At 40.1% G+C, this 129,936-nt stretch overlaps 1 protein-coding gene across 4 annotated transcripts; it reads right to left on the bottom strand.

Annotated features, from left to right (window-relative positions):
* Positions 1-2,775: 2,775 nt before the first annotated feature.
* LOC119649030 (polypeptide N-acetylgalactosaminyltransferase 5) lies at positions 2,776-119,515 on the bottom strand. Of its 4 annotated transcripts, none has more exons than XR_005249079.1 (13): positions 119,144-119,515; positions 62,873-63,813; positions 23,135-23,318; positions 22,944-23,073; positions 22,401-22,567; positions 22,210-22,331; positions 14,562-14,758; positions 14,325-14,502; positions 13,965-14,145; positions 12,237-12,376; positions 11,931-12,164; positions 4,493-5,141; positions 2,776-4,413 (listed from the first exon to the last, which is right to left on the bottom strand). XR_005249079.1 is itself a non-coding variant. In XM_038051010.1 (13 exons), coding segments are annotated over exons 2-13 (1,848 nt in total). In that variant the 5' UTR covers positions 63,053-63,813; positions 119,144-119,515; the 3' UTR covers positions 2,776-4,945. The 4 variants fall into 4 exon arrangements, 3 of the variants coding, with proteins under 3 accessions (XP_037906938.1, XP_037906931.1, XP_037906918.1); XM_038051010.1 differs by having other exon boundaries at positions 2,776-4,946; positions 5,008-5,141; XM_038051003.1 differs by lacking the exon at positions 13,965-14,145 and adding an exon at positions 13,107-13,287 and having other exon boundaries at positions 2,776-5,141.
* Positions 119,516-129,936: the final 10,421 nt, after the last annotated feature.

Raw genomic sequence — 129,936 nt, forward strand, 5'->3', positions numbered from 1 at the left:
CACGAAACCTATAAGAGGTGAATTGGATGCCGCAATACCCGCAGTCAACAGAGGACCTGGAGATGAAGTATCAACAAATGATTTTCGCAGCCACCTGAAGAACGTTATCATTGATACGGCCACAAACATACTTGGACCCAGCCGCAAAAGGAGTCGGAAAGGCTGGTTTGACGATGAATATAAGCTAGCAACGGAATGGAAGAATGCTGCATACCGAGTAATGTTGCATTTTCAAAGAACGCGGGCACGCGCAGAGACTTATCACGAACTCCGGCGACTGGCGAAGCGACTTCACAGACGGAAAAAGGAAGCCTTGGAGAACCAATACGTCTGTGAACTCGAAAAATAGAGGCAGCAACTGCACCAGGCGCGGAAGTTTTACCAACAAATCAGCAGGATGAAGCTTTACACACCTCGATGTTCATCCTGCGAAGACAAAGAGGGAAATCTGATTTCTGACAGGATGGGCATATTGGAGCAGTTGAGTACTTTAATGAACTACTCAACAACCAGAACATCGGCGAGTTGGAGGTCCCGCCAACTAAAGACGACGGACAAATACTGCCACCACCAAGTGCACGAGAAACAGTCCGTGCAATTCATCGGCTTAAAAATCAGAAGCCGCCAGGAGCCGATGGAATTACAACCGAATTAGTTAGATATGGAGGCAACCAATTACACCAAGTGGTTCAACAACTTTTGCTCAAGGTATGGGACGGCGAATCAATGCCTGACGACTGGCAAAGAGGCATTATCTTCTCATACATAAAAAGGGAGATATCACACAGTGCAGCAATTATAGAGGTATCACGTTGCTGAGTATCATCTATAAGATATTCTTGGCTATCTTGCTAGGCCGGATAGCCCCATACGCCCAGAACATCATTGGCCCATACCAAAGAGGCTTCACTCCAGGCAAATCAGCAACAGATCAGATTTTCTCTCTGCGGCAAGCGATGGAAAACTGTTGGAATGTGGACAACAGTTGCATCATCTATTCATCGACTTTAAAGCCGCCTATGATAGCATAGCCAAGGTAAAACTGTACACGGCAATGAGAGAATTCGATATCCCGACGAAATTAATAAGACTGACTAGGCTGGCCCTGACCAATGTGCGAGGCCAGCAGCAGCAGGATCACTCTCAAGACCATTCGACATCAACAACGGTCAAAGACAAGAGGATGCGCTATCATGCGTCCTCTTTAACCTGACCCTCGAGAAAGTGATCTGTGATGCTGAGGAAAATGCGAAGGGTAGGATCCTCTTTAAGTCCACCCAACTACTGGCCTATGCTGACGATATGGACATCATGGGAAGAACCATCCGAGACGTACGAACTGCCGTCATCCAGATCGAGCAGGCGGCACGAGATCTGGTGCTGCACATCAGTGAAGGTGAGACAACGTATATGATGGCAATGTCAGCACCAAAAACCAACCAACCAACAACATCAAACCGCACTGGTCAAACGATAAGAATTTTAAATCATCTCAGGGTGAAAGCTCTTACTGTACAAGACTCTGATCTTGCCAGTCCTCATGTATTCCTCGGAAACTTGGGTTCTTAGCAAGAAAAATTGCGAACTCTTGGCCGCGTTCGAGAGAAGAATCCTCCGAAAAATTTTTGGCCCCCTACATGAGGATGGACGATACCGCCACGATAGCCTACACAATGACGAAATCTATGAGCGATACCATGGTCAGGTTGTGAATAAAATCCGGCTCAATAGGTTACGGTAGGCGGGTGACTTAATCCGTATGGATGAAGATGATCTAGCCCAGAAACTCTATAAGGTCAATATCTATGGTAGAAAAAAAGGACGGGGCAGACCCTGCCTGAGATGGAGCGATGGCGTAGTTCAGGACGCCAGACAGCTTTTAGGGATGTCAAATTGGTGGTCCTCGTCGCAAAACCGGGGTGTCTGGAGTTCCTTATTAAGGCAGGCCTAGACCGGATACCGTTGATGGTGATGATAAAAGTAGCTAAAGTACGGAGTAAAACCAGACGAGGTTGGGAGTAACTCGCACGAGTATACAGACTAGAGAAACTAGCAAAAAAACATAAAAGTACTGCTGCACATTGGGAAAGAGGCCGCAAGGGGCATGGTGGCAGTTCTGCTCACCTTCAGTGGTTGATATTTCGACCAGTGATTTATAATTGCTCAATTAAAACAAAAAACCCGCCGTACAAGTAAATCATTCATTGGAAAGTACTTGTGGCACGGCACCGCATTTCAAAATGCGTGTTGACGTAAAGCAAAGCAGGGTAATATTGAAACTTTATGTATCATATTAAAATCTTTTTATTTCTTGTGACATTTTTTATTACATAATCTTTTCTGGCATCACGAAATAACAAATACATCTCTTTTGACTTAAAGTATTTTTTTTTTGAAGAAATGGAAAATAAATTTCTAGCTACTGATAGTTCGCCTATTAATCTTACAATAATAATCAATACATAATTCTTATCATTTATATTGATACCTATATTTAGTGTTTACACTAAATTAAGATTATTACACTTTCAAGTAGAAAAAAATTTTCTTAGTCATTATGATAAGTCTGAATGTTTATAATGTTAATAAATCTATGCAATAGGGTTCCCTCACTAAAATATATTTACAGGGATATATGGTTTCAATATTTACTCGTCAGGTTTTGAGTTTTAGTTTTACTTTGTGCTATGGTCCTTACGGGAATCGGAGAGAACTATTTAGGGGAAGCATCCATTGTGTTGTCAAGAGATGATTTAAAATGGGGTGTATAGTTTCCAAGACCCTAATGACAATTGGTGGTTTCAGACGTAGGAATATTTTTTATGAAATTGACATTTTATTTTGTACCGAAAGTGTCACTTTTGGAAAAGTGGAGTGTCAAATGTGTGGGCATGGAATGCTTCCCGTTGGTCTTTGAGGTCGGACGACGTTGAATAATATGCAACTCTCCAATACGATGAAAATATATCATTTGAATGATACAACTTTCAACGAGTCCAACTATCTGCTGAACTGATGTCCGATATAAGATAAAAATTGGAGCAGTTAATGTCGGCAAACAAATATTTTTAAGGATAAATCTTATCCCTCATGTTTGTTAAAGACGTGATGGGGCACAACAAATGCATGAATAGATTCACAATTATGAAGAAAAGCGTTCAACGCTGCCATTTGCAACCAGAATAATGTAGTCAATTTATTCTGCATGTAGTCATGTGGGTGGCAGTAATGGAAATACAAAACGAGTTTCAACTTTATAAAATATTATTGTATTCTCCTTACAGTTCTATATTCTCATAATATACAAAAGGAATTATCAAACCAGAACGTTTTATTCTGTTTAAATTGTATGTACAGGTTCTATTTTGTTTCTTTTTATATATATATTCTTGCATATATTTCATTGCACCAAAAACTGATATGCACTTATGAAAAACGAAAAAAGGAAGAATATAATTTTATTATATTTTTATTGCCGTCCATATAAGAGACAATAAATTTGGAAAATACTTACTTTCACTCGACTTCATTTAACTACTCGCTAATATTTGATGAAATAAATACTTTCTTATAACTCATTCTCATTTAAAATGTTGACGCATACGATTATTCCCAGAATCTTTACTTTTTACTTAGATTTGATTAAATATCAAGTTTATGTTCCATTTGATAGAGCCTAAGTTAGAAGTTTTCTGCAACTGAAAGCTATGAGAAATGCTGAATATCATTAGTGTCTTTTTATAAAGTAGAATTAGGATCTATTTGCTTTGATTAGCAGTAACGTAGAAAAGGGAGTCGCTATTGTATCCATTACTGAGTTTAATACTGAAAATCATTTACAAATTACTAACATTATTTAGCACCAGTTTCAATTATTAAGTCTTCGGAAAGTTCTGGACAATGAATTTCAATATTTCTCACAACTTTACAAACATATGATAAACAGTTTGTATCTGAGATACAACCCGGAAAGGTCATTTAATGGAATTAATCTGAAGGAATTGAATAAATTTCTTATACATTCTGATTTTCTAATTAGTTTACTTCACTCAATCACGTTACAGACATGTCTTCGGAAGTTTGGATGACTTTGATTCAAAAAAGTGACGATATTAGTTGAAATATTTTTTTTTTGTTTGGAAGATATTTATCGATTTTATATAAAAATGAATATGTACTCTTGATTGGAGAAAGTGTTTTTAATAGTAAGATTTATTTCAGAAAATAAATTCAGGACGCGGATGTATTAGTTTATGGAATAAACTGAATATATCAAAGACTTATGCTGAAGGAAGTGCGACACATTTGTTTGCTAAATATCAGTGCGATCGCACCAAACTTCACAACCTCTATTGAACTGCCATTTTGTGCACATATATCAAGATGATTCGCAGTCTAAACCATATAAAGCAACTAAATAAGTGGGCGTTATATTAGTATTAAAAGAAAGTATCTGTTTTCATAATATGGTTTTCATGGTATGCATACTTACAAGAAATAATTCGTTGTCTAATACTTTTTTCTAAATCGAAATGAATACGATCAAAAAGAATGAAACCAAACGCAGAAATATGAAATCACAGCATAAGGGACTATCAAGTTTTTGATTCATTTCCGTATTTGTATGACACGTCTATTTTTTAGTCTTCTTCATTACAAGATGAGATTGAGGATAATTGCAAAGCAAACTTGTCGCTATGATTAAAGCGACTCTTTTTGATATGATTTCTCAAAGAAAATTAGAAACACTAAAAACTTTTCACCGACCTCATTATCCTTTCCTAAATCTGTTTCAAAATATCGCCAATCTTCCATTTTTTTCAGATTTCACAAAATTCATTTATAAACTGGAATTCGGGACAATGTCTTTAAGTTAATTCTTCAATAAAATTTCTTGTCATCCTTCAAATGGCTTCTGAGCCAATCCATTTTTCAATTTGCTTTATCTTCAAATAAATGATAATTTGTTAGTATACTATTTGTGTGAAATGGTGCTAGTGAGCTTGCCACTTAAACTTTGATTCCATAAGCCATTGCTGCCCTCGAGAGTAGTCACATGCACGTAACAATGGTGTCGTTGGATCATCACGTGATGGCCGAGTTAGACAGTTACCCGTATTTGTATGTCGAATGGTTTTATCCTGAAATAATGAAAAACTAATTTAAAACTTGGGAACTGGGATATGATAATAAAACATGTTAGCTTTATTATTTTGAATATTTTTATTTTAAAATGGGAAATCGAAATCCTTGAAGTAAGGTCAATTTATTCGATTGAAAGATTCGATTGCAAAACTATATCAACCGACGAAGTATCGAAGAAGTTTACCATTTTATCCACCCAGGAGATTTCATCTTTGCAGATGGAAACCACATTTTTGAACAAATAAATATGGTTAAATCGCCTTTTTGGATCCTATTTTTAAACAGAGGAAATCAGTTCAGCTTGTGTGATCTTGTAAAGCTTGGTTCTATTGTATTTCTTGTTCAGCGCTGGCCACATCCAAAGAACCATCTTCTGCTAGATGTCCCATTACCTTACCTTCTCTTAGAGGCGCAGAAGGCTATACAGGCCTTCTTAATTTTCAATCATAAATTTAGTCTCCGATTTAACTTAGGATTTAAGATCACATCAAAATACTTTACATTGCATTGCCAATCTTTCTCCGTTTAGTCGCGAGAGATGAAATTCGAGTACCCTGGCATTGGTGGTAGATAGCAAAAGGTCCATTTTGGTTGGCGTCTTATTACCGACACGCGCACTTCTACCAATGCCCCTCCATAATTTCACTCATATCAGAAGGAAACGTCATCGCGCTCCTGGCTAATACCGATAGAATTCCATTCATCACTACTAGCGAAAACACGGAGAATGCGCCACCATAGGGCGTCGTTCCACTCACAGCTCTGGTCAAGTCGCTGCCTCCTAGATCAAATCGGATTATCTTGGTTCTTAGCATGGATACTATTGCCATTGGATAAGACACCCCTTGAATCCTATTTCGGTTAGAATCTCTTTGATGTTTTTGTCACTAACGTCGATAGACGCTATCTTCATATCCAGGAAGGCAACCCCGGCATATTGCTGCTTACCTCGTGAAGATCGATTTCTGCGTATTTGCTTTTGAAGGCTTGTTGAGATTTAGAGAAGAGCGAACATTTGTGTTAGACGCAACTGGAAGAATTGTGCCAAAACAACGATTTAGGTGGAGTAGGACTACTATTTGATGAATAAATAGGTGCATTTTTGCCATAGATTTATCTGGGAGGGAAAATGACTGAGTGTTTTCCAAGGATGGCGTCGCAATTATCGACGTCTTTATGTATTTTTTTTTTATAAACCAATGAATGATTTTAAAAATAGTATTAGATATTGGCAGCTGGGGGTAAGAATTTTCATTTAAGTGTTTCCAAATATGTTTTGCGACTTGCTGATGTTTTCGTTTTTCCTTTAATGCACGAATCAAGTGAATAAATTAGATGATTTTCAAGAAAAATACAAAAAAAAATGCCAAAAACAAACGACAAAATAACAAGCCGGGAAACCGAAAGCTTGGCGCTTCAGGTATAAAAGGTTTTGTGTTTCCTTATGTGAGGAGCATAACGCAGTTCTCCATTGGCTAATAGCATTGACTGGAGATATTTAAATCGTTCAGTTCTGGTCACTGGCAGTAACCTGCCCAGAACTAAGCGATTTAAATATCTCGAGTCAATTCTATCAGTCAATGGAGAACCGCGTAATGGATTTGCTTCACGCATTAAGGCATTCCACACTGCTCTTATTTGTGATCGACGTATCAGCGAACGTCTCCAATCTAAAATTTGCTGCAATGTCGTCCGTTTCGTGGTAATGGAGACGAAGATATTGCACGACGATATCCGCGATCGATATGGGGTTGCACCGATCGTGGAAAAACTGCGAATGTGGCACTTTCGATGGTATGGTCACGTAATACGCGCTAACGAGAATTCACTTGCCAATATTGGTCTGAACATCGAAGTCAATGGTAAGCGACCAAAAGGCCGGCCGAAACAACGGTGGCTTGATAGGCGATTACATCCACATCAGGCAGTTGATAAAATAAAATGGCGAAACCGATCACGATGATTCGACCTCGCTTGTGAACGGGACAAAAGCTAAAGAAAAAAAGGAAAAAGAGGAGCGACGGGTGCATGAGAGCTGCGTGTCACATAGCTGAAAATTCCATTGCTCTCTATTTTTTCGAAAGCAATTTAAATAAATCATTTGATGGAAAGCCCTGTATTGATATATACGCTTCACACTCTGGGTTTAAAATTATTAACAAATGCGAAAAATTTAACCTACATCAGATTTTTCATGAAGGGAATTTTCATATTTCACACGAATGTCAATATTCTCGTTAATTATGACGTCAGCATCTTGTTTGTATGGCTTAGGATGCTGTTGATTCCCACGAAATTGACAAGTTTGAACTGCTATAATTTTGACACGAATAGTTGAATTTTCATGAAACTTGACATGCGTATGCATGATACTGCCCTCTAAGCCGGTGCATTTAGTACTCCTAGGATGAACTTAAGGGGAATTTTCAGTCCATTTCTAAAAGTTGGTAATATACTATTAGAAAGTTTATTTGAGCAGATATCGGAATGGAACATATTTTGAGGCCTAGATTTCATCTAAGCGCACTTCCTTGTTTTTTTGCGGATTTTTGGGTTGGGTAGTTTCCGAAAATGAATCCTGTCTCACTTTAAGTGCGTACATTTTGACAAAACTAACGACAATTTCGGAAAGTACTAATCGAGACCTTTTATTTGATACCCTACACGACTATATCCGGTGATATTTTTTTTTAAACTCCACCTAAACTGAGCGAGTGTGTGCGTGGGATTTCATAGTTCGCATCTGTCCACCAAAGTTCGTTCGGATCGGTTTAGCCATTTTGGAGAAAAGTGCGTGTGACAGACAGACAGTGAATCGATTTTAATAGATTTTGTTTTACACAAAACCTTAAAAAGTAAGAAAAAAAAATAAAACATAATAAACTTAAAGCAATCAAATATAATCAAATCAGTCAAAAGAAAGATAATACGAAAAATGATACGAGTAATCAATATTCAACTCCTACAAGGAATGAACCTCCCTTCCCCAAAGGGTTCTCAGGGTCCGTTTCCCAAAATAGGTCAAATTAAGTTCCAGCCGTTCACGATTATATAACCAAATATATGATGAAAAACATACATCACCAATTAATAGGAATTATCAAACGTTTATTCTAAAAATCTCTCCGCAGTTGAATTGAACAGTGAAGGTGAGAATGCTTTCGCTTCCATTTATAATGGCCTTGTTATTACTGTTGACGCCGCACCAAATGGGAAAATTTTCTTTATTCTTAATTTCAAGGTCGGAATCTATAAATTTGGAGTGACAAAGACCCTTTAATGTGCTTCCTCTAACACCACAGTTACCATCGACAGATGCAGGGGTAAACGGTGGAATTATCATCTATTTCCCACAATCAGCTTTTGAATTGGTATTAGTTGCAAAGATAGGAGCAATGAAACAACGAAATCCCAATTAGCCACGTCTCGGACTTTACTCCACGGCAAAACCGAACCACTACAATTTTTTCACACTCCAACAGAAGGAATATCTAGAGTCAGACGAGAAAAACTTCACAAAATTGTCTCAAGTGTTTCAGTCCTATAAAAGCTGTTCATCTCTCAAAAATCCTTCTCTCCGGCCACCAAAGCAACACCTCTGCTTTCTTCCAGACGTAGAACTAAACCCGTTTCACAAAAGACAAAAGCAATCCTCTCTTCTCCCAAACGTAGAAGGAATCACTTTTCACTAAAGACAAAGGCCAACTCTTTCCTGCCCAGCTCATCAGTCGGTCGTGGTCCCGCTAATCTTCATTCCGCTGAACATGACCTTGAAGCTAAAAATCCATGCCGACTTAGCGACAACAACTGCACACTGTTGTGTTGTAGTATGCGGCATGCAATTCTCCCTACCACGATCAATTGCCTGTCTGCATCCAATAATGCATAATATGGGCAAGTTTAGGGAGGCAACGAATATGCCCCGTCAATTTTTGCTTGCATTATTTGAAAATTTGAAGTGCCCGGATAGTCGAGTGGTTAGAGCACAAGGTACGGAAGGTCGCGGTTCAAATCTCACTGGTGATAGTGGAATTTATATCGTGATTTGACGTCGACACCAGTCGACTCAGCTGTGAATGAGTACCTGAGTCAAATCAAGGTAATAATCTCGGGCGAGCGTAATGCTGACCATATTGCCTCCTACAGTGTACTGTAATGTATCGTTACGATCTTGAATGAAGTACTCTAACATACTTCAAGGCCCTCATACAGTTCGATTGTTGCGCCAACGATTATTATTATTATTTGAAAATTATTAAAAAATAAAATTTCAAAGCGTTCAAATAGAATTGGCTTCTTAAGTCTAGGGGAAAGAGACCAGTTTCCATTGTTTGGTCAGATTGACCCCGGAAAAGGCGGATGAAGCAGTAGCTCATGTCGTTGGCTGCGGACACTACATGGGTATGAATTATATCGATCGAAACCGTTTGATTTGCACCTATAGCTAATATAATAAAATAATAAAATATAATAAAATTTCGTTTGGGAATGAGTTGTTCTGTTGCACGCCAGCCACTTAATGGTGGGCCGCGCTGGATTCACCAGCAACTTGCTTTTTCCATTTCATTCATTTTATTATATTAGTTGAAACCAGTCTAGAAGCAAACCAGGCGGTTTCGATCGATGTAATTCATATTCTTGTCGGGTTTTAAATTAAATAAAAAAGAGTTAAATGCCACCTATAGCCGTTTTCGGTCACGCTGTGGTAGTATCTGATGAGATCGCCTCTACCATGCGATCGAAACTGACCAAGTCAAAATACTATTTATTTATGAGTTAAGGGATGCGACCAATGAAAGAACATTATTCAATGTCTTAGTGTGGATTGTGCGATGGTTAATGCTGCGTGGCCGGAATTGATCAAGAGGGAAGAGCTATCCCAAAAACCTAACAAGTTGGTGAAATTGGCCGTGAGGGTTCGCCCGCAAAAATAGCGAAGCACCATCGAAATGTTCTACCGACATGCGCTTGCTTTCCTGTTTGGTAGTCGGACTCGAGAATGTGGGGGATCCTTTAGACACTTTAATCCCTCACGTGTCACAAAAAAAAACTTGCTCTGTTCTTATACCGATGCGCTGGTCCGCCCCGAAAGCTGAAATACATACAAACATGGGACATCGCGCGTCTCTATCGGAATATAACATGAGAGCTAAAATTTGAAATTAAAATAAAATAAAATAATTTCTCCACCGCGCGCGTGGAGCGGTAACACTCCGGACTCCAATGCGGCGATCGAGAAGAGAGATCCTCGACGGATCACGTCCTCAATCGATGCTTTTCCTGCCTCAAATGTACATGAGGCTCGCTCTTTGGGGTTCCCACTCTTACGTGGCACCTCAGACCATTTTACTGGAGTAAGCCCCTTAATTGTTGTGAGCTTCACGTATTAAAGAGGCAGAGGGAAAGAGGGAGTCCTTAAATAAAAAAAATCCAATCAGAAAAATATGGCAAAATATAGCAAAAACAGCAAAAATAAATATAAAATTCAAGAAAATCCATACGAAACATAAACATAAAATAAGAGAAAGATCAAATATATAAATTAGAAAAAAAAAATAAACGCCGTTAAAATAATTAAAAAATATGGCAAAATAAAGAAATGCTTCTTTCCCATAGCTCTATGATTAGTTCACAGAAACAATACAAATTGGATCTTAGGATTTTAGTTGTTTGATTAGTTGTCAGGTTCTCCATTAACAACGGGACACCTTTGCTTCGAGTTCGTAAATGTAGGACAGCCTGACGTAGAATTCATTTCAGCTCGGGTAGTACCAGATGTCTGGTTTTAGCAACTTCAGAATATAAAAGAGTTCCCGAAACCCAAATGGAAATGTCCTACTACGAATTACATAGCAATCGATATAAGGATGAGCACAATCTCAGCGTTATGAGAATATGTCCTTAAATGCCACTTTAACGTAGATTGTCCAATTAGCGATAACGAAAAAAACACTGTTGCAGATAAATAACCTAACTTTTAGTATTTATCTAAAAAATCCACACAGCATGACAAGGGGAACGAAATTCTGCAGATTCTGAGAAGCTACGGACACTACAACTACGCGGCGGAGAAACACTTCATATTCCGAGATGATTTAACAAAGTATCACCAAGCTAATTTGAAAAGTTTATTTTATTTGAATTAGGTCGCCATTATTGGACTATCTTTGCATTTAAAATATCAATTTAGCTTCACTTTACCCAGTGAATTGCTATTTTTTTCTTCCTTGATACCATCTGATTTTGGGTGGTGGCTCTGGTGAACCACTAATGAGACAGTTTAACGACATAAAATGAAGAAAGAAAGGCGAGTAAGAGGGAGAACTCAATAGTGGACAAGGGATTGGTGTGTTTAAAGAAAACGCATCTGGAAATATCATGGAAATATCAAAGAGGAAAGGGAGACCACGGTTTACAATCAGCAGGGGCACTTCCAAGCACCGGAAGATGCGATCCGTAATGAATGTTCCTTCCCGTAATATCTGGCTCCGCGCGTCGATAAGCAAGCTGCCTGTTGCAACGTTCTTCTTCCTCGTATCACGAGTTATGCATCTTTTTATCTTTCTTCGATTCGGAAGTGAGTCCAACGGACTATAACCTTAAGACACGCGAATTTATGTAAATTGGAATGTGAAAGCATACCCCATTCCCCCGAGCTTGGCTAGCATGGGGAGAAGCAAGAGCGTGTAAAGGAATAGTATAGTCATCCAAACCATCTTTCTATTTTCTCATACTTACCCTACACAAAATTCTTAATTTTAAGATAAGCAAAAGAAATCACTCACCTCGTCATCATATACCCATTCCTGATTTCCACCCATATTATGGCATCGAACCATATTCACTGGTCCATGGGAACTTGACGCATCCAAACAAAGGTCATCTGACATAATTTGATGGCGTTTGGTGTAAGCGAATACTTGATTTCCTCCTAGACCATGACAATAACTGACGCCAATCTTCTCTCCATATTTTCTACCCATCGTATCCAAGCATGATTGTGTTTCTGAATTTCGAATCTGTAAATCAATACAATTTTTGGTCAATTCGTTTAAACTTTCCGTTCATCGTATATAGACTATAATACATACCTCCCCAAGGTAGAAATAATCCAATGGCATTAAACTTTCTGGATAGATATTCTCTAAATACCAACGGAAACTTTTACATTTCAGTCGTTCCCGTAATGCTCTTCTTTCGCTGACGTCACCGGCCTGAGCTTTTCGAGCACCTAATTTCAAAAAGAGTGTTATTATCTGATATTTTGTGATTATCGGGAAGTAGGGAATTAATCTAGCAAACAAATCGAATTATTTATGTTGTATTCTGGATTTTAATATGCTTATGGACGAAATTTTATCGGGATTTGGAAATCTATTCACACTTCATAGATATAAGTTAGCTTTCCTTATTGCATTGTGTGAAATTGTTACATTAGATACCAAACCTGATAGACTTTAAGCCAAGGAAAAAATTCAAAATGTATTAACAACATTAGCACTTATTTAACTTAATAGAAATTATTAAATGATTATTCTGTTTAAAAAATTGGACGTCAGTCCCAAAGCAAAGCGACATTTTTTTTCGGATAGCATGCACGCAATGAACTTTTCCACGATATTTTTGCGCAGGTGTAGTGAATAACAAGATAATAAGATGCTAACCAAATAAATCGACTTGTCTGCTTAACAGGTATAAACGAGTGCACAATTAAGTGCAATTAAAAAAGAATATCCTCCAAGAACAAGTGCTTAAGTGAAATGGGGGTTAAACAAAAAGCATGTAAACAAAAAAGTGACTCCACTTGGGAATTTCAGCAACCACAAATGAACAGATGAACTTACTAGACAAAACCAACAAGAAAAAGTAGACCATGCTTAACGAAAAAGAATACAATACATAGATAACAGAAGCAAGCAGTAAAGGACTTCTAATATTAAGTTTGTTAGATTTTTAAAAACCTGGATAAAAACTGTAGTAAAATTCTTTCCAATCGTCGAGCCACACTTCAACCAGTCGCGCATTATTATGATTAACAATTTCAGTGGTGCCGCCAGGAAAGGTGTACGGCGTTGACTTACGAAACACATGACCGACACGCGAACATGGATTTATTTCTAATGTACCGCCACACATCCAAATCTAATGTAGCCGTCAATTATAGATTAGTTTGAATATTTTGAACATTTTTTTGGATTATTTGGTTATGAATGGTTGTTTAGGAAAAAAATGAAATAAAAAATCAACAGAGCAGAACTAAATGCAAAATATAAAAGGGTATTGAGAAATTGGTAATTGTAGTATAGGATGGATGAGAAAAAGTGGTAATTGAATTGAGGAAATAATGTTGTGTTGATGAATCACTTTCATTGAGTTTATAAAACCGTGACAAAATTGGCTTTGCCTCATTACTTCCATGCCCGAAGTTATCGTAGATGAAGATTGACTTTTCTTCTTTTGGACGAGATATCCCATCTCTTGCTGAACACGTTGATGTGAATATTGAAAGCTAAGCATAGAATTAGTTGCGCAATATATCTAACATATATTTACTAAGTTGGTCTGCAACTTTCGTAAAAATTTAGTAATAACTTTCATTGTTGTTATTCAAAATGTTAGTTGAAGCAAAATATTTCCCAATCTATTATTATGAAGTGAACAATAAAAAAGTTAGTAAGGCACAATTTAAGCTAATTTTCGTTGACTAATCCAAATCAATTACTTCAGCACAGTTCAGTATTTTAGGATTGAAATTCGCAATAGGACACAGAAATTGCTGAATATTATTAGTAACAAATAGTAAAACATTGAGAGCGAACCTGTGCTCATTGCATAGTAAAATTCTCTCCATTCATCCAACCAAACCTCAGCAACTCGAGCTGCATTATGCAATACAATTTTGGCGACACCGCCTGGGAATGTGTATGGTGATTTATCACGGAATACGTGACCCACGTGAGAACATGGTATAATTTCGAGTGTGCCACCGCATTGCCATATCTAAACTCAATTCAAAAATGTTTTGTATATTTGTTTTGTTTTTCATTTGTTTATGAATAAATCTGTGAAGTCAAGTGATTAAAGGAGCAAACGAAATGAACAGAAAAGGAAAAAATATTCGAGTGTATTTTGTGGCCCTACCATTCGAATTAAATATTCGATGATAGAAATGTACTCACCCTGAATGACATCTCTAAATTCTCACCACCCCAAATATCCATGCCTTCATCATATGATCCGATTTCATAGAAATACTGTTTATCAATGGAGAACAGTCCTCCCGCCATCGTTGGAGTCCGAAGTGGTGCAGTTCGATCATGGTTTCGGCGTTCCATTTCTCGTTGGGGTACTCGATACCTATTGAAATTTCGTTCAATCCCATCTAAATTCTGTTACAAAATTTTGAGAACACAAACCATCTGAAATTCAATTTCCAATTAAATCCGCCCCAAGTTTGATCTGATGCCGTCACATATTCGAATGTTTCGTCTGAAATAACGTCTATTATCGGACACACAACTGTTCGTCGATCTTGTACAATTCTCGCTAAAAGTGGTTCCAGCCACCCTTCTGTGCACTCACAATGCGCATCCAAAAATGTTATAACTTCACCCTATGGAAATGAAAAATTAATTTCGAACGCTTGAGTAATGCTTGTATTCTTAATAATTAGATTAAATTGTTTATAATGATATCAATTGTTAGATTCTTTCGTTAAGAGTACGCCGATCCACACACTATATATATGATATTTTTAGTGGTCCATAGAAAGATGTTGCCTCTGTACTTACGAAGGACGACCGATAATTTCGTGAAATGGGGACTAAAAAATGTGAAATGACTCTAACAATTATTTTTATTTTATAATATATTCTCTCGACTCTAATACATTTTTCAGGTCTTTCAATAAATATATTTATAAGCCCAGGAAAAATAATATCTTTTTATGTTTTAAATAAGCAGGAAAATCGTCATTCACTCTGTGGTCGCTCAGAAATTTCCAAAACATATCATCGATCGAAAATTTCTTTCCACGAAGTTCTTTTATCATTTTTGAGAAGAAATAATAATCATTAGGAGCTAAATCTGGACTATATGCACGGTAATCTAGTATTCCAAACAGCATTTTTTGAATGCACGCATGGCAATTCGCCCCATGAAGCATTATTTTGGAAAATCAGCGGCTATGGAGATATCTTTTTCCTTGTAATCGATCGACTTATGAACTCCAAAAAAATTTCTACCCTGGCTGGGACACTTAAACTTTGTTAGCGGTAGTGTGCCCTTTTTGTGCCACTGCATGGAGTCTTGATCAGACACCGACTCAATGGTGAACCCAAGCTTTATCTTTAGTAACGATCCGGTGCAATATCCAGAGGTTCAAGAACTCACTGGTTTTTCTGAAGTGGTCTCTAATGAAAACCTTAGACATACCAAAATGATCATGCATTAATGTTAAAAAGGTTGCAGCCGATACTCCAATATTAGATTTTCAACTTTTTTCAATATTTTCCACTTGATGTTGAACCGAATGAAAAGGAGCGTATAAAACTTGCGAACCGTTTCGATCACGCTGTTCCTAGGGCAGATGCAGCGCCTGATGAATTTCCTCTGCCTTGGTACGAACCCGTAGGCCGTCTTTGTCTCCTTTTGAATCTTGGATGGTAAGCCCCTTAAACAAAAATCAGCTCTAGCTCCGGCCATGTTTTGGTTTGAAGGGTAGACGGATTTACGTTCGATATAATTTGCACTGTTCTGTTTTGCGAATTATAGAAAGGAGCGTATAACTCCTGCGAATCGTTTCGGTCACGCTGCTCTCAACGCAGAGATGAGATCTATATATCTTCTGGATGAAACACTGCAAGCGAAAAATTTTTGCGGCTGAAAGAGTGGAGCGGAGCCAGTTGCTACTCAAATAGTGCGCCATTAGTAGATGGCGGACTCAGAACCATTGGAATACAATGAATTGACATGGAATACAAAACTTTCACTTTCTATAACTTTGTAAGTAATATTTGGATTCAAACTTTCCAGAATTGTGTGTTGCTGTATAAAAAGTAATTTATTGCTCATATAATTCATCATCAACGACACAACAACTAGCGTTCGGTCTAGGCCTGCCTTAATAGAGAACGACAGACACCCCGGCTTCGCACCGAGGTCCACCAATTTGGATATCGCTACCATACATATTGCCCTTTTAAACTTTCCGAGCTGGATCATCCTCACTCATACAGATTAAGCGACCGCCAAACGCAACTTATTGAGCGGGATTTTGTCCACAACTCGACGGTCGTGGTATCCCTCATATTGTTACAAAACCTTAATAGTTTTCAAAATAAGATCCTTGTGCTTTAACACATTGAATGTAATATTCTTGTCTTCTGGAAGTTATCTGTCGTAATTCTGCCGAGAGTTCTTGTTGCAATGGCTCAGATGTCTTTTACGGAGCCGAATCGCCGCCCCTTTATGACTTCTGTCAGGTAATGGAAGAGAATACAGTTCGGGCTGTACGAAGGATGATGCGATGTGGCAACGACATACCGAGCCAGCCGCTCACGCCCGAACTTGACGGTATGACACAAAACATTTTCGTGGTGGAGCTTTCACGAACTGGCGATGTCTAGTGTGTCATTCCGAACTCTGGCGTTTCGTCTCTGGTGTGTAACCTCTGCTTATACCACTGCCTAGGATTCTTCTTCAGCCGGTTGAATTACCCTGTATCTCTTTGTCTTGTCTATTGATCTCATCATGATGAAAACATGCTTCACGATACCTCCTGAAGAAAATGCGCGGAAGGCATTTACACGCAGTTACAACAACTTAAAATTATTTTCGTGATGCAATATACGGTGCCAAACTCATTTTTATTTGCTCCAGCTTCTGCGTCCTTGACCAGTGCAATCTCACATTTTTTTTCGACGGTGCAAGCAATGGAGCTGTAGTTCGTTTGATCCTCATTTACGTTTGTGTTGTGTGGTTGTTTGCGCTTAGCAGGTAGTACAATGGAACAAAACGTGGCAACAATCAAAGAAACATGAGTGGAAGTGCTACTGAGGCTATGTCGTCTTGTTCAACAGACACCATGAACAATTAGTGCAATGTTAGCTGGCTCTGGGAAATAGGATGTTGAACAGTGAGACCTTACCTTCATAGCAACTTCTTAGGTCTGTTGACAAGAGGACTTTGAATACATCCAATAAACTGAGCCGCGCATAGACTGGAAACTTCGCTACATGATTCCTAATCAGGACAGTCAAACAAAAATGGTCTTTGGAGTTAGAGTGAGAATTTTCTCGGAAACATGCAACATATCTGAATCGTATAGTCTTCTAAGGTATGCCTGTGTTTTCCAGACGAAGATACTGTCTGTAAAGAAGGCGGTGAAGGTGGATGAAGTGTGATCCGACTCCAAAGCGAAATATAGCTATTTTCACCGACACTCAAGTCGTCTTCAAAACTTTAGAGTCAGCGGTGACATCCTTGAATATTATTTGTGTGTATAAGTTTTTCGGTTTTCTCTGTTCGTGACGTTCTTTAAAGCCGACTCTTTACTGACCGCTCGGGCTACAATAAGAAAAACCCTCTTGAAGGAGATGGAAAATGTAGCGGTAGTTGATCCCTAGTCTCAGCCTTGAGTGAATTGCGACGTCTCCAAAGTAGAAATAGATAAAATTAATTTAAGGCATTATTTACTCTGTCCAGATAGCTCAATGTTTAGACTGTGGTACGGAAGGACTGGTAGACTGGCTGGTGACAGAGAGATTTGTATCGTGATTTGACGTCGGATACCAGTCGACTCGGCTGTGAATGAATACCTGAGTACAATTAGGGTAATAATCTGCAATTTACGGTGACCACGTTCTAACCGAATATGTATGTCAACAGTGGTTCGTGTTCTGCAAACGAGCTGGAAAGCGACGAATTGTTTGTGACAATGAAGGAGGTGAGTACATTAACTGTTACAAAACACATAAGTATATATATCAGAGACGTTCAGTGTACACCCTACCATCATAGAAAGAAGAATCCGATCACTGGGTTTTGTTGTGAAATTTGATTTCTGGGTTCCCTGTAAGTTATCGTTCAGAAGCAAGGAAGAACTCTTGAAAGCATTTCACGCACGGTCACCCCAAAGATACTTCTAATTGTACGATCAACTAAATTGGCGTACGTGCCAGATTAAAAAGCAAAAATAAATGAGATCCACACACGGAAAGATGCCTATCCTATACATTCTCTTTATGCTAATCAGAGGAAGGCAGCCCAGACATACGCGGCACAGGGCAACAGGGGAACTTACTTTATGAAGCATATTACCGGGAATCAACAACATAGTGCTTAAGTGCGGCTACCGAATATTGGCCCGCATGATGAATTGATAGATCTAATACCCCAAAAGTTTCAATGTATGTGCTTTGCACATTTTTGGGGAACTTTGTTGTTTGATACCAAGCTTCGTAGGAAAATCGCCCAATTGCAATATGCAGATTCCTTGCCGTCGAGTATTACTTTTCCAATGATTATACTGCCTATTTACATCTCTCAAATGCTTTGATGTAAGTCTGCAACTTTAAATATTGGAGGCGGGTATGAATTGCACAACTACTCGACATATCAACTTAAATTTTGTTGCTTATATCCACGTATTCTAATAGAATCTAAATAAAATAAAATACAATTGATTTTATTCAGATTCTACTCGATGTAATTAAGTCGCCTAAAGTTGATATAAATCTTTATTGTGAATCAGATTTTGGTCAAATATCAATGAAGCAGGGGCTTAAGATTAGAAAGAAAATTCGAGATAAAAATAAAAAAAAAACAAATGTAATAAAAACGGATTTTGTTAAAGAATTCCTATCAATGAAGAAGATAATAAAAATTGAGGCGCGAGGGTGTAATACAAAAATCTGTTGAGATAATTTTTATCTACTTTTATTATTACTTTGTATTCATCATGTTTCACTTCTGATATCAACAGATAATTAAAAAACATTTAAAATCCGCACATATCTTTTTCTCGAGAATTTCAGAGCGTTTATTGTCTTCTAGATTTTACTTTACTTACCCATTAAATCGCTTTTTATTATATTGGGTTGGGGAAAAAGAAATGTCGTATTTTGTCAATAGATGGCGACACTTAAACATATCTTGTCTTATATCTATTGCATCGGGTCATACTATACGGCGAATTGAAGACAATCTGTGGTACAAGTGTCTCTTTGACAATGTTGTGGTCGTGCATGTAAGTCTCAAATTATAGCGCGTCAAAGATGAAGTCCACCAAGCAAGAAATTCGTCATATTTTACGTTTTTACTACCTGAGAGGTAAAAATGAAATGAAAGCGGCCGAAAAAAATTGTGAAGTTTATGAGCCCCATACTGTAACGATTCGTACAGCACAGCGTTGGTTCGATCGATTTCGTTCTGGTGTAGTGGATGTTGAAGATACACCCCGTACTGATAGGCTAATCGTCGTAAAAACCGATAAAATCGTCGACATCGTCCAAGTAGACCGGCAGGTGAGCACTCGCTCGATTGGTCAGGAACTGGATATAGGCCATAAAACCGTTTGGAACCATTTGCAGAAGATTAGATTCCAAAAAAAGCTGGATGTTTGGGTGTCACACGAGTTGGCGCAAAAAAAATCTCTTGGACCGAATCAACGCCTGCGATGCACTGCTGAAACGGAACAAATTCGACCCATTTTTGAAGCGGGTGGTGACTGGTGATGAAAAGTGGATCACGTACGACAACCTCAAGCGAAAAGGATCGTGGTCGAAGCGCGGCGGGTCGGCCCAAACCATCGCCAAGCCCGGATTGAGGGCCAGGAAGGTTTTGCTGTGTGTTTGGTGGGACTGGAAGGGAATCATCCACTATGAGCTGCTGGTGCTCAGAGGTGGCGGTGAGGAAGATGGGGCGGCAACCCTATCGGCCAAACCAAAACCAAGTGGTCGAGGCGAACCTCCATAGTGGTGGCACCGGGAGACGCTGTAATTACTTTGGTTCGCCGGCCGTGATTCAGTAGGCGAATGCTCCAAAGACGGCGATCAGACCCGAGTCTGCACGGGGACTCATCTGAAGTGGCAAATTGGTCACGAAACCTTACCAGGGGTATACTGGTACCATGGGAACCGGGAAAGCCCCTGGACTCACATACTTCGGGTGAACTCCTGTTGTATGTGAGGACAGCTCGGTTATTTGCGGTTGGCCCCCCTAGTGGCAGTTTCATGGTGGTTGTGCTCAAGCGAGAAGAGACCTTCGGGCCTCGACGTGGTGTTGCGTATCAACACGGGTGCCGTACTCCATAGTTCGGTAGAGATTTAGGTAATTCTTGCATCCACCAGTATGAATGCTAAGCCATGCACTTGGTATAGACTGGTACCGTTGTGACTTGTCTCATCGGGGCTCTGATTGTGGTCACAAAATCAATCCGTGTCTGAAGAGGACCGTAGGATTAAGTCTCACGACAGGTGCCTACGTAAAACACTATCGGCTTCACTATGAGCTGCTCAACTATGGCCAGACCCTCAATTCGATCCTCTATTGTGAACAACTCGACCGTTTGAAGCAAATGATGGTCCCGAAGGGGCCAGAATTGGTCAATACGAATGGTGTTGGGTTCCACCAGGACAACGCTCGGCCTCACACATCTTTGATGCCCCGCCAGAAGCTATGGGAGCTCGGATGAGGTGTCCTATCGCAACCACTGTATAGTCTAGATCTGGCATCAAGTGATTACCATTTCTTCCGGTCCATACAAAACACTCTTGATGCTACTAAGTTGGCCTTGCGAAAGGCTTGCGAAAACTGGCTGCCTGAATTTTTTGCAGGGGATAATGAAGTTGCCTTCTAAATGGCAACAAGTTTGCGAATAAAACGGCGCATATTTAATTTAAATTGGGGAATTCCAAGTATGTTAAATAAAGCGTTAAATTTCGATCACAAATACGACATTTGTTTTGCCCTATATATCAAAAACAAAATAAATATGCGATGCTCCAAATGAGGATGTAATGCTAAACACAAGTAATTTTGAAAATGAATGAGCTGCATTTTTTTTTGCATTGTCTATAAATTATATCTCAAATATTCTTTAAACAAGAATCCTCTTTTCCCCTCTGATAGCGAGGAATTCACTTTTTCTAAGCATGGAAAATTCCCATTACTATCAAACAAATTACTTTTTCACATGAGTTAAACAATTATCGATTACGGGAGAACAGGTATAAGAGCTGAATTCAAATACGTTTATGCCAAGAGCAACGTATGGTCACCTTCCATATCCATCGAAATATACCCAATTAATGCAATGGAATGTGTAAGAGAATAGAAAGAAAAATGATAAGATCTAATGAAAATGCACCTAGTAACACTATCCCGTAAATATTTGAATAATTCTAAATAGAATTTCTGATTAATCGCTGCTGGAAGTAAATTTCGTAGGTAACAAATCCATTTTTCATAATTAAAGCCTTTCCAGGAACAATTTATTTTCAGGGAAATTAAACGTTAAAGTGAAAAGCCTTGGTTCTCGTCTTCGACTGATCAATTGGGTTAGTAGTTTCATAAGCAACAAGACAATATTTCCAATAAATGAAACATTAAAGCCAAGAAGATTTTCAGCGGAGTTGCTCAAACTTTCACTCACCTATTCACTTGAATAATTGATAGCTATATAGCTTTAGATTACTTATATAATGTGTAAGTCGAGCCCCATAGGATATGATTTGAAATTTTAGATTAAAGCCACGGCAACAAAATTGAGACCTACCTAAATAACTGGAAACTGTACTCAGGGTTATACAATTTCACTAGGCTACAGTGAATTTCATGAAAAATGATACTTTGCCTTGGAGACAAAGTAGTGTTTGAGGAAGATGATAAACCCATCAATCAATTTTCATTTGATATCCACTTTCATTCAATATCAAGCAAGTTAACACCAACTAAGGAACACTAAATAGCTGCACAACTCTACATAAAAGATCTATTGCTATCGAAATATGATATAAAATTGAAAAAATTAACGAAAAACGGATTCCAGCAAATAAAACTTACCGTAACATGCTTAGCACCTAGAAGCCGTGCACGTATAAGTCCTGATCGTTTTTCCGATCGCAAAACGAATGTCTTAACTGGCAATGTTGCAACATAATCATCCAATTTTCTGCCAAGATGATCTGGAATTAACATTTCATATTGTGTTCTTTATATTTTGAATGAATTGTTAATAAGAAATGACGAATTACCTTTTTCACTTGCATCATCAACTAAAATAATTTCTTTCAGCAAAGGACGTGGGGATCTATTGATAACACTCCACACTGTACGCAAAAGCGTTGTCCAGGCTTCATTGTGAAATACTATTACAATTGATGTAGTTGGCAGTTTTGCCGCATATTGTTTTGTTTTACAACTGGAAAATACAATTTATTATTGCGGACATGAAAAAAGTTAGACAAAGTAATACTCCAAAGATATCTCCACCGCTTCGAATTTTAAATTATAATTTCTGTGTACTTAATTGATTTACGTAAATGTTAACTACTACAATATCTAAATAACTGCTTTAAGCAGGGACAGAGAAAACCCTCTAACTAAGAATGAATTCTAATTACTTCTACTACTGCTAATATCACATCTACTTGTGTACATAATATTCCATTGAAGAAGGGAATTAAATTACGCGAATGCACAAACTGTATCAATAAAATGTTGGAGAAAACCAGTTGTATAATTAATAAGAAAACGTAATTAAATGAAAAATATCTAAAGCTATATAATCAACTCACCCCTCGTGCCGCACATCGACAAGTGACCTATTCAACGAGATCATATCACTAGCCAGAAGATTGAATTGATTTTCTTTGAATTTCTCCTTCATTAACTCCTGCATTTCAGCAGGAATTTTAACAGGTTTGCCTACAATGAGTAGAAATAATGAAATATATTTTTTTTTGTTAACACATCAATTATTTCTTACCCATCTCTCCGGGCTTTCCACGAGCTTCCCTCACAACGGGAGCTGGTTGCCATTTCTTTAATAATACACTACGATATGTACGCGGTATTGTTACACCGCCATCCAATGATTTCCCTGTATCGATTTCATTGTCGTCCACAATTGGATCTTCGTCTTCTTTCACCAATCGCTCTTTATTAGGAATCTGCAAAGAATGGAAAAAAAGCCATTTAATGAAGGAGTCCATTTAAATGAAGTGAAATAATAAAGCTTTTTGGGTAGAAATAAATTTCTATAGTGTCTGCGTTTCCATAGTGGCAGGACAGTGAATATTTTTTATATAAAAAAAGAATCATCAAGCTTTTTGCCATTAATACGGTATAGTAATTATGTTAATTAAATTATAAGTTAATTTTCCTTAATTGTTACAACCATTTTTATAGGATTGATTTTGCTGCACAGGGTCACACAATATGTTATCGGCATAACTAAAATCAACCTTTTATTTTTAGAAGAAAAACAAACAGAAAATGAAAGCAAACTGGGAGTTCTAGTCAATTTCCCCGAAAACATAGTAATAGTACCATTATTAACTTAATTTGAGTAGATACCGATATGGAGAGTATTCTGAGACCTGGACCCCGTAAAGAGGCAGCTTCATGATTCAGCAATTTTGTAAGTAAAAAAACACCCAAAATAAAAAAAAATGCAAAACTCATGGAGGCATTTTATATGCAAAATGAGAATTTTGCTCGGATCAAGTTGAAATTTGGGGAATATAATATATTCTTGAAATATTTAACTACAAGAAAAGACAAAAAAACAAACAAAATAGATTATCTGGAAGTGCAAAACTTTATCCTTCCCTTAATTCATGTGTGGGTGTCGCCAGTTCCCACCTTCTCACCAAATTTCTTGTCAATCGGTATAGCTGTTTCTGAGAAAAGTGTGTGCGACAGACAGACGGACAGACAGACACTGAACCGATTTTAATAAGATTTTGTTTCACAAACAAAACCTTAAATAATGTCGCCAAGAAAGAAGATGAGATTTGTCAGAAATCAGACCAATGCGCGAGCATTTCCCAACCAACAAATTTATAATTGAAGACTACCGCGAGTGAGCAAAATGATTTAGTTAACAAGAATAGATGTAAAAATTTGTTAAGCCATACACAGTAAGAATACGAAGAAATGCTCCACAAAAACTGACATCGTATTCAATAATTTTATCAAGGCCTCTGATGAAAATTCGCTTCACTTAGTTTGCAAAATATTTCACAAATATTCACTAGAAATAGGGCAAACTTTTCTAAAGTTTTTATTCAAAATATTTCATAGAAGCTTCATGGGGTTGCGATCAGGTAAATATATGTGATTGGCTAAACTGTATCTTCGTGCTAGCTTGTTGAATGCTGCACGCAAAAGCTTGAAGAACCCTGTTAATCATTGTCGTGCTGAAATGTGAAAATATTTCTCAACATACGTAGCCCAGAGAGTGAGGTAGCAAACATACTAAGGTCAGAGGTCCAACACCACTGGAAACGTTTGCGTCTCTGGAATTAGGAATTACAAATAACGGTGAGGCGACCACATATCGAAAAGCCGATATGGTTTCGATTATTAACATCACTTTCGCCAGCTTTTCTCTTCTCCCTAAGATGAGGTGGTGGGTTAGCGAAGAATTCACCCACAGTGATCAGTGATAGTGTTTGAAACTAAAGAGCACAGAATGGCGCAGAATCTTAAACTGACGGGTCCAAAATGGAAGGATCGCCTCTTTGATAAGGATGCGTTCGACTTGGTGATGAACTCCGCCAGTATGGACTAAAAATCCGCTAAAAAGTTTACCAAACAGCTAATTCAATCTGTTGTCAAGGCGTGCGATGCTGCAATGCCGAGAATAGTTTCCAGCAGAAGAAGCTCACCGTGCTACTGGTAGAGTGAGGAAATAAGGACGCTGGGGGCGAAATGCCTTCAAGCCCGAAGAATCGTTCAACGTTCGAGGAAAAAATTAAACTTCCAGGAGCTGCTTTCCACATTCAAACAATTGAGATATGATTTGCAAAAAAAAAAGATGAAACAAAGCAAAACCATAAGCTTTAAAAACGTCTGCAGCCAAACTGACATTAACCCCTGGGGCACAGCCTATAGAGTGGCGATGTCTGAAATAAAGGAGAAGAAATCATCGCAAGTAGTTTTTCCGACAGTGCTGGCATCGATAATGAAGAGTCCCCGCAAATATTAACACAATCATAGAAGTAACCAGTGCAGCTGGCTTAGAGACCATACCGCATATTGCCGAAGATGACTTGCTCCAGATATACAAAAAAATAAAGAACAAGAAAGCACCGGGACCTGATAGTATTCCCAATAAACCAGGCAAAGCGGCCGCCCACGCGAGACCAGACATGTTTATACAAACAATGCAAAAATGCCTCAACGAAGGATATTCCCTAAAAAATGGAAAAAGCAGCGTTTGGTTTTGTTACCAAAAGGATAATTCAACGAAAGGGCGATTGACTCATAAACTAATTCCGATCATCCATATGTGGGTCAGTCGTCACCACGGAGCTTGTCGTTAGCAGCTAACGCAGTTTCCATCTGCTCACCGTGGGTGCCGCAAATATCTACACAGGTTTGGGTATGACGACCCGTCGGTATGCCCAAGCTGCCCAGGCGAGGAAGAAGACGCAATTTTGCAATTTTTTATTGCAATTGCTTCACGGCGCGGAGGACCAACATTCCGAGAGTGCATTTGCTGGTAGAGCGCATGCTTCAATCGAAAGATAAAGGCAGAAACTAGTGACATTCGTAACTGCAAAAAGAGCTCCGTATAGCGGAAGGGGAAAAGCGAGCGACAGTCATACAGGAATGACAGCATAGTGGCTAACCGGCCTGTGAAGTAATATCCAACGATAGCTCCGCGGGGTGAGCGGTTGAATGATTCAAGAGTGTTGCTTAGTACGTAGGCGCGAATTTATGATCACGAATCGTGCACATCAGCGGTTTCTGCTTGGAAGATTCCACATCCTGGCTTAGCCGAAAAACTCTATCCACACGTTTAAATTTGCGGTGTCGCATTACAATAGAGCAACGTGATGTGGAAAAATTTTGTTTTAAATTGGAGAAATGTTTCGAACACATTTGTTACGAAAAGCGTATGGTGATGTTCGTTTAGGTCGAAGTAGGGTTCTCGTTTGGTATGTGTAGTTCAAAAGTAATTCAATCAATCACTGGAAGACGATCTCAGAGCGCGGTGTCCTTCCATTTTTACATGAGAAACTTGGTAAAAAAAGGCCTACGCGTGGTTGGTTCCTTATTCGTTAGAAGCAGAACAAAAAGAGCAGCTAGTCGACGTTTCGCGCGATTTCATTGAATCAGCCGATTATCGCGAATATGTTTTAAATAAATTTGATACAGGTGATGAATCATGGGGTTTTCAATACAACCCATCAACAAAACGTCAAACCATAGAATGGTAGTGTCGTGGTGAAGTGGTAGTAAAATCTAAAATTAAGAAAAAGCCCCAGGCATAATCCATAAATGGTTTATTACGTCATGCCAAACAATCAATACTATTATACATAATTTATAGGCAGAGGAGTAACTTTGCCCAAAACTAGAATTTTTTGCTTCGACGTATAAATATATATATATTTCGGGAACGACATACCCCCCTCTGTCAGTGCGAAAGCTACTTAAAATAATTGCGATTCTTATATAACATATACTTTTACACTAAACGGTAAGCAGTTGATCAATGAATGCCAGGCCCTTAGAACGAGGAGTAGTAAAAACTCGGTGGCTAATTCTCACGAGCTAACCCAGAAGCTGCAACACATTGACAGGATAGGTCAAGATGAGGTGATGGAATCATTCAACGTGAAAGCATTGTTTCCCAACACGCCAGTGAAAGAGTCAATTTTCGGACTCGGAAGATGGCTGAGCGAGTTTGGATCTGATCACATACCCTCTTCCAGAATACGTTTTCAATGAGGAACGAGAGCACATTATTGACACCGCTATTGGGAACGGGTATAATCCTGAGATTTCGAGAAGCTTTGAGAACGAAGATCAAGCAACACAATAGGCACGCCCATACAACATCATTTTCGCAGCATGAGAAAGTCCCCACGAGGCGGATAAGTATCCCGAATTCTTACCTAATCAACAACATCAGGAATTGGATAAAAAAGTTTCAACTGGAAGTTGTAGGTTCAAGTCGTTCGTCCATATTGCGGAATTTATTGGGAAGTATCATGGATCCTTTAGCAGCGAAGGGAAAAAGCGGTATCTACCGAATGACGTGCAGCGATTGTAACAAGGTAAATATAGGACAGACTAAACGCCTGATAACGACTAGATTCAACGAACACATTAAGGAAGCGGTAAGTGGTGTCCGGAAACAAAGTGCAGCGCACATAGTCGAAGAAGATTATATCATTCAACGGGAAAATCTTGAGCTCTTGCGTCATACAAACCGAACGACTCTTAGGAAAGTTTAGAAATTTTGAGAGAAGGTACGACGCGATTATTAAACACAGATTTATATATATTATATAAGAATCTTTTAATCGCAATTATTTTTAGTAGCTTTCGTACTAACGGAGGGGATATGTCGCTCCCGGAATATATGTACAACGCAATAAAAAAATGTAGTTTTGGGTAAAGTTACTCCTTTGTCTATTAATTATAGGCTAGACTACAAGCTATCAATGCTACCTTCTATAAGGATGTAGTAGACAGATTATTGAAACGAACGATAAATAATGTAATACCTTTTATTAGGTACATTCCAGAACAGACTTTTTGGTGCTTTTCAGGTATGAAAGTTTTTGTGTATTTCTACTATAAAAACATTTAAGTGAACATTTGTCCCATAGTACCTAGCACGTGATATGTGCATATATTATGTGAGAATATCCACTACTGCGTTATATTGACATTCCAAGCCTTGAATTTGCACAGAAGCGAAAACTTTGACCTATTATTACTTTGTTAATAATGGTGCAATTTCCACCAAACTAGGTAGGATCATGCTCTATATTGCCCACATTGCTCATGATTCTAGGATGAACTTAAGGGGGATTTTACAGTCAATTACCAAAAATTATATTGATATACCATTATTAAATGTATTTGAATAGATATCAGTATGGGGAGGGTATTTCCGAGTCTATGTGCCTCCTGATTTTTTTTCAAATTTTCGGTTGGGTAGTTTCTGAGAATCATCATCATCATCATCAACGGCCCAACAACCGGTATCCGGTCTAGGCCTGCCTTAATAAGGAACTCCAGACATCCCGGTTTTGCACCGAGGTCCACCAATTCGATATCCCCAAAAGCTGTCTGGCGTTCTGACCTATGTCATCGCTCCATCTCAGGCAGAGTTTACCTCGTCTTCTTTTTCTACCATAGATATTGCCCTTATAGACTTTCCGGGCGGGATCATCCTCATCCATACGGATTAAGTGATCCGCCATCCGTAACCTATTGAGCCGGATTTTATCCACAACTTGACGGTCATAGTATCACTAATAGATTTCGTCGTTATGTAGACTACGGAATCGTCCATCCTCTTGCAGGGGGCCAAAAATTCTTCAGAGGATTCTTCTCTCGAACGCGGCCAAGAGTTCGCAATTCTTCTTGCTAAGAACCCAAGTTTCCGAGGAATACATGAGGACTGGCAAGATCATTGGCTTGTACAGTAAGACCTTTGACCCTATGGTGAGACGTTTTGAGCGGAACAGTTTTTGTAAGCTGAAATAGGCTCCATTGGCTGCCAACAACCGTGCGTGGATTTCATCATCGTAGCTGTTATCGGTTGTCATTTTCGACCCTAGATAGGAGAAATTGTCAACGGTCTGAAAGTTGTATTCTCCTATCCTTATTCTTCCTGTTTGACTAGTGCGGTTTGATGTTGTTGGTTGGTTCGTCTTCGGTGCTGACGTTGCCACCATATATTTTGTCTTGCCTTCATTGATGTGCAGCCCAAGATCTCGCGCCGCCTGCTCGATCGGGATGAAGGCAGTTTGTACGTCTTGGGTGGCTCTTCCAATGATGTCGATATCGTCAGCATAGGCCAGTAGTTGGGTGGACTTAAAGAGGATCGTACCTCCTGCATTTACATCATCACCACGGATCAATTCCTCGAGGGCCAGGTTAAAGAGGACGCATGATAGGGCATCCCTGGATATGCTAGTACTTCACCAGAAAAAAATGGTGTGAAGAAAGAAGATGCGATTTGTCAGAAATCAGACCAACGGGGGATTTTTGTTTATTGAATTCTGTTAATGAGGCTGTGGTAGAGAAAACCCAGCGTAAACATGACACGAAAACAAATCATTTGGCTAAGTTATCAACAGCAGCGTATTAACATAGTATGCTGGTTCCAAGCTCAGGTAAAGGAGGAGGATTTGAGACAACGTACTCTGAACTATCCTTAGTAAAACAAAAATAAAATGCTGAGAGCAGGGAAAGAGATAAATAGAGATACGTCCATATGAAGTGTGTACCAACATAATAAAAAAAAATTCAGGCTAACAGCAACGCCCTCTCTTATCGAACCGCAAAACTTATTGAACAACCTTGTAAGATGCGGGACGGCGGGTGATGTCGTTAGAGGCGGGGCAGTCCATCAGACCCGAGGTAAGTTTAAAAAATGTGCATAAATCCAGATAGGTTCTACGATGTTGTAGGAAGGGAATGTTCAGATTTCACAATCTGTCCTTGAATTTTTCCTGTCCCCTTTGTTGGACGGAATATTTAGACGTAAAGTATTAGGTTGTTGCACATGAAATGGCCGATTTGGCAATCAAGTGAAGTTAGTTGCGATTTTCCTGTATGAAACCACCACCAGTTGGCGCTGTTGGTGTCGGATAATGAAGTTTAAGTACTCCTAGATTTAATCAAGGAGTCATTTCAGTTTTTACCATTACTGCGAAAACAGTGAATAAAAAGGAAAAAAAAGGATGGAAAAGAGCCAAGAACGTATACTTTTTCTATATGAGCTCAAACTCGGTCATAAAGCAGTGGAGGTGACCAGGAATATTAACAGCGCATTTGAAGCTGATACGGTAAGCGAACGAACCACACGGCGGTGGTTCGAAAAATTCCGGTCAAGCGACGTAAGCCTTCAAAGTGAGCCACGTAGACATCCAGGATCATCGATTGACAACGACGAGCTGCGTTTGCTAGTCGGATCCGACACACGTCAGTCTGTGAGGGAAATTGCAGAGAAATTGGGCGTACACTATTCGACAGTTTTCCGGCACTTGGACAGGTGAAAAAGCTCGACAAATGGGTTCCGCATGCCCTTACGGAGCAAAACATGGCGTTTCGAAAGGAAATTTGCAGTTGTTTACTCTCCTGTAACAGAAGCGATCCCTTTTGAACAGAATAGTGACATGTGATGAAAAGTGGATATTATACGACAATCATCGCCGATCAGCGCAATGGCTAGATGCTGATGAGCCACCGAAGCATATGCCAAAACCGAGCTTCCATTCGAAGAAGGTAATAGTGACTGTTTGGTGGTCTACAGCTGGAGTTATCCATTATTCTTTTTTGGCACCTGGAGAAACGATAAATGCACAGAAATACTGTGCCCAACTCGAGGAAATGCACCAAAAATTCAGTATTCAACGGCCGAGATTAGTCAACAGAGATGAAGTGATACTCCTTCACGACAATGTATAACGGTTCAAAAGTTGAACGAATTGCAGTATGAGACCTTTCGCCAATCGACTACCACTTTTTTTTTAAACATTTGGATCATTTTTTGGCGGAATGAAGGAATGGAGAGGCTGTCAAAATTGCCTTGATTGATTAAATAAATACATTTTTATAAGCTTTGAAATTGTTGTTTGAAATTGTAGTACCAAAACGGCCATTTCATTTGCAACAACCTAATAGCTACTGGTCTATCAATTTTAGGCTTGACTACAAATAGAAGACAATATCTAACCTCTTAGTCCTGCCTGAAGTTTTAGGGTGTTATTGCTTGAAAGGATTGATTAAATAAAATCAAATCCTTGATAAATTATTACATTGTTCCATCGACTACACGAACTTGAACGTGTCGGACATTATTGTTGAATTGTAAGAGAAATGAGAGAAACCGCTATAAACATATCTTTTGGAACTTTGAATATCTGATGTTGAAGTATTCGTGCAATATGTATGTAAATTCGTTGATTTTCAATTCTTAGCACCATCCCACACATCCCCAACCCACCACATCGTTGGTATCTTCGAGATTATCCAGAGCAATTTCACATGAAAAGAAACTGTTGAGATTCCAATGTGAAGAAGTTCACTAATCGAACATTTCATCAGATTAAAAGATCCATTTGAAAAATTTCACTTGATTGAATTTAGGTCGAAATTTTCATGGTGTTACTCAAAACTCCTCAAGATAGCTCCTAGATATTTCCTGAAATCCAGGCCGCTAATGCATCTCACTTGAAGTGCTTTATCAAATTTCGTGCGAATTGAGAAAGAAATAAAGAATAATAAAGAGGATTTTTATCTCCATAAATATCTTTCACAACGAAAATATAATGATGGAAACGTGCAGTGCGGAGAAAAACCCGACAGCTCCTCTCATATTACATTATTTCATCTGCGAAGATAAGAATTTCCCATATGTGATGTGATGTTCATCTGCTAGTAAGTGTGCAAATAAAAAAGTTCCGGTCATTACTTTCTGTAATTCTAGTTTCGATGTAATAAGTCTCTGCCAGTAAAGTGACCTAATTATCACGTAGGTGATAGTAATTCTCTCAATCTCGAATCGTATACCATGTCAAATGATTCAACAACAGTATGGCTTAAGACTGATCTGACACGGTCTGCAATTCCATTGGTGAAAGTGATCATCTCCCATGGAGTATTTCAATCCATGACCATAACTCATACAATCAGACATATTTTTATCTGATTAAAACTTTAATTTTCCGTTTTGCTTTTGGTAAGTTCTCAAGTATTGGGCTTTCGAGGACGGTTTTTTTGCAAACCAGTGCATGCCACAGTTGAACGTGTAATACCTCAACAAGTCATCCGGAGTGTTAAACGTGACCAGTTTCAAAATGACTATGGGTTATAAGAAGGAACCGTTGTGGTCAGATGATTTAGAGCGATGGTGTTACCATTAAAATGGAACACAAATGCAAATAGTCTAGATATATTGTTAAGATTAGTAAAGCTTTCGGCAAACAATTATTTCGTAACCTACGCAATTTGGTAGTAGCAGGAATCCATTGTCATTATGCATTTATTGTAAAAACAGGTCCCGCTTTGGAAGTTATAAGTAGACTATGGAAAATAACCTTAGGTAAACATTGGTAGTGTGCCAAATAGAATGCGAAGTTTCACCACGGGCCGAAAACAAATACATATATGTAAACAATATTTTGTACGATGAAATAGGCCGCAGATCATTAATTAATTAAACCCGGTCATTTCTATCGGTATTTGTAGCTACGTTTTGGAGTTACCTTAAGACGCAGACTAACTATTTTCTTTATTTCTTCGTTTATTTGAAATGAAGGATTTAGGAAAAACATTTAAGTTTGAGGCTTTATTTAAACGAGAACTTTACTATAATCAATCCACTGCCCTTCTGCGATCAAACAACTTCATTTCCATCAAAAAATAGAATAATCAAACGTTCATGATAACCAGTGAGCCCATGATCTATCCTACTGACAACCACATGCAAATTAATCGGCTGCCGCAATATGAGCTATGCTGTTATCATCAGAGTAACTTTATCCGGTTCATTGCAGATTTTGCGTGGTGCATTCGAGTTTTAATATTATAGAATAGTAGGCTGGACGGATTTGCCTCTAGGCGATCTTGAAATGCGTTTTCACCCATAGCAACATTCTGAATGCGTATTTCAGTGGAATATTGGCGGAAGCGTAAACTGGTTTCTTTTCCTGGTAGACGTTACCTCAATACCTAAACGATAATGGAATGCCTACAAATGAATTGAGCGGAGGTGCCTACAGAACGGATAATTTGATCAATGAGATTATGGCGAAGTCCGTGCAGACTTTGTCTCTAGACCAAAGTATTTCTTTCTTATGTACAATAGTGGTAAAAAAAATAGTTATCGTTCCGGTGCTTGCAGTTCTTCTAGATAAAAATAAAACTAGGTAGCTTCTTCTACTACAATATATTTCAATAGCTTGTATATACGTATTTCGAGAGCTACTTCCTCTCTTCCTCAGTAATTAAGCTACTAAATCTTTGGGAAGTTTTTCCTGTTTATAAAATAGAACCAATTAAAGGTTTGTAGGTATAAATTGTTCAAAAGTTAAAGATACATATGTGGGTACACATTCTAAAAGGTAAAGAGAAAAAGGTCCACAAGCAGGTAGGGATGATCTTATAATTTTTGGGTTAATGGCCACCAATTATCAATAGTTAGTGGGTGGTACGGTATATTTGTCGGCGAGTTTTTTAATTAGCCTTGATGCACAGTTCCCCTCATCTGTGTTCATCAATTTTGACGCATCCTTTCGCAATATTTCCAAGCTCTCCAACGCGTCCAAGGTGTGTGGCTTATTCACTTGCCGTACCATCTCCAGATTTGGCCTCATAGAATGACCCTCCTCGATGACGTGAATCACTAGCGATGAACGCACCATGTTGGTTCCTTGTCTTTCCCTCTTCTCTGCTTCCTCTAAGTATTCTTGGAACCTAGTCGTGCTGAGGCGTTCTGTTTGGCCAATGTAGACCAACGCATAGCCAGGGTAAAACTGTACACGGTCATGAGAGAATTCGATATCCCGATGAAATTAATAAGACTGACTAGGCTGACTCTGACCAATGTGCGAGGCCAGATAAAAGCAGTAGGATCACTCTTAAGACCATTCGACATCAACAACGGTCTACGACAAGGGGATGCCCCATCATGCGTCCTCTTTAATCTGGCCCTCGAAAAAGTGATCCGTGATGCTGAGGTAAATGCAAGAGGTACGATCCTCTTTACGTCCACCCAACTACTGGCCTATGCTGACGATATCGACATCATGGTAAGAACGACCCAAGACGTATAAACTGCCTTCATGCAGATCGAGCAGCCGGCGCGAGATCTTGTGCTGTACATCAATGAAGGCAAAACAAAATATAACGTCAACGTCAGCACCGAAAACCAACCAACCAACAACATCAAACCGCACTGGTCAAACGGGAAGAATAAAGATAGCAGAATACAATTTTGAGACCGTTGATAATTTCTCCTATCTAGGGCCCAAAATCACAACCGATGACAGATACGATGATGAAATCCACGCACGGTTGTTGTCAGCCAACAGAGCCTATTTCAGCTTACAAAAACTGTTCCGCTCGAAACGTCTCACCATAGGGTCAAAGCTCTTACTGTACAAGAGTATGATCTTGCCAGTCCTCATGTATTCCTCGGAGACTTGGGTTCTTAGCAAGAAGAATTGCGAAGTATTGGCCGCGTTCGAGAGAAGAATCCTCTGAAGAATTTTATCCCCCTACATGAGCAGGACGATGGATGGACGATTCCGTAACCTACACAATGACGAAATCTATGAGCGATACCTTGACTGTCCAGTTGTGGATAAAATCCGGCTCAATAGGTTACGGTGGGCGGGTCACCCTATCCATATAGATGAGGATGATCCCACCCGGAATGTCTGTAAGGGCAATATCTATGGTAGAAAAAGAAGACGAGGCAGCTTTTAGGGATATCGAATTGGTGAACCTCTGCGCAAAACCGGGATGTCTGGAGTTTCTTATTAAGGCAGGCCTAGACCGGATACCGGTTGTTGCGCCGTTGATGATGAACGTAGACCATCGTGCAATCATTGCAGTTGATTTTGTAAATTCCACTTTTTTCCTCTTCCGTTAATGGGTCCTTTTCGCTTCCTAATTCTCTTTTAAGTGTTGCGTCTCTGCTGGATCCGACCACTTTTATATTGCATTTTCCTAGAAAGGATTTTATTTTATAAAAGTATTTGAACAATGGTATGCTTATCCATTTTGTATCGGCTAGAGTGCTTTCTTGTTCGAAAGATGTTGAGTGTTCGTTCTTCCATATCTGGTTTTACTTTTTCTTAATCAGTTTTTCTATTATTTCGGCGGTGTAACCATTCTTGATTGCTGTATCAAGTATGAACATCCTTTCTTTATGGAAGCCATCCTTGTTTAAGGGGTATGTGCAGAGCCAGTGTACCATTGAATTGTAGGCAGCCATTTTTTGTGTTACGGTATGAGCCGAAGTTGCTGGTATCGTTCTTTGAGTCGCCGTTGGTTTTCTGTATATTTCGAATTCGAGTTTTCCGCTGTTGTTTGTTATTCGTAGGTCCAAAAACGGTAGAGATCCATTTTCTTCCTTTTCCATTATAAATTGGATCTTCGGGTGTATCCTATTGATTTCTGTTAACGTGTTATTGACTTTGTCATTTTCCACTATGGCAAATATATCATCGACGTTTCTGAACCAAATCCTCGGCATTATCCCCTTTTCTCCAATGATTGATTCTATATATGCCATAAATATTTTCATCACCAGTGGTGACATTGGGTTCCCCATGGATACTCCTGCTGTTGTTTTATAGAATTTCACCCGAAATGTAAAATAATTTTCGCCCATACATAGTGACGCCAATTTTGTGTATGTTCTCACTTTGGCCCTCCAATCTATTGTGTTGGTCAGTTTATTCAGCCAAGCTTCTAGTTGGTAAATAGCTGGTTTAATCGGTGTGTTTGGGAACAGAGCTTTAACATCGAATGATACCATCGCTTCGTTTGTGTTTATGCGTCCTGCTTCCTGTAGCTTGCTGGTGAGTTCAGTCGTGTTCCTTATTGTGTGTTTGCTAAATGTGTTTCCCAGGGCTGAAAATTCTTGGATTAACCATTTCGCAATATTGAAAGTTGGTGAATTGGAGTCGGCGATTATCTCACTCATTTCGTGTCCTTCCTTATGCATCTTGGGCTGATATCTAGTGCGTGGTAATGATGGATTTGACATTTTTAGTTTAGTTATATCTTTGAAGATAGTACTGTCCTCTTTGAGGGATCGATCTACGTGTTTGATGGAATCAGGCATCGGGTCCTTGCGAAGTTCAAAAAAGTTTCCATTTTTTGAGTTTTAATGATACCGCATCATCGTAGTCAGTTTTATCCATTAATGGTGGACCTAGTTTTATTTTTATCTAGTGGAAACTTCCATTTAAAATGGATTAAACATTTGTGAAATTTTTATTTTTCGGTTCTTTTAAACATTTTTTTAAAAGTAAATGTGATTACTGTGAATTTAAAAGAAAAACAAAAAACTTTCGGTTAAAAAACTAAAATAGTCATTTTTTAAATCCGTCAAAATTTTGGAAACTTTTGTCTTAGAAGCAATTTACAACAATAACAATGTGAAAAAAAAAGTAATTTTTTGCAACATCTTGTTGAATAGGCTTCTTCTAGGCTTCTTTCTTACTGCTTCACATCTTCGCGAAATAGATTCAACTAAGTTCATTATCACATCAACTAGAGTTGCGAGCTATTTTGTTAGAGAGCAGCCATTAGTTCAGCTGTTTTAGAAAGGTTTTCATATCAAATACGTCAATCTAATTCTTCTCAAAGATGCTCAATAAGATTCCGGTCAGGACTTTGAGAAGACCAGGTTATTTTTGCAACTTAGCTGTCATTTGGTCAATTTTGAACAAACTTGAAATTGTGCTTAGGAGTGCTATTCTGTGAGAAGACCCAGTATTTTCCTATTTTGCCATGAGCATGTAATAACATCTCATCTCATAACTACTTCAACTTGAATCAATGGACCAGCACCACCACAAGAAAACTACCCTATAATAAATTTTTTGAATGCCGAAAGTTTCACATAAAAGTGATATCAGTCCCAGATCATTAAGCTCCCTTCTCCGAGCTTCTTTATGGGGACTTGGTACTTGAAATCGTTGCAGGCTCCACCTAGATGGCGAACATATCTAATTTCATGAAAAAACGCGACCCCAATCAGCAACTGATCAATCTTTATGAGTTTTCGCAAATTTTTTATCTACCTTTCATATTTTTCTTGGAAATTCAAGGTTTTTTTGATTGCCGTCATCCCATTAGTCCATTTTTACTAAAAGTTATTATAATTAGGCCATACTAGTATAAATCAATTGTTTGACAACCGCAAAAGACGCTGAGCAGCTGGTGTCGATATTTGAACATTGTAAAATTCAGCAGCTACTTTGGAACATTTTTTATGCAGATTGTCTCGCGCACCATTAATCAAGGATCTGTGCATTGATTTCGTTAAGTTAGTTAGGCATCCACCTCCTTTTGAATGATCTACCGTACTTCTTTCCTTCCGTTTTTATGGACTCTCCATAGCGCAGATTTTGTGACACCAACAAGCACCCCTACTTCTCATAAAGTGTTGCCATTCTCGATTGCACTTATCATTAGTTCTTTTATCTCATTTGAAAGTATTTTAATACGAGGCACCCTTTAAAAACTGTAGTATCCAACGTTAAAGAAAAGTTTCCAAAAATTAGGCGATGACCGCTTTACGGTTTCTTGCCCCAATGTGTTGAATTTAATATGGGGTTCGTCCTAAACCTCATTCACCCTCAGCATGTACATCATTGATCGGCGTAGTTCTTTCAGTATGTCAAAGGGTACAACTGAGATGTGATAATCCATTTCTTTGTTATGAAATTGGGAAAATAATGATAGTCGGCATTACGATTTGTGGAGCTGCAATTTAATAATGATTTTTGAGAAGATGAAAATCGATCCCACACTAACAATCCAGAAGTAGTTGTGCCATTGAAGTAATATTGTTTTGCGATATCCTCGAAATGAAGCTTTAAAACATTTGAAACGTATTGTAATTGAGTTGAAAGGTGGAAATGTTAAAATATGCATACGTCTATGAAGGAAAAAAAACGAAACATTGAAAAACATCAAACCACCAGATTATGTAAGAATGTTGGGTACACTATGATTCCATTTATATATAGGTTGAGAAGTATATACGTTAAATATAGCAGTTACTGTATCCGACGCGAGTCGTAATTTGATGTGAAAGAGACAATTTTGACGTACTATAACTTTCTTAATTATAGTAGGATATCCACCAAACTTTCCAATATGCCGCTTCATATTAAAACTTATATTGCTGCAATATTAGCCTTGACACTATGTGCGCGGGTTGGGTAGTTTCTGCGAACGGGTTTTTGAAGTAGTTGACCCTTCTCGGACTCCCGTACTCCTCCCATTTGCAACCAATGTTAAAACTAACACGGTCTTTTAAAAGTACTAATCGGGATCTTACATTTGATACGCTATATGGCTATATTCGACGAAAACAAATTTTATATTCCTCTTTCAATTGTATAGAAACTCCCTTAAGTTCAAAGTAGAGCAATGTAACTCACGGCATGTGTGAGGGTTCACAGTTGCAATCTTTCTACCAAATTTTGTGTCATAGGTATAATCGCTTTTGAGAAAATTGCGTGCGATAGGCAGCTTACTAATGGCCCTTTTAATACAGGTTGATTGAAAAGTGTTAAAAGTGACATCTATTCATTAGTAGAGGAATACGTCACTTTAATATGTAGTTCATTTTTCATCGGAACACGCAAAAATTATATTTTGATGTATCCATTCATTTTAATTTGCTCCTTCAATTCCAAATGTGCATCAATAGATGGTGGAACCGTTGAAAGTAAAACACGTAATGGACGCCCAAAAAGTGCAACAAGACTAGAAATCATTGAGCAAATACATGATGTTGTTTGTGAAGATGCAAGTTTGTCAATCAATCATAGGCATCTCTGATGAGCTGCTGCTGAGTACTTCATATTTTACATGAAGCATTCCATTAGCATTTCTACCTCTAGGTAACGATAAATGAAATTAACAATATTCAAAATCAAATTAATGGCTCACGTCCTTCCAAAACAAATTCAAAATTTTTCGAGTGAACTTTGTGTGTGTGTGCTTCTGAGCACTCAGGCCGTGTTGCCCATTGTACTCGCCACCACCGTCTAACGGAATATTCCGGATGCGTTAACGCATCGCAGGATTTCCGTTAGTGGATGTGATGCTACCCGTCGCAATTGGAGAACATCGACACCAAAGATCTGATGCCTGATGCGTCCATAGGCGGCACATTCACATAGGAAATGCTCCGTGGATTCCGCTTCCCCATTACAGGAGGGACACGTATCATCTTGAGTAATTCCTATTCTGAACAGTAGCTAGTGAATTATGGCCTGTCAGAATGCTCACAATACACAATACAATACACAATACTCCTCCTGCTTTTCGACAGGATAAACTTTGCGGTACGCATGTTTGCAAATTAACTTTTCTCCAAAATAAATTAACGATTTTCCAAATAAAATTAACAATTTTCCAAATCAAATTGACAGTATCACTATGAATAAAAAGTCTCCTTTCATACATAGTTTTTTAATATAATTAGTTAATTTGATTTGGAAAGTTGTTAATTTCATCTAGAATATCGTTAATTAGAGATGGAAATGCTGTATATGAAAAAGCTCTTCAGAAAGAAAAGCCTGGATCTATCTCTGTGACCCTAATCAAAAAGGAAGGTTTCTTCAAAAACTTTAAACAATTCTTTCGTAGAAAACGTTCTTCGTTGAATAAATGCTATTACAGCTGTGGAACAATATTTTCGAAAGCTTCCAAAAAATCACAACAGAGATGGTATAAAATCATTGGAGGATCGATTATTAAACTTGGGGGAGATTATATTAAATAAAAGTATTTAAAAATTTACATTCTTCTATTTTTGCTTTCAATGCTTTTCAACCAATCTGTGTATATTTATTTCTTCCTTAATTTCTTTGTAGATAAGGGAAGTCTTGTTTCAGTTTTATTATTTTACAATTCGTGATGTGCAAGAGATAAGACCGCAGAAAGCAAAAAGAGGAATATGAACTCCCATCACTCAGAGTTTTAAAGCGAGAAAGAAACTCCAGAAGCTGATGTTCAACTGAATTGACCCTGAGGATGTAGGCTACTAAAAAGATGATAACTTCTGGGAAAATAAAACTTTCTTGCCATTTACATCTCCCTTCGAAAATATATTTCAAATATCACTCAGAAGATATTTGTGTACATGTGGAAATGTTATCTTAGCAAAAATATACAGACACAGCATGCATTCTTCACAACTCGCTACTAAGGATTATTTTCTAATAAACGGTAACTCTTGGTGAACTTGATCCATTCGTGAACGATGTGGCTATCTGTCCCCATGAACTTGAATTGTATCTTACAAAATCAACATTCGATTTTTTCTCCATTCGTTTAAGTTACATTATGTACATACGTATCATTATTTGACTAAGTTACTTGCTTCAAAACAAGTTTTGTCCAAGGTCTCCCAAGACACTGAATAATCCTTACAATTTTTAATCCAACTAACGCTAATGAGATTCATTGTATCTTTCATGATAATTTCTATTTTTAACTATTCAATATCATTATTTTGTTTATTGGCATCTTTTGGCTTTAGCGGTATGCAAGGGCTAATTAGAAAGATGATTGATTAACCTCGAAGTGGGATGGGATATTGATAGGGTGAGAATTTTCATGCTTGTTTGCTTTCAACTATAATGACAGGGGGTCGCTCGCTAAAAAAAAAGGAAGTTGTGTCGGTTTATTGAAATGTATCCGCTTCAATTGAAACTCTTCACGTTAATAATGTTGATTGAGGTCATTAAAATGAAATTTTATATCTTTCAGGTCATCGATGTTCAAACCTTTTAATTATGAAATTTTTTGAGGCATGTCACAAATTCAATGCAAAAAGAAATAATTTAAAAAATATAATCTGGTGACAATTATATTGATCTTCATTACAATTGAATTCTTCAACGTCTTGACAAAACGTCAATTTTCATTACGGAAGAAGAAAAAAATAATAATCCAAGCTGATATGGATAGAAGCGGACAGAAGATGCTTGAGTCAAGACTTATGTGGATATTCAACCTAGCAGCTCCCTTTCAAGTATGACTGTTCGATTCCTCCGGAAATATTTGCATGTGAATATATAAAGACTGAAAATAAGTATGACGAACAATTTTCCGCAATGTTGGCAAAATTCAAATGATAGTGAGAAATTGTGAAGATAAATATTTAAACTTCACAGTTGTCGACAATATTTGAAAGCTTGGTTTGCTGCAGTAAACTGGATAGCAGGAAGACAATCATCAAAGCAAACGATAAGATAAAACTTGGGGTTTGATTTGATGACTTGATATAAATGGATGTTTGGAAATTCAGGTTTGTTCCATTGCTTCAACTTGATTTTTGGGGTGCTTACTGGAAGCCTAATGAATCCTTTGTCTTCTTTTCGAACTCTTAGCGACAATTTATCTGTAAATATGAGTTGGCTATCATACATTCCTTTGTTTTGGAAAATTAAATTTTCTAAGTTCAGACTTCAATTGGTTTCCCATTAGTATATTACCAGCACGTCTAGACGAGCGGTTAAGTACCTCTTTAAGCACATATTAAACACTTTTGTTTACGTAACTTCCAGCCATCAACGGAGTCATAATCTCAAATCCCATTTCAAAAAATTCGAATCACCAAAGACCACTCAGAATTAATTATTTCCATCATCTTTCCTCCAGTATCATTTCAGCTACTGGAAAGTAAACAAACCAACATTGTAATTTCACACATTTCTTTCGACCAACAGAAATACTTTCTATAATTTATTCAATGATTTCGCGCCATTTAACTTGCTCAGATATACACTCTCCTGCTAGACAAGATGAATGAGGAGTGGATTGATTCCATATAAATTTTGGTTAGAAACTTTTACTATCGATATTCGGACATGTGACAGTCTGAAGATAACTTTCATTTTTCTTGGCTGAAAAGTGTTGTTTGTGTGTTTTTCATTCAGTCGTTTCGATCTACATTTTAAATATGTAGCAATCGAAGAGTGGGCTCTTATGGATAAGTGAGACTAGTTCGGCTAGTCTGCATGATTTGCGCCGGCTGCTATAAATCACTTGAAATGGTTTTGCTTGTTGGAAAGGGGACAAATGATGCATGACACATACTTGTTTGAAATTGAGAGCGATTTTTTTTTGCAAGCACTAGATAAGTGAAAGGTGTGCAAACTTTGGAGAAGTACTTGGAAAATGATGAGACATATGTAACTTAATTTTGTTATTAAATTATTGTAAATACTTGCAGCAATTATTCAAGTGATTATCGTAACTAAATTGCATATCTGAACAGATTACCACATCCATAAACTACATTAAAAACCTTTCAGGTTTATTGTTTGACGATAAATTACTGACAGCCAAATTTAGAAGTGCTGCTGTTTGTTTCGGATACATTAGATTGTTTCTTGTCTGAATATAGATACGAATTTATCACATTCGTTGAAGTTCAATCACAAATAGAAAAGTGAAAACAACAATAATAAAGCAATAAGAAACAGGTGGTCAAAGGGTAGTATAGGTCTCAGGGTGAAGCATGAATTGGTATCCACGATAGAGCATAAAACCTGGGAAACGCTTGTTGAACCAACACCAACAGCTCAGTAATAACCAAACCCTATCTCCACCTCCACGTAGTGACCGCTGGGAGATCTTTCTCAACGAAAAGCTTCAAACGGAGAAGGATGAAGGCGGGTCTCCCGCGCCTACACGAAAAACTGAAGTTACGAAGCCACAACAGGAGCCTCGGACTGGACGGATAACACAACGACGAACCCGGCAACGACAAGGGAATAATGATTTGCGCATTTTCTCATGGAAGGTGCGCTCTCTGTACAGACCGAATGCTGCTGAGCAGCTAGCAGATAACCTGTCCCAATATAACGCTGATGTAACAGCGTTGCAAGGAATGCGATGGACAGGGACCGGTTTCCTGGACCACTACCATATATTATAGCGGCCATACAGTAAACCATGTGCTCGGAATAGGTTTCTTAGTCAGCCAAAAAATGAAACCTGCTGTTATCGGCTTTGAAAATATAAGCGAAAGGCTATGCACTCTGCGCTTGCGAGGCAAATTTAGAAATATAAGCCTCATTAACGTTCACGCCCCTACAGAGGAGACTGCAGAGTCGGAAAAGGATACCTTCTACGATGCAGTAGAACGAACCCTCGAAGCCTGTCCTAAGTATGATATCGAAATCATACTTGGAGATTTCAACAGTCAAATAGTCCAATTCTGGCGATACGCTGGCTCCCACAACTTACATAAGGATACCAACGATAACGAACTGCAGATTATTCAGTTAGCAGTATTGCACGAAATGTTTTTTGGAAGTACCTGCTTGGCGCGGAAAGCGGTCCACAAATAAACGTGGGCCTCCCCACACGGGACCGCTTTCAACCAAATTGACCACGTATTGATCGAACGCCGCCATCTCTCAGCCTTGATGAATGTCAGAACATATAGGGGGGCCCATATAGACTCGGACCACTATCTCGTTGGCTTGGTGTTCCGAGCTCGAATTACGACACCACCCAGAATCCCCACTGACAATTAGGTGCGATGGGTTGAGTACTTCGATGAACTACTGAAAAACTAGAATATCGGCGAGTTGGAGGCCACGCCAACTGACAAGAAACAGTCCCTGCAATTCATCGGCTTAAAAATCATAAGTCGCCAGGAGCCGATGGAATTACAGCCGAATTGGTTAAATATGGAGGCGACCAATTACACCAAGTGGTTCATCAACTTGTCCTCAAGGTGTGGGACAGCGAATCAATGCCTGACGACTGGCAAAGAGGCATTATCTTTCTCATACATAAAAAGGGAGATATCACATAGTGTAGCAATTATAGAGGTATCACATTGCTGAGTACCATATAGAAGATATTCTCCGCTATCTCGCTAGGCCGGATAGCCACATACGCTCAGAACATCATTGACCCATACCAAAGAGGATTCACTCCAGGTAAATCAGCAACAGATCAGATTTTCTCTTTGCGGCAAGCGATGGAAAAACTGTTGGAATATGAACACCATCTTTTCATAGATTTAAAAGCCGCCTATGATAGCACAGCCAGGGTAAAACTGTACATGGCCATGAGAGCATTCTGTATCCCGACGAAATTGGTAAGACTGACTAACCTGACCCTAACCAATGTGCGCAGCCAGATAAAAGCAGCAGAATCACTCTCAAGACCATTCGACATCAACAACGGTCTACGACAAGGCGATGCCCTATCATGCGTCCTCTTTAAACTGGCCCTCGAGAAAGTGATCAGTTATAATAATAATACTAATCGTTGGCGCAACAATCCATGTTGGATCAGGGCCTTGAAGTGTGTTAGAGCACTTCATTCAAGACCGTGACGGTACACTACAGTAGACAGTAGGAGGCAATGTGGTCAGCACACTCGCCCGAGATTATTACCCTGATTTGACTCAGGTACTCATCCACAGCTGAGTCGACTGGTATCCCACGTCAAATCACGATACAAATTCCACTGTCACCAGTGAGATTTGAACCGCGACCTTCCGTACAACAGCCGTGTGCTCTAACCACTCAGCTATCCGGACACATCCGGACAAGTGATCAGTGATGCTGAGGTAAATGAAAGGGTGCGATCCTCTTTAAGTTCACCCAACTACTGGCCCATGCTGACGATATCGACATCATGGGAAGAACGACCCGAGATGTACAAAAACTGTTTCGCTCGAAACGTCTCACCATAGGGTCAAAGCTCTTTCTGTACAAGACAATGATCTTGCCAGTCCTTATGTATTCTCGGAAACTTGGTTCTTAGCAAGAAAATTTGCTTACTCTTGGCCGCGTTCGAGAGAAGAATCCTCCGAAGAATTTTTGGCCCCCTGCAAGAGGATGGACGATTCCGTAGCCTACATAACGACGAAATCTATGAGCGATACCATGACCGTCAGGTTGTGGATAAAATCCGGCTCAATAGCTTATGGTGGGCGGGTCACTTAATCCGAATGGATGAGGATGATTCAGCTCGAAAAGTCTATAAGGGCAACATCTATGGTAGAAAAAGAAGACGAGGCAGACCCTGAGCCTGAGATTAGGGATAATTGGTGGACCCCGGCGCAAAACTGGGATGTCTGGAGTTCCTTATTAAGGCAGACCTAGACCGGATACCGGTTGTTGCGCCGTTGATGATGATGATGATGGTATATCCAATGAATTATACTTATAAATCAAATAGAAGTAATATAAACCGTGCGATGGCCGACTTGGTTGAAGGTCAGCCTTTCGATTTGGTTGCTCCGGTTTCGAATCATGTTTAGTCATTGATTTTTCTTTAAAAATCAAGTAGAAGAAAAACAGTAATACGGAAACGAGACTGCACAAAATAGTGACACATACAAATGGAAATCAGAAGCCGACAGACTGCGGTTGTGCTACTCAAAAACCACGATCTTGTAACACTTGCAAAATATAGCCATAATGGTGGGTGAAACCACCACTTGAAATATTTTTACTTAAATTCCAAACAGGACTAATTGAAACTTTAAATTTAATGTCATACATGACTATGACTACGTTATGAGGGAAGTTTTTTGCAAGAGGGGTTTATGGACCCCATATCTCAGCAAATTTCGTAATGATGATAACCGAGAAAAACCTATTAGGTTTTGTTTTCTACAAATTCTTGAGAGCAACAGACCAGTTTTTAGATTTTTGAGATGTCTTCTTTTCTGTTTTGAGTGGCCAGGTTACTTAATATGCATCGCTTGTTCCTTGTATCCTTTTCTAAAAAAAACCGTTAAAAATGTCTGATTTTCTTAGAGTGCCAAATTTTGGTACAATATATAGTTCAATGCAAATCCGCTGATATTTTCATCAAAATGAAGTTTAGTCCTTCAATATGTAAACCTTCGTTTTGAACAAAAACAAAATAATTATTTGCGAAATATTGACCCTCTATTAAACGTCTTTACTGCATTTGCATTCACTCATTCATTCAATAGTCAATTTCCAAAATAGATAAAATTTGAGTATTTCTTTTTTGCATAACAGAACGCGTAATCGCGAGGCTTTTAAATCCCCATCCAGCGTATCATGTCACCGTTGTTTCGGCTGGTCTTTTGGTCGCTTACTATTGACTGTTGTTCAAACCAATCTTGGCAAGTGAATTTTCGTTAGCGCGGATTACGTGACCACACCATCGAAAACGCCTCACTCGCTTTTTTTCTACTTTCGGTGCGACCCCATATCGATCGCCGATATTCTCATTTCGGATGTGATCAAAATGTGTGACGCCACTAGTCTAATGCAATATCTTCATTCCCATTACCGCAAGACGCCTTTCATTGTCTTTTATAGTCGGCCAACACTCAGAATCATAGAGGTCGACAGGACGGAGGACATTGCGGTAAATTTTAGATTTGAGACGTTCGCTGATACGTCGATCACAAAGAACACCAGTTGTGGACTGCTTCATCCAGGTTGCGTCAATGCGTGAGGCAATTCCACTACGCAGTTCTCCATTGGCTGACAAGATTGATCCGAGATATTTAAATTCCTCAGTTCTGGGCAGATTACTGCCATTGCCAGAACTGAGCGATTTTGAATATCTCGAGTCAATGCTATCAGCCAATGGAGAACTGCGTTATGCTCCCCACATAGGGAAACACAAAATCTTTTATACCTGAAGCGCCAAGCTTCCGGTTTCCCGACTTGTTTTTAAATGCTGAACAATTACACTACATAAAATCTTAGCTCGCATTTAGGTTACTTAGGGCAAGGAGCTCAGTGCAAAGATAAAGAGTTTAGTATATGGAAACTGCTATACTTTAGTAAGATACGTATCGCACGAATTGATGAATGTGTACAAGAAAGCAGCTTGCTTTTAACAACACGAGAATTGATTTCATGTTAATTTTGCGTTGCTAAAGTCCTAGTAATATGTAAGAGTAGAGGAAACCAAAGAGGCGGCAATTAGAAGCACATATGTGGAGATTTCAAAATATTTGAATTGCTCTTAAGTAATTGCTTGTGCGATTTGAATAGGCGAGAAGTGCAAAACTATCATTGAAAGGAATAATACTCGTTTTAAACATTTTTTGGAAATTGTCAACAATTTTTTGAAAATTCTGACTGCAAGGTCTATGCAATCACGGAAATTCTTACATTCATTACATGCTTCTACTTTTATTTTCATTCATTTATTTATTTGGAACAGATTTTGAAGACGTCGCACGCCGATAAGCACTGCAATGTCAACGGCGGCACTATACTAGTTAAGCAGCTGCTGCTTCGCAGCACGTGTCTCCCAGCATTAGTGTCTGTCAATATTTATCTTTTAATATGAAGCAAATTTACAAGGATGACAAAGTGTGATACGAGTTTATTAATCGTATATGTACATGCTGAAAGCGATAATTATCCGGTGGGCATCGTAGTCATACTTACACCATGATTGATGATCACTGTGGGAATTGCCAATCCGCCAATTCAATTTCGACCCAGCGTTTTAGTTTATTTAACATGTTTTATGTGTTTATCACACCCTTTACGCATTGGGTATCTAAAATTCGTGAATCAGTCAGCGGGGATTTTTGTATGAAGTAATTTTGAGGCTCGCTGCCCCCCCCGGCCCCAAAATCGCAATTATAATACTAATCGATGTCTCAACCATCCAATTTGAATCAAGGCCTTGAACCCTGTGAGAACTTTTCATTCCAAACCGTAACGGTCTACTGACAGGAAAAATGGTCAGAATTGCACTCAAGTACTCATTTACCCATCCCACATCCAGTCACGATACATGTCCCTTTGCCACCAGTGTTCGTTATTATAAGTACTCTATCTACCTAAAATATGCATTTTTATATGAAAAATATATTTTCTTACATTGCAGATTTTCAATCTAAATATTTATTTTAATTTATTTATTATTTAATTTGCTTGAACCTAAACCGTAAAAATTATCTTTCGCAGAGTTAATATTAAATATTGCATTCAAGCTTGCGATCTAGCTTCTTATATTATACTCAAAATACATATATGAGGTTGCCCCGCCCAAAAACCTAAGAAAGAATCAATTAATAATAGAGATATATACGTAAACTGAATTGAAAGAAGAAAAAGAAAATTATAAAATTCCCCGATCATTACATATCAATAAGATGACACCTAATCAACGGAAAACAAAAAAGACCTTCCTCTTTGTACATCACACTCGAATGTTTTTATATACTGTATATGGCCGCGATAACGTTTTATCAAATGAAATGTTTCTAAATGTTATATTCAGTGACGTCCGGAAGTTGATAATACAATGCTGATTTTATCTGAAATATCCACACAAGCACTTCATTTAACATGCATTAACACAACGAAATCATACGAGGTTATTTGCAAAAATATCTATAGGTGGTAAATTGAAGGTTCTATGAAGAATGTGAAACCAAATTATTATTCAGATGGGAAAAATTATTTTCATTATTGAAAAAAAATTTTTTATGAATTTTATGGTTTCATGGCTTAGGTATCAGTTAATTACAGTTGATTAGATATTAAGATTTATTATACTATATGTCAGTATGAATAATCGAATGAATTTATACGGAGAAACATCTTGTACTGCTTCATTTGTTAGCCTTGTTATTTTTTTCCATTAGCTAAGTACTCATGTTTAGAAATAGGAAGTTTTTAGTAGAATAAGCGTTTCTTTCTCGAAGAATTAGTAGTATTAGAGAAAGTGGAAGATTTTGTGGAAAACAAAACCTTATTAAAACTGATTCATCGTGTGTCTGTCTGCTCGTGTTTCCTTCCGTCTGCCGCACGAACTTTTCTAGAGAAGGTTATAACTTTTGACATGAAATTTTGTGGAAAAGTTGGTACCTGAACGACAAATTCTACCCCTCACATGTCGTGAATGATATTTTTCTACGTTAAGTTTAAGTGGTGTAAAGTTTTCTTTCACCGAAGGTAGCCATGCGAAGTATCAACTGGAAGATCTTGATTAATACTTTTAAAGCAGGTCTTAATTTTGATATTAGTTGTCAAAGAGGGATTGAGGGGGTTATAACGCGGTCACTCGTTTCATTCTTCATTCTTAGAAACCACCTAACTGCAAAATCTTGAAAAAATCGTGGGGACGCCTTTATGTAATATTAAGGTCCCGAAATACTCTCCATTTCCATTTGCTAAAATAAAGTTGATAGCAGTATATTACTATATTTTCTAAATGTATACATACACAGGGGGTTCGCAATTTACTCTAGACACATACAATTGTAAGTAATATGAAGCACGATTTCGATAAGTTTTGTGGAAATCCTGCTATTATTAACGAAGTTATGGTATATCAAAATTGAATCTTTTGTGTGTTTACTGCACAGAAACAAAATGTGATTACCAAATTGAAGTTTGTTATTAATATATAAATAAATATAAGTACTTTGAATTTAGGTGTTTGAGTATTTGCATTAAAAATTAGGCTTGATTTTATCCAGATCAGGCTTTTGATACAGTGCGCGCAATTTCTATATACGCACCCCATATATTGCTCGTTGTGACTATATAGAAGCCTTGAGAAATATAAAATGTATATGATAGTAAATGTATCTTTATTTAAGTTTAGAATAACAAAAAAACAAAATACATCTTAATTTTTTTTAAAATTACCAAAAATTACATTTTTACTGCGCAATTTCTATATACGCACTTGCACTTTTAAGCTTATTGAAATAAATAAACGCATATTGACTAGTTACTAATATTTTGTTTTGCACCCATTAGACCTTATGACTTCGAAAATTCGATTTGGCGTTGAAGCTATTAAATTTTTAAAGTATTTTCTTCAATTTGGTCCCAGCTAGAATGCTAGAACTTGTCATTAACTCAAGTACGGAGCTAAATTGGCGTTCATTCGGATAGACTTTCCTTGCAAGTATCCTCCATATATTCTCTATGGGGTTAAGATCAGGCCTTCGATGGGACCACTGCAAATTTTTTATTTGTTTTTCATTTAAAAATGATTTCGTGTATGCAGTAACGTGTACCGCGGCATTGTCATGTTGGAAATTGTAGTTAATGTTATTATTCTCATCTAAATGCGGCATCAAAATGGCTTCCAGAAGCCCAGTATAAATTACTGAGTTCATTTTGGTTGGTACGATTCCCTGTCGAAGGTTACAGGGGAAAGAAAATGCCCCCCAAACCATAACACTGCCGCCTTCAAAGTTGCGACTCATTCGAGGAGCTTCATTTTTTTTAGATCATGCCAAAATGCGCTAAATCCAACTGGGCCATAAAGCTTGAATTTCTTTTCTTCTCTTCCGAAAAAATTACTGCGTTCCATTTTTCATCCCATTTCATCCACGATCTATCCAATTTGAGACGAGCCTTATTATTTGTCGGTGTTAAATGAGCTACTTTAGCAGGTTTTTTATAGTTAATGAAGTTATCAGTAAGGAAAATATGTTGCAACCGTCTCTTTTTAATAGGAAAAAGGAATTTCGGCATAATCTGGAACGAACCAAATTTTATCTCTAGTAGCTTCCTCTTTAATCAGGGCGATTTATCTTTTGCCGATTTTTTTTATTTTCACGCGGATGCCTTTTTATACCATATTTTCTCTTTAATCTAAAGAAATTCTGCACAACTCCGTCGGATCTACTAATTTACCTCAACATCGCTGCCATTGTGCAACCCAAATCTTCCATTCTGGCAAGTTGGGCTTTTTCTTCTTCGGTTAACACTTTTCCACGAGGCATCGCTATAATCTAAGCTAAAAAAGTTAAAGTTGAGCACCGTTTTACGTAGAACACTACAACATTTCACGTCACTACAAAAACTACAAAAAAAACTTTTCAAAATTAATTTTATAGAGGTTTTTGCTACCTGCGTATATAGAAATTGCGCACTTGCAAACGATCGCTTTCGATCATAAACAAAATATCGTACAAAATTTTTCCGCGAAACTAAATGTCGCTGTCATAACGAATTCTCAGGAAACCAAGGAACCAAGGAATTGTTTCACACAATCTTCGCATTCTGTGCATTTGTGACTGCGTATGTTATATAGAAATTGCGCTCACTGTAGTACAAAATAGCGTAACCGACCACCACGAGCCGACTCCACTTCTAAACGTGACAAAGACTGACGAAAAAGAAGCAGGAAACGGATAACAATATAAAAGTAGCAAGTTTACTGTTAAAACAGTAGAGTTGATACCATTGACAGGCATGTTTAGATATGTATATATGTATGCTAAAGTATGCTGCAGTAGGAAGTCGCGAACAAAAATAAAGAAGCGGAAAAAAGGCAACCGCCAGCAAACCTGGACAAACAATTGATACCACGCGAAGCAGATTCTCTCCTCAACTATAGGGGAAATTCCTAGAAGTAGATCGATCAGCATAATAACAGTTTAGCGAAAGCTGGATGGGATGGAGCTTAGAGCCCGGGAGCCAACTACGAAGGTGGGGAGAAAAGTTCCCGACAAAATAAATATATGGCGCTAGATCTGATTTTAATAACTTTATCCCCGAGTAGTTTTGAGGCCGATCTGTTCTGCTAGTATAAGTTTGACGACTTATTGCATCCTCAAAGGCTTCTATTAAAAGGACATAATACCACTTAAAATCGAGGAAGAATTGGATTCAGTACTGAAAAACTTTTCCCCATTTTATTCAACAGTAAATTTTTGAATTTAAAACGGTGGCACGGACACAATGCAATTTCATTTTCAGGGGGCCCCATGGAGGTCACAGCTATCGAAATGATTGAAAAAAATCTTAAAATCTTAATAGAAAATCCGAATTCAAATTTTGGACCCTTTTCCATTGTCTCCCTCTCTCTTCCATGAGACCTTACAAATATTAACATTTTCATCATATGAAACGCATTTTCTGAATGAACTCTTACTTATCGTAAGAGAGAAGTAGTAGTCAGATAATTTTCTAATTTAATATTAGGATAGTGTTGCAAGGAACTGTATGCAGCATCTTGTATAGATATGAGTTTCGATGTACACATATCATGCTTACTATACGTAAGCTGCCAAATGAGTTTTATCCCAAATCCTCCCTAAACTATTCGTCCTTTTCCTCATGATGCAGAAACACCGGTGTCAAAGTTCCGTGCTACGATGGGAGAGATACCAGACTCAGTTTAAGGTGAAGTAGAACTCCTGACCGATCAGGGCTCAAGTTCTGACTTTGAAGACCGTAGACCAAAGTTGTTGTCTCACGAAGAAATAAATGATTTGGCGAGACATCTGAATCTTCTCAAAGATGCTGTTCAATTGCTTGGATCACGGCTCAAGAGTAAACGTTTATTACTATCTGAAGTGTCTTTTTGTTGCTTCTGACGACGTAAAAAAAATTTGTGCTTTACTTCAACTAGTTTATTGTAGTGGCATTAAAGTCTAGTATGAAATATGGAGGCGACCAGTTACACCAAGTGGTTCATCAACTTGTGCTCAAGGTATGGGACAGCGAATCAATGCCTGACGATTGGCAACGAGGCATTATCTGTCTCATACATAAAAAGGGAGATATCACACCGTGCAGCAATTATAGAGGTATCACGTTGCTGAGTACCATCTATAAGATATTCTCCGCTATCTTGCTAGGCCGGATATCCCCATACGCCCAGAACATCATTGGCCCATACCAAAGAGGCTTCACTCCAGGCAAATCAGCAACAGATCAGAGTTTCTCTCTGCGGCAAGCGATGGAAAAACAGTTGCACCATCTGTTCATCGACTTTAAAGCCGCCTATGATAGCATAGCCAGGGTAAAACTGTACACGGCCATGGGAGAATTCGGTATCCCGACGAAATTAATAAGACTGACTAGGCTGACCCTGACCAATGTGCGAGGCCAGATAAAAGCAGCAGTATCACTCTCAAGACCATTCGACATCAACAACGGTCTACGACAAGGGGATGCGCCATCATGCGTCCTCTTTAACCTGGCCCTCGAGAAAGTGATTCGTGATGCTGAGGTAAATGCAAGAGGTACGATCCTCTTCAAGTCCACCCAACTACTGGCCTATGACGATATCGACATCATGGGAAGAACCAGCCGAGACGTACAAACTGTCTTCATCCAGATCGAGCAGGCGGCGCGAGATCGAGAAGGCAAGACAAAATATATGGTGGCAACGTCAGCACCGAAGACGAATCAACCAACAACATCAAACCGCACTGGTCAAATACAAATACGAAGAAGAATAAGGATAGGAGAATACAAATTTGAGACCGTTGACAATTTCTCCTATCTAGGGTCGAAAATCACAACCGATAACAACTACGATGATGAAATCCGCGCACGGAGAGAGCCTATTTCAGCTTACAAAGACTGTTCCGCTCGAAACGTCTCACCATAGGGTCAAAGCTCTTACTGTACAAGACTATGATCTTGCCAGTCCTCATGTATTCCTCGGAAACTTGGGTTCTTAGCAAGAAAAATTGCGAACTCTTGGCCGCGTTCGAGAGAAGAATCCTCCGAAGAATTTTTGCCCCCCTACATGAGGATGGACGATTCCGTAGCCTACACAATAACGAAATCTATGAGCGATACCATGACCGTCCGGTTGTGGATAAAATCCGGCTCAATAGGTTACGGTGGGCGGGTCACTTAATCCGTATGGATGAGGATGATCTCACCCGGAAAGTCTATAAGGGCTCTATGGTAGAAAAAGAAGATGAGGCAGACCCTGCGTAAGATGGAGCGATGGCGTAGGTCAGGACGCCAGACAGCTTTTAGGGATATCGAATTGGTGGACCTCGGCGCAAAAGCGGGATGTCTGGAGTTCCTTATTAAGGCAGGCCTAGACCGGATACCGGTTGTTGCGCCGTTGATGATGATGATGAATCCACACGATGGCATCTTTTTAACGACTGATCGAAAATGTTAGATATTGCCTTCTGTTTGTAGTTAAGTCTAAAATTGATAGACCAGTAGCTTACTCCAAACTACAATTTTATTTTATTATGTATATATATATTTCGGGAGCAATTTACTCCCTTCATCAGTACAAAGCTTTGTACTGATGAAGGGAGTAAGTTGCTCCCGAAATATATACAAATATGTACAAAGCTTTGTACTGATGAAGGGAGTAAGTTGCTCCCGAAATATATATATACATAATAAAATAAAATTGTAGTTTGGACTGATCGAAGCTCAGCTTAAAAGCAGTTTCGCTCCATAACGGTGGTTTCTAGACTTCCATTTATGTTGAGCATTCTGTGTTCTTCAAAAACTCAAATATGAAGGATCACGGTTGGCATTGTACGGTGATTTGAAAATCTATGTATGCTGAAGGTCAACAAGTTGATTACACAAAATTTCCTTGTTGCCTACGTCCCAATCAACATCGAAAAAATCACTGATCAATGGAGAGTTGTTAGCCAAGGGCGTTCAGTTGGGAAAATTTGGCACCAGAAAAAATTCATATTAAGCTTGGCCAAATTACCCGACTAAAAAGTTTCCAAGTCTCTCGGAGGCGAAATTGAAGGAATGTATATTTGTTGGGTCAAATATCAGAAGAATTCCAGCGGATCAAGAGTTTGTCAGCATAAAGACAGATCTACAGATACAAGGATGGTTCACATTGTTGATATTGTTGAGAAAATTTTGAATAGCAATAAAGACCCCGATTAAAAAAATATGGGTCAGAAGAATGCTAAACTCTTTCCAAGACTTGAGTTACCTCATGAGCCTAAATATACATTTTCTCTAAACCCAACTGGACAATATATTTCTCTCAAGTAATACCATTGGAGTGTCCGGATAATCCAGTGGTTAGAGCACTAGGCTGTCATACGGAAGGTCGCGGTTCAAATCTCACTAGTGGCAGTGGAATTTGCATCGTGATTTGACGTCGGATACCAGTCGACTCAGCTGTGAATGAGTACCTGAGTCAAATCAGGGTAATAATCTCGGGCGAGCGCAATTCTGACCACATTGCCTCCTCCAGGCTATTCTGTAGTGGACCGTTACGGTCTTGAATGAAGTGCTCTAACACACTTCAAGGCCCTGCTACAATTGGATTGTTGCGCCAACGATTATTGTGTATTTTCAATAAAAAAGGATTCCCGAACAAATTATTTGCATATTTTGTGATCTACTAGCGAAATATAAACCTTCACCGAATCTAGCTTCCAGTGAAAAACTTCGCTATTTTCTTAAGACAACGAACAAACTTCACATGAATCCAATTGTGATTTTATTCGTTACCATCAAAATAAGCCAGAAAAGGTTCCTTGAAATTTGTGTTTGCTTTTACATTTATAAGGCAAACACCTCACTGTCGGACACTGTAAATTACCTAATAATAAATCGGTCATAAGTCTAACATTGTGTCAATAAGCTTTCTATAATATAATAAACCTACTTGATATGAAATAAAACATCTCTAAATACTTTAAGAAAATTGTAGACATTTCTGTCGTTCGGAGCTGAATCAATAGATCAGGGACGAAAATCATAGCTTCAACATGTGCTCTGTGTTCTCAAACTCCAATTTGAATACCATGGGAATAATGAAAATACTCTCTTGTGCATCGATAGCGACCTCAAAAGGAAAGCAGAGCTGCGACATATCGTTACGTAAAGGGAGTCGCAACAGCTTTTCAGAAAGAGTATAGAAGTGGAGTCAGGAAGAATGTGTATCAAATTGATCCAAGCGATACCAAATACAGGTAAAACATGACAAAGTATGCAGAATGACGCGACAGAAGGACAAAGAAGGTGTAAAAATTAAAACTTTGCTGACGAACAGAACAAAGGGATATTATTATCTTATTCTTAACCACAAAAACAATGGAAGAAATTAGTAGTGCAACGGTAAAAATATGGAGTGGAAAAATTTAAACCTTCATTTGTCCAGAGATGTAACATATCAGATAGTAGGACTGACTGACATGAAGTGTGAGGGATAAAAGCGGTTGAAAAACTAATGAGGAGCAGTAGCTTCAGCTTAAAGATGAATACAATTATCGAAAACATTCGTGAATTAAAAATGGTTTCAAAAATAAACATACCAAAGATTTTCATGGTAAACGGATTCAAAAATTCAGTATTAACAAGGGGTACCCCAGGCTCAATGGATTCGGATTATGTCTTTTCGAACAATCATTTTCTAAAATCTTGGATAGTCGTAAATCGATGGTATATTTTGTAGATTATTTTCTAAATGAATCGTTTTGCGTTTCGAGATAGTCTATTATATGACCACCGATTTTTCGAAACCATGGCGTGTATAAACCATACTGATATTCATACACCAGATCTTATGTTTCCTCATCATCCTATTAAAATTGTAATACTTACATTCCTCTGAAATTAATAAAAGTTACGCCAGCTACTCAGTTATTGATGTACTCAAAGCCATAGTTAATAGTGTTAATATCAAGAGACGGAAAATTGAATTTTTCCCGAACGTAAATTTAATAATGAATAATAACTGTGTGCAAGTAATCAGCTATCATAACTTCATCTATGAGCATTTTCATTGTTTTCAATTTACCCAATTTCACTATAATATTTACTTAAGCACTCATTTAATGCGTAAAAGTAGAATAAGTAGAATTCAAATCAAATTAGAGCGAAATTGGCTTGAAGGTAACGTTGTATATGTAACGAAGTTGCAACTAAAACGCTCATTTGACTTTCACTTCAGAGAAAATTCATTAACAAAACTGTTTCATTGCATTCTTACCATAATACCAACGTTGGTATGTACGAAGGTATTCCAGGTATCTTAAAGAATGCGGTTTTGCCACTACCATATTATTGGAGTGCAATTTCGATATGAAGACAAACTGAGATGAGCATGCATATTTTTTTCTTTGAAAAAGTCTAAGTCAAGTATTTAAAAAGATAAGAAAGTGCATAATTACCCCAGGAATAATAATTGCCATGAACAGATAACTCGTTGTTACTGTTAGGAATTTTTGGAATTACATTTTGCTACTTCATGAACGTGTTTAGAATATGAGCTGAATTTATTGAGTGATTAAATCAAACTCATATTTCAAAATCGAACAATGGAATAAGATGGATTACAATCTGTTCGAAAATTTGGTGGAAATTAACTACATTGCCCCTCCATAGGTAGTTTTCTCAGAATCCTTTGGCAAAAGTGAGGCGAATTTTGGCTCCAATCTGGCTGCTAAAGGATGAGAGAAACATGGATGCGTAAATGAAAACAAATAAGGGAAACCAAAAACTGGACGCTCCATTTATGAAAGGTTTTGCGTATTTCTTATATAAAGACATTTCTATTGATTGCCAAAATGTCTCCGTCATTAGCGAACTAACCGTTTGACACATTACTTAGGGCAAGCTTTCCCAGTATCCTGCCTTTATGCTAGTAAGACCACTAACGTTTGCCGTTAGTCAACTTAAAGCTGAAACGGCTAGCTGCGTCCTTGTCCGCTGCCGCTTTGATCCAAAATACCTAAGCTTTGGTTTTCTCTAATCAATTCGCCGATTGACACGGGACTGTAGGAAATACTATCCGCACAATTGGCTCGTCTGTTTGGCATTGAGGGAGAGTTTCGACATCGATTTTTCGGGTTTGTGACCGAGTCCCGACGGATCCCCATCCACATCTTTGGTTAGCTCCTGCTAAGCTTTACTTTTTGTTTATCGCACAGCGGGGTCTCCTTTTAACTGATTTGCATGCTGAAATTTATGCTTAAGAGCGGAGGTTATGACAATCCCTCCGTAGTTCGGCAATTTCGCCGTCCACCAACACATAGAAGACTTGAGGAGTCAGGTGTCGTCTTGAGCATGGAAATACCACAGGCTGCTGTTGACAGGTTCATAACTGAGTTCACGACAGTGATAGCTTCAGCGCCACCACATTCTGAAGTGCCCTAAAGTGCGGTTCAGCCTGATCCTAGAACTTCGACAAATATTCTGATATTCACCTTCACGACATTCCAGGGGCAGGAAAAGCGCCGGGCGGATGCAGATAACGTCAACCGTTTTGGACGCGATGTTTTCAGGGTAACTAGTCAAAAAGTCGTTTAGAATTCGCCACCCGCGTTGAAAATTCTTCCTTCCCAACGTAGACGTTGATATGGATCCGATGTTTAAAACTTCCACCCCCATTGTCGCCACCATTATCAGGCATTGAAATTAGATTTATATTCGCAAAGCTACATTGCTTTTAGAGTCAACTTGGGATCCAGTTTCTTAGACTGTACTGCAATCAAGGTGGAAGAAACTTTTGCTATTCTAGGGGCTTAAACAGTAAGTATGGAACTGTTGGAACAGGTAGATCAGGTTTTTCGAATGCCACACACAATGTAAGGATTCTTGATTCTTATAGGAAGTAGCGGATGCTCGGGTTGAAGAACGGAATGACTACATTATTGATCAAATATTAAATTCATCGACTAGTTATGATTTCGAGAACTAAGAATTGAACAAATCGGTCTCCCATTTACAGGTATTTCATTTTGCTAACAATTTGCTTAGCTGGAAAAAGCAAACCTGTTAATCAGCGCCCAAAATTATTGCTATACAGAATGTTAGAGCTAACGACTCTTAAGCCGTAAGCTAGCTTTCCTGCAAAAGCTGGCAATAGACAATCAAAAAATACATGATTTCTCCATTTCCTTATTCCTGCTCATTATTTATTTTCATAATTAATCGTGTGTAAAATTCGTTTGGAATGTGATCACGAACCATATTTTTGTCATAATTAAAAATGTTAGGAAATTGGGAACTACAAGAACTTAGAATTGGCCAAAACTTTTGAATTTTTAGACCTCGGCGCAAAACCAGGGTGTCTGGAGTTCTTTACTAAGGCAGGCCTAGACCAGATACCGGTTGTTGCGCCGTTGATGATGATGAAGTGTAAATACAGATCATTCTGTGACAATAGTTTAGGTTATGCGCATCGGTCGGAAAACGAATAATCGAATGATCACCAAAAGTTAAACACGCTCGAAATCCCGAAAACTTTGTAAAAACTGTTGTTACTGGTAACGAAACATGGCGTTTTCAGTACGGACCTGAAACTCTCTGAATTCCGGGGAAATTAGTTAGGCTTATCAAACGTATTGCCTCGTGATGCCAATATAAAAAAAAAACAAAAATATATATAGAGGGGATCAAAGCTAACAATCTACAGACTCTGATTTGACCAATCCTATGCTGTGGGAGCGAGGCCTGCATGATGAATTAGGCTAAAGAATATGCAATCACGAGCGACGAATCTTCAGGAGAGTGAGAGTTGTACCGTTTATATGACAACCTGGAAGCCCTAAATCCTATAAAAAAAACGGGATTTTTATTGAGCCTTCTATATAAAACGGAAGGACGATAGGAGAATTCTCAGATGCCTACTAAAAGGTAGGAAGGAGGCAATCACCATGAATCCTCGAAACAAATGGGAGGGCTCGATTAACACCGCGAACTACACGCTGCTCGATTTTCAGGAGGCTAGGAACCGGGATCGGATTGTAATGTTATAAAGGAAGAAGACGCAGATAACATGTGATCAAAAAGGAAGGGAGAGGACGAAAGAAAAATTAGAAGCTTTTAACTGATAATACTTCCAAAGACTCAAAAATCGGCTGATGTTCGTGGTTCAAATTTATCCCGAATTACTGATGCCAAAAGATAGCATGACAACGAAATTTCATTTCGATGAGAAGATTGAAACACAATGGAGCATCAGGGGAAATTGGCAGAGCCTGGTAGTAGCCTACGGCTTAAACCAGCAAGTGGCGTGTCTCACACAGCAAAGGGAACGAGAGCGGTGGTCATTGGTCTAAAGAAGACTTCGAACCAATGGGTAAACGCACCAGCGCATTTCAATGCAATTTTAATCCACAGTCAGGCGGCTATCAAGGCATTTAGGTTCAACCAGATGAGCTCTAAACTCAGTAAGGGGATAAGCTGGAAACGAAACAAGCAGAAATACCGCTTTTGTGGAATCGGGAAGGGGTTCATGGCCATGACAATAAGGAAACAAGAGGAACGACTGAGGGAGCTATACGGAGCACACTTATCAGGAATGGATCAGTCGAGGGTTCTTATGGTGGGATATGGGGCCAAGCACTCACAGAATTGTTTTAACCTCACCTCACTGATTATCGCAGGTTAAATTAATACTTGAATACGCTAGCGATATCTGCAACCACTTTCTGCAAATTATGTCGGAGGAGTGATGAATCTCCTTATATATTTTGGGATCAGGGCCGTAGAAAAAAATCTAGTTCTAAGGTAAAAGTCTTGCTTAAATACCGAACCTGGAATGAAAATTATGTGAGCCCTCTATTATCCCTTTTTAAGGTGTTGTGTGATCTGTTGTTCCCTTTACATATAGCAAGTGGCGCTATTTTGTGTTAAGTTTAAGGAGGGCTCCATATACATGTGAATGGAGGGTGCAAATTTTTTTTCATAAAATGTACCCATGTGGGGTATCAAATGAAAGGTCTCAATTAGTACTTTTCGAAACTGGTTCCATATTTGATATTGGGTGAAACATAGGGGAGTGAGGGCTCAAAACATGACTATCAAAAAGTGTAACAGGTCTCGTTCTCAGAACCTATCCAACCGAAAAATCCGAAAAAAATCACAGTAGTGCATCTCTATGAAGTCTAGGCCTTAAAATATATCCGGTTCCGATATCTGCACAAATAAAGTTAATAATAGTATATTTCCAAATTTACCCGGCACCCCCCTTATGTTCATCCCAGAAGTACAAAATTTAGCATAGGTGTAATGAAGAACATGGTGCACAATTCGGTCAAGTCTGAAGAAAATCCAATTATTATTAACAAAGTTATAGGGGATGAAACTTTACAATTTTTTGTGAATTTCGTGCACTCTACAACCTGATGACGTCATCATCACATATCAATTCGTCAATACCACACGAAGTAAGTTCGTATGAATTGAGTGGAAAAGGATTATTTTGTTTTAGTTTTTTAGTCATTTGTATATGAATATTAATTATTCCAACGAGACATGTGTGTATGTAGGTATATAGTAAATGCGTGCTAATGGACTTTGCGGATAGTGCCTAATTCAGATAGATATAAGAAGTAAATCGGAAATATGGATACGATCAATTTATATATGTGCATATATGTGCACAGTATTCGGAAACAGGCAGTTTGTTTGTTTAGGGTGAGCGTAATATCTACGGCTGTAATATGTACGTATGTATGTATGGAAAAATATGAAGGAGTATGTTGGATTTGTATAATAGCTATATACGGATAGAAAAATGTGCGTTGAAATTTCTTAGATAAGATGAACACAAAACCTTTATATCCGAAGCGCGAGCTTCCGGTATTCCAACTTGTTTTATATTTGATGTAGGTTACATTCTTGGGATTTGCTAATAATATTAAACTCATAGTGTGAAGCGTATGAGGTTGACTATTATCAATACAAGGCTTTCCATCAAATGATTTATTCAAATCGCTTTCTAAAAAATAGAGGACCATGGAATTTTTAGCTATGCGACAGTGAGCTGTCGTGCACTCGTCGCTCCCCCAATCTTTTTCTTTTTCTTCAGCCTTTGTCCCGTTCACAAGCACCACACTATCGAAAACGCCTCTCTTGCAGTTTTTCCACGAGCGGTGCAAACCCATATCGATAGCGGATATTCTCATTTCAGACGTTATCAAAACGTGTCACGCCACCAGTGCAATGCAACATCTTCGTCCCGATTACCGCAAGACGCCGTTCATTGTCTTTTATAGTCGGCCAACAACACTCAGAACTATAGAGAGCGGCAGACAGACGAGGTTGCAATAAATTTTAGGTATGATGGTAAAAGTTATACGACAGCTACCTCCCCACTGTGCATAAAACAAATTCGCTGATAGATTGTTTCTAAATTTTCAACTATCTCTCAAATGCTTTTCGGACCAATGCGGGTTGTCTATTTTATTTTGCATGATATAAATAACAATTGAAAGTTGTTTCTAAACCCCATCACTTGACATTTGCCAGCTAAGGGTATTGCTACGCATTGCAGCAGGAGGCAATCGTCATCTTTACATAAAATCGTTAACACCTTGCGCAGTAAAGGCATTACCGAAATTATTAAATACAAAAATCATATCAGAATTTGCCAATTCACTTTAATATAATAGTATTTGGAAGACGACGGAACACAATTACTAAGGATATTGCTTGAAGCGGGAAATGAAAACGTTATTCGAAAATACTGCATATGTTAACAATTGTCTTAAAAGCTGGAATGACGATAAACTAAAGGATTTAAAAACTCGATTATTATATGTTCTTAGTTTCCTACACTAGTCCGAAAAAGATAAATTTCGTATGTCATTAGAACATTATATAGCGTACACTTCAATCTCACATTCAAGACTATCATGATTTAAAGACGAAAAATGAGAATGAAACGCACGATATGAAGTTTTCCTTCGAAACAAAAGTTTATGGGTAAAGGAACAAGTTCTTGGCAACAAACGTTATTTTCCTCGAGGCCATCGTTCCTGTTTAGCACGATTGGAGAAAAATGCTTCCCAAATGAAGCCACAAAATCACTCCTAGTTTATGATTCTAAGGTTTCGACTCATTTTCATCATTCTTGTCAAAATAATGACTCTCCGAAATTTCTGATAAGCATGGGGGAAACAACATTATGTGTTAATTAAATGATACCTAAAATTTGTGGAGAATGTCATGAGATTAACTTTTTTGAAACTTCTTCAAATAGAATATCTAATTATCAACTAACTAATTTCTGGAATTTGAACATTTGTGACAATAGACCAAAAAAATGCAAAACTTACCTCGACATCATATTCTCCAGGTCTTTTACATCTCCATCCATCTGGTCCAATACATTCCGAATATCGGGCAATTAAAATTATATCAACAACGACCCAAACTAATGAGGTCAGAATAATAATACGACATGTATTCGAACGAATTTTACCGCGAAACATTCGCGAAAAACTTAATGTGGTCATTATGATTGAACACGGACGTTTCAAGCGTTATAGATTCAAACGAAATATTTGAATAAAAATTATAGAAAAATAATAATGCACAAATAATGGAATTAATCAAGCAGATAAACAAACACGAAATAAAAAAATTACTAAGCTCTTTTTGAAAAATATTCACTAGTAATCTCTCGCGCGCATTCATAGAATCTTGTTATCAACTTTTAGGGAAAATATAATTCAATTAATTTTTCCATTTGTCGAAATATTTTCTTACTATACATTCAGTATCTTTTATGGATTTTATGGATCTTTTCATTCTGTGTACATTCGACAACAATAGAAGAGTGCAAGTGTCTATTATATTCAATTCCACGTTAATTATCCAAGAGTGCCGGCGATTGTGCTTCAAATATCTCAGTACTAATAATAGTCATGTGTTGAGATGTTCATGGAGTATTTCTACAAGTTGATGCGCTAGACTTCCCCAATTCCATATTACAATTGGATTTGTGTTTTATTGGATGACGTAGGTTTCACCTGATCGTCTTTTTGCCAGTTGTGGTTTTACTGGAATTTCCACCTGAATTTGACCTGGATTTGTGTTGCTGATCCTGTTTTGAATATTTCAACATGATGCGTTGTTAAGGTGATACATGTGTGTATGCTTTTTAGGATTTTTTTTGAAAATTCAGTCTTGTAGTTGGCTTGGATACGTAATTTTTGTATGGTTGTTGTATGTGTTGGTCTTGAAGAATTATATGATTTCCTGGTCTATGATGTACCTGAAAAGAAAGAATATTGCAATTAAAAATCTTCATTGATCCATTACCAAACGAAGAAAATTTATTTAAAAAAATAAAAACAAGATAACTATTTATTCTGAATTGATTGCATTATATCACCTACAAATGTTTTTTTGGTCTGGTTCTGTTGAGAATGTCTGATAATTTCTAGGCTTAAATATTAGGGTGTCCACATTAATTTTATGTGAGCCAAGCTTAGCCAATTGCAACTTTGTTAAAAGTAGTAGGACCAAACTTGCTTGTATGGTGCTTCATATGACCATTCCTGCTGAATTTTATGGTTTCAGACTGGAATTAAGGAGAGTTGACAGTGAATTAACTATAAATAGAAATATTTAATTTAGGGGGGAACCGTAGTACCAAGCACTCAGACCTTGTTTAGGCCCATTGTACTATCTGCGGTGATCGCCTATCCAACGGCCTCTCCCCTACGGCGTCTGCAGGCTTTCGCGAATTTGAGAACATTCTAAAGAGACAGAGAATGCGCAGACTCTTCGTTGAAGAAAACCTCACCACGGTATCTTCATGAGGTCTGAGGAGGCCGGGCAACTACATACGAAATGCAGGGCCGTCTCTTCCTCATCCTTACCTTGATTGGATACAGCCGATATTATCATTGCAATTTTTCCAGGTGTTCGTTTCAGGACCGGTGTCCCATTAAAAGCCCCACTAGTGTTTTCATGTCCACTTATGCCCCTGGTTCCTTCAAAAAGACTTTCGCCTGGCGGCAGATGTCCAAATTTCTCCATTTGGTTGCTTGAATTCTTACAATTTCCCCCTTGAGAGTCAACTTGGCCGGATGCTAAAAGCTGATTCTGGCCTCATCATTGTGGATCCAGGAACTTGGCGAGCCAGTTTGTCAGATTCCTCATTTTTTTTTTTTTTTTGGAGTAGGGTAGGTGAATGCGTTTACGCACAGAGTGTTGGACTCCCGCAAAAGCACGCTGGCGGACTACCAACTAAACACCTCCCTGTCATCAGAGAACTAGCCTGGAACCGTTTGACACATTACTTCGGGCTAGCCCTCCCGCTCTCCCGGCTTTGGGAGCCTTCAAGTCAGGGAATTCCTTTCACCAACGGGAGGGGAGGGGAGGAAGGGAGTTGTTAGTTCAGGGAACCCCTTACCGTCCGATCCCTCTGCCGGTCGAGTTCAATCTTCTTCGTAGTAAGAAGAGCCCGAACATAATGCGCAATACGATTCCAGCTGCCAGCGCTCTTCAGCATCTCTCTGACAATGTTATCTGGAGAGAGCTCCCCTGTGTCTGCATAAAGCTGCTGGCGGAGGCCATCCCACCTCTCGCAAGAGAAAAAGGTGTGCTCAGCGTCATCCGGCACTCTATTGCAGAACACACAATCAGGAGATCGCGCCTTCCCAACCCTGTGCAGGTAAGACTGAAAACCTCCATGCCCACTTAGAAGTTGGGTAAGGAAGTAATCAATCTCACCGTGCTTTCTGTTCAACCACGGGTCTAATTTGTCGATGAGCCGCGCAGTCCACTTGCCCCTTGGCTCATTTTGCCAAGAAACTTGCCACTCGTTAAGGGTGCGTTGACGTTCTTCACGGGCAACCACTTCTCTTAAGTTTTCGCCCTTACGGCGATAGATAGCTTTGCGCTCCTTGGCAAGGAGGGCAACGGGGATCACTCCCGCAATCACCATCACAGCCGGTTCGGAGACAGTGCGATAAGCAGACGCCACTCGCAAAGCTCCCCGCCTCTGCACTTGAGCTAGGCGTTTACGATGCACCTCCTTGTCAAGGGCATCAGCCCATACCTCCGCACCATAGAGAAGGACGGACTGCGTTGCTCCCATGAGGAGACGTCTCCTAGTTGATATAGGGCCGCCCACATTCGCCATTAGCCGACTCAAGGCCGCGACTCCTGTTGCAGCCCTGTCCGCGGCTGCTTTGATTTGCTCGAAGAAGCTCATCTTCGAGTCGAGCATTAAACCAAGGTATTTAACCGCTGGTTTTGACTCTATAGTCAACTCGCCGATCGATATGGGACGCAAGGTCGGGATTCTCCTTCTGGTCAGAATGACTACTTCGGTTTTTTCCAGCGCAAGGTTGAAACCGTGAGCAGTCATCCATCCGCTTACCCGTCGCATCAATATGCCAAGTCTGCTTTGCGCCTGTTCAACAGTGCGTCCGGCAACAAGTGCCGCAACGTCGTCTGCATAACCGACCAGGCGCGACTCTTCAGGCATATCGAGTCTCAGCAGACTATCGTAGGAAGCGTTCCAGAGGTCCGGCCCTAGGATGGATCCCTGCGCTACTCCCGACGTGATTTCCATCCTCCTCTGGCCCTCTAGCGTCTCATAGAACAGGGAGCGGTCTTTCAGATAATCCTTCAATATCCGCAAGAGATAGCTTGGCACGTGAAAGGAGTTCTCTAGTGTGCCCAGCATATCTGTCCATCTTACGGAATTGAAGGCATTTCTGACGTCAAGCGTTATGAGGAGCACTATCCGTCGAGATCGGCGGCTGTGTGCCCCGGCTCGATTAAACGCATCTACGACCTCCATAACAGCATCCACTGTAGATTTCCCTGTTCTAAACCCGAACTGCCTTGAGGATAAGTCCCCGGCAACACGGATCGCTTCAGCGAGTCTACCCCTGATGAGCTTCTCGAGCACTTTTCCGGCCGTGTCAAGCATACACAGCGGTCGGTATGCAGACGGGAGCTCCGGATCTCCTTTACCCTTACGGATTAACGCGAGTCTGGCCACTTTCCAGCGAGAAGGAAAAATGCCCTCCTTCAAGCACGCGTTGAACGCTTCGAGCAGCAATTCTGGCCGTTGGCGGAACACCAGTTTGTAAACTTCCGCCGGGATGCCATCAGGGCCTGGCGCCTTCCTGTTTTTCATAGTGAGAACCGCTTCTTCGAGTTCTCCCATTGTGAAAAGGGGGCAATCCACGAGGCTTTCCGCGCTGTTTACATCAACCCGTACAGGGTGTCTGGGGAACAATGCCCGTACAATGCGGTCCATCTGGTCGGTGCTCAGTATGCAGGGCTTCCGCAGAGCCCCGATTTTCCGAGTGACAAGCTTATAGCCAAGTCCCCACGGGTCATCATTCACCTCATTAACGAGATTTTGCCAGCCGCGAGCTTTGCTTTTATTTATAGCGCTGCGGAGTCTCCTTTTCGCTGATCTATATTGTGCCTTTATGGCACATGCCTCCTCGTTGGCGTACAAGCGTTGTGCCAAACGGCGGAGCTTATGACACTCCTTCCTTAGGTCGGCAATTTCCGCCGTCCACCAGTACATAGAAGGCTTGTCGCGCCTGGGGCCCCTCCGGGGCATGGAAGCCTCACACGCCGCCGTTATCAGATTCATCACTGAACTCACGACGGTGTCAGCTGCGACACCACCACCCCCCGGAGTGCCCCCCGGTGCGGCCCTACCTGTTCCAAGAGCTTCGACGAACCTTCCGATGTTCACCTTCGCGACATTCCACACGCAGGGGGAACGTCGTGTTGGTGCTCGCCGGCAAGTAGCGTCAAACACTTCGAACGCAATGTACTGATGATCACTTGCCGAGAAGTCTTCTAGGACTCGCCACCCGTCCACCGATGATGCCAGAGATTCCGACGCAAAAGTGATGTCGGGAATGCTTCCTTCACAACCTGAGCGCCGAAACGTTGGCGTGGATCCGGTGTTTAAAATTATGAGTCCGGTTCTCGCCGCCATTTCCAGAATCCGTTTCCCTCTGGAGTCTGATTGAGGCATGCCCCATTCAAGAGCCCTGGCATTAAAATCACCGCCAACCAGGATTCGTCCCTCCGTGCTCGAAACGGCGTCCTCCAGAGCATCAAGCCGACGTTGAAAGTCCGGAATCGACTCATTCGGCGTCAGGTAAACGCTAAAAAACGTTATCCCTAAACACCGGATCCAGGCAAATCCGTCTCCCCGGCCTTCGGCAAGAACACGAAGTCGAACGTCGTCCCGAACCCAGATGGCAGCGGTGCCCGATAAGTCCAGATACCATGAGGACGGGTCCTTGTTTCGGTATTGCTCGCTAATCAGCACTAGATCAGCATTTACTTCCGCAGCGAACTGTGCTAGCAACTGGTGAGCGGTTGCACTCCGGTGCATATTAATTTGCAAGATGCGGATCATGGCGTTCGCACCCTAGCCCTCTCCAATTCCGCCCTGAAGATCGGACACCGTCCCGAGCCCGCAGTGTGTGCGACGCTTTCGCCAGACGCACCACGATCCCTGCAGAGAACACAACTCTCGTTTTCCTTGCAAGTCTTCGCTTGATGACCCGCTTGGCCGCATCTCCGGCATGCTGTCCTCCTGTCCGGACCCTTGCAAGCTGCTGACGTGTGTCCATAGTCCAGACACCTGTAGCACTTGGTGGGGACTATCCGCATTCGTACCCTGCATACTACCCATCCGATTTTGATTCTCCCGCTGTTAAGGAGTTTCCTCGCATATTGCTCGGGGACATCCACCACGGCAAGTTTTTGGCCTCGAGCATTTACAGAGGTAATAGCTACCCGGGCATTGGTTACCTCTGGACATTCGCGCTTTAGCGCCTCCTCTACTTCGACCTTTTCTGTGAGGCAGTCAAGATCCCGTATTTCCAGAGAGCACATGGGTTCTAGGCTGGAAACAAGGGCCTTCTCCCCCAATAGCCCCTTGACCGCTTCGCAGAACGTGCTCTTGTTGGTCGTCTTTGGGCCCAGTTCGACGAGAACTCCACCACTCCTCGTTTTCCGTATCGAAGACACCTCTGCTCCGTTCTCCTCGGGTTTCATCCTGTAGCGGATTTCACTAAGGACTTCCGCAAATGTCTTGCCTTCCGTCGGCTTAATGAGCAGAGCCGACGGTCTAGTCCTTCTTCGTTTCGTCGTTTTTTCCGCTACTGGCTTTGGGTTGGCAGCCTCCTTGTTTTTGGGCAGACGTGTCTCTGGCGCTGGAGTCCGTTGTTTCTTTTTATCCTTTTTCGCCTTTTTTTTTTGGGCCTTGGAGACTACTTCGATAAAGTCTCCTTCAGGCACGTCGTCCTCTTTCCGCTTTTTCCCCTGTTCACTTTGCAGAGGGCTATCTGCGGTCCGTTTGACGCAAGCAGCATTCTCAGCGGGGAGTGCGGCAGATGTCCAAATTTCTCCATTTGGTTGCTTGAATTCTTACAATTTCCCCCTTGAGAGTCAACTTGGCCGGATGCTAAAAGCTGATTCTGGCCTCATCATTGTGGATCCAGGAACTTGGCGAGCCAGTTTGTCAGATTCCTCATTACCACCAATGTTTGAGTACGTCGGCTCTCACATCAGGAATGTTTTGCTCATTCGGCTAGGTTTCAGCAGCCCCTGATGATAACTCCACATTAAGTGGCTTGATATGTTGCCCGAATGTCAATTCAGATGGTGCGACCTCTCCATTTTTGTTGCAGATATTCTTCTGCTGCAAATGAAATGGGCTCATAGTTCGCCTTCTTCGTCAGGTATTGCCGTTCAATGTGACTATTATGAAGGATAGCAACATAAATAAAATACGCGGAATATATGTTGCCGTAATAAGCTCATGCTAAGTATGCAAGGTTTTTGTGGATCACCTTACATATAGCATTGTGCCTGTTCGTGTATTGCCCCGGTGCCATTACAGTGTAGCCAGAAATGAGATGGTCTCTATCGTCGAATCACACATTCTGCGCTGGCCGTTCTGCTCCCGCTTTTTCATTATGAGGTCTTTTTAAACACAGGTGCGAACCACGCCGTGCTGAATGGCAAACATAAATCCCTCTGTCTCCAGCACACAATTTTCTGTTCGACTAATGCAAATCGACGAACAGTTCCCAGAGACAAGTCACTCAGAGGATTGAAAGATCGATTCTTCAAGTTAAGTGGAGTTAGCTCGCAATCTGCCTTACAAGCAACCGCATACAAGAAACTCGCCTGCTCTCGGCTGTAAAAATAAGCGCATAGCGAGTCTACTTTTCGTTGAGGAGTTGATGCCGTCGGTTGGCATTGCGAGTATTGGTTTGAATCAACCTAGCAATGGCTTGCCTTAGTGAGCTAAGCTTCTATCGATTAAAGGATTTCCCTTTTTCCTTCGTAACCCGCAGCACACACCTTAACAAGATCATCCTCCAATGTAATGATCAATGCCAAGTCAGGAAGGGAGCATCAAACGCTGCACCTCACTGTACATCTGAGGCAGGAGAAGCATCGACTGCGAATGCGATGCGTCTTTGATCTTCTCTCTCTATCGCGGTACTCGGATCCGGAGTTTTACGGCACTACGCGCGCGGTCGAGCCTTAATTTTTTTTTCATTTTAATTCCAATTTAGCTCTCGTGTTGATTATTGGATGGATTCGCGCAAAGTCCCGTGTTTGATTGATTTTCAGGTTATGGTGCGGATCCACGCTCGGTTAAAGGACACGTGAAGCTTTGAATAATGACAGTTGAGAAATTGAAGTGTTCCCCTCACATCCACGAGCATGGCTAGCAAACATTCAGGCAAGCGTGTTTTGACGGAACACTTTGATGGAACTCCAGCCAGCTTTCTTTTCTTTTTAGGTTTTCGAATAGTTCTCTCTTGGTCGTCTCCGGCTTCTCAGGATGGGTTGTTAAGAAATTTCCAAATTCAAGAAGGGTGCATATGGTTTTTCATCAAATATAGCCCTGTGGAGTACCAAATGAAAGATCTCGATTGATGCTTTTTCAAGCAAATGCTAGTTTTGACATTGGTTGCAAAGAGGAGCAAAGAGGAGTGCGAGGGTCCGAAAGGGGTCAATTATTTCAAGGACCTGCTCTCTGAAACTAATCACGCAAAAAAATCTAAAAACATAACGGTGATCCATACACATGGTATCTAAGCCTCAAAGTACTCTCCTTTGCGCGATCTAGTCGAAGTCAATAGTATGTTATTTTATTTTGAAAATTTGCTGTGTTCTGAAGTTCATCCTAGATCCGGAAAAATTTGAAATAATATAGGATATGAAGCATCATACTGGAAAGTCTGGTAGATATTCTGTTAGTATGAACAACGTTACAGTAGGTTCACGTGAAATCCTTCTCCCCAAGAAATAAAATGTCGGCACCACATCGAATTGTATATTAGGTATATTCAACGTACGAGCTATGTATAAATGGAACCATAGTGTACTCGAATAGTTTTACATAAACGCTTAAGAAAACCTTTCATACCTCCGACTTGTTTAAGGTTTTGTGTAGAACGTAACCTTGTTAAAATCTATTCATTTTCTGCCTGTCTGTCACATCCACTTTTCTCAGAAATGGTAGTACCGATTGACATGGAATGCGGTGGGAAGGTTGGATCCGTGAACACTCACGCTTGCAAAGAGTTACATCTTTCTATGTTGCGTTTAAGGGGGATTTTGCCATCAGCTTCAGCTCCAGTATAGTTATACGAGGGGCCAATGGTAGATCTCGATTAGTATTTTATGATCTTAATTTTGACATTTGCCGGAAAGGCGGGGAGCAAAAATTGATCATTTCTTGCACGGGCCCATTCTCAGAAACTACTCGAACGACAAATCTGGGAAAACATGAAGCAACCCCTATACCGTGTCCTGGACTCACAATAATATCCAGACGGGCATCTACTCGAATAAAGTTAATAATAGCAGTGTTTTCAGGAAATTGACCGAACATCCCTTTAATTTATCCTAGATCCCAAGTTTAGTGAAAATTGTACTCTTGCTGATAAAGTTACAGTAGTTCGAAATTGTCTCTTCCGTGTAAATTTATTACAATCTAAAACAGTGAATATCAGTATAACACCAAAGTCAGTAATCTGACCTGATGTGCAAGTGAAACAATTCTTCACTCAAATGCACTTACACAAGAAATACACAACTGTGAAGCTTTCGGTTTTCGACTTATTTATGGATGGAGTTGGAAATCTTAAAAAGATGCTTCTGCGCCAGGTTGCAGCACCTTACTTCTCTATCCCTATTTCAGCGGGACCACCGCAAATACTATTTCGTGGGGAGGGCTCTTGTTTATACCAGCAGAATTAAATCATGTATCCGCCGCGCTTTCCGGGCTCGACTCAGCTTCTGTAGCTTTTCTTGGTGCACCAGTATTGTTATATTTGCCGCGCTCCAACTTGCTTCCGAGCTCAGCATCTCAAATTATGGGGCCCGATAATTACTAATTAATTTCTCTCTTTCATCTACGTACCTTAGACAACATGCTCTGGGTACTCAGGTGTAGCGACACTTCCCGGAAAATGTAACTACCGTGTTCCGTTAGGAATTGTGTTAGATGGTAACAATCAACATTGACCTCTTTTGGCACACGGAGGCAGAGCTTCAATATGGGGAGTTGTGGAACACCTGCTGTCACAATATATTCTTTTAGCCTGGTATTCGTCTCGTACCAAAGAAGTCTCTCCGAGAGGTAACTTTAGATTATCCGAGCTAAGTAATCGGGGGCACCCAGTTTACCCAAGGTATCTAGTTGGCGAATTAAAGACATTCCTGACATCTAGCGTCGCGCTGGTAAGTACCAAATCCGAGGTCGAGCCAGCTCCATAATGGGATTTTCCAGGAACACCTCTGTGCCCGATCCATCTTCCATTACTGACCCGTCGGTGCAGATGATTAAGTCTGTAACTCCAAAAGACTCGCGTCTGTAATTCCAAAAGACTCGTGGCCGTTTATTGAGCATTCTTCTCTTCTTATTTTTTGGTGATTACGGCGGAGAATATCTTTTCAAAAACGAATCTGAAAACCATATGACCGGCGGGCATCAGACCCACTTGATGTTTGCCAACGAATTTTCAGATGGACTCATGACCGTATGATTGACCATTTTTTAACGAGCGAATAGTATTGGGGATAGATTTAGGATACCTTCGAGTGCCGCAGTCGACGTACTACTGATTGCTTCAGTAATACTTAGGCAACCGAATTTACGAATGTACGTCAGCAGCTTCCTGCTGTTAGGAAAGTTTAGTTTCGGCCACCAGACGATGGATCAAAATGGGTTTTATTATGGATGTATACATTCAATGAATCCGTTTTGGTGAGGGTCTTCAGGTCTTACCTATCGTAGTCCTACAGTTTTTTAAGATATAAAGTGCAGAATTAGGTTGTATTTCTTTTACTTTTTTTTTCGTCAACAAGATACTGTTAATTTTGTCGGGTTTTTAACCATTTCCCGACAACTTATATATTATTTTTCAATTTAAGGTATTTTTTTATATTAATTATAGTTTGTTATTTATTAACAGAAAACTTTGAGTGCCCACAGTGGCCATAACGTTTGTATGTATATATCGAATGAATCCATTTTGATGAAAGTATCCAGGCCTTACCTATCCCCCTGCAGCACCAGAGCAATCTGCAGAATTTCTGGTATTGTTCCTGGATATGGTGCTTCCACACTTGGGAGTCGAAATGTAATTCTAAATATTTGACCCTTTGTACCAGCTGGATTTCCGCCCTGTTAAGGTGGGTAACGTGCCACAATTGACGTTCCTAGGGAACGTCTCCTTCCGTGGAATTAGGAGCCGACACCTGTAATGTGTCCCAAGTTCGTAGTAAAACTAGGTAAGCCTGTTTGCTCCCGAAGCTTCTTAATATCCAGTTCAAAAACACCGATAGTGAGAAAAGTTCTCGACCTATCGGCTCTTTCTCTTGCTTTGCTCCAGGTGGGAGTGTTGAAGTTATTCTGAACACCAAGTTGTTTCAGCACCATTACGCTCCTCTTCGGGAAGCCAGAGAAAGCACTTTTTAAAAGATGGCAGCTCGGGAATCTTTTTCACCCCCACACATCGTTGAAGGAAGCAGTACAGTCTGAGGAAGTTGTTTGTGCTTTCATTTGCAAAGTTTATCCGTAATATTTTACGGTATACACCTACCGACTCAAAACGTAGTATAATCCCTTGCGAGGATGCAGTCCTTACAACTACTGTAGGAGGAATTTCCTCATAAACTGAATGGATTGATGCCGTCATGCAAAACCCATCCATCGACTTTGATAGCTTTGGCCGCTGCTTGCCGAACCGTCTTTGCAGCCATTTGCGCCGAAGATTTGGGATTGTTAGAAGACCGTTGCCGATTTGGTTTGCCCTTAGCCGCAGATTCTCCAGACGATCCTTTCTTTTTAACTTTGGCACAAACCGGGGATGTGTTTTGGCCGGAGGAAATTTTAGTCAAAGGCGTTTTAGCCGGAGGCTTTTTGCAGCCTGAAGACAGATGCTTAACCCTAGGCAAGACTTTAGCCTCAGCAGATGGCGGGGTCAGAAGGGCTGACAGGTAAGCAAGTTCCTGTAGTGAGGGAAGGTGGAAATTTCTCAGTTTGACTAATGACTTGGTTTATGACATGACATGCATTTGTAAAGGGTTTATGCGCCAGTAATCGGTCTTGTGTCTGCAGGGTTCAGTACCATATCCTTTTTCGGGGCAAGGTAGGTAATTCCTGCCGTGATGGAAAATGAAAATTCAGTCCGGCATAGTGGCATAGCGAGTGCCTTCGGTGGTAATTCGCTCAGCATGCCCTTTTGCTTTTGTTACCAGAAAATGTACTGTCTGGACGTTCGGTTGGAATTCGTTTAGTGGCCTGAAAGAACTCCGACTCGTGTATGTTGCATTTTGGGAACGTCTGCAGTAACTTTCGCTCTACCGTCGTAACCGATAAAAAGCTTCTACTTTGGTGTGTCAAAAATTTCAATTACAAGTGTCTCACTGGAAACGGTATAGTTCCGATAAACCCTCTGATTTGAGTTAGCCTAGCAATGTCCTGCCTTAATGAGTCACGTCTTTAGTTGTCTAATTTTCACATCTTGTCTGTTTGCCCAAAACTGAGGAGTCCGTGGACCACAACCGTGGAAGTAAGTTGCTTCCTAACTGGTCTGGTCCGCCATCAAGTGGATGCAGTTTTTTGGGACTACACTGAAACTCGAATATACTGTCGAAACGTAAAGATAATTGAAATGCAGAATAATTTATAAAAATGTAATTGGTGAACCTTGGCAGGTCAATCCGACAACGATTTTAACCCTATATACAGACTATTTTTACAAACGTTTCTCATCATGCTGAACGCTGGCACCGCTTGAAACCATCTCTCTGTCAGAAAAGCCGAACATCCTCCAAAACACTTCCTTCAAGCACACCATTTACAGGCAAGTTTTCGAAACCGAAGTCAGCGAATCAACTTTCCGACTCCAATCAATCCCATCTTTTCACAGCACCCAATCCATACAACACCTTTTTACTTATCCCTCAATCACTCATCCATTTTGTAATAACGAATACCGTCACGGAGTCGAACATGAGGTCTAAAAATAAAAAAATCAATAGGTCCCGACAAAATTCCCTAAGGTTCAGTTCCTTCAGTCCAGAAATGTGGAAAAAATGGTGTCCCGTAAGAATATGTAGATGTCGCTGAAAATGAAGAGAGTCGTCGTCGTCCTTTCCCTCAAAATTGTTGATACCTCCATACCCACTTTGAATGAAGTCACTTTCTCTCGCCCTTTCAATGTACTCCATATCTTGAAGGCATTCAACCGTGAAACCAGGGGCCTGAAAATCCTCATTCTAAACACAGCTTCCCAACGCCCCAAAAACTAAGCTGTCCTGTTATAAACAGCTTTCAGACCTCCCCTTATTTTTGGGTCCGTCTTCTAGTTCGATAATTCCCCGTCCCAAAGTAAAGGTTCTCCCCAGAGAAGGAAAGAGCCCCCGTCAGAGATCTGATATTTGCAAGAACAAAGACCATCCCATTTACATTTCCCACAAAATGCCATATAATTCCTACCAGACCCCGCATCGATGATGTTCTCGCCATTCGTTGGAAGGAAATTATCACTACCCATTAATGATAACGTTAACAAATAACGAAATTGAGCGAACCAATTGGAAACAGCATTTAAAAGAAACAAACTTTTGAAGAAACGTTTTCCAGCGGGCTGTATGACAGTGCATATATCTTTGGTGGCTCAACGGGAACTAGGGAGTTTTAATCCATCAAACGTGTCGTTCTATCATGTCTGTTACTGTACTGACAAATCACAACTTATCCCGGTCTCTCACAAAAACATTATATCCAATGAAAATTGACGAAAAAGTATTTGTCAGAATTTCTTGGCCCGAAACCACAGAACCTCACATTTCATCCCACACGATGATGATAGGCCATCGACCATAATGGACAATATTTTCATTAAATTTGTTTATTTGATGTAAAATTGGAATGAATCGAATATACGAAAAGATGTTTCTTTCAACCTATTGGTAATATATGATCCGTAGAACTGAGGATAAATATTTACTAAACATTATTACAAAATCCTTTGTTGTTACTATTAAGACGGCTCCATTTGCAAAGCTTTACCCAGTAATCCAAATTGGAATAATACTATAATTACATGAGAACTTGCCAGCAACTAGTAACTGATAAGACTACTTGATACTCGTATATTTGTACTTAGATATACGCAAAGTGGGGTGAATGTGTAATGCAAATGGATAAACACGCAAGTCTACCTTAATTCATTGTTTTAGTGCTACTGACGTCTGTTTCAAATTTTCCCGTTTCAAATGATAAGGAAATTCATGGCATGGAACTTATTACCATAAAAATAGAAAACTAACAATTATGTTTATTTGTGTTTTCAGAGCATTATGTTATTTGACATTGTTTCCCATGAAACAGAGTCACTTTGGAACTGGTTATTTTGAGTTATATTAGTATTGAAACCTGTACGAGAAAGATATGCTTTCCTAGAAATGTTTTTAGATCCGCAGCTAACATCAGATAATTCGAAAAATTTCAACTACGAACGACTATATGATAAAATATACTGAATCCATTAGTCAAATACAACGACTCTGAATTCCTCGGCAGAGAGGACTGCTGAATATTAGAAATAATATTTTTGAAAGGAGAGGAAATTTATCAATAATATTGGAAAACAAACTGACATATTTGCTAAGCTATAAATAAATACATGATATATATATCTTTAAATATTTTAGATTATCACTGTATATTTACCTCAAATATTGCAGGATAAATTGGGAAAATCGGGTGATATCAAAAATCTATCTATCTATCATAGATCTAAGCAAATATCAGTGAGAATTTAGTCGAATTTAATTTCAACCATTCGGAATCAGCTCAAACGATGCAGGAGAAGACACTTGCTTAAATAAGGTTAAAGAAATTCCAAGCACCCAGGGTCACATATTAGCCCCATTTATGGTTTCTTCACAGAAAGAGCAAATTCCTCATTGAAGACCTCTTACAAGTATCTTCGCCATGCTCCTATTCGTGGCGAATAGCCTTATAAAAGAGGCAAGGCAACGTCTTCTTCCTTCTGGCAGTGACTACAAGTGTCCGAGCCAATCATCTCGAAATCCGCCAGGTAGATTTTTTTTGTTCCAAATGTCACTCTAGCAGCTGTAGATTCTTTCACAAGGAATCCTCCGAGCAGACTTAACAATGGAAAATTTAACGCCCGAAGTCCGCTCTGATTCCATCATTATTACTATTAGGTTGTTGCAAACGAAATGGCCGTTTTGGTACTAAAACTTGAAACTACTGTAAAGCTTACAAAGATTTATTTATTTAATCAAAATAAGTGCCAATAGATTCAAAACACTTCTCCCAGCGAGATTCAAGAGCATGTATGCCAGTTTCGTAGAAGTCCAACTGTCGGGTGTTGATAAATTCGTCGAAGGCAATTTGGACAGCCTCTTCGTTCCTAAATTGTTTTTCCGCCAAAAAATGATCCAAATGCTTAAAAAAGTGGTAGTCGGTTGGCGAAAGGTCCGGTGAATATGGTGGATGAGGCGGAGTCTCATACTACGATTCGTTCAACTTTTGAACCGTTGTTCTAGAAACATGAGGTCGTGCATTGTCGTGAAGGAGTATCACACCATCTCTGTTGACCAATCTCGGCCGTTGAATCCTCAATTTTTGGGGTATTTCCTCGAGTTGGGCACAGTATTTCTGTGCATTTATCGTTTCTCCAGGTGCCAAAACAGAATAGTGGATAACTCCAGCTGTAGACCACCAAACAGTCACCAATACCTTCTTCGGATGGAGGCTCGGTTTCGGCATATGCTTCGATGGCGCATCAACATCTAGGGATCGTGCTAATCAGCGACGACTATCGTATAATATCAACTTTTCATCACATGTCACTATTCTGTGCAAAAAGGGATCGCTTCTGTAGCGGGAGGGTCAAGAACTGCAAATTTCCATTCGAAGCGCCATGTTTTGCTCCGTAAGGACATGCGAAACCCATTTGTCGAGCTTTTTCACCTTTCTAACTTGTTGACAGTGCCGGGAAACTGTCGAAGAGTGTACGTCCAGTTTCTCTGCAATGTCTCTCACAGACTGACGTGTGTCGGGTTCGACTAGCAAACCCAGCTCGTCGTTGTCAATCAATGGTTCTGGATATCCACGTGGCTCACTTTGAAGGTTTACGTCGTCTGGCCGGAATTTTTCGAACCATCGTATCAGCTCCGAATGCGCTGTTAATGTTCCTGGTCGCCTCCGCTGCTTTATGACCGAGTTTGAACTCATACAGAAAAAGTATACGTTATTGGCTCTTGTCCATTCTTTTTATCCTTTTTATTCATTGTTATCACATCGATGGCCAAAACTGAAATGACTCCTTGATTAAATGTAGGAGTATTTATACTTCATTATCCGACACCAACAGCACCACCTGGTGGTGGTTTGATACAGCAAAATCGCAACTAACTTTACTTGATTGCCAAATCGGCCATTTCATATGCAACAACCTAATACCACGATATTCAAATACCATTTGAATATTAGGAACGTTTCGTTCAGTCGACCGAGTTCAAACCATGTAGTGACAATTCCATAGGAATTGATAACATCGCTTAGAACAGATTCGAATGACGCGGTCCATCTTGGGAGAGTGGATTCTACTGCACGAAGTAGCCAATAATGCAATTGTTGTAGCTTTTGAGTAACAGTGGGGGTCACTTTATCTAGTACCCCCATATAGCAAAACAGAGTGTGATGACTCGTCAGACTGAGAACCTTGGTTTTGTTGGTATTTATCTTCAATCTTACTCTACTGGGCTTTCTTTCCAAATCCAGAGCCATTTGGCCAAAATCCATAGTCCGGTGAGAAAACAAACAAATGTTATCAGTGTAGTGGAGGTGTTTGAGGAAAGATGTCATAGTCCATTGGATTCTTCCACGTCCTCCGGACAAGGCAGCATGAAAAACGTCACCGATAACAAGAAGAAGTAATATCAGTGGTAAGATGCAACACTGATGGACTCCACTTGCGAACTCAAAAGGAAGTAAGGAAAAAGCTCGGAGAGTTTTTTCCTTGGTGCCGCATCTGACATTTTGCTCCATCATATGGCGCCCTGACAATACCTATTAATTTCTCCGAAATGCCCTCCCTGCGTAGAGCACGCTAGATACACTCCCTGTTCACGGTGTCCAAAGCTTTCTCTAAATCGATGAAAAGCAGATGCAGCGAAGATCTAAACTAAAGGCATTGTCCCAAAAGGATCTGTAGGGTGTTAAGGTGGTCAATGTAGGAGGATCCGGAACGGAAACCAGTCTCCTCCCTGTCGATTAAGCTTCCGAATTTTTCTTTGATGCGCTCCAAGATTATTTCAATTGCAGGTGCAGGTGCTCGATAAATAACTCTACGGGGAAATCGTCAAGCCCTGTTGTTTCACTCCGTTTGAATGCATTAATGGCCGAAATGATTTCACTTCCGTTTGGAGGAACAGTTCGTATCCGCATGTTACGGTAGCTAACCATTTTATCCTCAAGAGGAGGAACCTCATCGGAGGTGATACGATTAAGAATCGTGGTGAAGTGTCCCTTGCACTTCTTCAGTTGCCCGTTATCGTAGATAAGATGTCCCAGGGCCATCGAGATGCGGTATAAACTTCTGAAATCATTGCGTTCTGTGGCATCTTCCGCTTTTCTGGCGGCACACAATAACCTTCAGGAAATTCGGACAGTATCAGAGTTCGATGGTCCTGTCATCACTTGCAGCGGGCAATAGTGCCTTCAATGCCTTTCGTTCACTGATTTGCTTCCACGATTACGCAGTGAGCTAGATCTTATGACGCCCCTTCAAGATGTGGCATTTTTATGGCACCCAATGCTTATCGATATTGTCAGATAGGTTATCACCAAGGCAGCGCTTCCAATGTCGAATGACAGCTGGATGATATAAACGGCCGAGGTTGAGCTTGGGGGGTCGCAACTCTCCAATCCTTCGGAAAATAGCGAGAAATTGAACAACAAGAGTACCTTGAAAAATATTGAAGAGTTCGACTTAAAGCAATCATCTACTTGGCTTCGTGAGTATACCGAATTGGATTGTGGCGCGGCCTAAATAATTATGACGGGAAAAGAAGGTAAATTGGGTATGGTAACCCAACTGAAGAACTATTTCCTCTGATGACTCAAAATATAATTTCTTAGGATCAGATAGATCCTCTTGAAAGAATAAAAAGTGAAAAATTGAAGTTTTAATGTGCGTCTAAAATGCGTCATCCCATCCAATCATGGCGAGGTTCGATTTTTTTTTTCTGTGGCGACGTAATAAATGCAAGAAACTTCCTTTTTGGATTTTTCTTCACCGTTGTAGCTTTCGGCACTATAGTCGTATGCTTAATAGAAAGAAGATCGATCTCCGCTGGCCCAGCTCTTGATATTATAAGCAAAATGTGACTCAAATTACATTAATTTATCACAAGAAGGCATACAGATTACCCCAATAAGAGGCCATGACGTTGAAAATTTACTCAAATGTAAGATAATTGATCACCTTACATGCGTAGAATTGGAAATATTCCCTAATAAATTCCCCGCTATCTATTATAAATTGAGTGCTTGAACAACCGGAAACTATTATATTTCGATTTGCTACCAATCAGATGATGTTAAGGTCAGGTTTAATTTTCTAAACTATTTACAGAAAAATTTGGAAGATCTACTTGAATGAATACTTAAATACCCAAAACTGGAGTGTAACAGTTTGGAGCATATTCAAATGGCAAGCATCGTATTGAAAATCAAGGAACCTATGTTAAGTAAATTTTATTCATAAATGTACTGTTTCCCTCCAAACAGTTCAGTGACCAATTTCTCTCTTTAAAATTAAATAAAACTATGACCCGAAAAAAATTAGGCAAGAATAGCCGTGGGTCTACTTTATTATAAAGCATAAAAACTGGTTGATAATTTAATCGTTTCAAAGTCACGGCCTGGAAAAAGAAAATTTCCTATGCTTCTGCTAATGTGAATACAGCGACCAGTTTTCTTGCCTCAACTTCTCTATACATCATACATAACTGTTTTTTTTAATAATTATACTTCATTCAGCGGAAGAAAATTAAAATTGAAATTCGCATCGTCTTATATGCCTCTTCATGTTTGGTCTTGACTGACTTACACCATGATCATGAAAACTTGAAAGCAAGCAAGAAAGCAGCCAACAAGATGATCTCGGCACATGTGGTATCCATGCTTACTTCAATTACTTTTAACTCAAGATTGAATGGAAAGATTCTTTGTGGATCTGACATAGTGGTAAGCGGAGCACAATGTACCTTTTCTAATCAGTGTATGACAACGTATATTTTATCGTTTGAAGATAACAGAAGGGTGTTTTACTTCAAAGATCCCACCTCAATGAGTATGAAAAGATATACATACATATAGTATGTACTCCGTGAACAAATCATGAAGTAATAATTAATTTGGTAATGTAGTTTGCAAAACTAACTCTACGATCCTTAATTAATCTAAGTAACTTTAAGTACTTGAAAGCGAAAGTAGAATAACAACAAATTTTTCTACCGCAATTTTTCACATAAAAGCCGAATAATAAATTTTATAGGTCAATAAAAGTACTCACAACCCATAAAACGTTTCTATTTCCACAGTTTGTATCATTTACATTTAATGTCAATAATCAAATTAAAATAACAAGTAATAATAAATAAAATTGTAGTGTTTAATGAATATCTAAACCACATGAGTGTATTTTCCCCAGTTTTTTATGGATGCAATGAAAAAAACTTTCAATATTTCCAAGAAAAGAAAATGTTTGCTCTGTTTCGTATTTTTCGTATTTCCCCACCAACCAATTTAAAGAGTTTCCACTTCACTTTAATGTTTTTTTGCTAACTTTATGTCCCATTGAGTGTTGATTAAATCGATAACGTTTTTGTTAAGCAGCAGAAAGTATAGAAATCTTTGTAGAAAGTACGGATCTATAAGAACAAACTGCCCCAAGAACAAAACTACCATTATTGAAAAAATGCTTTTTGGCAATCTACTCTAATGGTCAGACGGCATGAAAAAGGAAATGTCACTACCTGAACACGATTTCCTTGCCATATTAATATTCACGATAGCCATAATTAAGTGAGGTTGAATCAGTCTAACAGATATGATCAGAAGGCCCCCGATGTTTATGGGATACCGAAGGGGCTATGGTATATTAAAACTAGAGACGGTGTCTTGCGAAATAATGCTGCTTTTTACCTTCAACTAAAATAGAGAAGTGTCAGGAATCAATGTACCTTTAAATAGAAGTGGACATGAGCATTCGACTTACAGCTAACTGCTCCATAGACTATACATTAGCCTGAGAATTTAGATCAACCAGTAATCTGGGGTCAGATGTAACACTCTAAGATGTTATCAGAGAGATATATGTTATTTGACCATCCAAATGCAAATATGTAAGATTGCAGACTCACCTTTCTCTTTTTCTACTTTAGCCTTGACACGGTGGAGCTGTTAATCCTATTCGGAGATTGGGTAACATTATCCGCGGACACTAAACCCTAGTAGAAGAGATGGAAACAAACTAGAGTGAACTTTGGCCCTTCTGGGTTAAGGGTTAGCGAAAGGCTAATTACATGTCCCGTAAAAGATCTTAGAGACTCCGAGCCAGAAACACGGTCTTGCATAAGACTGGAACAGTGGCGCAGAACTCGTCAAAGACAAATTGACTATTCTTTTAGATTTTAGAATGTTCGAAATCTCATCAGAACAGATTAACGCATCTGTTCGAACTTTTTCAGAAAGTTTCGAAATGTAACATCAACATCCTGGCGGTCTAAGAAACGAAATAGTTTGATGTGTAATAAATATGCGACTGCGCGTTGTCCATAAATTGGAAAAAATCGGGAAGCAGAGAGTGGCGTTCATTGTCCACACCTCCTTTAGATATCTCATTACAGACTTCAAGCCGAGCAATGGAAAGGTATATGGGAGTCGTTTAAAGCTAAAAGACATATCAGTGGAACAATTGTGGACGCATATAAAACAAGACGGGAAACTGGTAGCAAAACGCTTCAGGTATGAAAGGTTTGTGGTTTGTGTATTTCTCTTATAAAGAGATTTGAGTGTGCATTTGTCCCATTAGTATGTAGCACGTAATATATGCATATATTATGTGAAAATGTCCACTTTCAAGTGATATTGACATTCATAGTCTTGAGTTTGCATAGAAGCGACAGTAGTATAACTTTGTTAGTGATAGTATGATTTTCACCAATGGCAGGATCATGCTCTATGCTGTAGCCTAAATTACTGTACAATTTCGTGATTCTAGGATGAACTTAAGGGGGGTTTGCCTGTTAATTACTAAAAACTATAGTAACATACTATTATTAACTTTATTTGAACAGATATCGGTATGGATTGCATTTCGGAGCCTAGGCACGCTCTTGATTTCTTTTAGATTTTTCGGTTGAGTAGTTTCTGAGAAGGGGTCGGTTAAATAAATTATCACTTTCAACCCCCGGCACTCCCCACCTTTTCAACAAATGGCAAAACTAACACCGGCGCCAGAAAGTACTAACTGAGAGCTTTCACCTGATACCCCATATGACCATATTTGATGAAAAAAAATGTATACCCCCCCCCCCCCCCCCCTTTGCATATATGGGACCCCCTTAAAGTCAATGTAGAATTATGTAACTCACTGTATGCGTAAGTCTTCACAATTCCCACCTTTTCACCAAATTTGGTATAAATTGCTACAACCATTTCCGAGAAAAATACTTGTGATGGACAGATGGCAAACAGACAGATAGTAAACCGATTTTAACCTTTCGCTGGTAACATGATTTTTGTAACTGGGGTAACATGGGGTGATGCCCCATCTCAAGGAGTTATTAAGTAAATAAAATTTTCTTTCTTTTTGTTTGTGCGTAGTTAAATCATCATTTAAATTATGAAAACATATTGTTTAAGTAACAATCTTAATTGCTGAAGCAGTTTGTGCCCACCTCTTTGCGATGATCATGCAGGTTTTCCGCATTTTGTGCAGGCAGTTTGGACTTTTCTACCTTGATTTCTGGGACAAATGTGGCATCTAGACTGTTTTTGCAATTTCAAAGGGAAGTTCTGAGCTTCTGCTTCTTCTACTGGCCGTTTCTTCCCGAGATACTGCGTAATATCTTCAGTGAGTTTACGTTGCAAGTTCTTGCTGAGACGTCGTTCAACATGAGGTTTGAAAAGCTCTTAACTTTTCAAAAACTTCTTCCTTGTAATTTTTCTCCCAGGATTCGCAAGCTTGTACAAGATTAACGCATTTATGCCTGCCTGATCAAAAATACCGTACAATATGCGAGGAGGCCAGCGCCTAGTACATCGTGAACACTATATGCATGAACCATTTTGTTGAAAGTATTTTTGATAGAATTGTAAAAGTCAATTATCTCTGGTTTCTTGGTGACCTCATTTACGTCTTTCTGGTCATGCATTGAAGAGATCAAAATAACAGATTTGCTCTTCTTTGGGGTGAAAGAGACAATGGTAGTCTTCCCATCAAAAGCGAACTGAGATGACGGGACTGGTTTATTTTTGTTCGGAAGAAAAGAAGGTGAAATTTCTCGCTTATTTTTGCGCATTGTTCCGACAAGTGTCAGAGCAAATTTTTTTAGCATTTCTTCTGCTAAGGGAACCGAAGTGAACCAGTTGTCACAAGTTATGTTCCAGTTGCTCCCACGCAAAGTTTCTGCTAGGCTTTTTACATAGTATTTAGGAAGAGTATCTTCAATGTTTGTGTACTGAACAATTATTTCAATTATGGTTTGGTCAATAAGCAAGCTTAGAAAACTAAGTTCGAATGAAACATTGAAAGTCGTCTTGGCTTTTGGTATTTTTACAAGGTTGCTAACCGGTGTTCTGGATCGTTCAGGTGGTAATAGTGACCATTTATGGCCATTTTTATCTTTCACAATATTCGAAGCATATTCCGTTTCATCCTCACCATAAGAAGACTACGTCTGAAGCTTCACTATCTGTCATCACTATATCCTCTTCATCACTTGATGAATGTTCATCAGAGGGTTCATTTTCATCATCATCAAAACAACTTCTCACATAATCCGCGAATTCCGGATCATCTACATTGGTAGAAGAAATCAGGCAAACGTCAATAGTAACAGGGGTGATGCGCCATCCCAAAGAGTATAACTCACAGGAGTGGGATGTCGCGCACGCAACAAACTATAGCTGATCTAATAAAAGATTAGCAGCCGCCACGTGAGTTTCAGTCAGGCCTACCAACACAAGAGCACAAATTTTACCCACATGGGGTGACACATCACTCCAGTTACCAGGGGAAAGTTAATAATATTTTGCTTTACACAAAGAAAGATATAAGATATAAGATACATTGAAGAATTTGGTGATTGTATTAAAGTGAATAACCTACGTATCGCATACAGAATAGTGATATGTTTCAGTCAAGGATAAAAGACACACACGGAACAAGTAGAGGTGGGTACAAAAACTGAGAAAAATTTACGAAAAAGGCTAAGGTCTGGGATACTAAGGTGGATTCAAGACTGAAGAAGTGTCCGGATAGCTGAGTGGTTAGAGCGCAAGGCTGTCGTACGGAAGGTCGCGGTTCAAATCGCACTGGTGGCAGTGGAATTTGTATCGTGATTTGACGTCGGATACCAGTCGACTCAGCTGTGAATGAGTACCTGAGTCAAATCAGGGTAATAATCTCGGGCGAGCGCAATGCTGACCACATTGCCTCCTACAGTGTTCTGTAGTGTACCGTTACGGTCTTGAATGAAGTGCTCTAACACACCTCAAGGCCCTGATCCAACATGGATTGTTGCGCCAACGATTATTATTATTATTATTCAAGACCGAGCGGTCTAGAACTGATAAACTTTTCTTAGTAAAATAGGTGTCTGAGAAGTGAACTGATAAACTTTTCTTAGTAAAATAGGTGTCTGAGAAGTGATCGAAATTTAACAATGATATGCACCAAATCTTCCACTAATATATATAATATAACGCCCAGATTTTAAATTCCGCCGAAACTGGTATGAGAGATGAGACTATGGACAACATAAAATCCAAGGTCAATATCAAGGGTTGACAGAGATTCAGCATAATCTCGGGTTAGTGACATGGTGACGATGTCGCTTGTACTCTCTTCAACCTATGAGGCTTTTGCAGATGAAATGTCGAATTAGGTAGTAAAATTTCAAAAAACTATAGCTCTTATTATGAGTCAAAATAGGTACCAGCAGATTCAACACACTTCTTCCAATGAGATGCAAGACTTTTGTAGAAGTTCGAATTTCTAGTGTGAAGAAATTCCTCGAAGGCAATTTTGACAACTGCTTCATCACTAAAGTACTTTTCTCCAATAATTAATCCAAATGTTTAAAAAAGGTAGTAGGCGGTTGTCGAAAGATCGGGTGCATATGATGGATGAAGAAGAACCTTACACTGGAATTCGTTTGATTTTTCAGCAGTGCGTAGGGCACGCAATTTTCAACTTATTTCATCAAGTTTGGCACAGCACTTTCATGCATTAACCCTTATACAACTTTACAAAAAAGAATAGTGGCTAACTCCAGATGTAGACCACCAAACAGTCATCATCATTGTCTTAAAGTGCACGGTCGGTAGTGGCAATTTTGGAGCATAATTCACATCTAGCCATTATACTGATTTGATTGTCGTACAATGCATAGTTTTTTTTGTCATATGTCACTCTTTTGTGCAAAAAGAGATCCTTGCGGGAGAGCAAAGAACTGCAAATTTCGATTCGAGCGTCATATTTTGTTTAGTAAGTTCACACGGTGTCCGGATAGCTGAGTGATTAGAGCACAAGGCTGTCGTACGGAAGGACGCGTTTCAAATCTCACTCGTGGCACTGGGATCAGTGGGATTTATATCGCAATTTGACGTCGGATACCAGTCGACTTAGCTGTGAATGAGTCCCCGAGTCAAATTAGGGTAATAATCTCGGGCGAGCGCAATGCTGACCACATTGCCTCCTACGGTGTTACTGTAGTGTACCGTTACAGTCTTGAGTGAATTGCTCTAACACCTGATCGAATAGTGTACGTTCAATTTGTCTCTTACAGATACAAGTATATCAGATTCTACCAGCAAGTGCAGCTCTTCGTTCTCGATCGATAGTCCTGGTTTTCTACGTTGCTCACTTTGGAAGGTTATGTCGCCTGAGCGCAATTTGTTGAAGCAAAGCTATGTGATTCATTCATGTAATGTGCCCGCCAATGCCCTCCCTGCCCATCTACAACCACAATGATGTTTCAAACTGATGTGATCAAATGTAGGCACATTTATAGAGGATCCCCAAACATACGCTGAAACGTGCAGGTCGAGGCACCCAACCACAAGGAAAATCATGAAAAATTGAGAAGATACAATATACGGCTTTAGTAGGTCGCTTTTAGGGCTTGACAATTGGAGCAATCGATCAGCGGACAAACCATTCTGAATTTAGTCCATTTAATTGTATCTTCATCACCATCATCAATGACGAGATAGTCGCAAATTTGACATTGGTCTTCACAATACATCACTTCCAAACCAGGAAGTGATGTATTGTGAATGAATTTATCGGGGAAAAACCAAATATAGTGACTTGCATTGCCGCAAGAAACAACATTGCATAAGAATCTGCAACAGTAATTAGGAAAATCGGAAGATCATTTGTATGGGTGTAAAGTCTCTAGGAAAATCTGCCTCACTATTTGGGTACTTTTTTATAAACCTCCGAGAAATTAAATGAGGAACCCGAAACTAACATATTTAGGTGAGTATTCCGTTTTTGTCAGACCACACTATAAATACTGGAGATTCACAAAGAAAATAGTAAAAAATAGATTTTCTCAGGAGGAAAAATGGATGAAAAAGACAAGTGATCGATCGTCGACAATTCTTACAGGAACGAAAGGAGAGGTTCCAACATTGGTCAAAAATAAAGCAGGAGTAAGCATGGAAACAGTGACGAAACCGCTCAACGTATATCTGCAGTGCCTGCACCATGTTTCAATAATCCATCAATTTATGTATAGAACGGAGGCGACCTTGGTGCAGAATAGAGCTCAAAATAATTGTGTTTTGACAACTTCTGAAGCGATTTAATAGCTCGGCCTGGCAATTCTCTCGACTTGAATCCCATAGAAGATATATGATATAGATTGAAGGAGAGGATATTTATGGGATCCAGGCCTAAAACTAGGCATTAGATTTAAATTTCGGCGGAAGATCTGAAAAATTTTTGCGAAAGTTTTAGACAAAGAATATTGGATTGGATTCGGTTTAGCTTGTCAGAGTCTGAACGTCGTCGTTTAACAGGATCGACGAAAAAGGAAAATCCTCTAATTTCCTTTTCCCTATGAGTTGATTCCCACTTAAATCCAGATGTAGAAGAATGCAGTTAAAGCAGAAGTTTTCGATGAGAGACTTTAGACAAGTTTGTAAATTCGCTGTATGGCCCCTAGAGCATTTGCAGAAGATGAAGATATTTTGAAAATATCTTTTTCAACAGTGAAACGAAACAAACTATTATCGAATTCGAGCCTTCTCCCTCGTCGTTTTGAACTCCTCCGGCGTTGTATTCCGCAATTCATTTTCGATGAGGTAGTTCCTACACTAAGAGTTCCAAGTGACGAAAATGCACTTCAGGTAATTCAAATGCCTTCCCCCAAAGTTTCGTTTCCGAAAAAGACCTGGAGCTTTTCGCAACTCCCTCCAGTAACTATTCATACTGCCTGGACCATCGAGGTTCTTCTCACTACTAGAGATCACATGAAAAGGAAGAAAAACTCTTTGTTGGTATTCAAAATTGAACGAAACTGATATTAAACACGTTTTTTTATTTCTAGATGGCACTATGAGGGCAGCACTTGCATGGTGTGGGGAGCATTTTCGTCACTTGGAAGGGGGTCTTTATATTTCAGAATATATTGCTGGATAGGTTCTGAGAACGAGACCTGTTACGCTTTATGATACCTACATTTTTAGTCCTAAAGGAAGTACTACTCTTATGGATAGTTAGACTTATTACGAAAAGTATTAATTGAACACTTCCATTTGACACCCCACATTACACATTCTGAAAAAAAAATTCACATGTATGTGGAGGAGGATACTAAAATCCAAAATGGTCCAAACATATGCTTCCAATTGACTGAGTTAACTGTTAGAACATGTAGTTTAAGGGTGGACTACTGGAGAACCGAAAGCACAACGTGTTTGGGAGAAAACTGGACTAAGGGAGACATTGGAATTACGAAGAAAAACGACTCGTACGTGTACGGTAAAGCCGCAAGAATTAGTGATTCATGGTCTATGCCACCAAACAATGATGATAGATCGATAGAAAACCACTCTTGAATGTCAGCCTGAGCCATGATTTTATCAATTTGTAAAGTTTGGATTTCATTAAGCAACTTCAAAATGTCAGAATCAATGCTAATTTCGATATCATCTTCAGCTTTTTCCGATATCTGCCCAAATTTTCCTCCACGATTTGAGTAAAGGGACCACAACTTAATCTCATCACCAGATCTTCAAATATATTTCATTTGAATATGATGGAGCATTATTCAAAGCAAAAAGAACTTTTGGACAGAATTTTCCATTTCAAATGTGAGGAAACCTCAGGTACAAACATTTCGCCCAACAATTATTTAAATGGTCCACTGAAAAGGATAGTAAGTTGAAGTGTTGGCCCACCTATAATAAAATGCGAAAACTTATGGTTCTCACTTGCGTCACCACGCGTATGATCAACCTCAGTTTGGACTTTTTATATTCACACACATTCTGTTCCTGACTAGAAGTAAGAGTTTTTCGTAGGAGCTTACTGTGATTAAGGCTCGATTCGTCGATGCTGCAGAGCTACTTCAGCAAAATAATCTACATACCACTTTTCCCCATAGATTGTAATATAGTGGACACCATGAATTTTTTTCACTTTCAAGGAAACCTTCACAGGTTCAAAAGGACTGCACAGGAACACCACCACTTGCTCGATTAAAACGCCTTGTAAAAGAGTTCCCTTCCGCCCTTCTAGTTAAACTAAATTCAAACCTGCAAACATTAATATACATTCGTTAGCAAACTTCTGGTGTTATATAAAATGTTCACCGCTGTATCAACCGTTTCCAACCTTAGTATTTTAACAATTTTCTCGATTGTCCACGTTCGAAATCTTCGATAACCCAAGCCGATTGCAGTGTTACGCGACTTTTTTTCGAGATTCCTTGAGAGTAGTATTACCGAGTGTTGCGTCGCGCAACACTTTGAAGACTCTCACCTTTATCTAGTATCTCAAGTGCTTCTAGTTTTGTTTTCAATGATGAAGTAACATTTTCTTTTTTTTCATTCATCGTGGATATTTTAAGAAAATAAACAATTCACGAAACGAACTTCAACTCGTCAAAGAACCTGAACATGCAACAGTCTATCACGTGGTCACTACAACTGCTTTTTTATGTAGGCCGATTTTGGTTGAGCTGGAAGAGAGTTGTGTTTTGGAGAGTCGGGTTTTGGGGGATTCTACTCAATGACATATTCCCAAAAAAAGAGAACCGCCTTCTATATATTAATTGATGGTACGAATTTTATTGTAATTTTCAATAACCAATATTCAGTTCAGAAGTGATTGAGCATGGTCTACTCTGACTCTGATGTCCTTAATCCTAATGGGACTACAATCACCAAAAGCGATTCATATGGTTTCATGTTCAGTTCTTATCTTGATGAGCATCGAAGCTCTGTCATCTGACATAAGAAAATTTATGTCAAAACTATAGAAATTCGTGCTGGTACAAATGAAGAATGGATTGTATATAAAAAAAGAATTAAAAGAACTTGCAAGGATTTATCACTGAATCATGATAACATTGGATTGTACATTTAATTGAATTCTAACCAAATTGCATGAAAAACAAGTCGGGAAACCGGAAGCTGGGCGCTTCAGGTATGAAAGGTTTTGTTTGCTTCTTCTGTGAGTATATTTAAGTGCAGAACTATCCAACCAGGTGAACTCTAAACTGGTATGGGAATGCCTTGAGAGACTGAATACACTCGGCTCGTTCAACAAGGTCTGGATACTTTGGGTTCCAGGCCATGCTGGGCTGGAAGGCAATGAGGCAGCGGATGAACTAGCCAAGAAGGGAGCAGGGATGCCTTTATACGGGCCAGAACCCTTCTGTGGAATCGGAAACGGTTTCATGGCTATGAATCTAAGAAACGAAGAAAAACGGTTGAGGGAACTATATTGGGCGGGCCTACCAGGGATGGAGCAGTCCAGGGTGCTTATTGGGGGATACGAACCCATGCGCACAAAGGATTGCTTAAACCTCACCAAAAAGAACCTCCGAATCATAGTGGGAATTCTCACTGGTCATTGTCGGCTGAACTACCACCTAGGGAAGCTAGGGATATCTACGGACACTGCCTGCAGGTTCTGGGAGGAGGAGGACGAAACCTCTATGCACGTCCTGGGACAGTGTCCAGCACTTGTGCAAAGTAGGTCGATACATCTGGGAGAACACTTAATACCAGATGCAAAGTTGAAACTTCTGGAAGTGGGGAACATACTAAAGTTCCTAACGGTTACTGGCCTGCTTGAGATACTATGATCAACAGGTACACTATAACCAGTAAAAGGGGCACAATAGTTCTTCAAGGACGCGGTGCGACTTTCCCTTAACAAAATAATAATAATAATCCAATTTGTACATAGCCCGTTTTGTATATGCATTTATAATAGTATGTCAGACTACTCACTTTAGTGTGATATTGATATTTAGCTGCAGTAAATTTATATGACAAAGTCAACTTTGAGCTACTGTAACTTTGTTAATAATAGTACGATTTTGATCAAACTTGGAAATAGTGTGCTTCATATTATATTCTATACTATTACTATATTATTTAATAACACTAGGATAAACTTAAGAGGGATTTTCACTCAATTTCCTCGAAATTATGGTAATATACTATTATTAACTTAAATGGAGCAGGTATCAGCATGGAGAGTATTTGGAGGGCTGGACACCATATAGAGGCATGATTTTTTGGTTGGGTAGTTTCTGAAAATGAATCCATTAAAGAAATCATCACTTTCCACCCCTCCCACTCCCCACCTTTCTAACAAATGTCAAAACTAAGATCGGCTTTGAAAAGTACTAATCGAGACCTTTCATTCGACTGAACTAAGTGGTAATGTTAGGCGCATCAGACGTATGCAGAAAGGTGATCTGTTGCTGGAGCTTAAAGCGGGTGAAGAAGTAGGTGAAAACCTACGGAAAAAAATCGAAGTGTCACTGCGGCCATCAAAATGAGCAGAGATTCGGTGGTGATAGAATGTAAGGACTAGGATGAAGTCGCCACGAAGTCCGAGATCTGTGAAGCTTTGCAATCACAATTAGGACTACCATCAGTGAGCGAGGCCAACGTGCTACGACTTAGGAAGGCACACGGTGATACATAGATAGCGTCGATAAACCCTCCTATCGAACCAGCAAAAGAGGCGGTAGCAGCAGGCAAAGTTCGTATTGGATGGGTGCTTTGCCGGATACGAGAGCAAAGTCAAGTGCATAAATGTTTTAAGTGCTGGCAGTTCGGCCACATTGCGAAAGCCTGTACCAGCTCACAATACAAATCTTGCCTGTGCCGCAAGCGCGGAGAACAAGGTCATTTTGCGAAGGATTGCGATGGAAAATCAAAATGCGTGTTCCGTGTCGAAACGAAAAATAGCGACAGCGCCCACATTGCAAAAAGCAGTAAATGCCCAGTGTTTAGAAAGGCGCTCATAAATTAATACAAATGAATTTTATGCCACTAAATCTGGAGCTGCTGAAGTCGTGCTATAAAAGATGTGAAAAAACATCCAGAGGACGGATTTACACGTGCCAAGATAGAAGGTATATATATCTATAGTTGTTACGCAGCCCCGAGCCTCACGCTGGAGGAAATCACTTTGTTGCTTGACAAACTATCCTTTGATCCCAGACGCTACGATCCCAAAATATTTGCCGGCAATTTCAGAAGCAGAAAAACAAATGCAAGGGGGCAAATACTGCTAGAGACATTCTCGCGTTTAAATGTCGTACTTGCGAACTCTGGGGAAGCCAACACATACCGGAGGGGAGAATTACAATCGGTAATAGACCTCACTTTCGTCGGTGACACCCTTATCAAAGACTGGCAGTGGCATGTCAGCTAAGAGTACACACATAGCGATCATCAGGCTATTGTCTTCCAAACGTCGCGTAGGAATTATATGAAGCCACCAAAAAGTATAACGATGAGCTGGGTAACTAACAAATTCGATGAAGAAATGTTCAAGGAGGTACTTCTTGATCACACATTATTATCGGGAAGCGCACAAGAAAAAGCAGCGGGCATGCGATGCCTCTATGCCGCGGCTAGCGCTTTCCGAAGAAGAAATTCCAATTTTTGGTGGAATTCAGAAATTGAGGAATTTCGGAAAAACTTCCTCAGAGCTAGGAGATGCTCCCAGCGCAGAAGAAATCAACCTGAATTCGTTGAGCTACAATACAAGAACGCAAGGAAAAAATTGCAAGTAGCTATCATGAAGAGCGAATCAGAACATTTCAAGCGGATGTGTACTGAAGCTGATTCTGATCCATGGGGTGGCGCCTACAGGTCTGTAATGTCATCACACAAAGGCAAGCGCTCCTCACCGATTACCTGTCCTAAATTACTACAAAACATAGTGGACACTCTCTTCCCAGAGGATGTGAACTACACAAATCTGTCTAAAGTCCATGTAAACCCCGACGAAATTCATGTAGTGGTAGAAGAGGAAATTTTTGATGCAGCAAGGAAATTCGCTGAAAATAAGACCCCGGGACCAGATGGAATCACGAACATCGCCCTGAAAGTGGTAGCCAGGTCAACACCAGGTATGTTTGCCAAAGTTTTTACGGTATGCCTTAGAGAAGGATAATTCCCCGAGCAATGGAAGCTGCAAAAGTTGATAGTTATTCCGAAGCCAGGTAAACCATTGGGTGACCCCTTCTCATATCGCCCGATATGTTTGGTCAATACCATTCGTAAATTTTTTGAACAAGTATTATACGACAGGCTGCCCAATGTTGCGGAAAAAGAAGGAGTGTTGCAATCAACACTGCAAAGTCGACCAAAATCGTAGAGGCTCTAACCAAAATATAGGCTCCGAAGTACATTGTACGCATCGGTGTTGCATTTCTTCTTGGAAGAAGATTATATTGCGACTCGGACGATGGACAGAAATTATTCTCAATGACGTGCCGCGGACCACAGGGGTCTGTCTTAGGTTCCTTACTGTGGTTAATTATGTACAACGGAGTGCTGACGTTACGCCTTCCTAACGGCGTGACAACCATTGGCTTTACGAACGATATCGGGGTAACAGTAGTTGCAAAACGCTTAGACGAGATCGAAATCTACGCAAATGAAGCGATATGGGAGATCAATATCTGGTTGAAAAAGTCAGGTTTATCACTTGCTGAATATAAAACGGAACAAGTGCTAATCAGCAAAAGAAGGAAAAACACAACCGTGAAAATTAAAGATTGTGAACAAACAATTTACTCCCAAGAGTCGCTTAAATATTTGGAAGTAATGATTGACAAAATGCTCAACTTTAAAAAACACATTGAGTGCACCGCAACGAAAGCGTCTTTCATCGCTGTAACGATCCCAAGGATACTACCGAACATTGGTGGACCAAGACAAAGTCGACGTCGTCTTATTTCAAGGGTAGTTATGATAGTTCCGTGCTACTTTACGCAGCTCCAGTCGGCGTCTCTACGACAAAATGTATGCAATCGGGTACTCTATTGTACTTCGACGGCAACTAGCACGGCGGGAATCCATCGCAGAATGGCAAAAGAGATGGAACGAAGTACAAGCTGGCCGTTGAACCTACCATATCATTCCACACATTCGAAGATGGATTGAAAGGAGCCACGGGGAACTAAGCTACGAGCTAACAGAGTTTTTAAGTGGACATGGAGGTTATCAGGCTTATTTACACCGATTTGGACACGACGAGTCACCATGCTGCTTAAGATGTAACGTGGCTGAGAGTGCGGAGCATGTTGTATTTGAGTGCCCAAGGTTTACAGCACACCAAACAGGCTGGAGGCGACCGCAGACAGGCGCTTAACACCTGAAAATATAGTGGAGTTTATATTGGAATCAACGGACGCTTGAAATCAAGTGATAATTGAGCTGAAAATGATTCATCAACAGCTAAGGTATGAAGAACTGCGAAGAGAGCAAGAAAGGGAGCGAACAATAATGAGTCTCAGTCCCGTGGGGAGAGTGGAAAAAGAGGGAGGTGGTTTTAGTGAGTAGGATTCTCACATAACTGCATGGCAGGAGCCAGCAGTAGGTTTTGAACCTTTCCACCTTCTAACGATGAAAAACACAGACAAACAGACAGACGGACAGACAGACATTGAACCGATTTTAATAAGGTTTTGTTTTGCAAACAAAACCATAAAAATATTTGGACCTAAATTAATTCGTTACGTCGTAAAGATGAATCATTACTGAATAACAAAAATTTGATCATTTTACTCCACTTTTCCCTATACACATTAGGCGATGATCACTGCATGGTGTATGTGGCAAGATTTAAAATTCGTTTCCCATTATATTTTTTCAAAGGTTAATTCATACTGAATTGCTTGCTTATACGAGTAAAATCTCGTGCGAAAGAAACGATGTTGATAGAATACTAAAAATAAGTCAACCAGAATTACGTAGAGTAGAAGGAAAAGGAACGAGAACAGACTCACGATCCATAAGCCTTAATTTACAATCAAAAACGAGAGGAAAGTAATAATTTTCGCAATAGAATGTGAATGAAAGATTCAATTGAGTTTCTGGTTTAAAAGAAATTGCTGTGTCATGAGAGATTTCGGATAACAATTCAAAATGGTAATTATAATGTTGAGTTTAAGTAGCTTAGTGTCGGCAATTGAAGAAACATATCAATTGTATCTGGACACTAGATGAAAATTGATGGATGCCAGGTTTTGGCAGTTCTTAATAATAGAACTTAGTGGAGTACTTGTTACCTAGATTCGAAGCAAGAGGAAGTAAGTAGGAACGTGGATCGAGATTTAAGAACGATTCTGAGCAGATGCTCTGCATGAATTGCATAATTCACAGCTAATCATCAGACTTATAAGCTTTCCTAAAAGGAATTATCAGTCATTCATCCTTTACCAAAAAACTCTTACAGATTATGCCCCAATTAACAATTATTAAAGCTTGTATATTTGTTTATATTACACTTCGAATTAAAAAAAAAAAATTGGAGTGAATTAAGTTCATAAAATAAATGGGAGCAAATTTGACGAGGCGTTCGTAGTTTATTTTATTTGGAATTTTATTGAAGCTTCGAGAATGTAAACACCATAAAATTCGACAGATTGATGGTTGGCGCTAAATTCTACAGCGTAATCTTATGCATTTAAAATTTCTGTAATTTACTGAAAAAACTAATAAACAAACCCAACCTAGCCGAATATAAAATAAAGGTCCAAATGCATATGCAAATTGGATGCAGATTATTTTATATATGGAGGCTTCAAATTCATCATCATATTGTAGCAGACTCAAATAAATATGCAAATATTTTTCCATGTGCTCTGTTTCGAGATTCGATATAGGAAAAAATGATCATTAGTTACCAATAAAGCGTGTATTAAAATTATGCGGTTTTCATACCATTACATGTTTCGCTCGTTCACTTGAGAAAATTGATAAATAAATCAAAACTCCATGAGCCGAGAGAAATCATTTACTCACTTGTATACGCATGTACATATGTATACCAGCTTGATGCAAATTGAAATATGAAATCGAAGCTCAAATGAGTTTTACTTGATTTAACCTTATTCCAATGAATAACGCGGAAATAATGCTCCAAGTGCAGGTGCAGAGTGATGAATTTCCCGGGCTTAAAATACTATATAGGTATTTAATAATTATTACAGAATATTCCCAAGCAAATTCCAATTGAATCCAGATGCCAAAAACATGGATGCCAAAAGTTATTCGTGTAGACTGCGTTCTTATATTTAGTTGGTATTTTTTCTGGATTGAAAAAAATTGCAATTTGTTGGCGAAGAAGTAGTACATACTACGTTTCATAATTTTTTTCCAAAAATAAGAAAATGAAAATAAATTAGAAACTAAAAACTCGATGTTTATGAAGTATGAAAAGTTTCGTGGATTGCTTTATGCAAGAATATTTTGGAGCTGGGTGGTTCTATTTGTACAAAGCTGGTAGCTGGTAAATAAATCATACTAGGCTAACACACAGATGGCACTACTAGTATTTAATTCATATAACTTTTAATTAACCCTAACCTTCAAAAGACACGTGTACTAATTTGACAGCTGTCGGACTATTAGTTTGAGTGAAGTGACTTTTGTTAGTTTGAAAAAAAAATGGATAAAAAGAAATTTCGTGTGTTAATAAAGCATTGCTTTTTGAGAAAAAACATTATTTGGACTTGTTTTCCTGCTTCAATCATTGAAAAGTGGTGTACTAAGTTTAAACGAGGCGAAATGAGCATCGAGGACAATGCACGCAGTAGACGCCCCAAAGAGGCTGTTACCGAAGAAAACATAAAAAAAGTTCACAAAATAATTTTGAATAACCACAAAGTGAAGTTGATCGAGATAGTTGAGACTCGAAAGATGTCAAAGAAACGAATGTTTGGGTATGTGAAAGCTCGGTTCAAAGTGGGTGCCATGTGAACTCACAGTCGACCAAAAACAACGAGTTAACGATTTTGAGCAGTGTTTGAAGCCCTTCCTCTATAAAATATGGCTTCAATATTTCACACCTGAATTAAAACAATCGTCTCCTGAATAGACTGCACATGGTGAATCGACTCCAAAGCGTGCAAAGACACAACAGTCAGCTGGCAGGGCTATGGTATCACTGTTTTGGGATGCGCATGGTATAATATTAAACGACTATCTTGAGAAGGGAAAAACAATAAACATCGTCTATTTCCTAGCGCTATTGGAACGTCTGAAGGATGAAATCATGGAAAAAGGGCCCCATCTGAAGAAAAAGAAAGTGATGTTTCATCAAGACAATGCACCGTGCATATTTTGAGGCTAAAGACAGTATGATTTACACTATAACAGGTCAGGAAATCGGAAGCTAGACGCCTCAGGTATAAAAGGTTTTGTGTTTCCCTATGTGAGAAATCATTCAGTACATGAGGGTTGAAAAATCTATATACTTTTAAAAAAGCTATTTATACAAATAAGTTTATCTGGAAAGTACTATATTGATGACAGTCAACCTCATACGCGTCACACTAGGAGGATATTATTAGTAAATGTGAAGAAGTCAACATACAACAGTTACAAACAAGTCGGATTACCGGAAGCTTGGCGCTTCAGATAAAAGGTTTTGTGTTCATCTTATGTGAGCAACTCTCTACGCACGGTTTTCCATTCATACATAGCTAAGAATACAACATATTCCACAAAGTTTTTTTAAACTCTAAGATGCCCATATGTACATACATATCAACGACATAAATACTGGGTTCATCCTAAATAAACAAACATTGTTTATTACCGTATTGATGAATTGCCCCCTTCAAACTTAACACAAAATGGCGCAACTCGCTGCATGTAAAGGAGCACACAGACTACACATTCTCATTAAATTTCGTGGCAATTGGTTCAGTGGTTTCCGAGTAAATCGGATGTGACAGACTGAGGGAAAGACAGACAGACAATTTAGTACTCCTAGGATGAACTTAAAAGGGTTTTATAAAAGGGAATTGGTTGTAAACTTATGCTTACAAAAAGTACAAATATCTAACAAAATAAGGTGCAATGAGTCATTAGTAAGAAAATTTTGGGCGAATTAGTTGAAAATGTAAAGTTTAGTGCGCCAGTCTGTTAGTGAACTTTCAAGGAAAACAAGTGAGCTTACAGATAGGAATTTGTTCCAAATATCTCTGCATCTCGTCTCAAAACTTTCTTAATTTTATCGAAACTGCATTGTATCAAGTAAATTTGATAATTTCCTTCAATTTTGAAATATTTATCATGGCGCATATTTCGTTTGAGCTACAGTCAGTTTGCAGGCTATGATAAGGACTCATCCCTGAAATATCTTCATGCTACTTAGCATACGCAAAGAAATTAATTTGTTTTTAAAAAATCCAACAACCACTTCGATAAATGCAGAATCATTCTGAAATTCCACTTTTCATGTTTGCTCAATTAAAGAGGTATTAAGGGAGGGGTAGGGTCAAGCGTGCAAAAAAAACACTTTTTTTACAAATTTTTTTAGAAGATATAGTTAACGTAAATTTATTTTACTCTTTTGTATGTTATAAAGTAACATTTGAACTATATTCGGTAATTTTTTTATTCAAAAATATCGATAAATGAGCGAATGGCAGTGAATTTTCGATGACGTCTTTTTGAAAACTTGATTTGCGGTGTTCAACGTAATTCAATTCACGATCATTTGAAATAAAAAAAGCAAATGAATTTCGTTAAAATATGATATTTTTCTTCCCCCAACGATGCTTTTTTTATCATTTTTTGATTTTTAAATTTTTTCTGATTGTTTTAAGTCAAAATTGCGATTTTACACGGTAAATTTCGCCATTTTGGGGGTGGAAAACACCCTTAAAGGGGGAAAAAAAATAAAAAAGCATCGTTGGGGGAAGTAATTTTATATGTAGAAAGCGTGTGCCAAATTTGAAAAGATTCGGTCGAGTAGTTTTTTCAGGCAATTGAACACGGGAAAAAAAAAAAAATGATTTCGAGAAAAACGCGTTTAAAGTTTTGAACTACAAAAAACTAAACAATAATGATGGAAAAATTTTTTTTTCTTTACCTTACACCGAGTCATCGATTCCAGCACCATAAAGGACAGTTCCCTCTGCAATATACTGATCTTCCTTCATTTTTTGTCAAGTCTTTCTTGAATTCTCGCCTCTTTTGTCTGCGTAGTTGCATTGAATTCTGCCCTTCCAATTCGTTCTGCGTCAACTTCTTTTACGTAGGCGTGTGCACTTGGTCCAAGGCCGATTCCCAAATCATGCATACAACTTAATAGAGCTCCTGAACCCTCATTGAATGTAACAGCTGCAATATTAGCTGCGAATTCAACGATTGGAAGGCTGCCAGATAAGTCGCACGAGCCGCACGAGTAAATGCCTAACGACAAACTGATGCTCCGGTTTGCTCTTTTTGCTCCGAAATGTGTACATATACTATATTATACCTATACTAATACCTACTACAATAGATTCACAGCTTCGGCTGCTTCTCTCGAATACCAAAGGAACCGTTTCCCAATAGTAAAATGGAGCGAAACAGCTATACACAGTATACCTGTTCGACAGCTGCTCCGCGCGCTCAGCTACGGCAGGTACGCTGTTAGAGTAGAGGGGACTAAAACGGCTATAACTTTAAGAGTTTTGCTCCGTTTGACTTGAAATTTTGACACAATATTTTTGAAATGTTTATCTAGTAGAAAATGTAAAGCAAAAAAAATCGATTTTCTGACCCTACCCCTCCCTTAAGGCAACATCATGATTTTTTCAGATTTTTCTGGTAGGTAGTTTCTGAGAATGGCCCCTAAACTAAAACGACCCTTTTGTGACTTCCTAACTGCCCCGTTTCGCAGTTCACTCTAAAAACTAAAGCCTGATTGGGAAAGTACTAATCGAGACCTTCCATTTAATACCCCCATTTCTATATTCGGTGAGAAAATTGGGAACCCCAACTTCCAACCAAATTTGGTGTCAATTAGTATAACCGCTTCTGAGAAAAGTCCGTGACAGACAAACATATGAAACAACCGATTCTAATAAGGTTTTGTTTTCAACCAGACCCTTTAGATAACGTGTCTTATCGGAAACCACCTCAGAACCATCTATTATATTTGCGAGAAAAATTGTTCACGCCGAATGTCGAAATAACAATGAAGTTTTCACGTCGGCTGATATTAGATGAGGCAAAGCTGCCGAACACAAGACTAACGCGGTAATCGTTAGTAGTCGAGGTAGAAGTTTCAAGACTTCTTACAGGACATGTGGTTAAGTAAACTGTTAAAGCTATACCTCAGTGTTATGCTGTATCCTCGGGTAACGTTCAAGAAATACCCGACTCACGTTACCGAGAAAGAGAGCCAAGTTGGAGTTGTGCTAAATAGCCATGTCGGATATCAAATAAAGGGCTCGAAGAGTACATTCCGAAGCAGGTACTAGAATTACTGCAAGGAACAATTCTCGTTCACTACCCAACCGAAAAATCTGAAAAAAAAATTATGGTGGTCTATGCATGTGGCACCTAGGCCCCGAAATACTCTCCGTTACGATATCTACCCAAATAAAGTTAATAACAGGATATTTTTATTCTTTGAAAATCTGCTCCAAACCCACCTTAAGTTCATCCTAGATCCGTAAATAATAATACAGACTTTAGTATGGAGCAGGATTCTGGAAAGTTTCCTGGAAATCCTATCATTATTAACAAAGTTATAGTAGGTTAAAATTTGCCCTCAAGTCAAATTACTACTCCCCAAGAGATAAAATGTCAGTACCACATCGAATTACATATCGAGTATATTTAACGTAAAACGTATAAAACGTATAAAAAATCAATAAAGTCTTTTATACCTAAAGGGCCGAGTTTCCGATATTTTGATTGTAGGCAATAGTCAGAGTGGAGCAAATCGTGTTCAAGACACTCTCAGCAGCAGCTTTTGTATGTAGCATCTAGAAAACCCACAAATATTACTGAGAAAGCAAAATTAGGGCTACGATTGAGTCGCATGATCTACTTTGATGGTTTATTTGTGTGCTTCAGCATTGACCAATGCACCACATTCATAGATCTGACCCCAATTCTCAGAACAAAGAAGTACATCCATCCCGTTCACAAGCTGGGTCGGCTCGTCATGATGTGTTGCGCCATTTTGCTCTATCAAAGGCCTGTTCTGGATGTAGTCGGGAGGCTTTAAAATCACTATCCAGCGTATCAAGCCACCATTGCTGCCGCTGGCCTCTTTGGTCGCTTACCATAGACCTCGGCGTTCAGACCAATTTTGGCAAGTGAATTACGTGATAATTCCCACCATCGGTGCAACCCCATATCGATCGCGGATATCCTTATTTCGAATGTGATCAAGGCGTGTTACGCCACTAGTCTTCATCTCTATTACCACGAGATGCCGTTCATTATCTTTTGTAGTCGGTCAACACCTAGAACCATAGAGGGCGACGTCCAGGATTCCAATGTCTATTAATAACTCCTAGAATACCTAATATAAGAACATACTTGCAACCAAACCTAGTCTAAGTTATCCTGTGAATTACTTCAGCAGATAATAACACGAACAGAAAAGCCGATATGATGAAAAGGACATAAGATAGGATTGCATTATATCCGTGAAATCGCGACCATGCAGAAAAGAATGAAATGTGGCAAGACTGTTCGATCTTAGTTTACAAAGCGTTGATGATTTGATTTAAGGTAGCTTAGTCCAAATTTTATCTAAAGACATATCTATCTATTTCCCCACTTTTGATTTGATTTACAGGCAGATCTACCGCCGAGATTGTTTATTATTATAAAATGCTGATTCAAAGTGGGCAAATTCTTCTGGTTTTCATTCCTCATGCTCAATAATCATTAAAAGAACCAAAACGTGATCTTCATGTTCTACTTTTTCTGAGTTATAAACAAAATTGCAAAGTGAAAAACTCATGACCTAATTGAAAAGCTGATCGTGTATAAGTACACCATAACATAAATCTTCTAACATTCAACTTTCATCCAAGCATTCGAATGACCCGATCAAGAATTGTCCAGGAAGAAGCCTAGTTTTTTGGCCAAGATCTTGAGTGTCACGACTACGAGTGCCAGTGAAATAAATGCGTCAGCAATTTTTTGCTTTACAATACCACACCCACATACTTTTGCGTGTCTAGCGTTTGATCTATTCTCGCAAAGAAACTTATACGTAGTCTATGGTTGAACAATCAACTTTACAGGGTATAGGCCTCAAATATTGAATAGCAATCATGAACTAATAATTGTGTGTCGACACTTCCAATATTATCTACAGCTTTTAACATACGAAATGAACAATTTTTTATCGCAGTTGGCATATCTTTGTTCCTATGCTTGTTTTGAAGTATTCCTTTAATTGCATCATGAAACCTTCTGAATACTTTTTATTGCAAAAATTATGTTTATTTAACAACCACTCAGTTGGTTATATTGTAATTTTGCCTTAATTAGTTTGATGCCCTTGTTAAAAATACATTAATGATAATGGATACTTAAATAAGAGTTTGTAGATACGTATGTAAGTTTTCCACTTCTCGGATTCAGATATAATTAGGCATTTTCATTTTTTAACTGAGATAAAATCGAAAGCTAAAGGTATTTGTATTTCTATTCAAAATGATTGAAGCAATCAATTTGATTAGAAGAAAAAATGTTCGATTCAAGATTGATTACGAAAAATATATCTACTTTTCTCAATCCTTTTCCAGAAACTGAACTTATTTCCGCTATCCAGCAACTAGTTCACAGATGGATTCTATCATGTAATATTTTATAATATCAATACATTCTTGAGCCACATAACATGGGATTTATTGGCTAATGGGCTCGCTCAGAACAGGTTCTGTACATTCTGAGATAAATCATCTTTTTTGAAGAATACAACTTTGTATAGTACGAATGCATGTTTTTAGCCAAATACGCTTTCCTTCCTACTAAAATTATAATAAACACGAATGAGAACATGGCAAAAGTTTTAGCATATGGCATTTAATTCCAGGAAGTATTTGTAAATGCATATAAGAACCACATTTTCCTTGGAAATGGAGCTGACTAGGATTTAATGTATATTCAGCTGCTTATGTCGTTTACATTTCTTATACCTCATCGTATAGGTAACACTTGCTTGGAAATGTTGCAGGATAGTTTGTTTTCCGTATTTTATTTGTTTTACCTAAAAACTTGTTGTAAATAGACATAAGACACGCAAGAAAACGTGTTAGATATACAGAATACGTATACGCGTATTTTAACGCGAATGACCCAAACTTAAATATGCAGCCAGCAACGATAATCTTTTTATGACAGTAATTCTTATTTATAAAGGACTTTGGATTGTGGAATTCGCTAATGATCTTTAAAGGGCCTATACGACATTCCAAAAAAAAACTGATGAATTATTGAGATATGAAGAAAACCATAGACGACCCCAAGCTTGTTAAAAAAAAAGAAAAATAAAAAAATTAAGGGAAAGCAACCATAATTTGAACGGCAAGAGAATATCTAAACATCCCCGAGAGTAGATGGGGGCTTGGAACTTATCTTTTACATGGAAAAGTGTTTTCTTTGAATTTACTGTTTATTTTTATCAAAATCGCCATTACAAAAGTTTGAACCTCCAACCAGCATCCAGGAAGAGGAAAATTGACATCGTTAACTCTTTTCAAGGAAAGACTAAAAAGAAATAATAAGTCAAAGGTTATTCTGTTAAGAGGAAGTTGCACCGCATCCTTGAAAAACTAATGTGCCCCAAGTCAAAGGTTAGTGCTATTAGTGTAAGTACCTGTTCGGCAAACCCAATCCTAATCCCAAGGGATCCGTCCCAAAAAGATAAGATCTCCCCGATAACTGGGTACAACATTAATGTACAGCATAAATGCTAAGGTTACTGAAGGAGAAAAGGTTAAAAGGCTAAACGCCACAATCAGCATCCGTCGGGCCTTAAGGACCCAGACCTTAATTATACGCGGTCTCCACAGAAAGACAGATCCCAACGACATAATGCACGAGCTCAACGTTCGTTAAAAGTGTGGCGAACTTCATGTCACACATGGACAAGGCGCTTCGCAATGAGAATCCGCCGCTCCCGATGGATTCGCAATCAAGACTATTCGTTGTAACTTTCGAGCTTGATCTTGAGCTTAGTGACGCCTTTAAGGTTTTCTCACAAAAACCTAAAGAGCCAAGCACAACGGCGGGCTGACTACGTCCGTCCGCAGTGAGAGAACTGTCAAATGAATTACACGGACTTGTTTGAGGCAATATACAACAAATCCACGCAGAAAAGTTCGGAAAATCGAAGTTTTTCGATGCGTGAGAAAGAGTTTGTTGCGTCATTTGCAACATGGTGGCGCTTTTCTTTTTCGGCTGTTACTTTTGAATGCAATTCATTTACATGAATTCGTTTTGAGAACTGTGGAAGGCATTAATTGAATTGCAAGTGCCAGTTAGAAATGTTACTTGCGTTATTTCCGAAGTGTCCGGATAGCTGAGTGGTTAGAACACAAGGCTGTCGTACGGAAGGTCGAGGTTCAAGTCTTGCTGGTGGCAGTGGAATTTGTATCGTGATTTGACTTCGGATACCAGGCGACTCAGCTGTGAATGAGTACCTGAGACAAATTAGGGTAATAATCTCGGGCGAGCGCAATGATGACCACTTTGCCTCCTACAGGGTACTGTAATCCTGTAGTGTACCGTTACAGTCTTGAATGAAGTTCTCTAACACACTTCAAGGCCCTGATCCAATATGGATTGTTGCGCCAACGATTATCATTTCCGAGTTATCACAATCTCGGCAGATGCCGGATTTTATCTAATACTAGCACTAAGTGTCAAGTATTTAGGCTCGGGCGATCCTACCTACTCAAAAACTAAAGGGGCGGTGGTGGTAGTGGCCGGTGGTAGGTCAATGGAAGAATCCGTCGAGAATTCCCCGCAACATCGAGCACGTATGCAGAATGGTGTACTTTTGCATGGTTTGAACCAGACTGTGCGAAATTCCCAGGACATCAAAAGAAGCCGTGAGGGATTTAGGTATAATACCTATAGCTGACAATATTATGGGAACTACAACCACCCGCTCGAGATGCCAAATTTCTTTGATTTCGCGAGCCAGTGGCTCATAGTTCACCTTCTTCTCCACGTATTTCCGCTCGATGTTGCTATTATGGGGGATCAATTATATACGCGGAGCTACCCGTCTTGTCAACTAACAGTACGTCAGGCTTGTTATGTAGAGTATGGCGAACTTACCTGTCCCAATATATGCAGTGAGCAGGACTATCAAGTACCGCTTGCGGCTCATATCGGTAAACCGGACATGTTCCCGTGATCAGCCCATGCTTGTATGCAAGGTTTTGATGAATAACCTTACATACCGCGTTATGCCTCGTGATGTATTGAACCGGCACCATAACAGTACAGCCAAAAATTAGATGGTCCAACTTCTCTAACGTCGATTCACACATTCTCCACCCCTCCTTTGATGATCAGCTTTTTATTGCAAATCGACAAATGGCTGCCAAAGACAATTTACGTGTTTACCGTGCATTTTCTTCGACTTCCATTCATCGATCCGCTCTTGGTTCGACTTCACCCCACTCAGAGGATTGAAAGATCAATCCTTCAAGTTAAGTGGAGTCAGCCCACAGTCTACAAACTCTCGCCTGCTCTTTGCTTGAAAAATGAGGGCGCAGCGAGTTGACTTGGCGATGATGTTATGCCGTCACCTTAACCACGCCCTTGCCTCCGATGTCACGAGGTAGGCTCATCCGCTCCACGACAGAGTTTGGATGATGCATTCGGAATTTGGACATAGTTGCCCGTATCCGCCGCTGGACGTTGTCCAGATCGGTCTTCGTCCACGACAATATTCCGAATGCATAAGCCAGTGAAGGGATAGCGAATACATTCAATGCGCTTATCTTATTCTTCTCCGAGCGATGCGATTTCAGCACCAGCTTTATACGTGCCAGGAATTTGGACAGCAGAGCATCCTACAGATCAACAGCTCGAGCATGGATTTCTTACAGAATTCCTGGGTACTTGTAGAAGTCTGCCTCGGTGATAGCTTCGATGCGGATGCTATGTTCGGCATGCGACTTCTAAGATGGTCGTCGATACCAGCATACAGCTTGATGTCATCTAGGTACGTCAAGTGTGTCAGTTCGCACTTAGCATGTAGACCATATTTAATTGCAAAACCATGCCCTCTAGCAGCATTGAGTAGCCATGAAAGGGGATTCAGTGGCATACAAAACCAAAGCGGACTCAACGAATCCTCCTGGAAGATGCCCCTCCGTATACGGATGGGAGGTGCCTTCGGCGGTGATCCACTCAGCATGCTCGACAAGTCCACCCCAGTATTCTTTGGCTTCCGTTACCGAAAACTGCACTTTCTGGGCCCTCTGTTGGGATTCGTTGAGAGATCTGAAAAAGCTCCGCTGGTTTCTCGCGTATGTTGCATTCTGGACACGTTATTGTTATTATTATTATTTCCGAAGCTTTCATTCATAAAAATTGAATGTAAGCCGGAGGTAAACGCACTATTGACGGTATCAATTGTATATTCAATATTCGACTAGCCCCACTGTCTACACTTTCTCGAATATTGAATATTGACATAGTGATGGTCCTTCCCACTGACTGCACTCTTTCGCGTGTCCTCTGGGCGGTCGTTTCTAGGAAGCTTCGAGCGAGGCACTTTCTGTGCTTCGTGTGGACGAAATTGAAGAAGGGTACGAACACTGTGTTGCGCGTGAAAACGAACGTTTTATTTTATCTTATTACAACAGTTAAAATGAACTACTTCTAACGACCTAAGCTAAATTAAGGCGACCAGCACGGTCGACGGTTGGCAACTAAGTCCCGTAATTTTTTAAATACCGGTTGGAAGATCCGTTTAGCGAAAACGGATTTTTCCGCCGTTGAATTTCCCCTCTCGTGGCGAGTTCGAACGCGCCACGGAGAGCACCGGTGGTGGCGTCTGTCTGTCGCGTTAACAACATTCGAAATAAATTTCAAATGTTGTTAACTCTACTGCCCCACAGACTCATATTCAAATTAAAACTCGCCATCCATCTTCAGTTCGGCCGGTTTTACGCATGAAGAGTTCGCATTTGACCGGTGGCTGTAACCTGGATGGGATGCAATTGGTCTGTCAGATTTGACTGTTCACCTGGTCGATAATCGAATGAAAAATGATTCGACCAACCCGTCAGACATATTTGTTTAGGTTGTGAACGAGAATTCCATTAATTATTTAATGAGCACCACTATCCCAGTCATGCTAGCAGGTGCCCCTCCACCTTTTGTAGAACATGTAGGCCATAAAATACACAGCACGACCCTGGAAAGTTTGGTGGAAATCATACTATTAACAAAGTTACGGTAAATTATGACCGCCTTGGGGCATCATAATACATGGATGTAGATTGTCTATATTACATAAGGACCAGAGCCAGCATCAGTTCATCTACAGTCAAGTCTGCACTGAAGTTGTAAGAATCCACGCAGCCGAATGTAGACATTTGAATTTGTCAGTAGGCAAAAATGAAAGAACCTTTGGACAGTCCAATGGGGCTAACAATTAAGTATTTAGGGTTACGGCTTCTTCCACCAAACTAAATTAATTAACTGATAACATTACACCGAAGTGAGTATTTTGACATATACGCTGCAAACCGTATGTAAATGCAACTGTCGTGGACCGAAATGTTCTTACATAATCTATGTATGTGCAAAACCTTTCAAACTTATAGCACCGAATTGCCGGTTCCCAGCTTGTTTTAGTTTTGACCAGTTGTTGACATACTTATCAAGTAAAATACGTAACATGTAGAGCAGAATGGCCGACAATTGCAATTATGAGCCAGGAGTTATGGGTTTCCAATGTCATTGGTATCACATATCAGAAAAGTGACAGAAAGTGTGCAATTGTCTGAATATGAGAATAAACATTTTTTTTACATATGATAAACAACCAAACATTTATAAATGAAGTGCATTTTGTTCGTGGGTAAAGCAACAGCACTTTGTTTCGTGTGTAGTATCCATTTTGCGGGTAGCAAGCAACAGACAGCGATTGCTGGCTTTATGTGAAAACTAATAAATTGGAACAAAACTGTTGTGGAATAATGATACTTCACGGCTCTAGCGCCGTGTAAAATAGAATTTTTGATACTAGAGGGTACTTAGGGAACCCCCGCACCTGTAATTTTAACGTGAAATACAAAAATTTATAGAAAATTGCCGTAATATCAGAGAAAAGGTCGATTTACTACTTTGCAGCATATGAATCAGTAGGGATTTTCGATGTCGAAATGTATACTCATAATAGCATATCACATAACGAGAGTTTATTTGGACAAAGTCCATAAATTGCAATTATGTTAGTAATATCAAACCCGAAAAACGTAACAACACATACAGCTAGGAAAATAAAAAGGTACACCAATGGACGCTAGGAGCTAATGGCTGCAATGATCACCGTGAACGAATTCGAAAGTGGAAAACTCTGATGACATAAGAATTTCCAAGCAATTTAGCATCGATGTGTGACAAAGTGGAATTCATCTTGCTAACCAGGGAAGATTGTTGCTTCTAAACATGGACATGTAACATGGAGCTTGAAAGTCATAATAAATTGACACAAACTGAGCATCCGCGATAATTCTAATACATGAAGTTCCGTACATGAAATAATTAATCATAGGAACACGGGAATACAAATACAATACGTGCTCTGCTAGTTCTGACTGCAAGATTCCGGTCCAGACTAAGGAGCGTCACCATTGCATAGCGCTATGCACCAACGGAGACTTCCGATATAGAGGAAAAGGATGATTTCTATAAGCAATTACACACAGTTCACAAGAATACGGGGTATACGGTCTTGGAGACTGAAGCGATAATGATGAAAGGTTTGCGAATTTCTGCAGCTTTCAACGCCTGCACACATAAAAGCTTGCCACAAAGTCCATTGCGTTTCAACTGACCGACACCGTGCGAGCAATCAGGTTGATCAGTTTGCCATCAGCAGTAAATTTAGGAATTGTCTTCTGGATATGCGGACAAGAAAGGCGTTGACATCGGGACAAGGGATCACTATCTTTGGTCAGGGAAGCGGAAGATGCCGCAGAACGCAATGATTCCAGAAGTGTATACCGCATCATGAAAAACTTGCATGTGGTCGCACACCTTTCGATGGTCCTATGATCGATGCTAACGGTCGACTCCTCATCTACGATGACGTGCAGCTGAAAAGATGAAAGGAACACTTGGCTCGTAACCGTATCACATCCAATGAAGTTCCGTCTTGTGGATAGCTAGTAACAATAACATGCGGATGTGGACTGATCCGATGGAACACCTCGAAAGCTTGATCGGCAGGAAGGTTTTGGCTCTGGATCCTCCTGCATTAACCACATCTCCCGCCTAAAGGTCATTTTGCAACAGTGCGCGCGATTTAGTGCTTCTCTTCACCTCCTCTTCTTCGATTTTGAAAAAATTTTTGATAGCGTGAACCAGGAGTGTATTTGACGTGCTCGACACAGGGGCAGTCCGGAGAAACCAATAGCTATTATCAGAGCGACATATGATCGTGCAAAATGTCATAGAGAGCAAATTATCTAATATATGAGTGTAGATTGATTGAGATCCATTTCAATCTCGTGCCGCTGATTCGAATCTCGGCTTCATGTGAATATTTGAGGAGCGCACTGGGCCGCCGCGAATTTAATGGTGCCAATTTCACGAGGGAGGAGGAAAAATCGACTAACTTACGCGACTGCCGACCATTACGATGAAAACTGGAATCAAGCTAAAAACACGATCAACAAGGCACCCTAGCCATTGGCCAGCCATCTCACGGATCTTCATTCTTGATTAATAAGCGCCCTTAGCTTATTAGCCAATTGGCAAATTTACAAAAATGAAAACCGAGAAGCAAAGAAAGCAAGGTCACCGCTACCTGAGCAACCCATTTCAATGATTTTTATGATAAAATCTGTATCGAATGTCGAAATCAGCGCACCCAAGATAAAAAACACACGGTGCTTTGCTTACCAACTGACGTCCCACCACGTACAAATGATGGTAATACTCCCAACAGATTTCAACGGATGAATTTATCTACCATCCACTACCGCAAGCAATACCCACATTTGGACAAATTCCGTAGTTATATTGCTTCACCGCAATCGGGAGTGTAATATTCCAATTGCGCCAGGTAGATCAAAACTGCTTGTGTCTCTGTGGATGTTCATTAAGCAAATGGACACTGCCATACTAGACATCTAACGTTGAACGCCCTACACGCTACTCTATGCAAATGGTGTTTGCTGGGCATCTCATAACAAAGCTGGATATCTTCAAAAGACACTGGAAGTTTTACCAACCCCGGCTCGTTTCCCTGCCCCAAGGAAACAACATTAGGTATTACAACACGGAGTGGAGTTTGCTCACTTTAATTGGGTTTCCTTACTCGTGACCTCGTGGATCAATTATCGAGTTGGTCACATTCCAATCCTCCTGGCTTGCTAGTATTCTCTACACAAAGTTTTCTAGTGATAGCATTTCATATAGAATTTCCTCTAGGGTTTTCCTTTCTTTCACGAATCTGGGACATTGGAAGAATATGGGTGCAGTTTGAACAATCGGGTGAGGTGTCTAATTTAATCTTGTACTGAGGGTATCCTCCATGGCCCGTGAGAAACTGGATGACATAATTGGTCTCCCAATGATTTCTCCCCAGCCAATCTCCAAAAGGAAGAGATAGATCTCTCCCTTCCGGCTTCTTTAGTCTGCGATAAAGGAGAGATGACAATCGAGATCATTTCCGAGGTGAGTGCCCCATCATCTGAGACGGTTATGAAGACAGACCACATCATTGGTGCTGTCCTCTTCATCGATCGTGCTCAATTTATTGCGCTCCGTAAAACATGCAACGCTGTTCCTTAAATTGGGACTGAATACAGCAAGTAGAACTCACTACCCTGACTATAAACAAGCTAGCACAGCCCTCCTACATTCAGCAGCATTCTTGCTAGAGTTATAGACGTGTTTTTCCGCTCGTTTAATCTAAGCGGTGCTTAAAATTGACTTTCGCATCTATCATTACTCCCAAGTATCTAATAACCGGCTTAGGACTCCCAATTTTAATACGAGCATAATTTCCCTGAAGACGCTTGGTGATGGGAACCACAACCAGTGCTGTTTCGTCGGCATAATGCACCACCACGGCGGCACTCCTTTGGTCTATTATCGGTGTTATACAAGAGCCTTCGCTCTTGCATGTAGCTATTGACAATAGCAGCGAGATAGACGAAAATACCAATTGTCGCCAGTGACTTCCGTGCAAGGCTTCAATTTGACAAATGAATGAATGAATTCCTCACGTCACCATGGCTTTACCAAAGGCTCAGAGGAAAACTCGGTAACTAAAAACCAAGAAGGAACGCATAAACCACTGCGCAGCCCATTAAAGGAAGCGATTCGCAGAAGTAAGACGAACTGCTTCAAAGAATTGTGCGAAGATGCCGATATAAACCCTTGGGAAGAAGCCTACAGGGTAGTAATGAAAAGGCTGTGGGGATCACGTCAAGTAGCCTGTACACGCCTTCTGGAACAGATTCTTACCAATCTATTTCCTCACCACTAAGACAACAGAAGATCTGGGCCATCGTTTCCCAGGTCAACGAGTGCCTGATACCTCAAGTTATCGGGGAGGAGCTACATGAAATATGTGATAGTGTCACCGATCCTAAGGCGCCAGGTATGGATGGCATCCCCAACCGAGCTAGATCCGACCTTTTCGCCAACACCTTCGAGGCGTGCCTAAAAGAAAGAATGTTCCCTGCCCAGTGGAAGAAGCAAAAGTTGGTGCTGCCTCCTAAGCCCAGAAAGCCACTTAGAGATCCAGTATCATATCGTTCAATCTGCCTGCTGGACACAATGGGAAGGGATATATAACAGATTTTTACCCATCATCGAAAGCAGCAAACGACGCTCTGAGTTTTGGTGGAGACTTGCCTTGGTGGTGCTGGATGCTAAAAAACCCATTCAATTCCGACAACTCGGGCGAATTAAAAGCGCATTGGCTGACATAGGTGTTCCTGGATATTTGGCGTGTCTGATGGAGAATTAATTCTTAGAGAGAATTCGGTGCTACGGGACGGATAAGGGTCCGAAAGAGTACATCGCCACAGCGGGAATACCACAGGGCTCGGTACTGGGTCCCTTGCTGCGGAATGTCATGTATAATGGAGTGTTTTTGGTTCAATCCAAGAGATGGCTACTATTGTAAGCTTTGTCGATGATTTGGCTGTAGTTGTTGCAAAGACCTGACTGGAAAAGGCTGGATTGACACTGAGGAATGAAAAAGCGGAAGCGGTCTCAATAGCAAACCGTAGGAAAAAACACCGTGAAGGTGGAAGTCGGTGGATATATGGTCGTCTCTAAGTCGGCTATCAAGTATCGGGGGATGATAATTGACGCCAAACTGAGCTTTAGGGAGGACCTAGAGTATTCATGTCAAAAGGCAGTTGGCGCCGCCACGGCACTTGCAAGAATGTTGTCGAATGTCGGTGGGCCGAAACACTGATCCATTCTACTCTAGACGTCCGCTGTGTAGGCGGAGGCGCTCGCAAACTCTTAAAAACGGAAGCACGTGAATTCAGTTTACCGATTGATGGCTTTGAGGGTTTGCAATGCTTTTATAACCACATCAAATGAGGCAGCGCTAGTGGTGACGGACATGATTCCACCCGACCTTTTGGAAAATGAAATGATTGTGCGATACCATAGGGGACGTATGGAGGGACACACGGAACGTAAGGATGCGGCAAGGTCAGAGTCCCATGATCTCTGGCAACGCAGATGCGACGAATTTTCGAAGGGTCGGTAGACGCACAGGTTTATTTCCAATATTACCAACTACTACCACGTTACCCAATTTGTCACGGGATCTGGTGATTGCTGTAGGCAGTATTTATATCGCTTTGGATTGGATTGATTCACCCAATTGGCCTGCATGTTGTGGCATTCCGGAGGATGCAGAGCATGCCATGTTTTACTGCCCGTGGTTCATAATGGAAAGAAGGAGCCCCAATCAAGCGGTAGGAAGCAACGTGACCCCGGAAAGTATACTTGCGGAGATGCTGAAGTCAAAGAAAAACTGGCTAATGGTTTTCTCCATAGAATTGTAGAAATACAAAATGAGCTGGTGAAGGAAAGCTCAAAGGACGAGAATCGTCAGTGCGTAAAGACAAACTCATCCCACGAAGATACCTAAATGATGGTCCCGCGGGGCTGTTTCTGGAAAGACCGAGGGTAGTTTTTAGTGAGTGCGAATCCACAAAAAATGTTTGCACTCAACACTTTTATGATTCCACCTATTTAATTACATTTAGACAACATTTACTAATGATGTCTGTTTTGGTATTTAAAGTTAAATATTGGTGTTACAAAAGGATGATAAGGGCGAAAGACGGTCATAGGAAATACTAAAAACCGAAAATAAAAAAAAGCAAGTCGGGAAACCGGAAGCTGGACGCTTCAGGTACGAAAGGTTTTATGTATTTCTTAGTACGTAGCACGTAATATATCCATATATTATGTGAGAGTATCCACTTTCGGGTGATATTGACATTCATAGTGTTCAATTTTCAAAGAAGCAACAAATTTGAGGTATTATAACTTTGTTAGTAATAGTGCGATTTCCACCAAACTTGGTAAGATCATGCTCTATATTATAGCCTATATCACTGCAAAATTTCATGGTACTAGGATGAACTTAAGGGGGGTTTCCAACCAATTACAAAAAATTGCAGTAATATACTATTATTAACTTTATTTAAACTGATATCGGCATGGAAGGTATTTCGGAGCCCAGGCACCATATAGTGGCAGCCTCCTGATTTTTTTCAGATTTTTCGGTTTGGTAGTTTCTGAGAATGGCCCCCTTAAAGAAGTGATCACTTCCAACCCCCCGCGCTCCCCACCCTTCCAACGAATGTCAAAACTAAGATCGGCTTTGAAAAGTACTAATCGAGACCTTTAATTTGATATCCCACATGACTATATTTGATGAAAAAAAATGTTACACCCCCTTTTGCATGCATGTTGACCCCCCCTTAAATTCGACGTAAAAGGATGTAATTCATTGTATGCGTGAGCGTTCACAGTTCCCATCTTTCTACCAAATTTGGTGTCAATCGCTATAACCGTCTCCGAGAAAAATGCGTGTGACGGGCAGACAGACAGACAGTAAACCGATTTTAATAAGGTTTTGTGTAAACACAAAACCTTATTAAAATCGGTTTACTGTACTGTGTTTACACTGTTTACTGTGTGTTTACTGTTTACTGTGTTTACACAAAACCTTATTAAAATCGGTTTACTGTAAATACAAAACCTTAAAAAACCAAAATTAATTTCTTTTAATTTGACATTTATCGATACCTTCATTTATCTACTTTCATTAAAAAAAAGAAATCGCTTGAAAAATTGTCTGTGTGTATGTTTATTTTCGACGTTTTTTTGTACTCTTCTATAACACACAAATTTTTGACAAACGTATCTTTTCCCTCAAAGCTTCAACTTTCCTTTCCACCATATTCTTTGAATAGAGCTTTTGCTGGTGTAAATAATAAGAACTTAACATGCAATCACATGAAGCACAACTTTATTCCGCAGGTTCATGATAAACCCGAAAAACTCCTTTTGAACTTGGATTTTCTTTCACAACCGCTGATCGAACATTTTTTTTTGTCGGAAACTGTATATATATCCAATAAAACAGGCACTATCACTACCAATGGCAACGACCTGCGGAACATAACTGACATTCTTTACGATCGCCGCATCAAAGAAAAATACAAATCTAAAATTAACCACAATGTTCGCCACCCTGTTGCCCTCTATGGTTCTGAGTGTTAACCGGCTATCAAATACAACGAACGACGACTCGCGGCAATGGAAACGAACGGGTTGCATTGGATCAGCGACCTAGAACACTATGAGCGCATTTGCAATGGTCACATAAGTCGCTTTGGCGGGACTGCTAAGATTGGCCTGAGTTTCAAAAGGTTGATTGAAACAGCGATGATTTGAGAGACACTTGGCTCTTCTCAGATCATACCTTTGACCGGTAGAGAGGTCAATTGCATGTGCGATTTCCTTGAACATGAAATAGAATGTTCCAAGCTACCTCTTGCGGATATTGAAGGATTATCTGAAACACCGCCCCTGCTCTATAAAATGCTAAAAAGCCAGAGGAGAATGGAAATTACGTCGGGAGTAGCACAGGGATTCATCCTAGGGCCGGACCTCTGAAACGCTTCCTACGATAGTCTGCTGAAACTCGATATGCCCGAAAAGTCGGGCCTGGTCGGTTATGCAGACGACGTTGCGGCACTTGTTGCCGAGCTCACTGTTGAACAGGTGCAAAGCAGACTTAGCACATTGATGCGACGGGTAAGCAGATGGATGACTGCTCATGGTTTCAGCCTTGCCTTGAAAAAAACCGAAGTAGTCTTAGTCAGAAAGAGAATCCCGACCCTGAGTCCCATATCGATCGGCGAGTTGACTATAGAGTCAAAACCAGCGGTTAAATATCTTGTTTAATGCTTGACTCCAAGATGAGCTTCTTCGAGAAAATCAAAGCAGCAGCGGATAAGGCTGCAGGTAGAATTTCGGCGTTGAGTCGGCTAATGGCGAATATTGTGAGCCCTATATCTACTAGGAAACATCTCTTTATGGGAGCACTGCAGACGGTGATTGTGTTCTGCAATGCAGTGGCGGACGACGCTGAACATACCTTTTTCTCTTGGAAGTGGGAGGGCTTTCGTCAGCAGCTTTATGCAGACACAGTGGAGCTTTTTCCAGACAACATTGTCAGAGAGATGCTGAAGTACACTGGAAGCTGCAGTCGTGTTGCGCATTATATTCGAGCTCGTCCTGTTGCGAAGAAAATTGAACTCGATCGGCGGAAGGGCCGGAGGACAAGGGGTTCCCTGAACTAACAACTCCCTTCCTCCCCTCCTCTCCTGTCGATGAAAGGGATTCCCTGAATTAAAGGCTCCCAAAGCCGGGAGAGCGGGAGGGCTAGCCCGCAGTAAAGTGTCAACCGGTTCCAGGCTAGTTCTCTGATGACAGGGAGGTGTTTAGTTGGTAGTCGGACAGCGTACTGTTGCGGGAGCCCAACACTCTGTGCATTCACTGGCCTTTTAAAAGCTTAATTAAATCTTTTGAGTGCAAGCAAAAGGTTCCGAATATTGTCTAGGAAGGGAGAGAAATAAATTCTGTCCTGATGGCAGTCGCACACCATTTAGTATTCCTAAGATATTGCAGAGAAATTTGCCTGAATATAGAGGAGCCTGTAAATCAACGCTAGCAGATAGAAAAGAGAAAACGTTGTTCCACTAGGATCCTTCTTCTACCGATTTTAGTGACCTGAAACATGAGCTTCTCAGATCTCTCAATTTCGCTAAAGTATTCATTAAACGCTACAGACTAGACTCGGAGATTTTATGTATAATCGGGAACGAAAAGGATCCTTCTTTCGTCAGTATATTAACGTTGTAATTATACTTTGACCATAGTTTGATCCAATGCAATTCGATCTAAAACTTAACTCAGACCTTATCAGTCTCGTAAGATTCATAGATAACATTTCTATAGTCCATGCGCTCATAGCCAAATATACGACCATACACTTTCCTTCAGAATGATCAACTGCCAATTACATGTTCGTTGAATTCGCGCCGCTTATCAACGGAAACAATTATAAATGAGTTGTCTCTGCATAAAATTTTCGTGTTTATCAAACGTCCCACACAATCTGGATTTATGTTTTTCTATTTTTGCACATGGTTGTCTTCCAGTGATAACGTCGCACTCGTGGTTCCATTGAGTGATTACCAGAGACAATTATAGCTTTCCAATAAACCATAACAAGTGAATTTCCATACATTCACGGAAGCATGGATACACATCAAGGGTTCTGCCTGAATAGACGGATTCTATCTTACTAATTGGGTTTGACTGGCAATGGGAGTGAGGAACGGGAATTGCAGTTTATGTGTAACGACTAAGCAAATTACGGGATAGTGGAAACGGGAGAGAGAGGCAATTAAGTGACGAAATAGGGACCACTATGTATTTAAAATGCAACTAATGAGTTACATTTCAACCAACATCGACAACGAAAGTCCATGGAAGTTCGGTCGCCGGTTTGTCTACTGGCACATAACGCTGGCGATGAATAAAACCCGACAAAAGCCACCCTAACGACCCGCCATATGAATTTCACCCGCCTCGGCTTGGAGTAATAAAAGATAATAACCATGCGCTGTTGTGAATGAATGTCATTGACCGTCTTACGCTCCCGTGTTAAGCCTCACACGACATTATTTGATCATATCTTAACAGATCCAATGGAACTCTCTGCGGTAGTCCGAATAGCATGTCCCGGTTCTCGGTGCATATGAAACCTGTTGGTGTGCTTACTACAGAAGTGCATCGTTGTCGGGAAAAAATTAACGGGGCTGGAAAAGATCTTGTGGAGCAGTATACGCTGCCACATGAAGTGCATATTCGTCCATGCCCGCGATATAGTGCTCCGCCGAGGGGATCTAAGACCATAGAACATGCCATACACAGAGCAAATGTTCCGCTGAACTGCAAGGTTGAAACGCATTCAGTTGGCTAAAAGGAAGTCTGTTCTTGTGCAGCATTCGCACTTGAGGAATGCAATTGGGAGCGGGATACGTGTATGCGCCGCAAGAATTAGCAAGACCTTAGCACTTCTTGCGGAACCGGTTTAAATCCAAGATTAAGCTGCGGCCGCGTACAATCCGCTTGTTCTCATCGTTCCATGCTAGCCTCTAGATACTTCCCATTCGCGATTCAAATCAGGTTTTGCAATAAAAGCTTCCTTTGAGTATGTCTAACTCCAATTGGGTTCTTGAGAATGAGCTATTGTCGCTATAAATAGGCAATGAGGGCAGCAGCTTGACATTCAATTGGAATTGACTGCTCCGATTTCGCACTAATCCCTTGGACTCAGCATGTAAGGTGCATCGCTGTATCACACGAAATGTACACTACTCGGCCAACAATTAATTAATGGGACCAAGTGGAGCACGCAATGAGAGCCTTAGAATAATCCTCTTACCACATCTGATTGTAATTCTCCGCTAGTTCCCGCTGTTAGGTCTTGCCGGCTGTTTAGTCTGCTTCTTTAAAATTTCAATGCCACACTCGCGACTACACAATTAAACTACTCAAATTAAAAAAAAACGATTCACTTGCTCACTGTCACACAACATAAAAAGATAAACGTCACAGGATTCAACGGCACCACAACAGAATCCACACTGCCTTATCTCCGTTAGATGTTTACAGGACACAAATTAATCATTTCATTTTACAAAACGTCCCGTCAAACTAGAGAAAATCCAGCTTTCACCCGTACAGACCGTCCGAAAGTCGACACGGCTACTTCTTGTAGCAACACCTGTACAGAAATTGACAACACATCGCTTACTACCAGTGATACCAACCGTTGGACGGAGGCACTTCAAATGACTCCGGCGAATAGAGCGAATTCGAGGGAATTGACAGCTACTGTTCCGCTCAAAGAGTCATCTAGTTGTGGAAAATAAATAAGTACAATCGGTTACATTTGAAGTTTAGCGGAAATTAATAATTATCTGCATTCGAACTTACAATTAAATGTTCTAAAATCAAATATTTGCTTAAATAGTACTTATGATGTTGGGAAGATTCTGGGAACTTTCCTTCAGAAAAACGACAGCAAATATAAGGCAAATCGGGAAACCGGATGCTCGGCGCTTCAGGTATGAAAGGTTTTGTTTGTTTCTTTTATGTGTGTATTTGAGTGCATAACTAACCCATTTGGGGGGTTTTTACAAAACGTCCCGTCAAACTATCCCCAAATTTCCCCAAAAATATACTAATACACAATTATTAACTTAATTTGAACAGATATTGGTATGGAGAGTATTTTGCGGCCTGGATATCATATAGAGGCAGCTTCATGATTTTCAAGGTTTTGTGTGAAAGCTAACTTTGTACTGGTGAAGGGAGTAAGTTGCTCCCGAAATATATATATTCACTATAAAATAAAATTGAAGTTTGGAGTAAGCTACTGGTCTATCAATTTCAGACTTACCTACAAATAGAAGACAATATCTAACCTCTTAGACAAGGCTGAAACCGTGAGCAGTCATCCATCCGCTTACTCGTAGCATCAATATGCCATGTCTGTTTTGCGAGTGTTTAACAGTGAGTCCGGCAACAAATGCCGCAACGTCGTCTGCATAACTGACCAGGCGCGGCTCTTCGGGCATATCGAGTCTCAGCAGACTATCATTAGAAGCTGTGCTACTCCCGACGTGATTTCCATCCTCCTTTGGCCCTCTAGCGTCTCATAGAGCAGGAAGCGGTCTTTCAGATAATCCCTCAATATCCGCAAGAGATAGCTTGGCACGTGAAATAAGTTTTCTAGTGTACCTAGCATATCTGTCCATCTTACGGAATTGAAGGCATTTCTGACATCAAACGTTATGAGGAGCACTATCCGTCGAGATCGCCGGCTGTGTGCCTCGGCACGATGAACCGCATCTACGACGTCCATAACAACGTCCACTGTAGATCTCCCTGTTCTGAACTCGAACTGCCTTGCGGATAAGTCCCCGGTAGCGCGGATCGCTTTAGCGAGTCTAACCCTGATAAGTTTCTCGAGCACTTTTCCAGCCGTGTCAAGCATACACAGCGGTCGGTATGCAGATGGGAGCTCCGGGTCTCCTTTACCCTTACTGATCAACGTGAGTCTGGCCACTTTCCAGCGACAAGGAAAAAGGCCCTCCTTCAAGCAAGCGTTGAACACTTCAAGCAGCAATTCTGGCCGTTGGCGGAACAACAGTTTGTAAACTTCCGCCGGGATGCCATCAGAGCCTGGCGCCTTCCTGTTTTTCATAGTGAGAACTGCTTCTTCGAGCTCTCTCATTGTGAAAAGGGGGCAACCCACGACGCTTTCCGCGTTATTTACATCAACCCGTACAGGGTTTCTGGGGAACGATGCCCAAACAATGCGGTCCATCTGATAGGTACTCAGTGTGCAGGGCCTCCGCAGAGCCCCGATTTTCCGAGTAGCAAGCTTATTGCCAAGTCCCCACGAGTCCTCATTCACCTCGTTAACAAGGTTCTGCCAGCCGTGAGCTTTGCTTCTATTTATAGCGCTGCGGAGTCTCCTTTTTGCTGATCTTTACTGTGCCTTTATGACACATGCCTCCTCGTTGGCGTGCAAACGTTGTGCCAAACGGGGGAGCTTATGACACTCCCTATGTAGGTCGGCAATTTCTGCCGTCCACCAGTACATAGAAGGCTTGTCCTGGTTGGGCCTCTCCGGGGCATGGAAGCCTCACACGCCGTCGTTATCAGTTCCATCACTGAATTTATGACGGTGTCAGCTGCGACACTACAACCCCCGGAGTGCCCTCCAGCGCGGCCCTGCCTGCTCCAACAGCTTCAACAAACCACCCGATGTTGGTGCTCACCGGCAAGTTGCGTCAAACACTTCGAACGCGATGTGCTGGTGATCACTTGCCGAGAAGTCTTCTAGGACTCGCCACCCGTCTACCGATTATGTCAGAGATTCCGACACAAAAGTGATGTCAGGAATGCTTCCTTCACACCCTGGACACCGAAACGTTTGCGTGGATCCGGTGTTTAAAACTACGAGCCCGGTTCTCGCCACCATTTCCAGAATCCGTTTCCCTCTGGAGTCTGACTGAAGCATGTCCCATTCAAGGGCCCTGGCATTAAAATCTTCAAAATAAATTCTTCAATCACCGCCTACCAGGATTCGCCCCCCGTGCTCGAAACGGCGTCCTCCTAAGCATCAAACCGGCGCCGAAAGTCCAGCATCGTTTCGTTCCGCGTCAAGTAAATGCTAAAAAACGTTATCCATAAACACCGGATCCAGACAAACCCGGCCTTCGGTAAGAACACGAAGTCGAACGTCGTCCCGAACCCAGATGGCAGCGATACCCGATAAGTCGAGATGCCATGAGGACGGGGCCCTGTTTCGGTATTGCTCGCTAATCAGCACTAGATCCGCAGCGAACTGTGCTAGCAACTGGTGAGCGGTTGCACTCCGGTGCATGTTAATTTGCAAAATGCGGATCATGGCGTTCGCACCCTAGCCCTCTCCAATTCCGCTCTGAAGATCGGACATCGTCCCGAGCTCGCAGTGTGTGCGACGCTCTTATCAGACGCGCCACGATCTCTGCAGAGAACGCAACTCTCGTTTTCATTGCAAGTCTTCGCTTGATAACCCACTTGGCCGAATCTCCGGCATGCTTGTCCTCTTGTCCGGACACTTGCAAGCTGCTGACGTGTGTCCATAGTCCAGACACCTGTAGCACTTGATGGGGACTATCCGCATTCGCACCCTGCATACTACCCATCCGATTTTGATTCTCCCGCTGCTAAGGAGTTTCCTCGCATATTGCTAGGGGACTTTCACCACGGTGAGCTTTTGGCCTCGAGCATTTACAGAGGTGATACTTACCCGGGCATTGGTTACCTCTGGACATTCACGCTTTATCGCCTCCTCCACTTCGACCTTTTCTGTGAGGCAGTGAAGAACCCGCATTTCTAGAGAGCACATGGGCTCTAGGTTGGAAACAAGAGCCTTCTACCCCAATAACCCCTTGACCGCTTCGCTAGTCGTCTTTGGGCCCAGTTCGACGAGAAGTCCGCCACTCCTCGTTTTTCGTATGGAAGACACCTCTGCTCCGTTGTCTTCGGGTTTCATCCTAAGGACTTCCGCAAATGTCTTGCCTTCCGTCGGCTTAATGAGTAGAGCCGACGGTCTAGTCCTTCCCCGCTTCCTCGTCTTTTCTGCTCCTGGCTTTTAGTTGGCAGCTTCCTTGTCTTTGGACCGACGTGTCTCTGACGGCGGAGTCAGTTGTTTCTTTTTCCTTTTTCGTCTTCTTTTTTTGGGCCCTGGAAACTACTTCGATAAAGTCTCCTTCGGGCATCTTCCGCTTTTTCCCCAGTTCGCTTTGCAGTGGGCTATCAGCGGTCCGTTTGACGTAAGTAGCGGCGAATACGGCAGTTTCTGCTCTCCAATCGTCTTCCGCTGCTCTCCACGTTTGCCTATAGAAGGAGATGCGGTGCAATAGTTCCTCCAGTTCCATCAGCCCGTTTTTGACGCCTTTGCTGGCGTTTCTCTGGAGGAACGTTGCCAACCGCATACGCTTCACCACTGCTGCGCATTTCCTGATGAGCCTTTCCTCTTCGGCTTTAGCGAGGACGGTCGACTGCACTTCCACTCGGTTTGTGTTCGAATCCATCTGCTCAGGACTAGCGATTCTGACTGAGCTTACTTCTGGAAGAGAAGCGCTACAAGGTATTGGAGTTGCCATCTCCGCACTGGGTAGTGGTCAGGGTGGTCAAACGGTAGTATAGGTCCCAGGGCGAAACCTGGATTGGTACTCACGATGGAGCATAAAACGAGTTTCCCGCGCCTAAAAACGGGACAAATGGTACCAACTGGTCCTCCAGGTTGGGGGTTGGGTAGGGCTGACAACCCTACACGGAAAACAACTTGTTACGAAGCCACAACAGGAGCCTCGGACTGGATGGATTATACAACGACGAACCCGGCAACGACAACGGAATAACGATTTGCGCATTTTCTCATGGAACGTGCGCTCCCTGTACAGAGATGAAGCTGATAAGCAGCTAGCCGATACCCTGTCCCAATATAGGGCTGATGTAACACCGTTACAGGAGATCGCTACACCATGTATTATAGTGTCCATCCAGTAAACCTTGTGCTCGGAGTAGGTTTCTTAGTCAGCCAAAAAATGAAACCTGCTGTTATCGCCTTTGAAAACATAAGCGAACGGTTATCCACTCTGCGCTTGCGAGGCGAGTTTAGAAATATAAGCCTCAATAACGTTCACGCCCCTACAGAGGAGACTACAGAGTCGGAGAAGGATACCTTCTACGAGGCAGTAAAACGTACCCTCGAAGCCTGTCCCAGATATGATATCAAAATCATACTTGCGGATTTTAACAGCCAAGTAGGGAAGAAGCCCGTATACAGGCGATACGTTGGCTGCCATAGCTTACACGAAAATACAAATGATAACGGACTGCGGATTATTCAATTAGCAGGGTCACAAAAAATGGTTGTTGGAAGTATCTGGTTTGCGCGGAAAGCGGTCCATAAACATACGTGGGTCCCTTCAGACAGGACCACTTTCAACCAAATTGACCACGTGTTGATCGAACGCCTCCACCTCTCAGTCTTGATGAATGTCAGAACATATAGGGGGGCCAATATTGACTCGGATCACTATTTCGTTGGCTTGGTGCTCCGAGCTCGAATAACAATACCACCTAGAATCCCCTCTGACAATCAGGTGAGAGTGAACACTGAAGCCATCCACAACACAGTCCTCCGCGACACCTATAAGAGGGAAATGGATGCCGCAATAACTGCAGTCAACAGCGATTCTGGAGATGAAGCATCAACAAATGATCTTCACAACCACCTGAAGAACGTTATAATTGATACGGCCACAAAAAAAGTCGGAACGGCTGATTTGACGATGAATGTAAGCTGGCAACGGAATGGAATGCCGCATACCAAGTAATGTTGCATTCTCAAAGAACGCGGGTACACGCAGAGACTTATCACGAACTCCGTCGAGCGGAGAAGCTACTTCACAAACGGAGAAAGGAAGCCTGGGAGAACCAACAAGTCTGTGAACTAGAAAAGTACAGGGAGCAACCGCACCAGGCGCGCAAGTTTTACCAACAAGTCAGCAGAATGAAGCCTTATACACCTCGATGCTCATCCTGCCGAGACAAAGAGGGAAATCTGATTTCCCACAGAATGGGCATATTGGAGCGATGGGTTGAGTACTTTGATGAGCTACTGAGGTCCCGCCAACTGAAGACGACGGACAAATACTGCCACCACCAAGTTTAGGAGATACAAAAACCATTCGACATCAACAACGGGATGCCCTATCATGTGTCCTCTTTAACCTGGCCCTCGAGAAAGTGATCCGTGATGCTGATGTAAATGGAGGAGGTACGATCCTCTTTAAGTCCATCCAAGCCTATGCTGACGATATCGACATCATGGGAAGAACCACTCGAGACGTACAAACTGCCTTCATCCAGATCGAGCAGGCGGCGCGAGATCTTGGGCTGCACATCAATGAAGGGAAGACAAAATATATGGTGGCAACGTCAGCACCGAAGACGAATCAACCAACAACATCAAACCGCACTAGTCAAACAGGATGAATAAGGATAGGAGAATACAACTTTGAGACCGATTCCATAGCCTACAGAACGACGAAATCACTTAATCCGTATGGATGAGGATGATCCAGCCCGAAAAGTCTATAAGGGCAATATCTATGGTGGAAAAAGAAGACGAGGCAGACCCTGCCTGAGATGGAGCGATGGCGTAGGTCAAGGCCCCAGACAGCTTTTAGGGATATCGAATTGGTGGACCTCGGCGCAAAACCGGGATGTCTGGAGTTCCTTATTAAGGCAAGCCTAGATCGGATACCGGTTGTTGCGCCGTTGATGATGAAGATAACTGATGGAAATTTAAATTTTTAAATAAAATCACTCAGACTGGTTGGACTGATGATAAGTTGGGTGTAGTGCAGTTGTAATTATGTTGTTAATCGAAGCATGATTTCCGAGTGGTTCGGATCTTTAAATGCATGCAACAAAAATGGGGTTTTATCGTCTTGTTTATACCAAAGACGTTAGTCCATCAGTCATTTCATCAGTTTATTTTTGATGGATTGACCTATGGCAGACTGATGAAGTACCAAATCAACACCAAACCACGAGGCTAAAACTTGATTTAAAATTCATATTAATGAAAAATGATAGTGTTCTCAACAATTGCAAGATATTTATTTTTATATCCATTAAAACTTACTTTTACCCTCACATTCTGTGAAATGTTTCTTTTTTCCCCTTTAAAGGGTAAAGTTCTGACTTTTGATTTCTCTTTTTTCTTGAATAGAATCGATTTCTGTTTAAAACTACTTTTCAGAGCATTCTTTTTGAATTTTCGGCCGAGGCACTGCTATTTATGGTAATTTAAATAAAGTATATATTTCCATAGTTTATATTTGATTTTTCTCCGCAAATTTATTTGATGTTTAAAAAAATTTAGCATTTTTAACGCTTTATATATATTTTAGTTTCATCGCTTTTCTGACTATGTTTATATCGTGAGAATATTTATAGAATGTTTGCAAATTATCAGTAAATTAAATGGCTGATTTTTTTCATAGGGATACAGCTTCTGATCCATGACTGCATGTATTTTCGCTTGCAAATCGGAAATAATGTTTAAATGTAATATTGAAATACATAAGTTGATTTGTTATCTGTTCGTTTTGCAATTAATAATTTGTACTCGTTATATATGTAAATCTCTTTCGTTTGTTTAAAATTTCGTTGTGTGATTGATTGATTGCTATTTTCATGAACCAGAAATTGAATACCCCTTGAGAAGCCATATTTTATTAGTTATTTTCGAAAATCACATAATAAATATCAATTTATGGCCCTGATAATTCGTGTACTGCGTTTAAAAATTTGTCTTTAGCATATTTAAAGCTCAACCTCTTTTCCATAATGAATTGTGATAATTCTCCACAATTTTCCTCGTTTGAGATTTTAAAATGTATGAGCATAAACTCGTCATTTATAGAGTAGTTTTGTGAATAAATTCAATATTTTTAAGCGCCTAAATGTAGAAATGGACGTCTATCTGTTCATGTATTCCATACATGCAGCTACATATTTATAAATAAAAATAGCCACCATGACTGATAGAACTCAGTTTTCGATTGTTGCAGCGAAAAATACTTTGTATTGCCAACGAAAAAATGCATTGAATGCTTCTTAAACTCACAACTTTTTATTACTGCTTAAGGAGGGTCTGCACTGGCCTATTTATTGTTACTAGCAAAAATGTTTGAACTATTTTGAGATTAGAAACTCATTTCTTAAAGGGGTCATCCCATGTGTCGGATCCGATGAATCGATTTTTTTGGCATCAATTGCAACTAGATATAGTGTAGAATATATGGGCAAAGTGATTTTTTGATATTCGGAGGCGTTCGGAAATTACAGTGTTAAACGCGTGATAAGTCACATGACAGATTTATGTCGATCGCCGTAATAAAGCTCGTATTTATCGGTCCCAATGACGTTCGAATGACTTCGCTAAAAGGACAAGAATTGAAGCCAAGGCCGTACATGTGTTTCTTCAAGAAACTTAAGGTTTATGGACTAGATATAGCAGATTAACGGTCAGTTAAAGTTTTATGGCTAAAAATCGCATTCTATTTTTTAAATTGCGTTTTTCTCGAAACTGCATGTTGAAAATCGGCTGCCACCATAGCCCAAAATCTATTCAACGAAATTCTTTGAAATTTTCACGCCTTATTCAGAACATATACATACGCTCCGTAAACTAGGATAATTGCAATTCATTCAGTAGTTTTTTTTTTATTCATTGAAGAAGCCGTGCAAAAACACCAAAATTCACAAAAAAAGGTTTAACACGGCACCAAAAATTTAGTTTTTAATATTTTTTAATATTCCTAGTTTGCGGACTGTAGTGAAGTCTGCACGGTAAAATGCCATTTACTTTGTTTCTTTAAAATGATTACAGCGTCCTCAAGCAGGTGGCAGCAGAAAAACACCTTTTCTTTGGAGATGGGCCTATAAATTGCTCTGTATTTCAATAACAAACTATATGATCGGGCTGGAAAAATTACTATACACGCTCAAGATATTAATAAATCTATGGTGAGAAATTCGTGTTTGTATCTTTATCCAGTTTTTCACGAAAAATTTCTAAACAAATCGGGAAACCGGAAGCTGGGCGCTTCAGATATGAAAGGTTTTGTTTGCTTCTTGTGTGAGTATATTTGAGTGTAGAACTATCCCATTTGTACGTAGCCTGCTAAGAATAGGCATTTAGCATATCAGATTTAGTACTTCGGGTTGTAAATTTACACGGTAAAGACAACGTTTAGCTACTGTAACTTTGTTACTAATAGTATGATTTTGATCAAATTTGGAGATAACATGATTCATATTATATTTTATAATACTACCAACTCTAAGATAAGGGCGGTTTTACTCAACTTTCCAAAAAATATGGTAATATACTATTATTAACTTAATTTGAACAGATATCGATATGGAGAGTATTTTGAGTTTTGGGCACCATATAGAGGCAGTTTCATGATTTTTTTCAGATTTTTCGGTAGAGTAGTTTCTGAGAATGGGTCCGTTAAAGAAATCATCACTCTGCACTCCTCCCACTTCCCGCCTTTTTAACAAATCTCAAAACTAAGACCGGCTTCGAAAAGTACTAATCGAGACCTTTCATTTGACGCCCAACATGACTATATACACACCCCGCTATTACATGTATAGGGACCCCTCCTAAATCTCAACGTAGGAGAATATCACTCACTGAATTTCTGGAGGTCCAAAGGTCGCACCTTCTCACCAAATTTCATGTCAATCGGTTTAGCCGTTTCTGAGAATAGTGTCTGTGACAGACAGACAGACAGACAGTTAGACGAGGGCAAATGTTGTGCAGTGATTATACTTGATGTGAAGAATGCCTTCAATTCCGCTAGATGGAGCAAGATACTTGAGTCTTTAATTAACTTAGGCGTGGCGAAGTACCTGGTGCGTATCGTTGCCGACTTCCTAATCGATAGGATTCTGTGCTGCGAATCAGATGAAGGAATGAAATCATACCAAACGACATGCGGAATTCCACAAGGGTCTGTCCTAGGGCCACTCTTGTGGATTATTATGTATAACGGGGTACTGACCCTAGACCTTCCTACTGGTGTGGCCTCCATTGGTTTCGCGGACGATATTGGTGTGACGGTTTTTGCACTCCTTCTCGAAGAAGTCGAACGCAAACAATTTATTCCAAGCCTGCACTTAAGTACTTAGGTGTAAGGATTGACCAGAGGTTGAATTTCAGATTGCATGTGGAGGGTGCAGCAAGCAAGGCATATAACATCGGAGCGCTGGTTGCGAGAATGCTACCAAATATAGGTGACCCAAGGCCGAGTCGTCGGCTCCTTATTTCAAGGGTGATCAGTTCGATTCTACTGTATGCAGCCCCAGTATGGGCAGATGCACTGGAAAATATAATAAATAAGAGAAAGATCGCAGCTATGTATCGCATAAGTGTACTCCGAACATGTTGCGTTTACAGAACAATTTCCAATGAAGCAGCTTGCGTGATAGCAGGAATGGTCCCGATTGAGATTCTGGCGAAAAAAATACAACGACTTTACGATCGAACGTACCTCACCGGAGAATCTCCTGCCCGTCGGCGACAGTTCGCACGAGCTGAATCTGTCGCGGAATGGCAAGAGAAGTGGGACGAGTCAGAAAAAGGCCGTTGCACTCACAAAATCATATGGGATATCCGGAAATGGATCGAGCGACCTCACGGCGAAGTAGGTTTCGACCTAACTCAATTCTTGAGCGGACATGGAGGCTATCGAGCATATCTGTATCGATTTGGGCGTGATGATTCGCCATATTGCCCACAGTATGCAAACATTCCAGAGGACGCAGAACACGTCTTTTTTCACTGCCCCAGATTCGAAACCCAAAGGGCTACATTAGAAGCTACAACCGGGGAGCACTTTACACCCGAAAATTACATGGAACTTACGGTGAAAGCTAAGGGGATATGGACCGAAGTTGAAAAAGCGATTACAGCCATCGAAAAGAAGCTTAGGCAGGAGGAAGTCATCCGAAAGAATGAACGTGAGAGGAACACGAATGTTGACATGAGCGCAGAATAAATTCTGATCCAGCCCCGCGACGTTT

The sequence above is a fragment of the Hermetia illucens genome, chromosome 1 (genome assembly GCF_905115235.1).
Source record: "Hermetia illucens chromosome 1, iHerIll2.2.curated.20191125, whole genome shotgun sequence".
Taxonomy (NCBI): Eukaryota; Metazoa; Arthropoda; class Insecta; order Diptera; family Stratiomyidae; genus Hermetia; species Hermetia illucens.

Excerpts from the sequence above, each read along its gene's own strand:
- LOC119649030 (XM_038051003.1), bottom strand. The coding sequence starts at position 63,052 with ATGACCACATTAAGTTTTTCGCGAATGTTTCGCGGTAAAATTCGTTCG. Across the intron at positions 23,319-62,872 it reads CTGGAGAATATGATGTCGAG|ATTCCTAATAAAGAGCGATT; the intron begins GTAAGTTTTGCA and ends CATTCTTTGCAG. Across the intron at positions 14,503-14,561 it reads TGGAAATTGAATTTCAGATG|GTATCGAGTACCCCAACGAG; the intron begins GTTTGTGTTCTC and ends AAATTTCAATAG.